Source organism: Delphinapterus leucas, chromosome 12 (assembly GCF_059928025.1).
Source record: "Delphinapterus leucas isolate spDelLeu-1000000601 "Yukka" chromosome 12, BTC_Dleu_Yukka2, whole genome shotgun sequence".
NCBI classification, from domain to species: Eukaryota; Metazoa; Chordata; class Mammalia; order Artiodactyla; family Monodontidae; genus Delphinapterus; species Delphinapterus leucas.
In genome coordinates, this window is record NC_143140.1 from 53,222,563 (window position 1) to 53,366,741 (window position 144,179).

The 144,179-nt window shown below is 35.9% G+C and overlaps 5 protein-coding genes across 8 annotated transcripts in view; 2 read left to right on the top strand and 3 right to left on the bottom strand.

The window, feature by feature from the left end:
• Positions 1-18,040: 18,040 nt before the first annotated feature.
• On the bottom strand, positions 18,041-63,215 carry ZUP1 (zinc finger containing ubiquitin peptidase 1). 4 transcript variants are annotated; one of them, XR_016395173.1, is made up of 13 exons: positions 61,075-61,667; positions 57,732-57,842; positions 55,881-56,002; positions 54,126-54,294; positions 48,443-48,631; positions 47,993-48,158; positions 45,428-45,579; positions 44,124-44,344; positions 42,580-42,631; positions 26,985-27,078; positions 26,287-26,361; positions 19,631-19,708; positions 18,043-19,474 (listed from the first exon to the last, which is right to left on the bottom strand). XR_016395173.1 is itself a non-coding variant. In XM_022555027.2 (10 exons), exons 2-10 carry the CDS (start codon positions 61,634-61,636, stop codon positions 42,584-42,586), a joined length of 1,740 nt encoding a protein of 579 aa, XP_022410735.2. In that variant the 5' UTR covers positions 61,637-61,650; positions 62,898-63,215; the 3' UTR covers positions 33,847-42,583. The 4 variants fall into 4 exon arrangements, 1 of the variants encoding a protein (XP_022410735.2); XR_016395172.1 differs by having other exon boundaries at positions 18,041-19,708; XR_016395174.1 differs by lacking the exon at positions 19,631-19,708.
• On the top strand, positions 24,120-42,006 carry RSPH4A (radial spoke head component 4A). Its single transcript, XM_022554998.3, has 6 exons — positions 24,120-24,874; positions 27,289-27,523; positions 32,530-33,261; positions 34,328-34,481; positions 37,901-38,018; positions 39,530-42,006. Exons 1-6 carry the CDS (start codon positions 24,198-24,200, stop codon positions 39,765-39,767), a joined length of 2,154 nt encoding a protein of 717 aa, XP_022410706.1. The 5' UTR covers positions 24,120-24,197; the 3' UTR covers positions 39,768-42,006.
• A 1,057-nt stretch (positions 63,216-64,272) lies between the features above and the next one.
• Positions 64,273-114,670, top strand: KPNA5 (karyopherin subunit alpha 5). Its single transcript, XM_022555054.3, has 14 exons — positions 64,273-64,484; positions 69,337-69,470; positions 70,857-70,958; positions 71,072-71,171; positions 75,910-76,004; positions 78,186-78,317; positions 80,235-80,323; positions 94,583-94,682; positions 97,298-97,461; positions 99,487-99,565; positions 101,467-101,592; positions 102,172-102,299; positions 105,248-105,426; positions 110,225-114,670. The coding sequence occupies exons 2-14, from the start codon at positions 69,342-69,344 to the stop codon at positions 110,410-110,412; spliced, it is 1,611 nt and encodes a 536-aa protein (XP_022410762.2). The 5' UTR covers positions 64,273-64,484; positions 69,337-69,341; the 3' UTR covers positions 110,413-114,670.
• An 8,652-nt stretch (positions 114,671-123,322) lies between these two features.
• On the bottom strand, positions 123,323-133,181 carry FAM162B (family with sequence similarity 162 member B). The gene is made up of 3 exons (XM_089921670.1): positions 133,168-133,181; positions 128,091-128,783; positions 123,323-124,677 (listed from the first exon to the last, which is right to left on the bottom strand). Exons 1-3 carry the CDS (start codon positions 133,179-133,181, stop codon positions 124,548-124,550), a joined length of 837 nt encoding a protein of 278 aa, XP_089777796.1. The 3' UTR covers positions 123,323-124,547.
• A 7,338-nt stretch (positions 133,182-140,519) lies between these two features.
• GPRC6A (G protein-coupled receptor class C group 6 member A) overlaps positions 140,520-144,179 on the bottom strand; it is a 13,343-nt gene continuing 9,683 nt past the window's right edge. The window contains 1 exon segment of the mRNA XM_022561805.3: positions 140,520-141,001. Coding sequence (XP_022417513.3) covers positions 140,777-141,001 — 225 coding nt within the window. The 3' untranslated portion in view covers positions 140,520-140,776.

Sequence of the window (144,179 nt, forward strand, 5' to 3'; positions counted from 1 at the left end):
GGATTATCACGTCCTCTCTGGGGTCGGGTGAGCACCAAGAAGTCTGCAATAACCAGCTGCCCTTCCTCCCCTTTTAGTATAAAAGAAGCCTGAATTCTAACTTGGGTAAGATGGTTCTTTGGGACACTAACTAGTATGCCAACTTCTCAGTCTGCTGGCTTTCTGAATAAAGTTGCTATTCCTTGTCCCAACACCTCCTCTCCATTTATTGGCTTGTTATGTTGAGCGGTATGAGCTTGGACTCTGCAACACAAATTTTCTCAGTTCAAACAACAAAAAAAGATAGCAGTTGTTGAATTCAAATTCAGGAAGAGAAACTGAATGGCGTAAGTTAGGTCACTAGGCTTCCCTGAGCTGTCAAACTATGGTCCAAGCAAAATAGCCATGGAGTACAAACACAGCATATAGAAAGCTGTAACGTCCTAGAGAGGATGAGATGGACAGGGGGAAAAATCTATTATACCTATTATGGCTGAATTATCCTCAAAGGGTATGTGTAAGTCCTAAACTCCCTTACCTCAAATGTGACATTATTTGAAATAAGGTCATTGTAGATGTAATTAGGTTTTGTTTTTTCAAATACTGAAGTAGGAAGGGCATCTAATCCAATAATACTGATGTGCTCATGAGAAGAGGAAAGAAACTAGGTTAAAGACAGTCATGTGATGACAGAGGCTAAGTTTGGCATGATGCTTCTATAAGCCAAAGGATACAAAAAAATGGCCGGCAAACACCAGAACCTAGAAGAGGCAAGGAAGGATTCTCTTCTACAGTTTTTAAAGAGAGTATGTCCCTACTGACATTTTGATTTTGGACTTCTAGATCCAGATTGTGAGGCAATAAATTCCTTTTGCTTTAAGCCATCTGTACGTCAGTATTTTGTTACAGCAGCCCTGGGGAACTAATACAATACCTCAACTCAATTAAATAATTGCTAGTCTAAACCACAGCCATCAGGGCAGGTTCTGGAGCAAAACCAAAGGAGTCAGTAAGGTAGCATACTGCTCAGTAGCTTTGATGCATGAGATAAATATCCAAACATATGTCAGCAAAACTGTAATAGTAATTGGATATTTAAGTCCATTCTCAACACTTCAGCATAGTACTGGAAAAGCCTAGCTAGGACAATAAAGCAAGAAAAGGCAAAAAAAGGTATATAGATGGGAAAATCATGTCATTTTCAAATGACGTGATAGTCTATGTAGAAAATTCAAAGGGATTAACAAATCTAGATGATTTTGAAATTAGAGATGATAATGTCTTTACTATAACATGTCTAAAATCTGGTAAGTTTGAAGAGTGGGACACCTGTTTCAGTCTTCACTCTGGTTTGGTAATACACATGTACAGACGTGCCTGTTCTAGACATTGACAGTAGCCTACCCACATTTATAGAACTTTTGAGGATCAGAAAAGAGTTAAATATATCTTGAATTTCTATGATATAAGGCCATTTGAAATGCATATGCTGTCATTTCTGCTGGCACATATGAAGAAGCCAAATACTGAGCCAACAGCTGATATTTCATAAATAGTAGGAGATGGAACAAAATATGTTTGAAAACCCAGCAAGATTTTTATTATCAGATTATCTCAGTCAGAACTAATTCCTAATATGTCTTTCAATTACTCTAATTGCTTTATATTTCTCTATAATAATGCAATAATTTTAAATTAAAATAAATTATCCTCAAATCTTACACTGCAAAAAAAACCACCTTATTTTTAAATTGTGCTTTTTAGAACATGGGTTGATTAGTGCCATTTCAGCAATTTGTACTGAGTGGTTAATGCTGCTCAAAGGTACACTGGAGTTTAAGTCAATACAAAAAAAAACACAGATTATTCCTGATTTTCATGAATATGCTGCAGTCCCTATTTTTACCACCTAGTTTGAAAATTATGACCTTGTTTACTTTCCCCAAAGTAGTAACACATTGCTTTATCCCTGGAGTCTTTTACTCTGTAAAATTCTTAACACATCTATTATTGTTTTTTTTCTGCCTAGAAGTTGGTGACATCTCAGTTTGCTTAGTTTTAGGTCAAGCACTGCAACCATAAAATCTTAAATCTTTTCTTTACCCTTAAAATTGCCCAGGTGTTTGAGACATCGCATACCAGTTCTCAGTCCAGCCTGCTGAGTTCTTACTCATCTTGGAGGGGAGATTAGTGAGTCTCCCCTGGATTCACTATAAAGTGTATCAAATCTATCATGGATGTAAATCAGTTGAGTAGTGACATTTGTAAGATTGTTGACATCACACATCTTTCAGAACGTTGATGGCATATTAATGAAAAAATCATAAACCAATTATAAGCAAAACAAATACAGCAATGTTAAAAAATACACCATGACCAAGGTGGGTTTATTTCAAGCATAAAGACTGTTTTAAACATTTATTAGTGTGGTTCACTCTTATTACTAGAATATAAGAGAAAGCCTGAATTATCTCATTACTGCAGAACAAGCATCCAATAAGATTCAGCAGCAATTCATAATAGAAACTACTAATAAACTAGGGAGATGAGGGAACTTCTTTAACCTGATAACAGAGACTACCAAAACTACCACAAATATCAAATGCAATAGACATTTATAGTGAGGAACAGGACAAGGATGCCAGCTATCACTACTTTTACTCAACATTCTATAGGAAGACCTATGCTATACAATAAGGGAAAAAAGGGAGGTGAAAGGGACCTTGAGCTCTAAATTTGTCTATACTTCTGAAGGTAAAGCTCTATGAGAGCAAGCTAAGGAAAGAGAAGCAGAGGAGTCACACAAAATCGTAAAATGAAATCTTACTTGAATTACGGTTAACAGAAAAGGAGCTGCAGGATTAATTTGAATCACTACTATCATGATCAGAAAAAAACACAGCCCTTCAGTGCGAAAAAGGAACTAAGAACGCTGATTTTATCTTTACTTGTCTTAAGGTGAAAATATAAACAAACAAACATCTTGGGGAAGTTCACTGGCATCCTTAGAGTGGTTAAAAGAAATAAAAAGCTCCAAAGAATTTTGAGATGGAATGCATTACTATTGAATTATTTATTAAAAATTAGTTTGGGTTTGGAAAAACAATTAGTTTTACAGGTACCATCTGGACTTAGCAGGTATTAAGCTTGGTTTATATGGGGGACATCGTAATAGAACTGAAATCGTGGAAACACTTTACAGAGTGTGTTGATAAGTGTTGCTTCGGTGATTCAGTAGAGGCATTGAATAAAAAATCAATATACAAAATTATGTTGCATTTCTTCACACAAGAAACAAATTAACAGAAAGAGAAGTTAAAAAAGAATCTCATTTACAATTGTATCAAAAAGAATTTAAAAAAGAATAAAATACCTAGGAATAAATTAAACCAAGGAGGTGAGCACCTATACATTGAAAACTATAAGACATTGCTAAAAGAAATAAAAAATGACACAAATAAATAAAAAGATATTGCATGCTAATGGACTGAAAGAATTAATAGTTTCAAAAAGTCCATGCTACCAATACAATCTACCAATTCAATACAATTGAAAACTTTACTTACTTTTTTCAGAAATAGAATAACATTTCTAAAATTTGTATGAGGGCTTCCCTGGTGGTGCAGTGGTTGAGAATCTGCCTGCTGATTCAGGGGACATGGGTTCGAGCCCTGGTCTGGGAAGATCCCACATGCTGCGTAGCAACTGGGCCCATGAGCCACAGCTACTGAGCCTGCGCGTCTGTAGCCTGTGCTCTGCAACAAGAGAGGCTGTGACAGTGAGAGGCCCGCGCACCGCGATGAAGAGTGGCCCCCGCTCGCCGCAACTAGAGAAAGCCCTTGCACAGAAATGAAGACCCAACACAGCCAAAAGAATAAATAAATAAATTTATTTTAAAAAAAATTTGTATGAAACCACAATAGCCCGCAATTGCCAAAGCAATCTTGAGAAAAAAGAACAAAGCTGGAAGCATCACACTTCCGGTATTCAAACTATATTACAAATCTCTAATAATAAAAAATTATGGTATTGGTATAAAAACTGACGCAATGATCAGTGGAACAGAATACAGAGGTCAGAGATAAACCCAGACATATATGGTCAATTAATTTATGACAAAGAAGCCAAGAATATACAATGGGGAAATGGCAGTCTATTCAATAAATGGTGATGGAAAATTGGTCAGAAGCTTCTATTTGACTTTCAATTTCCATTCAACTACAAAGTTCAGTCACATGACTGACATAGACCACTCTGTTGTAAAGGAGAATGGAATTGCCATGGGGATCTCTTGGATCAATCAGGATTATTCCATTATTGAGCTAGACACTATTGCCAGAACACCACCAGAGATCTCTCAGCAGGAAAGAAAAGAAAGATTGCAATGAAGACAAGAACTGTTGGCTTTGACCTGCTGAATACTTTTAGCTAGCTTTGGTTAAAGTCTGCCCTGGACTCTCCTTTTGAGTCCAAATCACTCACCAAAAAAAAATATTCAAGTATCTGGCTGGCTCTGCAACGCTCTCACAATATGGCCCCATCCAGTTCCTCCAGCCACATCTCCCAAGTTTCCCATCCTACTCCTGTCCCCGTCAAGCTCCAGGGATCCTCAACTTCTACCATTTCTGTGACCAGGCATCTCACACTTTCCATGCAAAGACAGATTGCATATACTACTTCATTTCTCTAGACTATGTTCTCCAGTTTTGCCTATCTAGAGAATCCCTGTTTTTCCTTTAAGACCCAGAACAAATTTATCTTCTTGTTGGAAATTCTCTGAAATTCCCCATAGGTCCTCCATAGGTCCTTGAACACAACTTCCAGCAGTTCTGTCATTGTTATTCCTTAGTTCATTTGCGCCATTACTCAGGGTGGTGGTGTCTGACAAATAGCAACTACTCCCAAAATGTTTCTGCAGTGAGCACATATAAAATGAAATATAAGCACCTTTAAAATATACCCAGGGCTTCCCTGGTGGCACAGTGGTTGGGAGTCCGCCTGCCGACGCAGGGAACGCGGGTTCGTGCCCCGGTCCGGGGGGGGGGGTCCCGCGTGCTGCGGGGTGGCTGGGCCCGTGGGCCGTGGCCGCTGGGTCTGCGCGTCCGGGGCCTGTGCTCCGCAGCGGGAGGGGCCGCAGCAGTGGGAGGCCCGCGTACCGCAAAAAAAAAAAAAAAATATATATATATATATATATATATACCCAAATGAACACTGTAACTGTAGACAAATGAAAGATGAATATACCTTGACAGGAAGTCACTTCTAACCGTGCAACTCTGTATTTTAAGCCAGCACCTACATTTTTTACTCTGATGATGACATTTCACTGTGCCATTTGTATGTCTTTCTTCTTATAATTTTCATAATTTATCATACTCTGATTTATTTGGGGATCTCAGAAGTTCTGTGTTGAAGTCTGCAAATTTCTGGGAAAAGAACTGAGTGAGGAGACCATGGATGATGCTGTGAGACAGGCCACATTTCAGAACATGCCCAAAGAGCAAATTACAAAAATATTCTGAAAAGCCAGCTTGGGATAAAAAGAAGACAAGGCCATTTCCTTCCCAAAGGTGAAATTCAGCAGTGTATGGTTGTCTTGGATTGTGGTACAAATGAACCAAAGTGCAAAGTGCTGGGTTTCTCGTCAGAGTTTCCAAAAACGGGAGCCCCCATGGTCCCCTTCCCTTCTCTAGACAGTTTATTTTCCAATATTTCTGCCTGGTGGTCTTCATGAGACTACATTATTTGCTTCCTGAAGGTATCTGATCAGTAACCTAAAATCACCTGGTCTACTGCCTGGCTCTTGAAAATCTACCAGTGCTTAGAGCCGTGCTGGAGGCAAAACTATTGTTCATTTCCTGTTTACCTTGTTGCCTCACTGACATTGGCCACAGGATCTTTTGGCCATCACTGGCTGCTCTTACATCACCTCAGTGGTGTGTCCTGAACCTCCGCCCGGGGAGAATTAACAGCAAAATTTGTACTTCTTTTCTTATTGGAAGGGATTATTACATGTTTTTCATTACACCAGAATCTCGTATCATAGAAATTTATAGTAACATCTCATTTACATGGTAATTGAGTGTTTAGAATTCTTTGTGAGACTGATAAATATGAACGTTAAAATATTTTTATTATTTTATACAATCATTCTAAATTATATTCTATGATCTTCTTAGTACATAGACAATGTGTAATAATAGAATTATAGACATTGATATTGCAATTAATTATAGGGTAATATGCCTCTATGTCAAATAGCAATAAATGTTGACTTTGACTTCTCTAAGTTAGTATTTCTTTCCTTTCCTCTCAGGTTGTCTCTTTCCCTCTTCTTGAAAATATGAAGCACTGGTAACAATGCAGCCTACCTGATGAGGGCACATATTCTTTCCTGTTTGCCCCAGCACATTCTATTGTGTTCAAGATTCTAAGGCGATTGTCAACTGCTTTGCATGTTTTGGTTTTTGAAAAAAGAAAACTTTCTGTGTTTCTATGACTTTAACAAAACCTGAAAATTAGAGACTGAAATGGCTAAGAAGAAAAATATTGATAGTAGGAGCAAAATATCTTTGTGGAAGTGAAGCATATACCCATGGTTACTCTGCAGATACACAAACACTTCTCTCTTGGGGGTTACCTGGCTGCACATAATTTGCATTGGCTTTTCCACTCCTGCACTAGGTTTTTGTTTGTGTTTTCCATTTGTTCAGTGTTTCAGTTTATTTTAGTTGTTTATTCTCAATTCAGTGTGTTTCTAAAATCAGTGCTTCTTTTCTGGCCTCTCCTATCAGCTTCTATTTGTCATGGCAACTTTGTATCTCTGTAAGTTTAGTTTAAGGCTGTCTCATACTTAAATAAGGAAATGATGGAGTGAATTCAAGTCTGCCATTATAAACTGTGTAAATGTGGGCTGCTTTTTATAACCTCTCTGACCACCCATGTCCTCATCAGTAGATATTAGCTCAAAGATATCTGGTCTTGTCCCTTGCTTGCCCTCATCAGTAAATGTTAGCTCAATGATATATGATCTTATGGAATTTTTAAAGGACTGTAAGATACAATAACCAATGTTAGCCTGGAAAATTTTGTGATCCTATTTTATTAATTTTCCTTTTTCCCAGGTGGCTGACAGCTGAGTAGGGAGGCTAATTAAATCTAACAATAGTATAATTCCAATGATAAGTTTGCCTTCTTGCCATAAGGTGGCAGAGCCATGGCTATGTGGAAGAGTAACTAGGAACTTAGTGGAAATAAAAATAAAATTGGGAAAATAATGTTTTATCCAACACTAAGCTATCATGTTCCTGTTCTCCCAAAGCTTCACTGAAGCCATCTTTTTGTTTTTCTTCTCATATTCAATTGGAGACTAGAAGATCACATGAATCTGGGGCAGAATCCAAATTTCACAAGCTTTTCCACAGGAAGATGAAGGATTTCCTTTAAGTTCACCTGGGATATAAATTAAGAATAGAATTCTAAGCTCAGCACAAAAAAACTCCTATATAGCACTTTCAGAAAAAATACATTTAATTACAGACTTTAATCTTTAACTGTCATTGGATCATTTCTGAAAAACCTCAGTGAATAATAAATATTAATATAGTGTATTTACATCTTTGGCATCTGTAGCCTGTTCATTTCCAGGGATTCCTCAGTTTCAGATTAAAAGTGGATTCCTCTTACTGTTTTGGCATATAATTATGGAATACTTTTACTTTACTTTTAGTAATTCCTGAGTTCTTGAGCAAAAGAGATCATAAAATCTGATGAATTCGTTATCCTGAAATAGAATTCATGTCAATTAAAAAAACACTGGTTGTGATCTTTTTCATATTTAAAATTTTAATTTTCATATAGTCAAATGAATCGATCTTTTATTTTATGGCCTTTAGCTTCTGAGATTTAATTAGAAGGATCGCTATTCAAATATTTTCATGTATTTACAAATCATATGTTTATTTACTCTGGATATTATTCTTATGTTGTAAGAAAACAATTTTTTGATATAGATAACAAACTGACCCAACATCACTTATTGAATGGTCCATCATTAACTTACTGATAAAAAGAGACATTATCATTTATAAATATTTATAGGTACATAATTGACTCATGTATAATGACACATTATTCTGCTGATATACTTTTCTTTCCAAGGAATTGACATTTTAATTTAAAATAAATTATTAAACTCTCATAAGGAATAATGTTGGAATTTTTTAAATACTGCTTTACACTTAAAAAGTAATTTAAAATCTGACATCATTACAAATGAGTCTTCCCACCAGAAATATTGTATGCTCATAATTTATCTGTATTTTCTTTCAGATCATTTGATAAAGAGCTTAGTTCTTATAAAAGCCTTGCTCATTTCTTAAGTTTATTCTTAAGCATGTATTTCTAGCTAGATAGTATTTCTAGCTATTGTGAATAGGATATTTTTTCAGTTACATTTCTAACTGCTTACTTCTGCACCTGGATTTTTGCCTGCTCCTCTGTAATCTGGGTTTCTGGTATTAAGTCTGGTTGAAGGAGAAGCAATGCATTTAGTCTGAGGCCAGCAGTGGAGTGGATGCCACCAGCTCCAACCATCAGATTCTGCACTCACTTGTATCACTCTGCTGATTCATGGCCAACGTAGGAAGGCTGGCTGCCTAACTTGCTTTCATTTCAATTGCTCATCACTCTGTTTATCTTTCTTAAGAAAAACAGTGATTTTCATAAGGTGCTGCTTTAAACTAGGATATAAAAGGCTCTGATTCTTGCATAGAAAAGAATTTCTCATCCCTTGTGCTCCACCCCTGGTTCAACACCTCCCATCTTTCTGAACTCCTTTGATTGAAGTGCTCGTAACTTCCACAAGTGTTGGCTTAGGAATGTTATAGGTCTGAAGAGAAACGTTCCTTTTCTCCTCCTTTCTCCTTTTTTACTTCTCAAACAGGGTTTGGATTAGCAATGGAAATGAAATCTTGTGCTTAAAAAAATAAACATTGTTTCTTAAATTCCATATATATGTGTTAGCATACGGTATTTGTCTTTCTCTTTCTGACTTACTTCACTCTGTATGACAGACTCTAGGTCCATCCACCTCATTACAAATAGCTCAATTTCGTTTCTTTTTATGGTTGAGTAATATTCCATTGTATATATGTGCCACATCTTCTTTATCCATTCATCTGTCGATGGACACTTAGGTTGCTTCCATCTCCTGGCTATTGTAAATAGAGCTGCAATGAACATTTTGGTACGTGACTCAAAGTGAGAGAATGGCATGGACATATATACACTACCAACGTTAAATAGATAGCTAGTGGGAAGCAGCCGCATAGCACAGGGAGATCAGCTCGGTGCTTTGTGACCACCTAGAGGGGTGTGATAGGGAGGGTGGGAGGGAGGGAGACGCAAGACAGAAGAGATATGGGAACATATGTATATGTATAACTGACTCACTTCGTTATAAAGCAGAAACTAACACACCATTGTAAAGCAATTATACCCCAATAAAGATGTAAAAATAAATAAATATTGGCACCTTCTGCATACCAGAATGGAGTTAGATTTTCACATGAATTATCTCCTTTATTATTAACAAAAAATGAATGAGGTAAGTGCCATTTCCTAAATAAGAAAACAAGAGGTGTAGGGAGGTGAACTAAATTTCCCAAGGGCAAATATTTAGTAAGCATTAGCATTATGATGCAAAACCTGGTCTGACTGTAGAACTGGAAACTCTTTGATATTCTTGTCTTGCCTTTTAGCTCATTTTCAAGGATTAAGTTGTTTGGGGACTGAGTTGCTATTTTAATATAATTCAAGTCTACATTTGGTTTATCCTCCTTCCACTGACTGCCCAGTAAGTATCTTTCATGAGTCCTTAAAAATGGGAGTATTTAGTTCTCCTTTTTGGAAGTGCTGATTTTAGTTCTTTATAATCTCCTGCTGCCCTAAAGTTTCAAATTCTGGCCCAAAAGCCCAGAATTGGCACATGCACCCTGAAAAGACAACTAATGATGCTTCACCTACAAAGGGCTCTTCCTCTCTAGACTTTTAGTTTATCTAGTAATTATAGTTTCCAGAGATCTAAGGGATTTTTAAATTTAATTTTTGTACTTTACCTGTTTTTTACTGGTTTTCACCATGGGAGCATTGGCCTCTCATGACCTATTATATCCTTCTTATTCAGGAAAGAAAGTTGTTAACCCAATTTTAAAGGATGATTTGTATTAAAGTGTATTACCATAGCTACCCTCTTAGCTGCTGTAATTGACCAATTATGGTGACCACCCTCCAACTCTGAAGAGTTCGCTTGTCTATCTTTCAACTGTAGACTTAAATGCCAACTGACACTTTGGAGTTGGAATTTCACTCTTGCTATTTTTAACCCTCAAATACATTTGCAGGAAATCATGGGTCTTAAGTGAGAGAGTGAGTCACAACCTATATAATTAAATTAGCTAGCCCAAGTGCATGACCCTAAATAGCACAAGTATTTTACCTAATTATTTCCAAAATGTGACACACTTTGTCATATAAACTCATTCATCTGAACATGTTCCTTAAGTGTCCTCCTGTTGTCCTGTTAACATAGAAAGCACTTTTATGTGTAATTTTATTGAACTATCATGTATTCCAAGAAGAGAGGTAAACTGATGAACCTAAATTCATCTGTGGAAGAACCAAGATTTCTGATATGTAACCCTGAACAATATTTTATTATATTCCAGTTGATTAACTGGTTTAGTTGTTTCACAATATATATATATGTAGATGCTCCTGTCAATATGAAAAACATATTTCTTACCATTTTTTACACAAATCATCTGAGACTTTACCTTCCCCAAATGACCTTCTGTTAGTGAGACAAAGTTCTCTTCCAAACTAAATACACATATACTGTAACAGCAGTTTTTTGAAATGTTAAGTGTATAGAAATGTCCGGGTGAGTGTGTGAAAAGACAGATTTCAAGGCTCCACCCCACAGAGATTCTAATTTCTCAGGTTTTGGGTGAGGTCCCGAAGACTGAGATTTGTGGGGGGGTCTTCAGCCACACTTTGTGACATTGATCTATGGCTTCTTTGTATTGATCAGAGGAGCTATCTGATGTGTGTGTGTGTGTGTATGTCTCCTAAACTTTCCGTGAAAACAGTTAACATAGTTTATTTTTAAAAAGTTCAATCAGGAATCTATAAGCATGTTGTAAAACTAACTTTATTAGGTTATGACAAGGGCAGATTCATGTCTGGTGAAATCTGCTTTCTTGGCTGTCTTCTCTCTGTACTTCACATGACAGAAGAGGCAAGGGAGATTCCAAGGCCTTCTTTTATAAGGACTCTAATCCCATTCATCACTTCCCAAAGGCCCTAACACCTAACATCATCACCATGGGGGTTATAATTTAATATATAAATTTTGGGGGGACACAAACATTCAGTCCACAGCAGTAGACTTCTTTACTGTAATTTGGCTGTGTAGAGCAGGTGGAATAAGGTGCAAGTGGGAAAGGTGGGCTGGATTTGTAGACAAAGCCCTGTGAAGAAGTTCACTGTTAACTGACCAGTTTTGAATTTGTTTATTAATTTTCCTTTTTAAATATATTTTTCATATACAGGATTTTCATCTTCTGGGTGAGAAAACTGAGGATCAGAGGTTATGTGAATTTTTTTCAAGCTCCCACCGTTAGTAGAAGAACCTATTATTCTAATTTTCACCTCTGTTTCATCAGAACCACCTCATACATTTTCATACTGAGAAATGTGTTAAATTTTGTGGTGGACTAAAATATTCAGGATTAAATATTAAATCTTCAAATTTCCCCCCTTCTGTTCAAGCTCCCTCGGGCAGCCTCAAAGTGTGTTGATTCATTATGAATTGAGCACCAATGTCAGAAAGAGAGAAATCCCAACCTCCCAATGTAAAAAATTACGTGTACACAGAGACACTTCCTATCTCAAGTAGAATCCCACAAAACTAGTTGATAATAGCAAAAAAAAAAAAAAAAGACATTAAATACATACCTTTGAGAATGTGCCTAACCCTTTCCTTTTGTGACAGTTTTAAAGACGTTAGCATTAATCTTTACCTTTTAAAGCAAACACATTTGGTAACAGGTCCTAACTTCTTAAGGGCCTTTAGATAAATAGGCATGAATTCATCACATGCTATAAGGACGAAATTTTAATGTTAGAAGACACATCCAAATTAATATTAAGAAGTTTAAAAATATATATATTCAAAAGTTATAGGTGGTAAATGTTCTGGATCCATATTTTCAAAATAGTCAGAGTTCCACAAGAATCAATATATTAAAGATACAACCAAATAAAATGCTTAAAATAAAAAAAGATACCACCAAATTTGGAGTATACTTCATATTCATTTAATGATTATATCACATTAAATATGTTTACACTGCTATGGTCAAAGCCAATTACCTATTTTTTAACACCTTGGGCATGTGGTAGCAGCTCACATTCCAATAATTTTCAGGTTTCTTATTATTTATATTAAGTATCTGGTTGAGGCTGTCAATAATATGGCTTCATTTTACTTGTCCATTGAGCACCTTCATTTATGCAAAAACGTTTCCTTACCTGAAAGCTCTATGTGACGCCACCTCCAGGCCTTTCTACTTAATGTTCTTGGTGATGGACGCCAGGTAACCCTGAGTGCCTTTTTGAACTACCATGGAGTACAGGGAGGTGACTGAGGCACTTACCTTAGGTGAAGATTTAAAGAGGCACCAAAAACTCAGCAATCCAGATAAATACTATTTTAGTGCAATACTTAAAAATATAAAAATTAATGTAAAATTGATGGTAAACAAATATCCAAATTTTAAATAAGTACTGACTTTCTTTCTTGCCTCAGTGTGGTTCTGCACAGCACTATTACTTAATATTTTGATTTGATAATCCTTTACAATATTCTTGAATCTTCTGCAGCACAAAGACATTCCATTTCATACCCCCATAATGTCTACAACAAAAAAGACTGATAAGAACAAGCATCAGCAAAGATATAAGGAAATGGGAATCCGCACATATGGTGGGGATGTAAATGGACAGTCTCTTTAGAAAACAGTTTGGCATTTCTACTTCTAGATGTCTACCCAAAAGGAATGAAAATATATGTCCTCTCAGAGACTTGCCCATGAATGTTCATAGCAACATTAATCACTGTAGCGAAAAGTGGAAACAATTCAAATGTCTATCAACTAGTGGATAGACAAAATGTGGTGTATCCATACCTTGATACCCTTCAGGAATAAAAATGAACAAAATCTTGATACATGCTACAGCATGAATGAACTTCAATGTCCAGAAAAAGACAAATCAATGGGTGCAGAAGTAGTTGAGTATGTGCCTGGTCTGGGGCATGAGAATGGGGATTAACTATCACAGGACATGTGGACTTTGGGGAGTTGATGGAATTGTACTAAAATTGAATTGTGCTGATGGTTGCACAACTCTGTAAATGACTAAGTATCATTGAATCTTACACACAAAAGGGATGAATTTTATGGTATATTAATTTCCCCCAAGAAACGGGGAGCTTCCTTCACTGTTGAAAGGAATATAAATTGGTGCAGCCACTATGGAAAACAGTATGGAGGTTCCTTAAAAAACTAAAAATAGAATTACCGTGTGATCCAGCAATCCACTCCTGGGCATATATCCAGAGAACACTCTAATTTGAAAAGATACACGCACCTCAACGTTCATAGCAGCACTTACAATAGCCAAGACATGGAAGCAACCTAAGTGTCTATCAACAGATGAATGGATAAAGAAGATGTGGCATTTATACACAATTGAATACTGCTCAGCCATAAAAAAGAATGAAATAATGCTATTTAGAGTAAAGATTATCATACTAACTGAAGTAAGCCAGAAAGAGAAAAACAACTATCATATGATATCACTTATATATGGAATCTAAAATATGATACAAATAAACATTTACGAAAGAGAAACAGACTCACAGACTTAGAAAACAAATTTATGGTTACCAAAGGGGAAAGAGGATAGGGGAGGAATAAATTAGGAGTCTGGGGTTAGATACAAACTACTATATATAAAAGAGATGCAAACTACTATATATAAAAGAGATAAACAACACGGTCTTACTGTATAACACAGGGAACAATATTCAATATTTTATAATCACCTATAATTGATAATAATATGAAAAAGAATATATATATCACTTTGCTGTACACCAGAAACTAACACAACATTGTAAATTAACTATACTTCAATTAAGAAAAATTTTTTAAATTAAATAAATATTCTCCCAATAAAGCTGTTAAAAGAGCCCAGAGAAAGTTCATGTGATATACAATTCAGAATACAACAACCATTTTACACTAATGTGGTCCCTATATAAATTCTAAATTTAGAGGTAAATTACTTTCCCCCTTGCCTTCCACACCAAAGTAAGTGTAGTATAAGGAAGTAAGAGCTTTCTGTAATTTAGCCTAAGGTTGTCACTTACTCTAAAATTTTCACGATAGCCCTCAGTTCAATCACATATCGTTTGTCTCATTAATAAATTCTCCTTTTATTATTTCTTCCACTCCTAGGCCTCAAATGGAGGGAAAAAACAAGACTTGGATACAATGATGGCAAATAAATAACAGTCTCACCAAAAAGCATGTTTTAATTAGCTATATTCTCAAGTATAATAGCCATTTCATCTTGAACTAGTCACAAAATAGTAATAGAAAGATCAGAAACTTTATTTTTTCATGTTTATCACAGCCTTATTTATAATTTTGTATTGAAGTAGAGTTGATTTACAATGTTGTGTTAATTTCTTCTGTAAAACAAGTGATTCGGTTATACATGTATATAGACATTTTTTAAATATTCTTTTCCGTTATTGTTTATCATAGGATATTGAGTACAGGTCTTTGTGCTATACAGTAGGACCTTGTTGTTTATCCATCCTATATATAATAGCCTACATCTGCTCACCTCAACCTCCCACTCCATCCCTCCCTCAGCCCCCTCCCCCTTGGCAGCTACAAGTCTGTCTATGCCTGTGAGTCTGAGAAACTTTCCTTTTAAAGCACAAAATATAATTGGAGCTGCCTTATTTACTAAACTGATATCAAGATTTTAAATTTTATTGGGATAATCCCCATGAATAAACCTGTTTTTATTTTTGCAATCTAAGGATTACATGGATGCTAATTTACTGAAAAGATCATTACAAGAATTTTGGCCTTTAAAATTCATCAGAAAGCTTAATTGCCACTGACCATATAACAAAACAGTCATGGATTTAAATACAAATAAGACAGACCACAATGGGAAGATGTATTGCTTGGGCCAACAAATACTGACTATGTAGCTGTAAAGCACTCTCAAATGATTAATTTACTTAAAGAAGTAAATATTAACATAAACTAGTATCACTTTAATTTTTTAATGATATGAAGAGAAAGTTGTTGAGAGAGAGGATATAGCACTGTAAAAACATAACAAAGGAGAGTGTTATTTATTAACTCTTGGTAAAAGTCGAGGAAAAATCATGTGGTAGTCATGGCTAAATGGCCAGTTACCACCATATCCTCAGATGATCTGCTTTTGAATAAGCAGATAAGTGAATCTTTTGTTTATTATTGCTAATTTATAAGCATTATTCTGGTCACCGTTAAATTATCTGCATCCTTATTTAAAACAACGTAGTTTCCCATCAGATTCTCTCCAGAACACAAGCAGTGCTTGAGGAACTCCTTACAGTGGGTCATGGAGTTTCTACTTTTCCTAAAATGCAGGCAGAAAGCCCGGCAGACACATGTCAGAGATCTCTGGCAATATTTAGCAGGAATCCTCAGGATTTTACTGCTGAAACTCATATTTGTGAATAATCCAGTCTTTCTGTTGTCTCCTATGCTAGCTCTCTTTTTTTAAAAAAAAAACTTAAATTATCAAGTAAAATAAATTACCCAAGCTCATGACCATATGTGTACATAATAATGAATCTACAAAGTGAACACCAATGCAACCATTGTTCAAGTGAAAAAAAAATAGCGTTCAGGGTATGCAATTTTGATTTAGTTCATCTAGGCAGTCACTTCGATTTTTATGTTTTAAAACTGTATACATTTTTACTGTTCAGATAATAAGATTTACTTTATATAGTAATTTCAACCCAATATTTTTGGCTAGAATGTAAATCTCACCAAGTTCTTCATTTCTATTCATGCATTGGGATCTCTTGTAAATCTGCTATATTATTTTTTATAGTTTCCAGTTCTGTCAAATTTTAATTTAAATTTTGTCTTTGATACCTTGAATATCATAGCATAGTAATTGAATTATTTCAGATAATTGCAGTATGTGTAATATCTTCATTCATTTCTATTGTCTTAGTTTCTGCTGTTTTTAGCTACATTTTCTTATATCTTCAAATACGTGCATGTCTTGATTTTATGTTAGTTACTGTATACAAACATATTTGAAGAAATAATTTGATAACGAGGGTTCTGTTATTTTACTCAGCCCATCACACTCAACCTTTTCCACTGACTACAAGGGGAATACAATTTGCTTAAATTATAAATACTAAGGTACTCATCAGGCGTAGAAGACGATTCATCTTGTCTCCAACCTGCATCTCCAGGTAAATTTCTTGTGAGTCTATCGAGTACCAAGGACAGTGAAGTTCAATTTTTGTTGAATATGGAAAATATTTCAAGTTTCTGTAGTTTGGAACTTACTTTCACATTTTCAAAGGAATTTTCCAGCTTTTTCAGGGACATTTCTTATCTTTCCACTTGAATTGGAAGAAATGTTCTTTTTTCCTTGAAAATTGCTCTCTTTTCCAAGATAAATTAAATCTCTCTTTCCGATGAACTTCCATTGTTCATGGTGTTTCTCTTTCCAGTTTCCCCCCTCAATAGTTTTATTAAAACTTGTATCAGAATACAACATAAAATTTACTGTTTTAATCATTTTTAGCATACAGTTCCACGCCATTAACTACACATTGTTGGGCAACCATTACCATCACCCATCTCCAGGTTTTTTTTTTTTCATCTTGCAAAACTGAAACTCGTACTCCAAATCAGTAACTCCCCATTCTCCCATCCTCCTATCCCCTGGCAAGCACCATTTTATTTTATGTCACTATAAATTTTACTATACTAAGGTCTCATGTGAGTATTTAAACGTTTTTGACTGGCTTAATTCAGTTAGCATAACACCATCCCGATTCATCCATGTTGTGAAATTGCCTACATTTTGAATGGTGAAAAATATTCCATTGTATTTATATACCACATTTTATTTATCCGTTTGTCCATGGATGGATACATGGATTGCTTCCAGTTTTTGACAATTGTGAATAATGCTGTTATGAACATAAGAGTGCAACTATCTGTTTGAGTCCCTGTTTTCTGTTCTTTTGAGTACCTACCCTCACACAGAATTATTGTATTACATGGTAACTGTATTTTTAATGTTTTGAGGAACCACCATACTATTCAAACTACTCTCCATAGTGACTGCATCATTCTGTATTCCCACTAAACAGTGCACGATGGTTCCAATTTCTCTACATTCTCACCAACACTTGTTATTTTTTTAATTTTAATTTTTTTGTAACTAGCCATCCTAATGGGTGTGAAGTGGTAGCTCATTGTGGTTTTTGACATGTATTTACCTAATGATTAGTGATGTTGAGTATCTTTTCATGTGCTTTTTGATTTACTGCATATTTTCTTTGGTAAAATATCTATGTTTAAATATATTCCTTTTTTGAGTTAATTTTTTCGATATGGTATAAGTAGGAGCCCAACTTTATACACTTTTCCATGTAGATATCCAGTTTACTCAACAGCATTTATTGAAAAGGCTGTCTTTTCCCCATCATATGGTCTTGATTCCTGTGTCAAAATTCATTTTGCTTGATATTGTGAAAATTTCTTTCTGGACTCTGTATTCTGTTCTATTGATCTATTTGTCTGTCTTAATGTCAGTACCACAATATTTTGATAACTGATTTGGTGGTAAGTTTTGAAATCAAGAGATCTAATGCCTCCAACTTTGTTCTTTTTCAAGAATGTTTTGGCTATTCAGAGTCTGTTGAGATTTTTATGTGAATTTTATAGTAAATTATTTATTCTATGTGCAAAAAATATTAGTGGACTACTGCATAAGATTGCATTGAATCTGTGGATCACTTTGGGTAGTATTCACATCTTGACATTATTATATCTTCCAATTTATGTACAAGGGATATTGTCTAGTCATTTGGGTTCTTTAGTTTTGTTTAGCACTATTTTGTAGTTTTCAGTATACAAGGTTTTAACCTCCTTGACTAAGTTTATTCCTAAATATTTTATTCTTTTTAATGCAATGTTAAATCGAACTGTTTTGTGAATTTTTTTCTTTGGATTGTTCCTTGCTCGTGTATAGAAATGCAACTGATTTTTGTCTGCTGGTTTTGCATCATGCAACTTTGTGAATTTGTTTACTGCTTCTAATAATATTTGTGTGGAATCTTTAGGTTTTACTATGTATAAAGTCATGTTGTCTGTGACCAGAGACAATTTTGCTTATTCCTTTCCAACTGATGCCTTTTATTTCTTTTTCTAGCTAATTTTTCTGGCTAGGACTTCCAGTACTATGTTAGATAGAAATGGCATGAATAGGCATCCTTGCTTTGTTCATGATCTTAGTGGAAAATCTTTCAGTCTTCAAACATTGATTATGATGTTAGCAGTAGCTATTTCATATATGACTTTTTATGTTTAGTTTCTCCCTATTCTTTATTTTTTGAGTTTTTTTTAAATCGTGAAAAGGTGTTGGATATTATAAAATGCTTTTTCTCTATTGAGATGATCATGAGGTTTTCTTCCCTTTGTTCTGTAAATGTGGTATGACATTAATTAATTGATATACGTTGACCCATCTTTGTATCCCAGAAGTAAATTCTACTTGATCATGGTGCATAATCCTTATAATACGTTGCTGATTTGTTTTAAGGGTTGTATTAAGAATTAATATTACATGATAGATGTAGTTTGCCAAGTATGGTACCTGGCATTTAGTAAAACATATTTAAGTTTTCAAATCTCTTCATATATTTTAAGGTTTTTTTTCCCTAAAGAAATGTTATAATTTAATGGTAGTGGCTGTTGGAAGTCTAACTGATAATGAAGTGGACTATAATCCTATTTTCAGCCTTACTACGTCCTAAATTTGTTTCTCAGCTGATAACTGTAAAAGGAAAGTGAAGTATCAAAGCCTATGGAGAACTAACAGCTGGCTTGAGAACAGCCTGAAGTAAGTTGGAGAAGAGATTAAAGTGGGTTGGAGGAACTTTTTGCCCTCATAGTGCTATTTCTTACCCAGTTGTTGTTGATGTGCTTGTCCCACTAGGTACCATCGGAGACTGGAAACATCACTTGACCGTGGAGCAAAATGAAACATTTGACAGAGTATTCCAAAGGAAGATGAAATATTTTCCCTTGAATTTTATCTGGGACATAAATGAGGAGTAGAATCAATGCAAAAGAATCATAAAAAATCTACTAAATTTGTGGGCATATTTAAATATATATTTTAATACATACTTCTCATGCTAATGTTGATTATAAAACTTTATTAGTAAACAAAATTAGTGAACAGTGCTTACATTCGTTGCCATGAGTTTTGTAAACACTTTGAAATTTCAAACATTAAAATGATTTGGGAGATTCTCTGCATTAGTAGCCTGTAAGATAAAGGGAAAAACAGAAAGCATGCAGCATGAATTGTAAATCCCTTGAGAGAGTTTTCTGTAGTGTGTACTTTTCCTTTATCTACAAATAAATGTGGGATTAAAAAGTAAAAATCCTTTATCCTTCTAAGTGAACTTTATTCTTTGGTTTTAACCAAACGTGAATGTCAAAATAGAGAACTCACATGAAACACATGCATCTATTTAATAATTTACCAGATCACAAAGTTTACATGAAAGAGCAGAGGTTCAAAGGTGAAATAATCATCTAATGGTTCTATCATTTAACTATTGGTTGAAAAAATACTTTTATCCATAACATCTCAGTCACTAAACTAATTCCATATGTATTTACTGGTTAAATAATTTAAGATAAAATCATTTTGAATAACTAGAAAAATACAAGTGAATCTGATCATAATTCCCAAATGGGAAAAAACTTGTGAAGCATAAATCAATGGAAGAAACTTAAAGGAAAAAATTAGTAAACTTACAATCATCAACATTTCAAGGCACCACTATCCACAGCAATCAACAAAGGAAAGAACTCAATGTTTATGTACAGTGTACATTACTAAGGATGCATGAATTACAACCACATTGAAAACATACACGAATCTCAGAAACGTACTATTGAGTGGAAAAAAGGCTAGACACTTACTGCATGAAACATTACGTAAGATAAAAAAATAGGTTAAAATAATCTATGGGTTTAGAAAAAGAGAAGTTACCTATAGGAGTGGTATAGTAACTGGTAAGGCAAATGACAGAATTCCTGTGGTCTTGGTAATACTGTTTCTTCATCTTAGTGCTGGTTCCATAGGTGTGGTCACTTTGTGAATATTTATCAGGCTGTGTGCATGTGATTAGTGATTTTCAATGTATTTTGTCATATATTAATAAAACTGATGAAATAATTCATAAACAAATAATAAGCATAATTACAATGATGTCATTATAAAGAAACAGCCTTTCAGAGTATGTATGGCCATACTTCAATATTTTACTTTTTATTACCAGTACATGCTCATTATGAAGAAACAAGAAAAGTAGATTTGAATGTCATGCTTTTAAGGCACAGTGGAGAATGGATTACTTTTATAGAAGAATAGGTAAAACATCGTGTTTATTACACAATGACACTATAGCTAAGCTAAAAGAATACGATATGCATTAATATAACCACACTAAGCAGTAATCGCAATACTCGCAAAGCAGAGGAAAGAAATGGACAGAAAAAATATAAAATTTTAAACAGAATATTTCATCTCAACAAAGTCGCTTCACAAAAATAAAAAATGAGACTGCAATCAAAATAAATATGCAGTGATTCATTTGTTAGCCAAGCAAAATAAGTTATTTATTGATGTTGGGTTGATTAGAGTTTGAGTAAAGCATCTAAAGAAACACGTCTATAGAAAATAAACATACCTAAGACTGTAAACTGTCTCCCAACATCTGTGAGTCTACCCTTGTCTTTAGTAGACATATATTACAAAGAATTATTATAAATTATAATCTAGTTTGAATAAAATATAATAGAAAAGCTGTAGAAACTTTTTCTTTCTTGTTATATAAACACATAATATTTGGGCCGCAAAACTAAAACAATTACTGGCCCATTACCGAAAAGTTTGCCTATGCCTCGTATTAGGCTCATGTCATCTTTTTTATTTAAACAGTACAATCTGTACTACCTTTATTTAATATTTTAAATGTCCCAGAATTTGTCAGTTGCAATAAGTCCCAGTTGGCTCTGGTGTGCTTTTGATATGTTTCCAGTATTCTTTCAGTTTTTTCTGATATAGGAAGATGTTCTAGGCTCATTTGTACTTTCCTTGCCACTCCACTGCAATCAGTCATTGATTGTGACTGATTTAGGTATGCTTTAGGTATGCTCATTGCTCTGACTTCTCATTGCTTCCAGGTCCCTCAGCAGACAGACCTAGGTAATATAACATGGTACAATTTCATGTGATGATATGATGTGCTCCCAATTACTTCAATTCTTTGAGATCCAAAATGACAAAATGAAAAAAATGAATTGATTACTTGGAGTGAAGAAGAGGAACAAATTACGACATCACAATTATACAGGTCTTTCTAAAATGTTTCTCCATTTCACCTTTAGTTAAAATTTTGGGCAGACCATTATTGGAATAGGGCATCCCCTCCAACAGCTTAGGAAACTAAAACTTCACTGATCATTAAAAAGTTCCAAGGGGGGGCTTCCCTGGTGGTGCAGTGGTTGAGAGTCCGTCTGCGATGCAGGGGACACGGGTTCGTGCCCTGGTCCGGGAAGATCCCACATGCCGTGGAGCGGCTGGGCCCGTGAACCATGGCTGCGGAGCCTGCGTGTCCGAAGCCTGTGCTCCGCAACGGGAGAGGCCACAACAGTGAGAGGCCCGCATACCGCAAAAAAAAAAAAAAAAAAAAAGATGTAACATCACTAGAAATCCCATGGACATTAAAAGGATAATAGAAGATACTATGAACAAGTCTATGCTCGTAAATTTGATAACCTAGATAAAATGGAGCAATTCCTTGAAAAACACAGTCTGCCAAAACACACACACACATATATAGGCATATATATGAGGAAATTGAATCAATAATTAATAATCTTTGAAAACAGGCCCAGATGGGTTCACAGGTGAATTTGATCAATTCTCTACAATCTCTTCCAGAAAATAGAAGCAGGGGAAATACTTCCTAATTCATTCTATGAAGCCAGAATTACTCTAATAACAAAACCAGACAAAGAAATTGCAGAAAAGAAAACTACAGACTAAGATCTCTCATGAATATAGATGCAAAAAACTGTTCCTTATCATGCCTTTCTTCTGGTCCTACCACCCTGCTCTGGCTTGTCAGTCCAAGAAAAAAGCCTCGATCATATCTTGTCAGCTTCAAAGGTGGAGAAAATAGAGCTATGATGGGGAAAAAATGCTATCCCCCCTTCAACCCTTGTATCAATTACAAAAAATCTCCAATTTATAATTCCAGTTTACCTTTCATTTTGTTTTTCCGAGTCTTATTCCAAGAGTTCTAATCTGGGACTCTGACTTCAAGGAGACCCTGAACCAGAAGAAATTACATGCAACATTTGGTGTGTGCACACCCATGTGTATTTTGGGAAGGGTAAATATCCACAGCTTTGAACAAATGAAGAGTTCTGTGCTTCTCCCACCAAATTGGGGGTGGGAGGTAAGTATGATGCTCTTTCATGAAATTAGAATTTATGACCAACATGTTGCTAATTGGAAGTTATATCAAGTATTAACTGGTTTATTTTAAAAGAGAGACAGATACAGAACAAATTAACATTAAAGACTTTAATTAGGGAATTCCCTGGTGGTCCAGTGGTTAGACTCTTCTGCTCTCACTGCCCGTGGTCAGGGAACTAAAAATCCCACAAGCCCCGGGCCAAAAAAATTTTTTTAAATTATAATCTTAAAAAAAAGGCTTTAATTTACAGTTTTTAGTCAAGGCCAGATATGGTTCCATCCTCTATACCTTCTTTATGTTGGAGATGGAATAATATGAATTAATAGTCATGATCTTAAATATTGCAAAATTATGAATTCACATTCATATTATCAAATAAAGATTACACTATACTAATATAGCTTTAGGGTTAATTTGAATTTCAATTATTAGGAAACAGGTAACCCATGAATTGTCTATTTATATAGGGTAAGCTTCTGCACTGCCTTCTCCTTGAAGGTAATTTTCTGCCTACTCATCTGGCAGATTCCACATGAGGGAGAAGAGCAAAAATCAGGACTTCCTTGTTTATTGTTCAAAAGTTGCCCAAGTTTGGTTGGCACAGATGAGAAACCTTTGCCCTCTGAGTCTTGGACTCTGATGTTCTGCACACTAGAGTCTCATTGTCACCTGCACCTCAACATTACCAAGGTCTCCCCCTCGCTCCGTCCCTCCATCCCTCCTTTCTCTCTCTCTGCCTCCCTCCCTCTCTCGTTCTCTCTCTCTCTCTCTCTCACACACACACACACACACACACACACACACACACAAGCTCTGTAAATGTATTGTCCCTCCACTAATGCAGGACTCACTCCTCAACGTGCAACTTGAATCAAACTATCAGACCCTGAAAATCATCCCGCCGGGTCGCGGCTCCTCCTCTCTGCGTCGGACCTGTTCTCAGGTTTCCAACCGCGACTGATGGACTGCAGATTGGATTGGCAGAGCTAGGTAGAGGAGCAGAGGCTCCACCAAATCACAGATCTAGGATTTTCATCTTTCTTGGTCTCCTCCCTAGAATCCTGGCAACAGATGTGTTATTTCTCTTAGGGGAACCCTGCCTGGGGTTGCTATGGAGATAGGACGCTGCGACTTGCAGAGCAACTAGGACCCAGAAATCGCCGAGCAGACCTAAGCAAAGCCACTGCCTTGCGTTGCCTCCTTCCATATCTGCACGCCCCCTTCATCCAGAACTCTTTTTCTCTTGACTCCTTCCATGGAAGACTCGACCCCCCTGAAACAAAAAATACAACACCAAGAACTTGGGGAAACAGGGCGGCCGTGGGAAGAAATGGTAACAGCCTCCCAAGATCCTGAACCTGCGTTATCCGAGGCCTCAGAGTTGGAGCAGGGGCCGGAAACTGGACCCCAGCCCAGAAGCAGCCCTCCTGGGATCCTCCAATCTGGAGCCAGCACGCCTGTGGATGACCTCGTAGGACCAGGTGTGTCATCTCCACCTTCCCCATCTCAGGAGCCCTCTTCCACTCCTTCTCCCCTGGCTCCGGCCGTGCAGGACCTTATGGCACCATGGCAGTCAGACAAGACCACTAGTGTGATTTCTGAAGCTGGGACACCTCACTTTGACCATTTAGAACAATCATCTGATAACGGAGAATCAACTCCTCATCAAACATGCCAATCAGAGGGAAACACTTTTCATCAATCTCAGCAAACCAAATGTCACCTGTATGGACCGAGGGATGTGAGCTACAACAACTCTAAACGGAAAGAGCTGAGATTTGACATTTTTCAAGAAGAAGACTCAAACAGTAACTATGACCTGGATCAGCCTGAGTCTGGGGCTTCTGAAGTGGCCCCCAGCATGCTTGAGATTGCCATTCAGAATGCTAAGGCTTACCTACTAAAGTCCAGTAGCAAGTCGGGCTTAAATCTGTAAGTCTTGGAGGAAGGGGGTTGGGGGAGAAATTTGGCAAAGGAAAGTATCTCTGTGTGGGGATGTGTTTCTGTGGGTGAATGGAAATATATCTGAAAAGTCTGTATGAGTGAGAGAGTGACTTAATAACTCTTTGTATCATAGGACTCAAAATAGGTCACTGGTGGAGATTCCTCTAGCTTCTTTAAAGACCCTAGGTGCACAGAAATAAAATCTAGGAATTGTGGAGTCTGGGGTTTGAAAGAAACCATAAAGACAGTGAAGTCCAAGCATCTCTCCAAGATGCTTGTAAAAAAGAACTGTCTACCAAAATCTAAGCATTCTAAGTGCTTATATGGCTTGGTTTTGAGTCCCCACCCAGGCCAGTGCTAGGGTGATAGATTACCTGCGTTAACCTGGAACTGTCCTGATTGAGCACTGAAAGTTCTGCATCCTGAGAAACCTCTCAGTCCTAGGCAAACCAGGAGAATTGGTCGCTATACAGGCCACCCAAAAATACATGCCATTTTATCCAGATCTCTTAAAATGTGGTGATCAATGGCCCAGGAATGTTCTGACCATCCCATTATAGCTAAAATTCAGATCTTATCGTTGAGTATAATTTTCTAGAGATTCTTGCTGCCGGGGTTACATAACAATAGAATCAACAGAATTTTAGGGCTAGAAGGGACTTGAGAAAACATCTAATACAATCCACTTGTTTTTTAAGTGAGGGGACTAAGTCATGGAAAAATTAATTTGCTCAAGGTTTCTCTGGCTTACAGCACTCACTGACTCTTACCTTTCCCTCCCTATGCTTTAGTCACATGGCCTCTTCAGTTCCCATGCTGCTCCCTCTGCCTGAAAGGCTTCTGCCCTAAGTCTTTCTAAGTCTTTGCCTGGCTGGCTTCTCATCTTTTAGAAGTCAACTTCCACAGAACTCTATTATAACTGCCTGTTCTTTCCTTCATAGCACGTAAGGCCATTTATAATTGTACATAGACTTATAGACTTATATTTAATGTCTGACTCTCCCACTTAAGTGCAGGCCTTCAGAGTGAGGGACCATGTGAGTTTTGTACACCACTATATACTTAATGCCTAGCACAGTGCTATCAGCTGTTTACTGAATAAAGAATGAATGAATGAATAGAAGTACAGGACATACAGCCCGGACCTTTTGAATCTAGTTAATCCACCATGTAATTTGCTGAGATGCCTCCTGATTAATCAGCAAACGTTAAATGAATGCCCATTCAATATACAGTACGTGGCTAATGTTTGCAGCTATTACTTGGCTTTTAAAAATATGAGGTATAATTTTAAAGTCTGAAGAATAAGAAACCAATGAATATTTGATGCGAGAAATCGTCACAAAACCCAAATTAAAATATTATGTATAAATTACTGTTTTTAACTACAATTTACTTACGTTTCAGGGATGTGATTTGCCGCTTAGCAGTGGATTCTATTTGAATTACTGATATAAACTTCTTGTCACAATTCCCTGGGTTAAATAACAAGCATGAATTTACAAACTTTGATAAAATGCCAAAAGAGCTCATTATAACCACTTGAAAGTTCACAATTTAAAACTGAATACAAAACAAAAAACGGGAAAATTTCGTTTACTGAATGATTTTGTAACTGACATTACTTAAATAGCTAAATTTAATTTAATTTCCAAATATTAAGTCTCTGAGGTAACAAATGAATACCTTCCATAATATTCACTATTATTTTCTAAGTGCTTTAGAGCCTGTATTTAAAAATGGCTTTTAGTAAAGGACAGCTTTAACTCCATCTCCTATATGCAGACCTTATTTGACAGCCATGAAAGCTGTTTTTTTGTTGTTGTTGCAATTAAAACAATATTTGCCTAAAATACAAAATTTCACATTGTTGAATAAAAACCCTACAGAAAATAATTGCTTGCTTCTTTTTTGCCAGTCATAATATTTCTGTTCATTTATAAAAATAGCAATATTTTGAGAAAGAATATATTCTTCATATATAATATTTGTAAACTGGCCTTCACATTGGTTGCCCATATAATCTACATATTTTTCTTTGACATTCTTAAGATCTGTGAGATAGATACAGATACTAAAGAAAAAAAAAAAAACTAACCTGGCAGTCCAGTGGTTAAGACTTCACCTTCCAGTGCAGGGTATGTGGGTTCAACCCCTGGTCAGGAAGCTAAGATCCCATAAGCCACACAGCACTGCCAAAAAAAAAAAAGAGAGAACTTGCTTTGATTTATTTTATGCTCAAAGTTTTTCTTGTCAGTGGTAGAAATTACTGTGTTTTTCCACTAAAAATCTCTAAAGTCTTCGAGTTCTTGAAGTTTCCTAAAAACCCACTGAGAATGCATGAAATGTTCTTCAAATGCTTTTGACAGGGTTATTATCTGGAATTTTCTCTTTTTGGGTAGATATGATCATCTTTCTGAAATGCTGACCAAGGTCTTAGATAAGCGTCCTGAAAATGCTGTGGACATCATTGAAAATGTTAGCCAAGATGTGAAGATGGAACATTTTAGTATAAAACTGGATACACTCCAAAATGAGAATGAGATGCTTCCAGCCTATGAAATAGCAGAGAAGCAAAAAGCTCTTTTTCTCCAGGGAAATTTAGAAGGAGCTGACCAAGAAATGGAAGATGAAATAGTAAGTCACTTCTGTAAATCTGAATAGGTCAATCTTAGGGTTTTGAGGTTAGTGGGGTGTGGCTTTAAATTCATATCCACTGCCTTTTATAGCTTACTAAATAGTATTGCAGCCTCATTTCACACCACTCGTTTCCTTGGTTAGAGTTTCTTATGTTTTCACACAGTGTTTTAGTATTTCAGAGGCTTAACTGTTTTACATGTTTGTAGGGTTAAACTGCTTGATATCAGAAAAAATGTTTTCTTCATCTTTTATATTCTCCAAAGTACCTGGTACAGATCTTAGTGTGTAGCTGTTTCTTATTAAATATTTGCTGAATGAATGAATAAATGTCACATAATTTAAAATTAGGCTTTAAATCAAGTTGCCTATTTTCCCCTTTAATTTACTGGAAAAATTAAAAGAACTTCTAATGTCATTTGCATTCTCTTCCAAGGCTACTTCTTCATATTGTGTCTTGACAGTATATATATTATGTCAATGAGACAGGAGAGAAATAAAATATTTCTTTTAATCCTCATAGATAAATTGCTGAAAATATTTACAAAGTTGGTGACAGATAAAAAGGTATCATTCGAGAATAAAATCAGCTGTATTACTGAAATTTTACCTCCAAATATTTCAAATCAGTATACGCTGTTTCCTAAATGCCTGCATATTTGCAATTTATTCTACTGAGTAATTTATACTGTACATCTACTGAGCTTCTATGTTCTGTTACTATTAGACTATTTAAAACTGTCCTCATACTTGCAAATTTGATGTTTGGAGTAACATATGTTCAGAAAAGGACATACAGTTCAGTCAAAGAAAGAGGAGGAGTAGGGATATGCACAGTAGGTTTACCCTCCAGAGCTCCTTAGCTGTTATAGGGAGACACAAATTGACACAATGAGATATAGAATACTCAGAAGGAACAAGTGATAGGTGTCAAGGATTTGATATTGGCTGACCTTTTCTAAAAATATCTTACTCCAAACACTTGATTATGTAGCCACATATAGTATTGACAAGTCTGGTGGCAAACAGCATGTGGGGATCAAACAGAAGGCAGGCACTCTCATGCAGGAGTTTATCAAAGAAGGTTCAACTCCAGTATGAGAATAGGGCACTGCACTATCTATAGGCACAGTATTACAAGGCAGGGATCTACGTTCTGAACTAGGTTTTGGGATGAGAATACAGATAAGCTGTTTTGATGCTGGAACCTGAGCATCTTAACCAGATTCCATCAATTCCTCCTAATAAAGAGGATTGGTTTTAGAGAAAGGATGAACCAAGTCATCAGATGAAGATAAAAAGTTCTACCTCAGAGAGTAGAAAGATTCAGGAACAGGAAGACAGGTAGCTCTGGGAACTCTGTCCCAGACTGATATGTTTAGAGTATTAATATTTCTATTCATGTCTTTGAACACACCAGAATTCCTGTTCTTAGTCTTCAGCATTCATTTATTCCTTCACCCATTGATTTGCAAACATACCTACTGCATGCTAGGTACTGACATATACACATAAAAAAGACTTTTCTAACTTTACGTTGATCACAGTCTAGTGAAAGAGGTAAAAAAAGATTAAAGTTATTTGACTACTGCAGTAATCGAGATATGGTGGAAAAAACAGGGGCTTTTGAATTAGATCTGAATTTGAATCCTAGTTCAATCACTTATTCCCTGTGTGACTCTAAATGACTAAACCTTTCCAAGCCTCAGGGATAATCACATGGCAACAACCTGAGGGGTAGAGGTCCTATATATAAAGGATCTGGCACATCCTAGAAACTTAATGAATAGTAGCAGTTACTACTGCGTTGTTTCGACAAGCTATGAGCAACTAACTCTGCTATTAGGGTCTGGGCAATGCTTTGTAATGGCAATGATATTTCATTTCGATCATGAAGGATAAGTAGAAGTTCACCAGGTGAAGACTATAAGGCATAAAATTCTGGGCCAAAAGCACAATAAAATGTCAAGAGAGATTATTTAGCATTTGGGAAACTGACTTCAGATTTGAGGGATTTTGAGCGAAGGAAATGAAGCAAGCAAGGTGCTTTAAAGCTAGACTGCTCACCGTGTATTGATAAGAAATTGATCTCTTGCGTACAGTGGGAAATTAATAGAGGCTTTTAGTAGAGAAAGCATAGTCTGACTTATGGTTTAGGAACATAACTTTGGTAGTAATGTGGAGCAGAATGAAAGAAGAAGGGTTTGAATGGGGACAAGGAAGACAGTATTAGAAGACTTCTGTGACAGGACAAGTAGTCCAGGTGGAGACTAGCATGTTAAAGAGGAGGGGATAATGCCAATAGCTCTTTAGGTGGTGGAATCAATAGGACTTTAACTAAATATGAGAGTCAAGGGAGTCAGAGGGAGCAAGGATGACTGAACTTTCTAGTTCGGGAAACTGAGTGATGGTGATATCTTTGGAAAATATTCAGATTGAAAGTTCTTGTAGCTGGCTAGGAATAAGGGTGTGAAATGTAGGAGGAAAGTTAGAGTGAGAGAAGTAGATTTTAAAAACCACATATCACTTGGGTTGGTGTGGGAGAAATCTTCTAAGCATAAAGTGCTGAGTGATGAGATGACTGAAATTTTGAGGACACTGATATTTAGGCCTCAATTAATTAAAAAGACTAAGAAGAAATAGTTATAGAAGACAGAGTAGGATCAGAGCGCGTGGTGCAATAGATCCCAAAGAAACAGTCTTACAATCAGATGAGATTAGGATTGAAAAAAATCATTATGCTTATTTTGACACTCTATTTTTCAACTCAAGTTATAATACAAATGAGAGCAGATCATTTGTAAGAATAGCAAAGTGCTCTTAATTTCTCAGGGTCTAAAGGTTGTCTTGCCAAGTTATCCCTAGCTCAGTTAAGGTTATTTTCTACTTTCTCAAAAATGTTTTTCTAGAGTTCACTTGAGACTCTTTTTATTTTCCTGTATTTCTTTTTTGGAATTATTTCTGCTTTTCTCATTTTAAACCCAAAATTATTTATCATAAGTAGAAGCAAGCATCTAACTAAATTATGTCTTCAAATGTAGTCATGTCTGAGCATTTACCTTATTATACATTCATTTTATTTATCCTGTATATTACACCCATATTGATTTTTATTTACTCTATATCTTACCATATCCATATTATAAATATTTATTAAATGTATGATAATATATAAAAACATATATAAACATATATTTATAAAAATTATTTTCTAAATATCTGTAGGTAGGTTTTGCTACATTTATTTATTTGGCAAATATGGCATTTTAAAATTTTTTAATGTTTTTTGAATTTTATTTTTTACTACAGCAGGTTCTTATTGGTTATCTATTTTATATATATTACTGTATGCTATATTTTATTATTTCAAGATAGTAAAGGGGCCACTTAAATATTTCTTATAAGGAGAGGATGTTGGACTTCTTTTTTCCATGGTAGGTTATTACAAGATATTGAATATAGTTCCCTGTGTTATACAGTAAATCTTTGTTGCTTATCTATTTTATGTATAACAGTTTGTATCTGTTAATCCCATACTCTTAATTTATCCCTCCCCTCCCTTTCCCCTTTGGTAACCATAAATTTGTTTTCTGTGTCTGTGAGTCTGTTTCTGTTTTGTATATAGATTCATTTACATTAGTTTTTAGATTCTACATGTAAGTGGTATATAATATTTGTCTTCCTGTCTTACTTCACTTAGTATGATATTCTCTAGGTCCATCCATGTTGCTGCAAATGGCAATAGTTCATTCTTATGGCTGAGTAGTATTCCATTGTATACACATACCACATCTTCTTAAACCAGTCATCTGTTGATGGGAACTTGGGTTGTTTCCATGTCTTGGCTATTGTAAATAGTGCTGCTATAAACATCAGGGTGCAAGTATCTTTTGCAGTTGTGTCTTTGTTTTCTTCAGATACATACCCAGGCATGGAACTGCTGGATCATATGGTGGTTCTATTTTAAATTTTTTAAGAAACCTCCATACTGTTTTCTATAGTGGCTACACCAATTTACATTCCCACCAACAGCATAGGAGAGTCCTTTTCTCTTTGTAGATTTTTTGATGATAGCTATTCCGACCAGCGTGAGGTGATACCTATTGTGGTTTTGATTTGTAGTCTCTAATAATTAGTGATTTTGAGCATCTTTTCATGTGCCTGTTGGCCATCTGTATATCTTCTTTGGAGAAATGTCTATTTAGGTCTTCTGCCCGTTTTCTGATTGGGTTGTTTTTTGATATTGAGTTGTATAAACTGTTTGTATGTTTTGGATATTGACCCCTTGTCAGCAGCATCATTTGCAAATATTTTCTCCCATTCCCTAGGTTGTCTTTATGTTTTGTTAGTATTTTCTTTTGCTATGCAAAAGCTTGTAAGTTTGATTAGGTCCCATTTATTTTTGCTTTTATTTCTTTTGCCTTGGGAGACTGATCTAAGAAAATATTGCTATGATTTATGTCCAAGAATGTTTTGCCTATGTTCTCTTCTAGGAGTTTTATGGTGTTGTGACTTATATTCAGCTCTTTAAGCCATTTTCAGTTTATTTTTGTATATGGTGTGAGGGAGTGTACTAATTTCATTGATTTATATGTAGCTGTCCAGCTTTCCCAATACCACTTGCTGAAGAGACTGTCTTTTCTCCATTGTATATTCTTATCTCCTTTGTCGTGGATTAATTGGCCATGGGTGTGTGGGTTTATTTCTGGGCTCCCTATTCTGTTCCATTGATCTATATGTCTGCTTTTGTGCCAAAACCATGCTGATTTGATTACTGTAGCATTGTAGTATTGTCTGAAGTCTGGGAGGGTTATACCTCCAGCTTTGTTTTTTCCTCAGATTGCTTTGGCAATTCTGGGTCTTCTGTAGTTCCATATAAATTTTAGAATTAATTGTTGTAGTTCTGTGAAAAATGTCATGGTTTTCAAAAATAGGGATCACATTAATGTAGACTGCAAACAGTTCTCTTATGGATAAAATATTAATCACAGCAATTGTATTCCCAGGCAGAACACTCTCTTCCAAATGTAATGGAGTCAGCTTTTTATTTTGAACAAGCTGGAGTCGGTTTGGGCACAGATGAGACTTATCGCATATTTCTTGCCCTCAAGCAGCTTACTGACACCCACCCAATCCAAAAATGTCGTTTCTGGGGTAAGATCTTAGGTCTGGAAATGAATTATATTGTAGCTGAAGTGGAATTCCGTGAGGGAGAAGATGAAGAGGAGGTGGAAGAGGAAGATGAACCTGAAGAGAGGGACAATGGAGACAATGAAGCTAATGAAGATGAATTACCAAGGTCCTTTTACAAGGCCCCACAGTCTATTCCAAAGGAAGAAAGCAGAACAGGTGCCAACAAATATGTCTATTTTGTTTGCAATGAACCAGGAAGACCATGGGTGAAGTTACCAGGAGTTACACCTGCACAAATTGTTATTGCAAGAAAAATCAAGAAATTTTTCACTGGGCGATTGGATACCCCCATCGTAAGCTACCCACCCTTCCCAGGAAATGAGAGTAATTACTTACGAGCACAAATTGCCAGAATTTCAGCAGGGACTCAGGTCAGCCCTCTAGGATTCTATCATTTTGGTGAAGAAGAAGGAGAAGAGGAGGAAGAAACAGAAGGCAGGCGAGATAGCTTTGAAGAAAACCCTGATTTTGAAGGCATCCAAGTGATTGATCTAGTGGAATCCCTATCCAATTGGGTTCATCATGTACAACATATACTCCCTCAGGTAGGGGCTTTGCAATTCTCAATCTATCATCTAGTCAGCAAATATTTATTAAATTCTGTCTACAATGCATACAATATATACAAGACAAAGGCCTTCAGAGTCCAGAGACAATTAAAAAACCTAGTGAAAACACAGAGTACTGTATAATTGCCAAGTAGTATAAACCTGTGATCCAAATGTAAATAAAATAAATATTTCTATGGAGTATTTGACAAGTTACATAAGGATTTAGATTTAGGTGTGTTGTGAAATTATTTTCTATATGTTAAATATAGATGGTACATTAATTTTGGTAGGAGTTCTTTTATTCTATTTTTATAATACAAGGAACTTTTTTTGCCAAGAATGATAAAAGATTCTAACAAAAACAAGTAAACAGTGTTCTATAACAGTTATATAGAACCTATTCTGCCAGTTGTTCTTAATAGCACTTTATATGTATTATCTCATTTAAAACTCAGAACTGTATGAAAGACTAATATCCTTATTTTACAGATGACGAAATTAAGGCAGAGGGTTTAGGAAATGTCACAAGGGGAATATAGCTAATAAACAACAGGGTCAGATGTGAATGGGCAGAATGGATCGAGTCCATACTCTTAATCAATCTGTTAAACTGTCTCATCTGCAGGTAGAAAATCTTCATTATACTTTGATGTACATAAGAGATATTCTTAAATATCTCTAGATGAGTTAATTAAATGAGAAATTATAAGCCACAAACTCCATACCTAATCTTATTATCACATTTTTGTTATTAATAATAATAATAGTACCTTACCTTCACATAAATCAGTAAAATGATTACCTTCTTCACCAAGGTTCTAATGATTTTAATATATAAATGTCCTGTAACTTCAAGAAGTGGGCAGATTCTTGAAATAAATAGTACAGTCTTTGCTTAAAATAACATTGATCAAAACAGCTTTTGGTAAATATATGTTGAATGAATGATCAATATGCCACATAATGGGATGTCATGCAGATAATTACTTCAATCCAAAAGAATATTTTGATATTTTAAGGTCCTTGTTAGACTACTAAATCTTCCAATATTTATACCCAGGGTCGCTGTAATTGGTTCAACCCCATACAAAAAAGTGAGGAGGAAGAAGCAGCAGAAGCAGAAGAAGAAGAAGAAGAAGAAGAAAGAGAAGAGCCTGACTACATAGAACAGGAAGTAGGGCCTCCTCTCTTGACACCAATCTCTGAAGATTTAGGTAATTTTACACACTATATGTGTGTGTGTGTATAGGCATACATAAGTATGTACACATGTACATACAAGCGAACTTTGGCGGTATTGTGGGATAAATTCCAGACCACTGCAATAAAGTGAGTCAATAATTTTTTGGTTTCCCAGTGCATATAAAAGTTTTGTTTACACTCTTCTGTAGTCTATTAAGTGTGCAATAACATTATTTCCCAAAATATGTACATACCTTAATTAAAAAATACTGTATTGTGGGGGGATGAGAGAATTAGGTGAGGGAAATTAAGAGGTACAAACTTCCAGTTACAAAATAAATGAGTCGAGGGTATGAAATGTACAGTGTGGGGAATATAGTCCAAATAAAAAGGTCTTTGTATGGTGACATACAAAGTGGCTAAACTTGTCGTGGTGATCATTTTGAAATGTATAGAAAAAAATCACTATGTTGTGTAACAGGAACTAACATAGTGTTGTAGGTCAATTATACAAAAAAACAAATATACATGCAAACTCAAAGAAAAAGAGATCAAACTGGAAGAAAAAATATTGTATTGCTAAAAAATGCTAACCATCATCTGAGCCTTCAGCGACTCATAATCTTTTTACTGGTGGAGTCTTTCCTTTATGTTGATGGCTGTTGACTAATCAGGGTGGTGGTTGGTGAAGGTTGGGTTCTTAAAATAAGACGACAAGGAAGTTTAGCACATTGACTCTTCCTTTCACAAATGATTTCTCAGTAGCATGCAAAGCTGTTTGATAGCATTTTACTCACAGTAGAAAACTGAAGTCAATCTTCTCAAACTCTGCCACTGCTTATTAACTAAGTTTATGTCATATGTAAATCCTTTGTATTCGTTTCAACAATCTTCACAGCATTTTCACCAGGAGTAGATTCCATGTCCATGTCAAGAAACCACTGTCTTTGTTCATCCATAAGAAGCAACTCCTTACCATTCAAGTTTTATCATGAGATTGCAGCAATTCAGTCACCACTTCTTTTTTGTGTGTGTGTGTTACGCGGGCCTCTCACTGTTGTGGCCTCTCCCGTTGCGGAGCACAGGCTCCGGACGCGCAGGCTTAGCTCACGGCCATGGCTCACGGGCCCAGCCGCTCCGCGGCATGTGGGATCCTCCCGGACCGGGGCACGAACCCGTGTCCCCTGCATCGGCAGGCGGACTCTCAACCACTGCGCCACCAGGGAAGCCCTGGCACCACTTTTAATTACAGTTCTCTTGCTATTTCCATCACATCTGCAATTACTTCTTCCAACTGAAGTCCTGATCCCCTCAAAGTCATCCATGAGGGTTGGAATCAATGTCTTCCAAACTCCTGTTAATGTTGACATTTTGACCACTTCCCATGAATCATATATGTTCTTAATGGCTTCTAGAAAGGTGAATCCTTTCCAGGTTTTCCTTTTTAAATTTTATTTGTTAAATTCTCCCATTTATTTATTTTTTCCTTCCAGTTGTACTGATATAATTGACATACAGCACTGTATAAGTTTAAGGTGTAAGATATAATGATTTGACTAAAATACATCACAAAATGATAACCACAATAAGTTTAGTCACCACCCATTATCTCATATAGTTAAAAAAGAAAAATGAAAAAGAATTTTCCTTGTGATGTGACGAGAACTCTCAGGATTTACTCTATTCACACCTTTCATATATAACACACATCAGTGTTAATTATATTAATCATGTTGTACATGACATCCCTAGTACCTACTTATTAGGATGTTTGTACCTTTTGACCACCTTCCTTCAATTTCAATTTCCCCTCCGACAACCCACCATCTCTGGTAATCACAAACCTGATCTCTTTTTTAATGAGCTTTTTTGTTTGTTTTTGAAGTATAATTGACCTACAGCACAATATTAGTTCCTGGTGCACAACATAATTCACCATTGTTGGAGCAGTCAGAACACATACAATATTTATAGAATTAAGTTCTCTGTTTTACATGGGCATGGTTTGTGGTACCCCAAAACAATTACAATAGTAACATTAAAGATCACAGATCACCATAACAAATACAATAATAATGAAAAAGTCTGAAATACTGACAGAATTACCAAAATGTTACAGAGACACGAGGTGAGCAAATGCTGTTGGAAAAAATGGTGTCAACAGACTTGCTTGATGCAGGGTTGCCACAAAATTTCAATTTGTAAAAAACTCCATACCTGTTAAGCACAATAAAACAAGGTATGCCGTACTATGTATGTATACAATGTAATATATATTTTAATATATATACCAAATACTCTCTCTATATTGATACTATATATGTATATATACACAGGTATTTCCTGCTTTTCAAAAGATAGACTTACACCACTTTGCTTTTATGAGAGAGCTACATTAGTATCTATTTTCACTGATAGAATCCAGAGGATTTTCTCTTTTACGAAGAAAAAAAAAAAGGCAAAAATAGCGTTCAGCACTTGTTTTGCAGTGAGCAGTTATAGAAGTAGCACACACTTCAATCTGTCAGAGGGGCACCTCCAAGCTCCTTCTCCAGGAACTACACTCAGCATCTCAGCATCAAGTTGCCATAGCTTTGAACTGTGCTTGTGAGCTTCTACACTTTATCTCAGTTAATCTCGTCAACACATTAGCAAGATGTGTCCTAAGGTAATTGCTTCTTCGCTCTATGTCATTTCAGCTTAAAAAAGGTTTCATAGGAGTGCTCTACTTTTGGATAGCGGGAGAAGCCTGTGTACACGTACACACACACACACACACACACACACACACACACACTACAGTACATGGTAGGAAAAAAGAATGTAATGTAGCTGGCCCCACCGAGAACTGTCTAGGACAGAGGTTGCAGGAGTGCACTGCAGAGGAAGTATAAGGTGGCTCTACCTCTTAGTGGAAATGCTGATAGCTATCTTTTTTATCATTCTTGTTTTGCATTCTACAGATCACAAACACATGACATAGCTAAAATATGAGGTACTGTTTTTGGTTTTTTTCTAATCTACTATTGCTTTCATATTCTTTTTTTCTTCCTATTCAGTTTTGGAGCATTCATGCTTATAACCCTAGCTCTCTTTCGTAATAATGATTTGGTCATCATGTATTTTTCCCTCTGCCACATAGGCCTCCTCTTGTAAAACTTATTTTCTCTGCTTTACAAATGTACACACACATATAAACACACACAAATATATATATATACACATATGTGTGTATATATATATCTATATAAATGTATACACACTTTTTTTACAAATTTCATTTTTACACAACGTTCATATAATACCCTCCTGCTCTTATGTTAAGCTGTTAATGTTTTAACTTTATGTCAAGTGTGTATTTTAAGATTTATAAATACAGCTTTTCTGTTACACAGTATATCCTTGTCTATTTAGCAGTTAAGTCTATTTTGAATTTCTCTTTGGTTTACAGAGATCCAGAATATACCGCCTTGGACAACACGGTTATCCTCAAATCTCATTCCTCAATATGCCATTGCAGTCCTTAGATCCAACCTTTGGACTGGAGCATACGCCTTTTCCAATGGCAAGTAAGTATGTGACAACTTACAAGGCTATTATTTTGATTATTTAACTTCTGGAAATTATAAGTTATCACTGGAATGTCAAGTGTGTATGGCATAAGATTAATTCAAACAACATCCATCTTATACAACAAAGCATCAAATTTAGAACATTAGAGTAATTCAGACTTCTGCCTTTTCATCTGAATTATCCAATTAATGGGGCTAAAATATGTTTTTTCTTCTATGATTATTTGAGTAATTGACATTCATTTCATGGAGGTAATTCTAAGCAGTATTTAGTTTAAATCTCATCATTTTTGTTGGATATCTTGATAAAAGATAATTTAAAATATGTATGATTTAGGCTATCACTTTCAAAAGAGTTAGGATAAGAGGATAGTAAACGTCCTTTAATTCCTCACCCAGAGCTTACACTTTCATTTGTCTTATGCTTCCATTTCTTACTTAATAACCTAGTGTCAGAAGCTCGGCTGAGCTGGAGAGCTGAGCGGTCAAATGTCAGAGTAGCCATTAAAGCAACAAGCCAGAAATGAAAATGTTAAGCCTTTAATCACTTACTGTGATGGTATAACCAAGTTGAAGGACTGATTCCCCCCACCCCAACCCCGTTCCATTTGCCCCCATGGAATGGCACACTGGTGGAACGTCAGATGGGTCAGCAGAGTTGTGGGGTCATCTCAATGACAAGCAAGTCCCCACATAAGGCTCCTGCAGTTTTAAGCACCTGTGACCAGAGAAAGGTGGGGAGGACTAGGGAAAAGTACTGGGTACTGAGTCAAGAGTAGGGGAAGTGTCTATAAGGTCTCCCCTTCTCTCACCCAACCCTCATTAGGAAGCCTTGGCAAAGGGGCCTGAAGAAGACCTCTGCTGAAGGCCTCAGATGAAGAGGCCTGGGAATGAAGGCACCTGGGCCAGGAACACAATTGTGTTAAGAGCATGACAGGCCAGAGGGGCCAGAATCCTTGACCACAACGCTCTCTTAGAGATTGCAGTGCACTGGCTATGCACCAAGTCTGGGGTGGAGAGGGCAGTTTCACCCCCGTGAGGCCTAACTAGGTAAAGCTTTTGTAATTGCTCAAGGATGGACCTGAAAAAACACACATAGGTTGTTAACCACAAGTCCGACTTCTCACCCAGCCAAGAGTTTTCAAGGTTGGCAACTTCTTAATTCTTTCTAACTCTAAGGAAGGTATGTAATTTTTAACTTCATTGCTTTGTTTTGTTTTTCTGAAAATAATTAAAAGATGAAAGGCTGTGGTCCAGGTGTAGGGTACATTTTGACAGGGTCTGGCCCTATGTTTTCTTAACCAGCTTAAGCAGTTTGGATCACAGTAATTCCCTGTGGTAAAAGAATCATTTAGGGATATTTCATCTCTAATGCATTTAAAATATACTGTACTGTTTTAACATTATGGGACTATGATACTCTAAGTACCTTATCCTTACAGAAAAGAAGGTTCAATTTTTCTTACTGAAAAATTATACAATGATCTACATTTTTTTTTAACTTACAGAAAGTTTGAAAATTTCTACATAGGCTGGGGTCATAAATATAGTCCAGACAGCTATACACCTCCAGTTCCACCACCAGTTTATCAAGAGTACCCCAGTGGACCAGAAATTACAGAAATGGATGACCCTAGTGTGGAAGAGGAGCAGGCTTTCAGGGCTGCACAAGAAGCAGCTGTAAATTCAACAGAGGAAAATGAAGAAACTGAGGAAGATGAAGATGAGGAAGATGACTATGACTAATAAAAATAAAATTAGCCCAGTTTTATGAGACTGATACACACATACTCCTTATTTGGGACTGATATATATATATATATATATACACACATATAGTTGCCTATATATATATAGGCAACTATTGATGTGCAAAATACCATTCCTTGAAAATATAAAATTTGGAATTTTGTATGTATAACTATTAATATGTACTTTTAGAAAGATACTCAATGGATTTTTCAGAGGCTAAATGACATTTTCTTACATTACTGTTTTGATGGCTGCAGCTAATGGAATATGTGCCTCTATATTTTTTCTCTTTTTTTTTAAGTCTCAGGTTGAATTTCTAATACGGCAAACATGGAAATACATAACCCACAAAAGCTCCTTGGGAACGTAAATATTTTTTGAGCATCAAGGAATACTGAGACCAAAAATATTGAAAATAACTAAATTAGAGCGTGTGTTCTTAAGCAATCTGTGATATTGTATGCAAATACTGTATGTATATACATCTATATATATATATTCCCCCCTGTGGGGAGAGGGTATGTAACTCCACCACCTGCTCAAAGACTGTGGGAACATTCAAATTTTTTAACTCTTTTGCTTGTTGCTTCTTAAAGAAATGTCTCAATGTAACTCTTCTTTCATCCTATAGAAACCGGTTTTATCTGATTTCAGGGAAAACAATTTGCACAGAGACGGCTAGCTGGGATATCCAAAGACTTCAAACTGATATCTGCTACCACTGCTTTTCTAAAATTAGTTATTTCCATTCACCAAAATAGTATTTTTAAGTTCTATATGTGATGTGCCAGGCACTGTGGGGCTACTGTTAAAAACTAGACATTGCTCCTGAAATCTTCGCGCTTACATTCAAGGAGGAAAACATATAAAGGTAGATAATTAGAACAGCAGGTATTGTGATACAAATATTACACCATAGGACAGTGTCTGTCAAACTCTGTGGTGAAGAACCAATTAAAAAAAAAACAACTGCTAATCCATGGCTATTATCTGTGTAAAATAGAATCAAAGTATGTCAGCAATTGTAACTTCTATAATTATCTTGTCACAGACTGGTGGTTTGCAGCTCAGCAATCTATACTTTGAGAAACGTTGCTTATCAAACACTTAGAAGGTGCATTTAATCCAAACTTGAGCAGTTCAGGAAGCATTTCTAAGTGGAAGCCCTTCTAAGAGGAGAACTAAGGGGGTAAAGGCCCTAGGCAGCACCAGCTGTATTTTGGCAAAGGTCTTTAGGCTGAAAGGAGTGAAACTTTGAGAGTGGTGAGAGATGAAACTGGAGAGGTATGCAGGGCCCAGATTGTGTGGGATGTTTGGATTTTAACAATGAGCAATGAAGAGGACTCAACTGGAAGTCACAAAATTGCATTTGTATTTTAGAATGGTTTGCCTTCCGTGTGGAAGATGGACTGACAGAGACAGGGAGCCCATTTAGGAGGTTATTACATTGTCTAGGTAAGAGATAATGATGGCATGAAGGAGCGTAACTGCATGGGGATATAGAGTAGAAACCTGTTTACCAGTCTGGATGACAGAATATTAGAAATGATGGCTTCCAGAATTTTCCAGCTGGCAATATTATTTTTTAAGACTATGAAGGTTATGGTTTTGTCAGTTCTTGCTGTTAATACACACTATTTTTTTTAAAACATCTTTATTGGAGTATAATTGCTTTACAATGGTGTGTTAGTTTCTGCTGTATAACAAAGTGAATCAGCTATACATATTATTCATTCTTGGAGTGTAACTTTCTGTATTTGATGACATAAATAATATTTATAGAACTTCATTCAAATAAGTTCTTGTTCATTTTTTCATGGGGCAGTAGACACTTATTGCTTTTCTTTTTTGTTATTTAATATCCATTTCTTCATCTACCCGGATTTCCTTTTGAGAAATTGCCTCTGTCCCATGGCATACAGTCACATGCTAATCAGATGTGCCCTCTCTGGAATCTGAAATTTGAGCAGACATTCTACCTCTGCTCCTAACCTGATTGACCCTGCTGTAAATTATGCCATATTCTAGCCCCTACTATTGCCTTTGTTCTAGCAGAGTTCCCTAGTTACCTATGGATTCTGTGAGCTTCTGATAATTTGAATGAATTCTCTTCTGCTTAAATTGGCCAGAGTAGGATTCTAGCTTGCAACCTTACATGGCAAATCCAACAGAATCTGAAAGTTTCTTTCCTACAGGACACATTAAACACAACACTCTACATCACCATTGTATAAGTACGAGTGTAAATATTTAACAAAAGCAAATCCCTCTTTTTAGAGCTATGCCTATTAAATATTAAGGTTATTTCTAAGTAGTGAGGAGTGAATTTCATTACATATATAATAACAGAAGAAAGCAGAATGCTATAATGGTAAGAGCCTGGAGGTGAGCAGTCTGGGTTCACACTCTGGATGATTACCACTTTCTTGTGCAAATTACTAATCTCTCAGAGCTTCAGCTTCCTCACAAGCTAATAACAGTACCTGTCTCACAGAACTATTTTGGAGATTAATTAATACACACAAAATACTGTGAATACCTAACACAAGTAAGAACCCAATAAATAGTCATATGACTATAATACAAAACCAGTTTCTGAAACATGGATAAGAAATATAAAACCCACAATGCAAACAAGATATTTTATTGGAATAACTACTAAACAATGGAGTACTAAAAGGCATAATTTAGAATTTTAGAAATTAAATTATAAATGGAGTATTTAGAGAATTCATATGTTGTATTAAAAGTTTAATATCTGAATTTGGAAAATAAAGTAAAATTCCACAATCACTGAAATGCTTACTTCTTCAAGGGATCTTCTCAGCTGTAAAGACTTGAGAAGCTTGTCTCCTGGCCTTGAAAAGAAATTTTAAAAAATATTAATAGTAAGGGAGAAGTCAATTAATTAAAATATGTATTAATTTTATAATACAAAAAATCTGGAATTTTTTCCAAGATAATGAAAATTCCTTAAGGAATATTACAACTTCAAATTTAGGAAATTAGGAAAAACATTTTTAAAGCCAAGCCATTAAAACATTAAAGAAAATTCCAGATAAAGACAAAACACAAAGGATTAAAAAGAAAATATCACCTTTTTTATGGAATAATGAATCAAAATTAAAAATCCTGGCTCAAAGTCAGAGAGAGGTAAAAGCAGAGAGAAGGAGAGATAGAGATGGGGCTACAAGCAGAGAAACACCACCAAGGTCTCACTTTCCAAGACCAGAAAACTAACAGCTAAATAAAATGTGCAGCTAGCCTCCATGATATTGGGTACGCCAAAAAGTTCACTCGGGCTTTTCCATAACATCTTAACCCCACCTATGATGTCAAGTTATCGGTATATTGGTGAACAAGCATCTTGGTATTTTGTAACAGTTAAAATGAACCTCTAACTTTATTCAGCCAAATTAATGATAGGGTGAAAAAAATGAATGCAATTTTGATATTTAAGTCATTGCAAAGAAACCTCTAATGTATCGTAATTAAACTGAAGAACCTCTTAAACAGTCCTTGCCTGTATATCCCAAGTTGTGATGCTGAAAAGATTACTCTAGCTCTATCTCTCATTTCAAACAATTTTAGTCCTTTCCCTCATGATCCTATTATTCTTCATAAACGCTCCTTTCTACTGCTCTATCTCTTCTCTCTTTAGAGGGAAACAAATGTGAAGTACTCTAATAGGGACATTTTTTTTTCTTTAAGATTTGAGAACTGTGTATTTTCTAGACTTGATATGCTACCACATAGCTTCAGTTTATACAAGTGGAGGGTTTCCAATTCCTAGGAATTCTTCTATAATGTACTACTCATCACTTAAATGCAAGGGATAAAGAGGTAACTGTACTGAAGTTAATTTCTGGAATTGTACATATCCAATAAGTAAGTGTATGTGTCCTATTAGAGTACTTCACTCTCTCAATAGTGTGATATATATATCTCCAATAGTTCATCCAACATATCCAAGTGCCTAACACAGAGCCTCAGGAATCACTAGAATCACATTTAATAAACAGTAATTATGAGACCAATATGAGTTAGAACTCCTTGGATTAAGTTAGCTTTTTCTTACCATATATGTTGCCATTTTTCATTACTCCCCTGACATTAAAAATTAAATTATGTATTATAAAATTAAATATTTTTGTGAAGCTCCAAGTAAAATATTTGACAAAATTAGGTACCATTTGAAATTTAAAGATGTTCATTCCAGAAATTAAATGACATACAAAATATCTATGCCAACCTAATGTTACAGAATGAGGTGTTAGGAGTTAGGTAAAAATTTTATACTCTGAAGTCCAACCTGTCCAAGCGTCACATAATAAATATTTAGATACTTACAATTTTCTCCTCTGAAGAAAGAACACCCTCTACTGCCACTATCTGGTACTGCTTATGTTTTAAATTCCCCACAAATTTCCGAAGTTGCTTGACACTGCTAGCTTCCATGTCTTGTTTTAAGAGTTTCTGCATTTCTCGAGAAGGACATCCAGGATCAAATACTAGTAAACATAATGTTCGGTTTTTTCTCTCTTCAATTCCAACAACTGTTTGACTATGACCTATCAAAAAATCAAGTAAGAGCTATATATATATATATATATGTGTGTGTGTGCGTATGTGATATCTACCTATATGTACAGCTATATACAGATATGTTACTATATATACACACGCACATATATAGACACACTATATACACTTTCTATATATAGTGTGTGTGCACATGTGTATTTTGAATATAAATACAGTCAGTCCCTCTGACATATAGGTTATCTGAGTTCTTTCAGTTCTAAGACACTTTCAGTTTTCTTTGTTCAATTTTAGTTTTCTAAAGGCTTCATGGCAAAAAATTCTACTTTCACTATGCCGTATATTTTAGTTTTTCTTTCCTAATCGCATAGTCCTTCTTATTCAAATTATCTCAGATGAATGGATTTGAAATTTACCTACTGAAGAACAAAAAGTCTCATGGTTCCAAAAGGTAAACAAGAGTCAATTTATACATACTAGAACTTCAATGGGAAGGGCTTAAACTTTCTAGTTTGTATCCTGAACAATGAAATTCCTAATATTTACTTCTCCTTCCTCCTGTCAATCCAAATCATCCATTCGACAAATTTTATGAAATATCCATATGCCAGGCACTATTCCATGCAGTTAGTGATACAAAAGCAAACAAAACAAACACTTCTGCCTTCATGGAGCTTATATTCTAATAGGAAGGAATTCTCCACAAACAAGGTAAATAGGTAAAGTTTATATATATCATGTTAGATAAAGAAAAATAAAGCAGGGAAGAGGGATAGGAAATGCCATTGTTGGAGGGGGGTAGAATAACAAGATGAATTTAAAAAGATGGTAGGGAAGGCCTTACTGAAGTGAGGTAAAGCCTTGGAAAATGTAAAGGATGAACAATAAAGGGAGAATGAACCAGGTGGCCCTGAAGATACCAAGGACATCATCCATTACTAGAATGTGTCATGATGACAATACAGCTCTAAAAATCAGAGTAATGTCACAATACTCCTCTCCTCCCATTAATTATCAGAATCTTAACATATCCTAAAGCAAAAGCCAATTGCCTGTCTTATAAAAATAAATTGTCTTATAAGTTATACTTAGTACCTGTAAGTTATACTAACCTTGATGTTGAAGATAGATAGGAGGTTTAGATGTAAACAGTACTTTTGGACTCCCTTCTCTCTCTGAAGAATAGTAGCTCAATATCCATTCGAATAAGCGAGGGTGTGTACCCAAAGGGCCAGTTGACTTGTGAAAGTCAATAATACGACACCTATAAAAAAAATTGACAAAATGGATTATTTAGAAAAATATTAAAAAATTTTTTTCATCAATGGAGTTATAAAATACAAAAAATTCTTAATTTAGAATTAATTTTATTTCATCATCATTTTCTTAAGAAGAAATAAAAATTTTATTATTTATCTGAAAACTTATTTTATGAGGAAATTATTTAAATTACTTTTAAGGTTGATGACAGATATAAAAGTTACAAAAATTTTCTGACATATAAAACTTCCATTAGTAGTAAATGAGGGTCATACTTGATTTTTAAAAGTCCACCTATAACCTGAGACATAGGGACTTTTACTCCAAAGTCTCTAAACCCAATAATCAATTAGAAGCCGACCTCTAATTATAATTCCTCAACAGCCATTTGAAGCTATCAAAAATATCCTAAATATTTTTCCCGTCAGTTCTCTCAAATTTCAATAATAGACAAGAAAAGAATACCTGTAAAGATCATAAAAAACCTGTATGTACCCCCATCTATACATCTATCTATCTCCTATTTGGCAACAGACCATGGTGGTATTGTTTCCTCAAGAGGAAGTCAACCATGAATAAACCAAACTATTTTAACCAGGAGCACTATTTACACTTCTCAACAACTATTTTAAAAAAGGTCGAATATAAGTAAAAGCAATTAATATAGAGTCATGAAGCTTAAGGCAAACTTTCCATTAAAGATGATCATAAGCATCTATCTCCGATGTCTCTTGAAAGCCGAGGTCCGCCAATCAGCTTTTTAGTGCCTCATTCTTCACTTTAGGAACAGACAGCTAAGGATTTTTAAAAGTTAGAAGAAAGCCTTCCAAATGGAAAAGACTAAAATAAATAGACATGAAAACAATTTAACATGGAGGATACAGAAAAATGCAAGGAATAGAAAAAAAGAAAATGTTGGAAAAAAATTTTACAACCATAAAAGAATACGATGCTATGAAATTACCCCTTAAAATTAAAAACATGATTGTTAAAATAAAAATTTCAATAGAGTAGCTGGGAGATAACGTTGAGTAAATTTAGATAGTAAAACAAAATCAAAGAAAGTCAAAGAAGTTCAGTGGCCAACTAACAGGAGTTCCAGAAAGAAAAATAAAGAAAATGGAAGGATCATAATTATCAAACAACATTTAACCTCTAAGCTCTTACTACATGCCAGTCATAGTCCTAAGGACATTATTATCTCATTTAATTATCACTACAACTCTATGAAGCAGTAACTATTTACATGTTCTTTTATCAATGGTGGGACTAGGACAAGTTAAGTCATAGAGCTAGTAGGCAGAAAGCTAGAATCAATTGTAGGCAATCTTACTTCAAAAAGTCTAAGCCCTTAACCACTATACTGAGATCTTATAGCCTACAATTCCAGATTCAAAAGGAAAAACAAATGCCCAACACAATGAATCAAAGCCCCACATCCAATGGTGAAATTTCATAGCATTGGGGCTAAGAAAAGATGCAAAAAAACTTCCAGAGAAAATAAATAGGTTATACACAAAGGAACAAAAATCAGATGGCAGCTTACCTTTTCTTTAGTAATACTGATTGCTAGAAGTCAACAGAGTAACAACTTGATCTGATTTGAAAATGATTTTGGGTTAAGAATAATACAGCCACACAAACTATCACTTACGTAATAAGACTAGGTACCCTTTCTTAGAAGGCTAATAAAGGAAGTGTTCAAGCAAAAGAGAGTAATCCAAAAAAGAGAGAGACATGGAATCCAGGAAAAATCCAGGACCCAATTCAAGAAAACAGTGAAGAAATGCAACATGATTAGAGCTGTGGAAGGGATCTAGAAGGCAAATAATGCAGACTAGAGCAGAGGAAAGACAGCTTCAAGAAAAAGGTGTCCAGGAATAAGGAGCACCTCAGATTTCATGATAAATGGAGTTTTTGGAAAAATTTGACCATTATGCAGCCAAACTGTAAAACGGAAAAGGAAAGGCAATTCTTAACTCAAAGAAAATTTTAAAAAGCTTTTCAGGAAAGATATAAAATCAGCAAGGAATAATATTTACACAGTCATGATGTAAACCCTGACTTTAACTTAATAAAAACTGAGATTTAACCATATTACAAAAATTGAGGGGAAACAGATGGGAGATATAAGGAGAATGCAATAGACAATGTCTAAAAGTGACAAACCAAGAAAAGGCCATGAAAGCATATTATTTAAAAACAATGGAAGTGACAGCTGCCTCTGAGAGACAGGACTCGAGAATAGATAAGAGCATGAAATGGGGAAATGAGTTGCTGCTTTTCATTGTAAGTCTTTCATTTTAATGCTACTTAAATTTTATTTTTTAACTATCCCTTTGATAAAAAAAAAAACCACAATAACAAAAATTTCCCAGATATGACAATAACATTAACTTGGTTTTTTAGGTACATACTTTATCCTTAGGGAGGTCAGAAGTGTATATACTTCACATGCTCCAATCCAGGCCTTTGTTCCCTGTAACCTGTTATTAAGTTGAGAGGCACCCTGGGGATCAAAACCTTCCTTCCATGCATCTTCAATCATAGACTGAATTTTTGGAATGCAAGGAACTGACATACCTAAAATTATACAAAGTAAATATGTAATATGACAGTAAAGTACTGAATATCATTTAGCAGTACACCATACATTCTACAGGAACCTACAGTTTTTATGCCATTATTTCTGACATCTTCTACTGTATCATTTTCTCTTCCTTCAACCAGAATTCAGGTTTTTAATGTAAATATCCACTAAAATACATCTTTATTAAAGCTATTAATTGTGCCTACTATATATTAATTCATCCCACATCAAATGTACTTTATCAGGTGATAAGTTCAGGGTATCGCATTTCACATACCTTTCAAGCAATCATCATAAGCATCATTTTGCAATAATGATGAAAGCAGCATTTGGAAATTTCTGTAACCACAACCCCAACCTTTGTCACCATAAGATGACTGAAAGTGATCCACTACTGTAGAAAGCCACACACGCCTCACATCTGTGGCAGCATTCTGATAATACCTATAAAGTGCTTCCATAATTCCTAAAGTGAAAAAGAGATTTAGAAAGTTTAGAGGGATATCATCTTTCTATGGCTGTCTCATATATTTCTAATATCAACCTCTTTCTCAAGGGCCACATCTAAATCCTGTCGATTCCATCTTCTTTATCTTTTTACTGATATAATCTTGGTTATTGTCCTGCTTATTTATTACTACTATGCGAGTTTCCTAATACTAGCATATTACTTATTATGCTGAATTGAAACTGTTTGCTTCCTTCACTTCTGCATCTGCAGGGCCAGCACATAAAAGTACACTGCTGAATGAATGTTCTTGACCCCCCATTTTATTTTACATTCTGCTGGACATCATTCTTTCTGAAGCTCAGTCCTAGTCTTGCTCTCAATTTAAAAACTTCAATAGCTTCCTATTACCCATGGAATAGTTTTAATCCATGGTATATGAAGCCCACAGCAGGCTATCCTCTAACTTACCTTTATTTCAAACCACTCTTCTTGCCACAATTTTGGCTGTGGCCTAACTGAACACATTAAACATGATTTTGACCATGGAGTTTTCATTCAATTACAATATTTACTAAGCACTTTTAAAATACTTAGCACTATGCTAAGCATTGAGGATACAAAATATTATGACAATATTCCTTAAAATCTCCTGGACCCAGATTATAATAAGTGCTATATCATGAATAACAAGGTGTTAGGATAGGGCACATCTGATTCTATCCCTTTCCTCCTTCTAGTAACTCTCCCTATATTTCAAAATCCTATTGATACCTTCAGAAGCAAATGCTACAGTCTTCGTAAACACTTTTCCTGATTCCATAACCCCAAACAAAAAGGTCCTCTTTATCTGAACAATCACTACATTTTACTTGTTGTGCCTCCTAGGTACTGGTCATATTTCATGGCAGAATTCTACAGTTCTCTGTGTATACTTTACAGACTCTGGGAAGCTTACTGACAGGAAAATCTTATTTGGATAGCCCATACTTTCTCACATAGAACATGGCACCAAAAAAGCAATCACTAAATGCTTTACTTGAATGAAGATTATCCTATAGGAAAATGGGTTTTTGTCTTTAAGAAGGCAGAGTCAATAAATCAAAACAATTAAAGGAACCAAGAGTTGTAGCTGTGCCTACACTATGAAGGACAGAAATACAGACCATTATAACCATTTCCAGGGAACTTAAAAAGATTAGATTCACGGTCAAGAAAAAGAACAATTAAAATGCTATAAAACTGAGTACTAAATGTTGTAGTATGGAATGGGTACTCTAGGAATTCAGAGAAATTAATGTGAGATTCAGTATCATAGACTTTGATAAAGAGATCAAGATTTGAGAGACATTTAAGAGTGAGGTGGAATAACAGAAAAATAGGAAAAAAAAGTAATGTACATTCTAATATACTTTGGCATAGTTATTACTAACTCAATGGTGCCTCATTGTGTAGGTAATACTGTCCTAGTAACCACATCATAGCACTTGCTTTTAAAGGAAAATTTCCTCATAATTAAAGTTTTTTATTTCTTAGCACCTAAATGTCTTTAGATATTTTCCAAGATGAATCTACCTTCTGTTAAATTATATTCTATTCTATATAGAATACAGAATGTTAAAATAATGAGACTCTTCAAATGAGAGCAGCTTCAATTAACATCTGCATAACTAACAAAAAATAAAAATTGTATCTGGAAGTCTGGATTTCCTGGATCTGGATTTCTTTTTCCTTCCCAAGGTTAGGGAAGTTTTCAGAGAGCCAGTGTCTCCTGGAGGGGAGCCTTACACATGGCTGGTGTCCTGGTTTTTATGCCTGGTACCCCAGCTTTCACAGCTGCCACCCTGACGGCCTGATTCTGGTGGCCAGGAGGGCTTGCATTCCTGGGTCTCACAGGTCTATGGCAATCAGGAAGACAATTCTTAGAAGGCCGCCACCTCCAGGGCACTGCACAGACAAAAAACTGAGGCATATCCCCAAGTCTTTCTCTGAAGGCAGCCTCTTTCTTTGTCTTAGAGCTTCAGCCTGGGGGGCAAGCTTCAGGATTGGCACATATCTAGTGGACTAGGGAGCTGCTCTCAAGGAACGAAGGCTGTGGATGCCACCTCGGCATTCTCCCTCTGTCTTACTCCAGCTTACCAGTAACTTCCAGAAAAGAGCCCATACACTTGTGTGCAACCCTGATTTTTGCGACTGTCACCCAGGGGACACTGCCATATCACCTGGTCAGCAGGTCTTATACTAGCAGTCCAACAGGACTGTATATATTTGCATACTTTTGAAAGCTGTTGCAGCCACTATTGAAAACAGTATGGAGGTTCCTCAAAAAAATAAAACTAGAACTACCATATGATCCAGCAATTTCACTACCATATGACACAGCAAGCCAATCTGTTACCAGAAGAAAACAAAAACACTAACTTGAAAAGATATATGCACCCTTATGTTCACTGCATAATGGTTTATAATAGGCAAGATATAGACCCTAAGTGTCCACTGAAGGATGAATGGATAAAGAAATTGTGGTACACATACATACACGCAAAGGAATGCTACTCAGCCAGAAAAGAGAATGAAATTTCACCATCTGCAACAACATGGATGGACCTGAAGGGTAATAACGCTTAGTAAAACAAGTCAGACAGAGAAAGACAAATACTGTATGTTATCACTTATATGAGGGATCTAAAAAATAAAACAAAGGAATGTAACAAAACAGAAACAGACTCACATATATAGAGAACAAATCAGTGGTTAACCAGTGGGGAGAGAGAAGGAAAAAGGGGCAAAATAGGGGTAGGGTTAAGAAGTACAAACTACTATGTATAAAATAAATAAGCTACAAGGATATATTATACAGCACAAGGAATATAGCCAATATTTTATAATAACTTTAGAGTATAATCTAAAAAGTACTGAATCACTATGTTATATACCTGAAACTAATATAATATTGTAAATCAACTATACCCCAATAAAAAAAAAGAGTAAAAAAATTAATGTAACAACAACAAAAAACAAAATGAGAAGAGATAACACACACACACACACACACACACATACATACATACAATGGAATATTATTTAGCCACAGAACAGAATGAAATCTTGCCATTTATAACAGTGGAGGGACCTTAAGGGCATTATGCTAAGTGAAATAAGTCAGACAGGGAAAGACAGATACTGCATTATCTCTCTTACATGTGGAATCTAAAAACACAACAACAAAACAACAACCACAACAACAAAAACAAGCTCATGGATACAGGGAACAGACTGGTCTTTGCCAGAGGCAGGATGTGCGGGGATGGGAGAAATGAGTGAAGGGAGTAAAAACAAATCTTTAGCACCAAATCGATTACTTCTAAATTTCAAGGTAGCTTATAAAAAGGACACAGTATGTTACAGGTCAGTGTTCTTCAATCTTTTACAGATATATTTATTTTAAATTATACATACACTACTATATTCTCCAGTAACTCTAAAACATATGCATAGACAGAAATTAAAGGATATCATATTAAAGACAAGTAGAAGTTCTAATATTTTCTTCCTATATACCCTAATGCATCATATTACACATCTGCTGGGAAGTCCTATCCTGTATGGAAACTCTGCAGGGAGACCCCTGAAGTATAAAGACAGCCTTCAGAAACAGACCTATGGATATATGAAAATATGACATATGTGTTACAAATACATGGAGACAGTACAGATTTGCTAAGTGGTACTGAGATAAACAAGCACTAACAACTTAGTATTGTAAGTATCACTATAAATAAGGGGAAAAATTAGATCCATACCTTCTCTTTCTCTCACTCAACTTTTTCCCTCCTTCCCTCTCTCTCACACAGACATATGCACAAATAAATTCCAAGTTGATTAAAAGTCAAAATATGAAAAGCAAGGTATAATATTTGCTCCTCATATAATCAATGAAGAATTAGTATCCTGAATACTTAATGGACTTCCAAAAATCAATAAGAAAAGGACAAACAACCCAACAGAGAAGGGAAAAAGGAAGGGACTAGGTTATTTACAGAAGAAACTAACTCAGGAGTAATCCGAGAAATACAATTAAGAGATGTATCCTCCTCTCATGCCCTATTAAATGGCAAAAATTAAAAAGTGTCACGATACAAAGTATAAGTCAGAACACACTGATGCTAATGTAGATTACAACCATTTTAGAAAACAACTCCATAATACCCTTAACAAAGTTAATTATGCAAATACCCTTTAATCTAGTATTTCCAGTCTGGATGTTAGAGAAACTCTTAAGGGGGAAACCTGTTCACAATTCGTAAGAATAAAACACTGGAAACAACCTAAGTAATACAAGGAAATTCTATACAGCAATCAAAATGAATGAAGTACAGTTATAAGAATCAATATATTTAAGCAAATCCAATTAAAGCATACATACTGTATACCAATTTACATGTAGTTTAAAATATAAAAGATTATGTATTATTATGGAAACCTACATATAAGATAAAATTATTAAAACATATATGAGACTGATAAATACCAAATTCAGGATAATGATTCCCTTTGTGGAGGACAGAAATCAGAATGAATGAGGGGTACGCAAGGGGTTTAAAATACATATGAAAGGGTTTACAGCTTTAAAACATTAAATTTCATAAAAACTGGGTGGTGGGAACAAAGCTGTTTCCATATAATTTGGGTTTTTTTTAAACTATACTAACAGATATGTTAAAAAAATATTAAAAACATCAGGAAAAATGGCATTCTTTGGAACAAGGCAGATCTGATTGTGAATACCAGCTGGGCCAATAACTAGCTATGTAACCTTACCTTGGGAAAGTAATTTAACCTAAGTCACAATGACCTCATCCAGAAAAATCTAACAGTACACAAGATTTTTCTTTTGAGAGTTACATGATACAATATATATAAAGGTCTTAGTATCTAAAACTGTACTGAACAATATGGTAGAAACTATTTACAGGTGGCTATTTGAACACCTGAAGTGTGGCTTGTCCAAACTGAGATGCCCTGCAAAGTAAAATACACATTGGATTTTGAAGAATTGCAAAATATCCCATTAACAGTTTTTAATACCTATTACATGTTGCATATTATGGACACGCTGGAAAAATATTAAAATTAATTTCACCTAGTCCTTCTTACTTTTTCTAATGTGACTACTGGAAATTTAAAATTATTTATGTGATTCACATTCTACTAGACAGCAATTGTCTAGAAAATAGTAAGCACTTAAAAACTTTTCTAAAAGGTTTGTTTTCAAATGTCAAATAAATTGACACAATATAAAAGTGAATTATTTTTAAGTGAATTATTTACTATAAAAATAAAAGTTCAGGAGTTTTAAAACAACAAACAAAAAATTACTTGAACACACAGTCTCACCTAAAACTATATAAACTATGGGTTATGAAAATTAAGCAAAATTCAAATAATTCTGATTATTACTTCAGTGATGTATGGAATATTAAAACCATGATTTGGATGTTTAAATACTCACCAGAAGTTTTTGTTTTTCCATCATCAATACCGATAGCTAGTGATTCCATCATATCAGCTTTTCTTCTATGAAATTCAGATGGATGCATTCTTCCCCTATTTACTTCTATCTCCATATTTCGTAGCTGCTGTTGCTTGTACCCTCCAGAATTATTTAAACCATATTGTCTCTATTGAACATAAAAACAAATGACTTAATTTTTATGTCCCTTTACATTAATGAGGATGGAAACTTCCCACTATTTTTTATATCTGGAAATATATTTTGAAACATTCTGGTTTATAGACTTTTATAGAAGTCAACTTAAAGATTTTTATGAAAAATCAATCACACACAAAAAAATCCCTAAGTTAATAATAGCCTTTCTCTACAAACAACCATCATGGCAAGAGACTTGTTTTCCTTGTAGTAGGGAAAGTAGAGAATCCTGTCTTCCTACTAATGGTACTGTGAAAGGCAGATGAGTTCTGACCATATTGCTGATTTTTTCAAGACACCCTGTCAGTACTTGTTATTTGGTTCCTAGGCTAGCTTACAAAGGCCTACTTAATCCATAATTCAGTCAGGTATTCATTCTATGTAGTGAATGAACTATGTTTTTGCACACTGACAATATGTTAAAACAGCCCCTATGGAAAACATTTCTGAGATCTGAACAAGTAACCTGCAAACTTACATAATAAACTCCCTTAAACACTGAAAAGTTTTTGTATTGATAAATGTTTCAAAATTATATAAGGCAAAGAAGACTTAGGAAAAGCCAACTTTCTTTTCTCCTCTGAATCCTGGTGGGAAAATAATTTTGCAAATAAATGAATCATGAATGAGAAAAATAGCCTAAATTAGATATTCCAAAGGAAGAATAGCCATGTCTAAGATACTGGAGAAAAAAAAGTCAGAGGTCAAATAAGATCAGGAAGATTATGATATGTACAATGCATATTAGTATATTAAAGGCTTTGAGAAGACCCCAAGTACACAAACCTGTTTAACTGGACACTTTCAAACCTATTCAATCATAAACCCTTTTTACTCATACATTACCCTATTAGCACATAGAAAAAGAACACTTAAAAACTATATGAGCATTATTAGCACAGATGACATCATAGTCTACAGCAAATTAGGTCTGAAAAAAGTAGAAAAAGCTGTTAAAATTTTTAATGCATTAAAAATATAATAGATGCTACCAGTTTAGTTCAACAGATACCACCACTCACCTAAGAAAAATGAAGTCTCAAACATCATCAAAAAGCATTTTCCATTAAAAATGGTTCTTTTTAAATGCCTGAATTGCAATCACTAAAAGAATTTAAGACTCAGGAGACATTAATTCTAAGTTTCTGTTTTAAGTACCTATACAAACACTTAAAATTCTGAGTCTCAATTTCCTAATTTTCCCCATTGACATAGGTTTATATCCAGGCTTTACCATTTAATACTGCCAAACCCTGAGCAAGTTAAGCTACTGAAGTACTTTATGTCTCCATTTCTTCATCTGCTGTTAAAAAAAAAAGTCTAAAATAACTTCATGGAGCAGTGAAGATTTTAAGATACTTTATACGAAGTGTTCACCCTAGTACATGACCAGAATGAGTACTTATAAATGGTGGCTGTTATGAACTATAAAAAATATATGTAAAAAAAATTTTGTATAATAAAGACAAAAATAATAGGCTGAAGCCTTGATAGCATGTTTGAAAAATAAGAACTCTAACCAAACCAAAATAATATAATTGCTATTAATCTTTGTACCTGCAGGTTCTGAAATTCTTCCATTTCTTGTCTTGATTCTTCAGATCTCCTCTTTCTGTCTTCTTCTTGTTGAAGCTGTTGAGCCAATTCCAGATCTCTAGAACACTGGACTCTATCCATACCTATTATACATTTTTAATGTCTAGAATAAAATAACTACTGAAATAAAGGCTCACTTATATGTTAATACATATTTTTTAAAAGGAGTAAATGCTATTATTTTGCCATTTATTCATGACTACGATGTCACAGAAACACTGAGAACAAATCTAGCAGAACTTGAACTGCTTCCGTAAGGGTATAACCTCCACTTAAATCGCCAATACTCGCTGAGTGTTTAGGCTGTGACAGGCACTTCTTATTAATTATCTCATTTGGATCCTTATAACAACCTTAGGAAGTTAGGTATTATTATCTACTAAGGAAACCAGAACTTAGAGAAATTAAGTAGCACCCTTGAGTAGTGCCCCTCATTAACAAAAATAAGGCATATTGGTTTTTAAAAGAAATACTAGGGGGGGAAAAAGGAAATAATAAAAAAGGTAAAAATATAAGTTTGCAAAGTACAGATATTAGATTGTAACTTAATTACAGTCTGAACCTTAAGCAAATAGTACAACTATGGAACATCTTGCCCTTTTTCCTCTCTACCCAGTGTCCCACAGATCCATTAGTGAGTGTCTTCTGGCCAGCATCTCCTTGACCTCCTAATTTGATGGTTTAATTATGTATTTGAATATTCTTTCTTTCCTTTCAAATCTCTCAGGCTCTGCTACATCTTCCTAATTTGTCCCTACTTCCACTGGTAGAAATATGCAATTCAAAACTGATTCTTAGCATACTTCTGAAGCTATCAACAGTGATTCACTCAGACCATATCTTTCTCCCATTACCCACTACAGGCTTACAGAATAATTTATGTACCCATACAAAGCTTATCATAAACAAAGTAAGAACTATTAGACTCTCAACTTCAGAGATTTATTCTTCCACAGTAATTAGTAAAGAACCACCACAGTAGAGAACTGTTCCATCTTTACTCCAGTAATTCTCATCTTCGTATTAGGCTGAGTGAGCAGGTAATGCTGTCCCTGGACATCACTAAGTGGTACTAGGATCATTGATAATGAACACTAAAAACCCCTGCATTAACAGGAGATATCTATGTACCTTAAGAAACTGAAATCCAGTAGAACACATTGGTTTCTCTTTAGGTCTACATTACATTTTGTTTCAATGGAATCGTGAAAATCATATAGGACCTTTCCACTTCTAAGGCATCCTCATGATTACTTAATCAATACCACTATTAAAAAAATAGGGGACAGAGGAAAACTTTAGAATCTCTTATAAAACTAGTAGGTAGTAATAAAGAAACTAGAAGAGTATCTGAAAATGCACTTGAAGAACTTTTAAGTCTCATAGTTCATATTCTTTTTAAAATTATATGTGCCATATGGCAGCTTCCTAGTTCATAAACAATTTTTACTGACAAGATGCTAAATTCAACTACTTCCAGCTGCTGAAAGAATGGCCTCAACTTATAAATCAAAAAGATTTTAAAAATTGTACAATATTTCACTGTCTTCTAAATACTGATGTTCTAGGTCAAAACCCTGGATTCACACCCCTAGTTCAGTCGTTGGTCACAATAGTTCATCCTTTATAACTTTTCTGTGAAAAAACTTCTTAAAAAAGTTGAAGTGGTATTAGAATTTTTTAAGGGACAGATTTATTTTTAACCACTGTGGGGGTTTTTTTCCCTCTATAACACTAATCTAAAAAGTAGATAGTATCCTAGGAAGTAGAAATTAAATCATGACATTCTTATCTTTAAACATATAGGCATACCTTGTCCAAAGCTGCTTTCTTCCAAATGCAAGTCAACATGTTCTTGGAGAATATGGTAATTTGTACAGATGAGCCCACACATAGGGCAGTCATAGAGTGGTTGATTACAATCTGTATTAGAGATATAATTTAGTTGGTTTGATTTTTAAAACCTTAAAATTTTTCACGCCAAGTCAAAGATTCTACTACCCACTAACTTTATTAAATAAGTAAAAGCTCTTTGTAGTTGGATTTAAAGCAATTTTTCTACTTCTAGGGTCAAGATGAAAGCCTGAGCATAAGCACAAAACCTCTTACAATAAAGGAAAATATTAATAATAAACATTTAGCTCCGTAGTCAAAACAAGAAAAGGAAAAAGGAAAATCAAATGGTAAGTAGAGGCCAGTTCAGATATGGACTTTGGGGGCTGGATTCTCAGTACCCTCCAAACTGCGTGGTGACAAGCAGAATTCAAGCATTCAGCAAAAAAGCAGGACACTGGGATCAAATGCCCTAGTTGGGAGCACGCCCAAGACAGAAGAAATGGTACCTCTACAAGACCAAGACCTGGCTGATACTGGGTACCGAAAATGTTATTATGTTATTAGGGAACTGCAAATTAAAACAAGATAACACTACACATATATTAGAATGACCAAAATCTGGACCACTGACAACACAAAATGCTGGCAAGGATGTGAGCAAGAGGACCTCTCATTCACTGCTGGTGGGAATGCAAAATGGTACAACCACTTTGGAAGGGTTTGGCAGTTTCTTATAAAACTAAACACATTGTCACCATATGATCCAGAATCATAAATTCCCTTGTATTTACCCAAATGAACTGAAAATTTCTGTCGACACAAAAACTGGTACATGGACATTTACAGCAGCTTTATTCATAATTGCCAAAACCTGGGAGCAACCAAGATGTCCTTCAGTAGGCGAACAGATAAATAAACTGTGGCACATCCAAAGGAATATTATTCAACGCTTAAAAAAAAAAAGAATGGGCTATCAAGCCATAAAAAGACATGGAGGAATCTTAAATGTACATTACTTAGTGAAATAAACCAATCTGAAAAAGCAACATACTGTATGATTCCAATTATATGACATTCTGGAAAAGGCAAAAATATGGATAGTAAAAAGATCAGTGGTTGCCAGTGGCCAGGGGGAGGGAAGGATGAATAGGTGGAGCACAGAGGAATTTTAGGGCAGTGTGACTATTCTGTATGATATTAAATACTAAATGGTGGGTTCATGTAATTATACATTCGTCAAAACCTGTAGAATAGGGTTTCCCTGGTGGCGCAGTGGTTGGCAGTCTGCCTGCTGATGCAGGGGATGAGGGTTCGTGCCCCGGTCTGGGAGGATCCCGCATGCCGCGGAGCAGCTGGGCCCGTGAGCCATGGCCGCTGCGCCTGCGTGTCTGGAGCCTGTGCTCCGCGACGGGAGGGGCTGCAGCAGTGGGAAGCCCGTGTACCGCAAAACAAACAAACAAAAAAACCCAAAAAAACCTGTAGAATATACAACACCAAGAGTGAACCCTAATGTAAACTATGGACTTTGAGTGATATTGATGTGTCAAGATTCACTGATTTTAACAAACGTATCACTTGGTATGGGTTGTTGAATAATGGAGAAGGTTGTGAGGATAAGGGGACGGGGGTATACGGGTAGTCTCTGTACTTCCTACTCAATTTTTCTGTGAACCTGAAACTTCCCTAAAAAATAGCATTTATTAAATTTCAAAAAATGAATTTATGCACTCTCCTTAACCTTTTATAGAAATTAACTCAAATGAATCAGACTTAAATGTAAAATTCAAAACTCTAAAACTTCTAGAAGATAACGTGGGAAAGGTGACCTTGAGTCTGGCAAAGAGTTTTTTTTTTTTTTTTTTTAAATTTATTAAATTTATTTATTTTTGGCTGCGTTGGGTCTTCGTTGCTGTGCGCGGGCTTTCTCTAGTTGCGGCGAGCAGGGGCTACTCTTTGTTGTGGTGCGCAGGCTTCTCATCACGGAGGCTTCTCTTGTTGCGCAGCACGGGGTCTTCAGTGGCTGTGGCACGCGGGCTCAGCAGTTGTGGCACACGGGCTCAGTTGCTCCGCGGCATGTGGGATCTTCCCAGACCAGGGCTCGAACCCATGTCCCCTGCATTGGCAGGCGGATTCTTAACCACTGCGCCACCAGGGAAGCCCTGGCAAAGAGTTTTGATACAACACCAAAAGCACAACCCATGAAAGAAGAAATCAAGTAAGTTGAACTTCATTAAAAGTAAAAACTTCTGTGCTGTGAAAGACACTGTTAAGAGAATGAAAAGACAAGCCTCAGACCAGGAAAAAATATTTGCATAACACATTATCTGATAAAGGACTTGCATCCAAAATATATAAATTACTCTTAAAAACTCAATGGTATCAAAGAAATACATGATTCTAAATGTGTATGCACCAATAAAAGAGCCTCAAAATACATGGAACAAATCCTAATAGAGCTGAAAGGAAAAACAGACAAATACACAATTATAATTAGGGACTTCAACTCCCTTCCAAAAACCGGTAGAACTGCTAGACAGGAAATCAGCAAGGACATGGAAGATCTGAACACGATCAAACAACATACCCTAATTGACAAATATAGAACACTCGACCCAACAACCGCAGAACACACATTTTTTCCCCAAGTGTCTATGGAACATGTGCTGAGATAGACCATATACCATACCTTAGGCCATAAAACAAGTTTCAAGAAATTCAAAAGAACTTAAACCATTAAGTTCGTTCTCTGATCATAACAGAATCAAACTAGAACTTGGTAACAAAATCTGAGTCCCAGACAGTTCAGATGCCACTGGGCTGGTGGTAAATAAAAGAATGGCCTCTGCAGGGCTTCCCTGGTGGCGCAGTGGTTGAGAGTCTGCCTGCCGATGCAAGGGACCCAGGTTCGTGCCCCGGTCCGGGAAGATCCCACATGCCGCGGAGTGGCTAGGCCCGTGAGCCATGGCCGCTGAGCTGCGCGTCCGGAGCCTGTGCTCTGCAACGGGAGAGGCCACAACAGTGAGAGGCCCGTGTACCGCAAAAAAAAAAAAAAAGAATGGCCTCTGCAAACTGGACTCTGAGTGTATTTCTCCTCAGAAAGTTTCTAAAACTATTTTCAATGTAGCTGAAACATTTATTATTTGCATCAAAACTCTTTTCCATTACTGTAATTTCATATTGCAATAATGGCAAATGAACAATGTTATAAAAAAACTGAAAACACATTTGTAGTGATCTCATTTACAAACCAACTTTTGGGACACCACATATTAAACTGGGACTACTGCTACTTACTTATTATATAAAACGAATACTTTACCTTCTAATGGAGTGTCTAAAAGATCGGCATGCTCTGTTTTCACATGAGTTTCCATATCTTGACTACAACCTTCTATTTTTCCACAGAATGGACATTCAGGAGGACTATACATTGCTTCATAAATTGATCCTTTAATTTTGGTTCGGTCAGGCTGTTTTTCCTTACTTTTCAGGAATTTTCTAGATTCAGTTAAGTTCTCTGAATAAAAGTCTTTATGTTTTAAAATACCATTGTTAGGCGGGCCTTGAGCTGAAATTTTTGGATGATTAGATGCACAAGCTGAATGAATACTTGAATTAACTTCCATTCTACACTGTAGGGTGCTGTCCTTCCTGCTATTGGAAGTTCCATACTGTACTGTATTAATCCTCTCAAAGTTTTTTTCCAGTTCATTTTGCTCAAAATGAGCAGTTTCAATATGAAAACACATTTCATCATAATTCACACCTGACAACTTGCAAAATGGACATGTAACTTCATTTTCCATGTGAACAATTAGGAGGTGAGCCTTCATGTCTGGTTCTGAGGTTACTGTTTCACCACATATATTGCAAGATAGCATGGTACAGCAGGTAACTAGAAAAGAATACAATATTATTTTAAGTTTGAAAGTAGGAGTTGAAGAAAATACATTTTGTAAAATGATTTCAAGCAATTATATTTGTTATTTATAACTGGATTATTTAGATGAAGAAATTTTCAATGTACTTACTGTTCCTCAAATACACAAATTTATTTATAAATCTCAACCAAAATTTCACTACTGTATTTCAAGTTTATGGTTTTGATAAAACAAAGGCAATGATAATGCAAATTAAAGTAAATACTTTTTCAAAAATTTCAAAAAGTGTCTCTGGACTGAGGTAGAGAAAAAATAACGTTTATAAACTTGCCCAGGTAAAATAAGTCAAGTAAGAGAAAACAAAGAGAAGAAACCTTACCAACTGATATAGCTAAATAAAAAACTTTAAAGTTATTAACAATGAATTGGGTAAATAAACAAATCTTTATAATAGCAGTTAACAGTTAAAGAGCTTTACATGTATCAAACCAATTCAAGCATCATTATTATCATTCTATATGGAGGAAACCCTGGCTCAGATATGTCACCAGCGCCAGAAAATGGTTAGCCAAAATGCTAACCCAGTCACGCTCCAGAGGCTGTACTCTCCACCCAAAGAAATAAAAGCAGAGTGAGCATATTAGAAAACAGCACTGATTCCAGAGTCAAAGAGAACTGGATTATAATCTCAGGTTTCATAATTTTAGGTGAGATATCTCATCTCTTTGAGGTTCGGTCTACAAAACGAGTTGTACTAAATCAGCAGTCATTTCTGGGTTTTACGGACAAATAAAGTACTGGCTACTGACACAAAGGTGATTTTGCTAAGAAGTAATTTTCAAAAAGCAATCACCATCACAACCTTTCTACTACAGACTACCGTTCAGCTAAAAACTATTCAGAAAACAAACAGGAAATGAAAAATAAGGAAATTATTCCCATCATTTAAATAAATGTAGCTTTCTAAGAAATCCCAACTTTGTCCTTTTTTCCATTTCCCTTCAGGTAAGTGAAAATAGTCTCTGATTTTAGATGAAAATTCTCCCAAACCCCCAGTGGAAAGAACGTCACACGCAAAGAAGTTTCCACGTTCCCCGGGCTGGGACACAGCAGGACGCAGAAGGATGCGCTTCAACTCCCTAACACTTAGATCACAACAGGGGATGAGAGATGTACGGAGGCCGGCGAGAGGTGCCGGAGCCCACCCAAGGGTCCATGCCAGCGTCCCGGGCCAGGACAGGAAACCAGCCCCGATACTAACTGGGTCAAAGCGTTGGGCCCAGGGAACCAGGGCTGGACGGTCACTTCCTACCGGCCTGGAGAGCCGGCCACACTGCCCTGTGCTTGGCTTCCTCTTCGGATCCCGCGGCTGACGCCGTCTGGCTTGCGGGCAGAGGAGTACGTGCGCGGCGTCGATTACCTTTCCCGGCCTAAAAGACTGAGGCAGGCCCTCTTTCTACCCAGACACTCAAGGTGAACCGAGAAGAGAACCAGGGACTCCGAAAAGCTCCAGCCTCCAGGAACGAATTCAAAAAAGCTCTTCTTCTATTCCCCGGAAGGGAAGGACTCCCAGCATGCACCGCTCCACGCTAATCTGGGTTGTAGTGCATTCTGGGAGTCGTAGTCTTTTTGTACCTTCCCGACAAGGTTCCAACGCCTAATTTACGAGGAGAGGGCAGGTCCTAGGGCATTACACGAATCCACAATACCCACTATCCAGGGCCTGACTGAGTAGCACTCTATTACGTTATCAATAAAGGGCTTATAATGCTACAGCGTGCCAAACTCAGAGCTATGGAGGATGACAAAGACACGTTTTTGCCTCAAGGTTACAAGATAACGCTATCTTGATCCCTGAATTAAAAATATGAAACAGCTCTTGGGATTTAAAAAATACAATAGCAGAATTTTTAAAAAAGACATTAATGGAGAGCTGTAGGATAACCCAAAAAATTTCTCAGAAAAGAGAACAAAAAGAACAAGAGATGGAAAACAGGAATTTCTTCGGGGAAGGAATCGTGTTATTTATCTTGCATATTCTGTGCCTAACACTACATGTAGAAAACAGTCTGTTTTCAATACTGCTTGTTCAACCCCAGGGTGGATTACAAGGCTATATATGTGTTATAATAATTTAGAGTACTTTATCTGGAGTTATTTCATATATCAGTGACTACTTTTTGTCAAAAATCCACAGATGTTACAGAATACAAAAATTTAAATAAATAGCTAACTGAAACGCTTGAAACAAATGAGCAGAGAATGTAGGAAGGAAGGAAATAAAGCTCCTTGAGGTTAAGATTTTTATCCGTTGTGTACACTGTTGTACCTCCAATATCAAACAATGCCTGGCACAGATTATGCCCTCCATCAATATACCACGTTGTAAAATGAACAAATGAATGGGTGGATGGATGGATGGGTGAGCAAACCAACGAATGAGTGAATGAAAGACTGAGAGTTGGCACGGAGGACTAGGGCAGTAGGACACACTACTGCAACGGCAACCGCGCCGGGTTAAAATCCCGGAGTCCGGGCAGGAGCCGGCTCCCCAACGGGTGGGTGCCGCTGGGGCTTCCGCTTCTCTCCGCCCCCTCTGCTGGTCAGTGCCGCAGCCTCCGCCGCCGCCGCCGCCGCCGCCGTCGCCGCCGCCGCCGCCGCGTGCAAGGGCTTCTGGGAGGCGAGCCTTGGGGTCTCGGGTGAGGGGCGCAGGAGGCCGCCATCTTGAGTTGCGAGCCTGGTCTTCAGACTCATCGCTAGGGGCGGAGTGGTGACCCCGCTGTTACCGCAGCAGACGCCGCAGCTGGGGACTGGAAAGTCAGAGCGCCGGATAGTGCCACATTAATAGGTAAGTAGGAGTGACACTGGACAGGTTGGGTGAGCCTCGGGTTTGGTCGCTTTGGGAGCTACTAGTTCCTGAGGCCACTGTTTTGATCTACCCCTTCCCGTACAAAGGGTTCAGAACCAGGCCAAGCCGGGATTTTCTCAGCTTCCCCAGAGGGAGAGAGCGGTGGCGGGGGCGTGGCAGCCGGACCTTTCTCTTGAGGAGGCGAAGTCGCGGGGAGCACTGAGCCTCTCCGAGAGCCGGGCTGGTCCTCTGAAGGAGCTTCAGGCAGAGGATCTCATCCTATCGCCGCTCTGCTCCACTGTTTCTCGGTAGTTCCTTTTTTGGTACATGGTCTTGTCAAACGTTGCCTGTCACTTCTGGGGCTCAGCAGTCTGTCCCGCGGCTCAGCTTATTAGAAGTTTCACCGTGTCCAGAATAAGGCAGGTTCGGTCCCAGTGGCCTACACATGTTAGGTCGCACCCTCTACCTCCACGAGCTGCCCTCCACCTGGATGCAGGTGCCGGGAAGGGCTCAGTCCTGACGCGGGCGAGCGTGGCTTTGATGCTTCTCTCTAATAGTCGACCACCTCACTTCCAAGATGAAAATTTAATCGTGTCTCCTCGATAATGCGTAAGAGATGAAAGGAATTGAAAGCTGTTAAACGAGATAGTGATACTTCAAAAGAATATGACATGGGCATTAACTCTTCGGCTTTTTGAACACCTTTTAATAAAAAAAAAAAGCCTTCTGATTTGAGGTCTCTTAATTACAACATTCAGTGATTTATATTTTGTAAGAAGATGACTTTCCCTCTTGGTAAACAAACGGCTCTGTCCTTTAGATCTTCTGGTTGGTGCACTTTCCCCTTTGTACTGATCTTGTAATTTTACTAACAGCCACCCTAGCCCCTGGAAATGGAGGCTTTATGGAGACAAGAAATTCCGTTAATATATATTAGAAAAAGTTCGGATTCCAGTTGTTTGCCCAACGCCAGCAGTTTTTCAAAGAGGAGAGTGAAAAAATAAGCTTATGACTGAAAAAAAATTCCTCTGGCTACTTTACAGTGTTTGAATAGCATTTCTTATATTTAAAATAACTTGTATGAGACAGCAGCCTTTGAAGTACAGTAGTTTTTTAAGCTATAATCCAGAGAAAGAAACAATCCCCTTGGGTGAGGCCCCTTTAAAGATCATTTTCCTTGAACTTTACATCCCCTTTGAAGCAACTGCAGTGAGGATGCAGATGTTAAATAAGAGACAGGAAGTTAGTACTACAGAAGAAAAAGGAACAAATGATGTATGAGTTGTTGGGGCTAGATTTTATTTGGTTAATATTTATATTGAAAGGTTTTAATGTCATTGCCTAGACTGATGGTATTAAGGAGTAGTGTCTGCTGTGTGTGTTGGGAGGCACAAGGTGATTCAATCAGATGTGGGGAGAAAATATTAGAACTTCTGTTTGTTTACCTTTTAAAACTACTTTGTTTTTTAAAACTTTTCTATCTGTGAATTTATAATGGGATAGTTTATTAAGCTAGTAATACATGTATATAAATAAACATGTTGAGGATGAATTCCCAAGTGTATTTTGTGTACATGGAATTCCCAAATGTATTTTGTGTACATAGGATATGTGATCAAAAAGTTTAGAGGCCAGTGGCCTAAAAGATGCCTAATGTATAGGTGGTAAGTATATTAAAGAGGTTTATTGCTGCAAACATTTCATTTTGCTAAGATATTTTATACTGTTGAACATAATTGAGCAACTAATGTTGAAGCCCAGTTTGCTCTGTCATGAACTCTGATCTCTGTTTTTCCCTTCCAAGAGCCTAAGCTTTTATTAATGTGACAGAATTTTTATATATGAAGTAGAGAATAATGCTAAACATTGTTATTATTAAGAAAGTTAATAATAAAAGTTCAGAAGCACAAAGTTTTAAATCCTTGTGAAGTCCTCAGCCCATTCCATTCGCCCTTTAGCTCCACCACTAATGAAATTTCTCTCAATATCTTTACCCGTGACCTAATTATCAAATCTATTGCTTCCTTCCTATGGTACTTGGCTTATTGTAGGCACTTAAATTTGCTGGATAAATCAATGAATGAACAAATTGGGTGACCTGTTTTTAGTGCTACAACAACTGAAATACTCCTTTATCTTTTGAATTCCCTTCTTTTTCATGACTCTTATTTTCTTCTGATCCTCCTATTTATTTTTGGTTTCCTTTGTTCTTTCCATTTTCCACTGAAATGTGAATATCCTTAAGATTTCTCCTTTGGGCATCTTTCTTTTATAGCTCTAATGCTCTTGGATTGTCATTCAGCACTCTTTTCCTGAGCTTTGACTCATTTTTAACCATCCATAAATAAAAACTTTCTGTTTGTGCCCTATGTACTGTAAATTTAACACATTTAAAATTAAAAGTCACTGTATACCATTAGAATGGCTACAATTAACAATAACAAAATTCTAACAATATCAAGTGTATAGCCAGGATACAGAGTAACAGGAACTCTTATATGTTGCTAACGGGAATGCAAAATGTTATAGTTACTTTGTGGTTTGGCAGTTTCTCATAAAATGCGAAGCATACGCTTGTCGTATTATTCATCAATCCTACTCCTAGGTATTTACCCGAGAGAAATGAAAACTTACTTTTACACAAAAACCTGTACATGAATGTTTATAACAGATTTATTCGTAACTGCCCTAAACTAGAAACAACCTAAATGTCCTTCAGTAAATGAATGGATAAACTGTGGTATATCTGTACAATAGAATATTACTCAGCGATAAGGAGGAATAATCTATTGATACATGCCAACAATATGGATGACTTATAGATGCACTATGCTAAATGAAAGAAGCCAATTAAGACTATGTACTCTTATTATTTCAGGTATGTGGAATTCAGGAAAAGGCAGATCTATGGAAGTAGAAAACAAATCAGTGGTTGTCAGGTTTTAAGAGTGGGAGAAGGACTAATAGGAGCAGCGTGAGGAAGTTTTGGGGGGAGTTATGAAGCTGTTCTGTATCTTACTGTGTTGGTTATATGCCTGTGCATTTTGTCAAATTCATAGTACTGAAAGAGTGATTTTTGCTGTATAATTGAATGCATTATTTTCATCTCAAAAACATGGAGGCAAGAAAACAAAACCACCACTCTGTTCCTTTATCGGTATTCCTTATTTTGGGTTATTTTGTCCTTATACTGAAATGGCTCACACTAAAAACCATGGAGTCATACTCAACTCCTTTTTCTTCCTTACTGCATATTCCTTACATTCATTTGGCCTCTAATTCTTATTGAATCAATTTCTGAAATGTTTCTGGAATCAATCTGTCTTCTATATTTTTCAACGCAGCTACTAATATAGTTTAGGTCTTTATCATCAAAGCTTGAAACAACCTTCACTTTAATTTCTTTAATTCTATTCCTTAGGATCAAGTCCAGATTTCTCAACCAGATTGCAGGAAGCATATGTTTTCTTACCTACCTTTCCAGCTTTATCTCCTGCCCCTTCTCCCATGCATCCTCTTGTTCAGGTACACTTGATTTCTTACTGTTCCATGTTTATGCCAGGCTTCTTCATGAATTCTGTGTTTACATATATTCCCTCTGTCTGACATACTTGTTCCCTTCCTTTTCCCCTTTCATCCTCTTCCCTGGCAAATTCTTGCTCATCCTTTAAGACAGGATAACTGGGAAAACTTTCAGAACTCCCTAAGGCACAGTTAGTTTCTGTGTCTTCTGTGCTCTCGCAGGATTTAATGCTTATGTTTTAGTGTATTTTACTACTTAAAGTATAATTTGCCAGTTCATTAATCTAGCTCTTCTATATCAGGGACGGCATATAAATGCCCATCTCTCCTTCTCTCCTGTTTACTTCATAAGTGCTAATTGATTACAGCATTCTCTCTGGCTATACATGGGTATGTCATCAGAATTTATCAGAATAACATTCTAGATAGGCATTAATTATCTCTCATATTAAATTCAAATTGAAACCCTGCTTTAGACTGATTTTTTTTAATGTGTAAATGCAGGATAGGTTATAGTATTAGTAATTTTGTATTTGTTTCCAATAATACCAAAATATTAATATAATACTAAGAAATGTTTATAATTCTTTTTCTAAAACTATTATATATATTCAAATATACGATTTTATATTTATATAAAGTACATATTTTAATATACTTATTAAAATGTTTATATAAATTTATTTTTAAAAAAATTTATAATAAAACTACTTAAAAATAAAGTAGAAGTATTTCAGTATTTTAAAAGAACTAATTATACTCTAGTACTGAAAACTGGTAAGGCAGTCATAACTCAGGTCATGACCTGTGTGGCTTTAGTTCTTTAGGCAGTGCCTTAAGTAAATGAAAGAAGACAGACCCCAATAAATATGTGAGGTGTGCTTACTGAAGCCTGATACCATATTTTATTGAAAATAAGACAATTCATTGCTGGTTATTTCTTGATCTTTCCATAAGCTGTAATTTAGAAGTTTTTTACCCAACTATTTCATGATTAGTCCCTGGCTGACAGTAATTTTAAGATGCATCTCACTTACAGAAAGTTTAAAATACCAGGGATGGGGGAGTGCATCTCAGAATCAGTGGAATTAGGGTAATGACTTTGTGTTTAGACCAAAATCTATTATTTGATAGTTAAGTTCTAAAATATTTGGTCATTTTGCTCCAATTTTGATATGGCGGTGAAGAAATGTATTCTTTGTACATAATTTTCAGAATGGGTTTTGTTGGTCTATTTAATCCATGAGCCTGAATTTAATTGCCCTAGAGTAAACATCTTGTGTTGTTTTGAGAGTTATCAGTATCTGTTTTCTTCTCTCCTAATCTTAAGATGCCATGGCTAGTCCAGGGAAAGATAACTATAGAATGAAAAGTTACAAGAATAAAGCCCTAAATCCCCAAGAGATGCGTAGACGAAGAGAAGAAGAAGGAATACAACTTCGAAAACAAAAAAGGGAAGAACAGGTAGGTGTTTTAAAATATTTAATTCTGTTAACATAAAAACATTATAGAAAGAGTTTAGAAGTAGTATTATTATTGCTGCTAATTTTTAGATAATTTTAAATGAAAAAAATGTTTTAGGAAATTGAATATGGGTAAATATATATTTTAGTTTATTAGGCTCCAGTAATAATATTAGCAAATTCACGAATCAGAATCCTGTGCTATTTTTAATCACCAACAAGAATGGCTTCTCCTTTCCATTGATAAACCTTTTACATTAATATTTCTGCTCCAGTGCTAAGAAATTTTTACTCTTGAGCCTATTTAGATCACTTCCACTTGTCATTGTAAAATTTGCCCCCTAAAAAAATGTTAATTGTATTCATTTGTTGCTATGATTTTCATAGCTCTTGCCCCTAAATTAATTATAATCGTTTTCCTATGCTATTCATACTGTTCCTCCTATAGTCTATCAGGCAGACCTCTTAACCTTCTCTGTTTGAACTTTATATATGTGACATAAGGAATAGAAAAATTAAAAGAATGCATCTCAACATTTTTCATTCCAAGATATACCTAAATTTAGGAGTATTCATAAATAATTAGGAGGGTATGGTCCTCACATACATGAATTAAAACTAATGTGTAAAAAGGACTAGCAATGAAGAAAGTAGAAAAAGGCCTGTTTTGGAAATATGACTATTTGTCGTTCCCCTATTTGTAGTAGCTAACATAGTCTCTACTATATTACAGTAGGTACTCAAAAAAAAAAAAATCTCTTGAATAAATGAATAGAAAGAGAACTGTGTACAGACTGAGGAACAGCAGAATTTATTTAGCTATCAAAAAGTATGTGATACCAGATTTTTTTCGTCAATTTTGATTTATGAGATGTACCTATAAATCTTTCTCAGTGACCTGACCATGTCTCTTTCCTCCTCTGTTTTTTTTCTTTATATTCACTCCTGAGTTAATAAGCATAGGGTCCTCTTTCCTGAGAGCTGCTCTCTATTCCTTGTTAATCTAATGTATTAACTCTGTTAATATACCACATTATCTCACTCATATAACAGATATGCTTTTTAACTAAGATTTTCTTCTTAGACATCTCATAATTTAGTATAAGCATATGTGGTTTTCCAAGTGCTGTAAAATATAAATGTGTACTCTGCTTATGCTACTAGACATTGGTAAAAGACCTGAGATTAAGAAGCAGACTACAGGACAAGAGCTAATTTAGCCCCAAAACTACTCATAAATTTGTTATGGTATGATGATTAAGAAATACTAAAATATTCAGAATTTTGAATGATAAAATTATTGTTTTGTTCAGTAAAGGAAAAATATAATTCTATGGGAATTTATTTTATGGAAAGCTCAATATATTGTTATTTCTCTTTATTACAGTTATTCAAACGCCGAAATGTCTCTTTGCCCAGAAATGATGAATCTATGTTAGAAAATCCTATCCAGGATCCGGATATCAGTTCCACTGTACCCATTCCAGAGGTAGATATTACAAAAATGTATTTCAAATTATGTTTCAACAGTATTACAGAGATGATACAGCAAAATTACTAATGTAAAATATTTAAATAACAATTGTATTTTCTGTGTTTTAGGAAGAAGTTATTACCACAGATATGGTTCAGATGATTTTTTCTAATAATGCTGATCAACAACTAACAGCAACACAGAAATTTAGAAAGCTGCTTTCTAAAGGCAAGAATTATTTTCAGTATGCTTATTTGATCTTACAAGAATTTGTAGTACAGTTTTATTTATTATATTTTTTTATTTCAGGGCACTTTCTTTGCCAGTAGGTCTTAATTTTTCTCTAAAATATATTTTTAAATAACATCTCTTTTTTAAACATTATATTATCAAAGTAACGCATGTTGATTGTAGAATATCTGTAAATATAAAAGGATTTAAAGAAGCAAATATAGTCCCAAATTAGTCCCATTGCCAAGAAATAAAGTTAGAAATACATATTTTTAAATTCTTGTAGAAGTATTTTTCAGACTTTAAAAAATTTTTATTTTATTTATTTTTTTAAATTGAAAGTCTAGAAATAAACCCATACATCTGTGGTCAAAATCAGTTGTTTTTTTTTTAATTAATTAATTTATTTTCGGCTGTGTTGGGTTGCAGCGAGCAGGGGGCTACTCTTCGTTGTGGTGTGTGGGCTTCTCACTGTGGTGGCTTCTCTTGTTGTGGAGCACAGGCTCTCGGTCAGTGGGCTTCAGTAGTTGTGGCGCACGGGCTTAGTTACTCCGTGGTATGTGGAATTTTCCCGGGCCAGGGTTTGAACCCATGTCCCCTGCATTGGCAGGTGGATTCTTAACCACTGTGCCATCAGGGAAGCCCTCAGACATTTTTTTAACATCAGAGCATGACTATAAAATGAATAATCAATCAATCAGATATTTTTTTCCGAACTTTTAAAAATTTAATTTGTATTTTATATTGGGGTATAGTTGATTTACGATGTTGTGTTAATTTCAGGTATATAGCAAAGTGATTCACCAAATTTTGATTATCATAAGCAAAGCTACATAAATCCTTGTATAACCTAAAGCTTCCTTAATATGAATTTATAAAAGTGAAATCGTGGGTCAAAGGGAATAAACAGTGTATTAATTTACATTCCCATCTTTAGTTTGTGCAGATATTCATTTCACTATATTCTTACCAACACAGCTATCTTTTAAAAAAAAAAAAGATGGTTATATAATAGTGCTTATAGTGTGGCAGTTTTTGAGCACCTAAGTTGAATATTTTTTATTATTGACCATTATAATTTATAATTTGCCTATTTGTTATTTATCCAATATTATATTGAGTTTATAAAAATTCCTTATTAAATAAAAATTTAACCCTTAGTCTATCTCATCTTTCATACATGGAATTTATAGGATTAGTAATTCTAATTATATTGAGCTGTATAAATGAACTGATAAGATTTTGAAATTGCCCTTGGCTAGCTGCTGTATCTTCCTGAAAGACAAAATTTAGTAACGTACGAGGAATAAAAGAAATCTTGTGTTCAGTTCAGCACAGATTACAGGCTATTACCTTTGCTTTCTTATTGTAGTTCTTTTTCATAAGTACCTTTAATTTTCCTTTTCCGTCCCTTATCTTCCAAGCAAAAGTAGCTTAGCAATGTTAGGAGACCCTATAAAATCAAGAGTAGCTTCCTCTTCCTCACCATATTCCACAGTTTTTGTTTTTTAATTTGGATTTTTTTTAGTCAGATTAATATTTATAAATTAAAACATTAATTTAAAAAATAAGTTAAATGTATTAATAGTAACACATCATTAATTTTTATATTACCATATTCTCTTTTAAGATTTCTTTTTGGGGCTTCCCTGGTGGCGCAGTGGTTGAGAGTCCGCCTGCCGACGCAGGGGACGCGGGTTCGTGCCCCGGTCCGGGAGGATCCCACGTGCCGCGGAGCGGCTGGGTCCGTGGGCCGTGGCCGCTGGGCCTGCGCGTCCGGAGCCTGTGCTCCGCAACGGGAGAGGCCACAGCAGTGAGAGGCCCGCGTACCACAAAAAAAAAAAAAAAAAGATTTCTTTTTGGCCTATGTATTATGTTATAACCAATTAACAGAATTAATTTAGATTTAATTGTATTTAAGAATGTTAGAGTTTGCCACCAGTTTTTACACCACAACTTCCCCATTATTGAATTCTTTAGTCATAAGATTTTATCTTCATTCCTAATTCCTCAGGGTGTTCTGTGTCTTTTAAAATATAGCATCTTTTTCATAGATTCAATGATTTTTCTGTTTCTTGTAGTGGGATTATGCTTGCCCAGGTTGGGCATATGTTAGGAATTATAGATACTTTCTTTTGCTGATTGATGTGAGTTCCTGCCAAATATTTTAGGTCTAGAAGAATATTAGATTTACTATAATTTTCCTTGATCCATCACTGTAGGAAATATGGGGAAGGAGCTAGAACTAGAACTGGAGCTAGAAATAGAAATAGAACTCCTCTGATTTAAGTCATGATAGTGACCTTTTGCTAGAATCTGTTATTTACTTCCCTATCATGGCCACTCTTATAGATGTAAATCACAAATTATTCTTTTCTTCAATCCCAGTTTTGTTTCTCCAAGGCTTTTTTGTTGTGGATGACTCTTGATTAGTCTTCAGTGCTGAAGCAGATATTCCTCTATTTTACTTATGTTTACATTGCCATATTGACTAAGTCTTCTCTGTAATAGTTCATCACCTTTATAAGATAAGGTAGGCTATTATTCTGTCAGTATAATATCAATGTAAAAGTTAAAAGTTCATGATACTTTTTAGATTACTTGATGATCCAAGCACACTTTAATTGCTTTCTTTTAGATGAAAGTAACTGTAAAGTAATTCCCCAGGAAGAGATCATATTTGGGTTCTTAAATCTATATATATATCTTTGTCTATATTTCTTTATCTACATATTCAGGTAGTCTCAATACCCACTTCTCCCCACCCTCTAACTAGAAAACCAATTTTCTATGTTTACTTCCTTTTCTCAACCTCCCCTTTCTTCTCTGCTCAAAAAGAGCAAGACAAAATTTTGTCCTTTACAAAAATAAGGGGAAAGTAGATTTAGAATTTTCTTTTGGGAAAAGAGAAAGAACTGGAAGGTAAAGATGGTAACCACAACCTAATAACTTTGTTTTGATTTTTTTTAAGATGGGAATAAAGGCGTTAATAATATATATTATTTTATCTTGTTGATGTTTTATAACTATAAGAACAGTTTAAGCTATGGTCTGGAATTTACATTTTGAAGAATCCAGACTTTTCATTTAGAACACCCAAACAAAATTTTATAGTTTTAACTTTACTAATTTTTCAGAAATCTCCCAATTTTTGAGCAAGTTAGAAAGATAGCAGATTTGTAGAAAAAAGAAGAAAAGGAAGAAAAAAGTCCATTCCTTTTTTTTTTTTTGCCACACCATGCAGCTTGTGGGATCTTAGTTCCCCGACCAGGAATGGAGCCCGTGCGGACTGCAGCGGAAGCGTGGAGTCCTAACCACTGGACCGCCAGGGAATTACCAAGAAGTCCATTCCTAAATAAATCTTTCTTAACAGTTGAGAACACGATTTCTAAGATTTAAACTGACTTAAAACTTAATAATAAGGTTTTTCTGTATCAAACAAGCAGGATTTGTAGACCTTTTATGGTTATCATTCATTTGTTAATTCTACTTATTAAACATTATTTATGATCAGTAACATACTCAAACAGGAATTAAGAAAAGGAAGAGTCAAAAGTGGAAATGAGATTTCTCTCGTGTAACCAGGTGGACAGATAGCTCAGACAAATTTGTGTGGTGGGCACAGGGCAAGGGGAAGGAATAAGCATAGTGATATTATGAGTTTGGTTTTGTTTATGCTACATTTTAAAGAAGCTGTGGGGGAAAAATGTAACCATAAGCACTTAAAAATGTGGGACAGAATCTAGGAAAGAAGAATTTACGGGGGTTAGATTTGTGAATGATAAGTGATAACTGAATTAGCAAAATAGAAATAAAATAGAAATAGATTTTCTAGGAGGGGATTTCCTAGAAATAAATTTTTTAGGAGGAGAATAAATAACGGAGCAAACTAACCCGAAGGAACAACAGTGAAGAAGTTCCTGGAGAACCACAAGAGTGTATTTGTTGCTGAAGCCAAGGGAGGAGGAAGAATTCTTGGTACTTATATTATTGGGAGCTGAAATATCTTTGTTTTGTTTTGGCTGTGCCCCGCGGCATGTGGGATCTTAGTTCCCCAACCAGGGATTGAACCCGCGCCCCCTGCATTGGAAGTGCAGAGTCTTAACCTCTGGACCGCCAGGGAAGTCCCAGAAATATCTTTGTTTTCAATTTACATATCTTTGTTTTAAAATTTCTTAGAGATTTTGTGATTCTCAAAAGTCCTCAGCATTTCATGAGAATTTATCAAGAATTCTAGGTACTTCAATAGCATTTTTGTAAATAATAAATAATACCCTGACAAAATAGAACCTATCTAGCTGAAAGACATTAGGCAATTCGTGGTTGATAGTGATAGAGACATCCCTGGAAATTGGAGTATGGTTATGAAGAATTAGAAGACACTTTATCCTTCGATTGGTATTTTGAGTATTGGACTGAAATATTCCCATATTGTGAAGGTGACCTCCTAAATAGCATTCAATTTATGAATTATAAATATTTGTATAGGAAATATTTTAAAATTTTCTTATCATTATGGTAGTGAAAAACAATTTGCTTTTTTTTTTTTTTTTTTGCAGTAAACATTGCAATTATGAGAACGTTTATTTTCTTCAGCTACATCCAGCTAAGGGTTTTAAACTGGATCAGTGAAACCTAGGAAAGAGTTATTTTATGTGCCCTGTTAATTGGCATAGGGTCCAGATCATTGTGTTTTTGTGTCTATGTAATAACTTAATTATTTTTTAATTTTCAGAACCTAATCCACCAATTGATCAAGTTATACAGAAACCAGGAGTTGTGCAGAGATTTGTGAAATTTCTTGAAAGAAACGAAAATTGTACATTACAAGTGAGTTCTGTAATTTACTTTCTTAATCTTTTTCCAGAAATGACATAGGATTAATGTGTCTAGTGAAAGCAGCTTCTACAGTACTGAGTATATTGTAAGCATTCAGTAAATACTTGGCAATTAAAGGTGGTGCTACCTGTCTTGCCTTGGTCAAGGTTGCAATGCTAATTTTTTCTAGGAACTGTTATTTAATTAAACAATTTTGGGAAAAATATATAAAATCATTCCTAATGTTAAGAAAAATTTTGTAGTTGTCAACCTTTAATAACTTTTGTTTTAGAAAACCATAAATCAAAATGTTAATTTAATGGTTAAATTTTTTTTGGCTCTTAGCTAACTAAAGTTGTAACTTTTTAGTATAAACTCTTGTACCTCTTAAAACATTTTTATCTGATTGATTAGTTCCTTTTTTGAAAAAAGAACGAATCAGTATAATCTACTTAAAATGTGACCAACGTTAAGTTTGTCCTAAAGAGCATTGCTTCTCAGTTATACTCTAGTGAAAATTTTAAGATGTCTTCCAAATAATTGGCTACTAATAGTAAATTACTGAAGTTTGCAGGTATTTTACTGTTTAAGATTGTTCTTCCTGACTTTCATTGCTGTAAATATTCTTAAGTAAGTGTACAGGGTGGAATTATATCTATTAGGAATTGCACAAGACCTACACCTAATTTCTCAATGCTCTTGTTGGTCATGGAGGACTGTTACTAATATTTGAGTAATAGTTGTTGAAATTACAACTTAGAATTGTGTTCCACTTATCTGAGTAATTTGGGAAAGGTCCTCACATCTAGGTGTAAGCAAAGGAATGTGTTGAACCTGTGACTATTAACCATCATGAGCTTTATGCTGAAAAATTGTTGAGAATGTTTACAACAAGGGTGTCTGAGGAAAAGACCCTTTTATCCATAGTATAGTCTTATTGTCAATTAGTGTTCAGAGTCTTTAGGTGATAGTGCTGAAAGGACGGGAGATCATGATCTAGTCCATTTGCCTTATTCATAAGCTCTGAGTCCAGACTAAAACCTAAACCTCCTGATAACAAGTTTTTTATTTGGCTCTTTAATTCTAAGTGATTGAAAGAAGAAATGAGTGAATATGAATGAATAAAATTGAGTGTTAGTTTAAGCAATACATTGTATAAGGCATTGTAGTTAAAAAATTGAGTAAGATATTGTCCCTCTCTGCAAAAATTCTTCACTCTGTTGGGGGAGACAAACACACAAACAGATCTGTGATACCATAGTACAGTTAGTGCTAGCAAAACAATATACAGAGTGCTCTGGGAGCACAGAGAACATGGCAACTTATCTGGGGTGTTTTTGGTTTAGTAGTGTTGCATGGCTAGTCTTGAGGGTGAATGAGAGTTTAACAGGCTGCAAAAAGGAAAATTAATTTCAGGTTGTGAGAATAACATGTGCAGAGAGCATGCAGTATTCAAGAAGAATATTGGTGATTTGAGTGTTTATTAATCATTATACTTGAAACCTAATGAAATTCAGCAGTATGCTCTTGGGGCAGCTATATGCTGTGCCATATTATCCAAGTTCATGTGAAATATGCTAGTTCGAAACATTGATCTAATAGAGAGGCCTCAAACTGGGGGCCTACATGCCAGATTGGCCCACAAACAAATTTTCTTTGGCCTGCACATGTTTTAAAAGATATCTGCTAATAATGAACTCTTTGACCTTGAACAAATCACCTAAATGTCTGGACTTATAATTTTCTTATTTCTTAAGTGAGGAGGTTAGGACTAGATGATGCCTAGGGAAACAAAAATACCTTTTATGATTCTAAGTTCCATAGGTATACTATTACTCTATTAAGTAGTGTCTCATTTATTTTTGCACTGCTTGCTTTAGAATACCTGGCTCCCTAATTGTAAACATAAGGAGTTTTATGAATTATAAATTCAAATGTGTTCATTTATTGCTCATGATTTGTAAATTTTATTATATTCTTCTCAGTTCTTATTTTTCCAGATTGAAGAGTCCTTTTTTTAAAATAAAGCATTCTTACCTATCAAATCTGATTTCACATTAAATCTTATTAATCGTAAGTCAGTCTTTCTCTCCGACTTGTTCAGCTAAGTCTTTACTCCCTCTCTTCTTCCTTTCTTCCCCTTTCTGACATTTTTTGGGTGCTTTCATTTATTCTACTTTTATTTTTCCTTAGTTTGAAGCTGCATGGGCATTAACTAATATAGCATCTGGAACTTTTCTACATACCAAAGTAGTGATTGAAACTGGGGCTGTTCCAATTTTTATCAAACTTCTTAATTCAGAGCATGAAGATGTTCAAGAACAGGTAAGTTTCTAATTTGACCTATTATATCTACTAGATTTTAACTTTCTCTTGAAAGTACCATTTGCGATTATGGTTTGAAATTCAGTTTTACCAAGTTGCCTGTGTTTTACATTTATTAGAATACAATAATTTCTATTTACTGTCAAATTAGAAGGAAGGAAGAATGAACTGTCTTAGGCATAATCCTGGGTTATGTAAACATGGGATCTCAGCTATTGGGAATTACTATTCCCATTTATAAAAGAGCATACTGAGCGAGACCCAGAAAAGTTAGTAATCTACCCGAAGTCACAGTGAATGGCTGAACCAGGTTTTAAACCTGGGCCAGTCTGATTCCTTGTTCTTTGCATGTATGTAGATTATTTCATTGTTTCTTTTTAATATATCACATTATTTTGAATGAACCATTTTAGATTAAACTTTCTCATAGTTGTTGTAACAGGGAAAATTTAATCACATATAATTTGTTCCATCCAGAGAAAGTCAAATGTTTTTATATTTTCGTTTTGGATCATTTTCATGCAAATTGATCTGTAGATCTCTCTACCATTCCATCTGTTTGTTTATATTTATATTTTTATGTGTATATTTTTTTCCCACTTAACACTAGTATTGAGAGCCTTTGCATACAGCATTAATTATTCTTCCAAGAAAATTTTACTGATTGCTCATTATCCATTCAGGTAGGTACCATAATTTATCTGTTCCTCAATAGTAGTACATTTGAGTTATTTCTAGCTTATTAGTGTTAATAATATTGTGATGAACATCATTGTATATCGGTCTTGATATTAATATGACTTGACATATATGTGTACCTTGATTATTTCATTAGGGAAAAATGACTTTACTCAGTCAAAGAACAAATTTTAAAGTTCTTATTACATATTTCAAAGTAGACTTCCAAAAATGTTAACAAATTTATATCCCCACCAACAAAATACTTCACAGGTTGCAAAATGTCATCACTTGAAAAAATTTTTCTTAAAAAAATAGGCAATAAGCGTAGGTCTAGAGTAGATGTTAAAAATATTAACGCATATTTTAGATGTTAAAATAAAATTTTCCCAATTGAAAAAGTAACTTAATGTCTACTTTTATACTTATATGAAAAGCTTGAAATGAGAACATAATGATCATTTGCATCTGTGTAATTTCTCATCTAATTGAAATTTAATATTTGAATAATCTTTTACTACCATTTATTTAAGCTGGACTAACTCTAAACTTATTTTCAAGCATCAATTCAAGCCAATTCTCACATTAGCTTTACCTTCTTTTCCTATGCTTTGTCTGTCCTTCCTTTTTTCTTTTACAAGTCAGTCCCTTCCCAGTGAGTGGATTCCTTGGCATAGGAGCAAACCTCTAGCATAGGTAATTGGAAGATTCACTAAATGTAGATATACAGTTGACCCTTGAACAACAACAGGTTTGAACTGTGCGGTTCACTTACACATGGATTTTTTGTAATAAATACATACTACAGTACTATGCAGTCTGAGGTTGGTTGAATCTGCAAATGCAGGACCTTGGATAAGGAGGGCCAACTGCAAAGTTATACATGGATTCTCGACTGTGCAGGGCTTGGTGCCCCTCACCCCCTCATTGTTCAAGGGTCAACTCTATTTTGTCTCTCCATGTAGATTCAGAGTAGACAAACTATCTCTTTGTTGAACAGAATAAACATTTCACTAGCATGTAAGAAAAAGTTTTTAAATGCCCTATGCTTCAATTTGACTAAAAATATTATTAAAGGTACTTTTAAAGTTTTCCTTTCTTGTTTCCTACTAGCATGTTTTGTTTTAACATCTTGAAAACTATCACTTTTTTCCTTCTACACTAAAATCTCATTCTTAAGAGAGAGTATCTTATTTAAGATATTGTCATAAAAGAATCTTTTTTTCTTATTTTTCTAAGGCTGTTTGGGCACTTGGTAATATTGCTGGTGACAATGCAGAATGCAGAGATTTTGTTTTGAATTGTGGAATACTTCCACCTCTTTTAGAGTAAGTACTTTAAGTTATCATGATTAAATACTACTTTGGGAAAAGCAGACTGTTTTGTATACTATATTACTACATACACAATTAAGTTCTTCAGTGATACTTTTAAATTTCGCTTATGTTTATCCAAGCCTGAAATAGCTTGAAAGTCCGTAAAACTAACAACAAAAATTTTCCAATTGTATCATATCTGTCTTTTATGTTCTCTTACGCCACACTTCACAGTGGTCCTTGCTTACTTGATGCTTACTCTGCTAATATAATTATTCTACAAAGCAAGGATAAGTAGTAGTTTTTAATACAATAAAAGTTGCTAAAGCAGGGAGTATTTAATACATGAACAGATGATGTATTGAGGGTGTCAGGTTTTCATATTTGATTTTGAAATGTTCAGAGAACAAAGAGTTTTCTTTCAGAATTAGAATTTTACTTAAAATGACTTAGCTAGTGGTTTCTTTTTCAAATACCTTATACTTTTTTTAAAAAAGAAATTACCCTATAATGTAAGGTTCTTTACAGAAATGACATAAAATTATTTGAAAGATAGGTTTCTTTATCTATGTTGGTTATCATTTACTAAGAGGATTTTTATTTAGGCTAAATGCCAGTGATAAATAGTGAAAAAGGAAAAACTAATTGAAAGGGAAAATTTTACTCTTATCATTTCTAGCCCATTCTCCGTCCTTTCCAAGCTGAGAAATTGGATAGGAAGAATAAATTTTTAGATATGATTTTGTAAAAAAATATTTTATTATTTTAGAGAGCGTAACTTTCCATGGACAAAATGGATTTCTCAGCATCATTTCACTCAACTAACATTGAGTACCTACTATGTGGAGGCCACTGAACCACTTGTGATTTCATTTACTTTGGGCTTATCCAGAGTTAAGCTTTATGGTATTTGAGAATTTAGCTGAGCCATGAAGGAAAACACTGATTCAGGGTTCAATATCAGAGTTATTTTGAAGTTCATACTATTAAAAACATCTCTTAAATTTTCAATTTGAGACTTTTTTGGCCTGATTATATGGTTTGTAGATTAACTGTGAGCACTTTCTCTTTTCACTTTTGCTCTCTGTCTCTAGGTCATTTTATTATTTGTTAATATCTCAAGTTGGTAATGGTTTATGAAACAGTAAGTAAGTGTTTATTAGTTCTAATCCCTTTAAATGTTCTAAGGAGCTTTTAATTATGACTAAAGAAACCAAACTAAAAAAAACTAATGACAAACAATTAGTACCCAGCTATGTAGTCCTGGTTATAAACATAATAAATTTCAGAAAAAGAGTAGGTTTAGAAAGTTTCAAAGGTTCATTAAAAAATTGAGAAAGGTCATAAAAAGGAAGTAATGTCAAGTTAGCTGCCAGATATTCTCACTGTAGTTGGTCAAAAGGAAAAATGGTATTAACTTAAAAAAGATAATGGATAATCTGTAGTTCACACTAAAATTCACATTTAGCTAATGCTTAAGTATACATAAAATTTCTATTAATATAATATGGTTTTATCAATTCTGCCTTGGGGAGTTTCAATTTGTTTTATTCTCAGTAAATATAAGCCTTTTGCGTCTATGGACTTTCTATACTGATATAGCTTTGTTGTTTTAATTTAATTCAACTTTAATTTATAATACAGCAAATCTGGACAAGAAAAGATTTGCAATTTCTCCTAATAATCCCATTAATACAAGTGAAGAAAAATAGTATACATCACAGCTTGGCCAACTACAGTCTTCAGGCCAAATTTGGCCTGTCCCCTGTTTTTGAAAATTAAATTTTATTGGAACACAGCCACATCAGTTTGCTTACTTAATGTCTATAGTTGCTTTCATGCTACATCAGCAGAGTTCATAGTTGCAACAGAGAAAGGCCTGTGAAGCCAAAAGTATTTACTGAAAAAGGTTGTCAACCCCTGATATAGAAAATCAGTGTAACTAATTTATTTCTAAATGAGTTATGGTTTTAGGAGGCTTCAAAGACTGTTTATAGGAAAACCTTTAGAACATATTTTTTGTGTGTGTGATAAAATGTACACAGTATAAAATTTGCCATTTTAAAGTATACAATTTACTGCCAGTAAGTACATTCATAGTGTTTTGCAATCATAACCACTATCTAGTTCTAGAACTTTTTATCACCCCAGACAAAACCCCAATACCCATTAAGCAGTCACATCCCCTTCTTCCAGTGCCTCAGTCCTTGGAAACCACTAATCTTCTTTCTGTCTTTATGTATTTACCTATTCTGGATATTTCATATAAATGAAATCATTATAGTGTGTGACCTTTTGTGTCTGGCTTCTTTCACTTACCATATGGTTTTCAGGGTTCATTCATATGGTAGCATGTATCAATACTTTGTTCTTCTTATAGCTAAATAATATTCCATTGTATGGATGTACCACATTTTGTGGTACATTCGTCAGTTGATGGTCATTTCGATTATTCCCACCTTTTGACTACTGTGAATAGTACTCCTATGAATGTTCGTGTACAAGTTTTTGTTTGAACACCAGTTTTCAATTCTTTTTACGTATTACCTACCGGTGGAATTTCTGGGTAATGTAGTAACGCTATCTTTAACTTTTTAGGAACCACCAAACTTTTTCACAGTAGCTGCACCATTCTACATTTCCACCAGCAGTGTGTGAGGGTTCCAGTTTCTCCACTTTGTCACCAACATTTGTCTGTTATTTTGATTTAAGCCATCCTAGTGGATGTGAGGTGGTATCTCATTTTGCTTTGATTTGCATTTCCTAATGACACTGAACATCTTTTCATACATTTGTTGGCTATTTGTGTATCTTCTTTGGAGAAATATCTAACTCCTTTGCATATTTTTACATTCAGTTATTTGTCTTTTTGTTGTTGAGTTATAAGAATTCTTCATATATTCTGGATAGATTCTTGTCAGGTATATGATTTTAAAATATTTTTTGCATTCTCTGGGTTGCCTTTTCACTCTTGATAATTTCCTTGATTCACAGAGTTTTTAATTTTGATGAAGTCCAATTTATCTATATTTTTCGTTTGTTGCTTATATTTTTGGTGTCATTTGTAAGAAACCATTGCCAAATCTAGGGTCATGAAACCCTTTTGTTTTCTTCTAATAAGAGTTTTATAGTTTTATCTCTTATATTTGTATTTTTGATCCATCTAGAGCTATTTTTTTTATATGACATGAGGTATATGTGGACATCCACTTGTTCCAGCATGATTGGTTGAAGAGACTGTTCTTTCCTCATTGAATGGTCTTGACACCCTTGGTGAATATGAGTTGACCATCCATGTGTGAGTTTATTTCTGGATTCTTACATTCTGTTCCATTGATTTGTACGTCTGTCCTTATGCCAGTAACTGTTTTGATTACTGTAGCTTTTATGGTAAGTTTTGAAATCAGGAGGTGTGAGTCCTTCAGTTTACCTTCAAATTTTTTTCCATGTTGTTTTAGCTGTTCAAGGTTCCTTGTAATTCCATGCAGATTTGATGCCTCACTTTTCCATTTCTAAAAAATACCATTGGCATTTTGATAGCGATTGCATTGAAGCTGTATATCACATCACTTTGTGGAGTATTTCTGTTGTAACAAAATCAAGTCTTCCATCTGTGAACATGCGATATCTTTTAATATAATTAAGTATTCATTAATTTCTTCAACAGTATTTCATAGTTTTTACTTTACAGGTCTTGGTTAAATTTCATCTTTAAGTATTTTATTCTCCTTGATGCAATTTTAGATGCAGTTATTTCTTGGATTTTTTGACTTGTTCAGTACCCAATGTATGGAAATACAGTTGATTTTTGTGTGTTGATCTTGTATCCTGCACCATTGTTGAATTCATTTATTAGCACTATTAGTTTTTTTTGTGGATTTTTTTGGATTTCTATATATAAGGTCATGTCACCTGTGAATAGTGATAGTTCTTCCATTCCAATTTGGATACCTTTTATTTCTTTTTATTGCCTGATTGCTATGGCTAGAGCTTCCAGTACAGCGTTGCCTAAAAGTGGCAAAAGCAGGTATCTTTGTCTTGTTTTTTATCACTCTTTCACCATTGAGAATGATGTTAGCTGTGGGTTTTTCATAAATATCCTTTATCATATTGAGGTGGTTTCCTTATATTCCTAGGTTGTTGAATGTTTTTATCATGAAAAGGTGTTGGGATCTGTTAAACGCTTTTTCTGTGTCAATTGACACCATCACATGTTTTTTTCCTTCATGCTATTACTGTGGTGTATTATATTGTTTGCTATTGTTCATTGGATCATCTTTGCATTCCTGGGATAAATCCCATTAGTTCATAGTGTATAATCCTTCTAATATGTTGCTGGATTCAGTTTCCTAGAATTGTGTTGAAGATTTTTCGTATCTACTAGGAATATACATACATACTTGTGATGTCTTTGGCTTTGATATCAGGGTAATGCTGGCCTCATAAAACAAGGTAGGGCACAGCTGGAACTCGCAGCTTGGGGTCTCTTTCCTCCGCCATCACAGAACTGCCCCGGAGCCCGAGGGGAGGGCGGCCTCACTGAGGCTGCCGGATCTGGAGGGGCCCCAGCGGCCAAAGCTGCGACAGTTGTGGGGATGGCGGGCCGGGGAAAGATGGCGGAAGAGTAACACGCGGAGATCACCTTCCTCTCCACAGATACATCAGAAATACATCTACACGTGGAACAGCTCCTACAGAACACCTACTGAACGCTGGCAGAAGACCTCAGACCTCCCAAAAGGCAAGAAACTCCCCACGTACCTGAGTACGGCAAAAGAAAAAAGAATAAACAGAGGCAAAAGAATAGGGACGGGACCTGCACCAGTGGGAGGGAGCCGTGAAGGAGGAAAAGTTTCCACACACTAGAAGTCCCTTCGTGGGCGGAGACTGTGGGTGGCAGAGGGGGGAAGCTTCAGAGCCGTGGAGGAGAGCACAGCCACGGGGGTGCAGAGGACAAAGTGGAGAGATTTCCGCACAGAGGATCGGTGCCAACCAGCACTCACCAGCCCGAGAGGCTTGCCTTCTCACCCACTGGGACAGGCGGGGCTGTGAGCTGAGGCTCGGGCTTCGGTCGGAGCACAGGCAGAGGACTGGTGGTGTGAACACAGCCTGAAGGGGTTAGTGCACCACGGCTAGCCGGGAGGGAGTCCGGGAAAAAGTCCGGACCTGCCAAAGAGGCAAGAGACTTTCTTCCCTCTTTGTTTCCTGGTGCGCGAGGAGAGGGGATTAAGAGCACTGCTTGAAGGAGCTCCAGAGATGGGTGCAAGCCGCGGCTAACAGCGTGGACCCCAGAGATGGGTATGAGATGCTAAGGGGGCTGCTGCCGCCACCAAGAAGCCTGTGTGCGAGCACAGGTCACTCTCCACACCTCCCTTCCGGGGAGCCTGTGCAGCCCACCACTGCCAGGGTCCCGGGATCCAGGGACAACTTCCCCAGGAGAACACACAGCACGCCTCAGGCTGGTGCAACGTCACACTGGCCTCTGCCAACACAGGCTCGCCCTGCACTCCGTACCCCTCCCTCCCCCTGCCTGAGTGAGCCGGAGCCACTGAATCAGCGGCTCCTTTAACCCCGTTCTGTATGAACGAAGAACAGACGCCCTCTGGCGACATACACGCAGAGGTGGGGCTAAATCCAAGGCTGAACCCCGGGAGCTGTGCAAACAAAGAAGAGAAAGGGAAATCTCTCCCAGCAGCCTCAGGAGCAGCGGATTAAATACCCACAATCAACTTGATGTACCCTGCATCTGTGGAATACAAGAATAGACAATGTATCATCACAAATTGAGGAGGTGGACTTTGAGAGCAAGATTTATGATTTTTTCCCCTTTTCCTCTTTTTGTGAGTGTGTATGTGTATGCTTCTGTGTGAGATTTTGTCTGTATAGCTTTGCTTTCACCATTTGTCCTAGGGTTCTATCCGTCAGTTTTTGTTTTTTTTTACTTAAAAAAATTTTTTTTCTTAATAATTATTTTTTTATTTTAATAACTTTATTTTACTTTACTTTATTTTCTTTTATCCTCTTTCTACTTTTTCTCCCTTTTATTCTGAGCCGTGTGGATGAAAGGCCCTTGGTGCTGCAGCCAGGAGTCAGTGCTGTGCCTCTGAGGTGGGGGAGCCAACTTCCGGACACTGGTCCACAAGAGACCTCCCAGCTCCACATAATATCAAATGGGGAAAATCTCCCAGAGATCACCATCTCAACACCAACAACCAGCTTCACTCAATGACCAGCAAGCTACAGTGCTGGACATCCTATGACAAACAACTAGCAAGACAGGAACACAACCCCACCCATGAGCAGAGAGGCTGCCTAAAATCATAATAAGTCCAAAGACACCCCAAAACACAACACCAGACGTGGACCTGCCCACCAGAAAGACAAGATCCAGCCTCATCCACCAGAACCCAGGCACTAGTCCCCTCCACCAGGAAGCCTACAGAACCCACTGAACCAACTTTAGCCACTGGGGACAGACACCAAAAACAACGGAAACTATGAACCTGCAGCCTGCAAAAAGGAGACCCCAAACACAGTAAGATAAGCAAAATGAGAACACAGGAAAACACACAGCAGGTGAAGGAGCAAGATAAAAACCCACCAAACCTAACAAATGAAGAGGAAATAGGCAGTCTACCTGAAAAAGAATTCAGAATAATGATAGTAAAGATGATCCAAAATCTTGGAAATAGAATAGAGAAAATGCAAGAAACATCTAACAAGAATCTAGAAGAACTAAAGATGAAATGGGCAACAATGAACAACACAATAAATGAAATTAAAAATACTCTAGATGGGATCAATAGCAGAATAACTGAGGCAGAAGAACGGATATTTTACCTGGAAGGTAAAATAGTGGAAATAACTACTGCAGAGCAGAATAAAGAAAAAAGAATGAAAAGAACTGAGGACAGTCTCAGAGACCTCTGGGACAACATTAAATGCACCAACATTCGAATTGTAGGGGTTCCAGAAGAAGAAGAGAAAAAGAAAGGGACTGAGAAAATATTTGAAGAGATTGTAGTCGAAAACTTCCCAAATATGGGAAAAGAAATAGTTAATCAAGTCCAGGAAGCACAGAGAGTCCCATACAGGATAAATCCAAGGAGAAACACACCAAGACACATATTAATCAAGCTGTCAAAAATTAAATACAAAGAAAACATATTAAAAGCAGCAAGGGAAAAACAAATAAAAATAATTCCCTTGAATCCCCATAAGGTTAACAGCTGATCTTTCAGCATAAACTCTGCAAGCCAGAAGGGACTGGCAGGGCATATTTAAAGTGATGAAGGAGAAAAACCTACAACCAAGATTACTCTACCCAGCAAGGAACTCATTCAGATTTGATGGAGAAATTAAAACCTTTACAGACAAGCAAAAGCAGAGACAGTTCAGCACCACCAAACCAGCTTTACAACAAATGCTAAAGGATCTTCTCTAGGCAAGAAACACAAGAGAAGGAAAAGACCTACAAAAGCAAACCCAAAACAATTAAGAAAATGGGAATAGGAACATACATATTGATAATTACCTTAAATGTAAATGGATTAAATGCTCCCACCAAAAGACACAGACTGGCTGAATGGATACAAAAACAAGACCTGTGTATATGCTGTCTACAAGAGTCCCACTTCAGACCTAGAGACATGTACAGACTGAAAGTGAGGGGATGGAAAAAGATATTCCATGCAAATGGAAACCAAAAGAAAGCTGGAGTAGCAATTCTCATATCAGACAAAATAGACTTTAAAATAAAGACTATTACAAAGAAGGACACTACATAATGATCAAGGGATCGACCCAAGAAAAAGAGATAACAATTGTAAATATTTATGCACCCAACATAGGAGCACCTCAATACATAAGGCAAATACTAACAGCCATAAAAGGGGAAATCGACAGTAACATATTCATAGTAGGGGACTTTAACACCCCACTTTCACCAATGGACAGATCATCCAAAATGAAAATAAATAAGGAAACACAAGCTTTAAATGATACATTAAACACAATGGACTTAATTGATATTTATAGGACATTCCATCCAAAAACAACAGAATACACATTTTTCTTAAGTGCTCATGGAACATTCTCCAGGATAGATCATATCTTGGGTCCCAAATCAAGCCTTGGTAAATTTAGGAAAATTGAAATTGTATCAAGTATCTTTTCTGACCACAACGTTATGAGACTAGATATAAATTATAGGAAAAGATCTGTAAAAAATACAAACACATGGAGGCTAAACATTACACTACTTAATAACAAAGTGATCACTTAAGAAATCAAAGAGGAAATCAAAAAATACCTAGAAGCAAATGACAATGGAGACACAATGACCCAAAACCTATGGGATGCAGCAAAAGAAGTTCTAAGAGGGAAGTTTATAGCAATACAATCCTACCTTAAGAAACAGGAAACATCTCGAATAAACAACCTAACCTTACACCTAAAGCAATTAGAGAAAGAAGAACAAAAAACCCCAAAGTTAGCAGAAGGAAAGAAATCATAAAAATCAGATCAGAAATAAATGAAAAAGAAATGAAGGAAATGATAGCAAAGATCAATAAAACTAAAAGCTGGTTCTTTGAGAAGATAAACAAAATTGATAAACCATTAGCCAGACTCATCAAGAAAAGAATGGAGAAGACTCAAATCAATAGAATTAGAAATGAAAAAGGAGAAGTAACAACTGACACTGCAGAAATACAAAAGATCATGAGAGATTACTACAAGCAACTCTATGCCAATAAAATGGACAACCTGGAAGAAATGGACAAATTCTTAGAAATGCACAACTTGCCAAGACTGAATAAGGAAGAAATAGAAAATATGAACCAACCAATCACAAGCACTGAAACTGAAACTGTGATTAAAAATCTTCCAACAAACAAAAGCGTAGGACCAGATGGCTTCACAGGCGAATTCTATCAAACATTTAGAGAAGAGCTAAGACTTATCCTTCTCAAACTCTTCCAAAATATAGCAGAGTGAGGAACACTCCCAAACTCATTCTACGAGGCCACCATCACCCTGATACCAAAACCAGACAAGGATGTCACATAGAAAGAAAACTACAGGCCAATATCACTGATGAACATAGATACAAAAATCCTCAACAAAATAGTAGCAAACAGAATCCAACAGCACATTAAAAGGATCATACACCATGATCAAGTGGGGTTTATTCCAGGAATGCAGAGATTCTTCAATATACACAAATCAATCAATGTGATACACCATATTAACAAATTGAAGGAGAAAAACCATATGGTCATCTCAATAGATGCAGAGAAAGCATTAAACAAAATTCAACACCCATTTATGATAAAAACCCTGCAGAAAGTAGGCATAGAGGGAACTTTCCTCAACATAATAAAGGCCATATATGACAAACCCACAGCCAACATCGTCCTCCAATTTCACAGTTTGTATGGAAACACAAAAGACCCCGAATAGGCAAAGCAATTTTGAGAAAGAAAAACGGAGCTGGAGGAATCAGGCTCCCAGACTTCAGACTATACTACAAAGCTACAGTAATCAAGATAGTATGGTACTGGCACAAAAACAGAAATATAGATCAATGGAACAGGATAGAAAGCCCAGAGATAAACCCACACACATATGGTCACCTCATCTTTGATAAAGGAGGCAGGAATGTACAGTGGAGAAAGGACAGCCTCTTCAATAAGTGGTGCTGGGAAAACTGGACAGCTACATGTAAAAGTATGAGATTAGATCACTCCCTAACACCATACACAAAAATAAGCTCTAAGTGGATTAAAGACCTAAATGTAAGGCCAGAAACTTTCAAACTTTTAGAGGAAAACATAGGCAGAACACTCTATGGCATAAGTCACAGCAAGATCCTTTTTGACCCACCTCCTAGAGAAATGGAAATAAAAACAAAAATAAACAAATGAGACCTAATGAAACTTCAAAGCTTTTGCACAGCAAAGGAAACCATAAACAAGACCAAAAGACAGCCCTCAGAATGGGAGAAAATATTTGCAAATGAAGCAAGTGCCAAAGATTAATCTCTCAAATTTACAAGCAGCTCATGCAGCTCAATAACAGAAAAACAAACAACCCAATCCAGAAATGGGCAGAAGACCTAAATAGACATTTCTCCAAAGAAGATATACAGACTGCCAACAAACGCATGAAAGAATGCTCAACATCATTAATCATTAGAGAAATGCAAATCAAAACTACAATGAGATATCATCTCCCACCGGTCAGAATGGCCATCATCAAAAAATCTAGAAACAATAAATGCTGGAGAGGGTGTGGAGAAAAGGGAACACTCTTGCACTGCTGGTGGGAATGTGAATTGGTACAGCCACTATGGAGAACAGTATGGAGGTTCCTTAAAAAACTACAAATAGAACTAGCATATGATCCAGCAATCCCACTACTGGGCATATACCCTGAGAAAACCATAATTCAAAAAGAGTCATGTACCAAAATGTTTATTGCATCTTTATTTACAATAACCAGGAGATGAAAACAACCTAAGTGTCCATCATCGGATGAATGGATAGATGATGTGGCACATATATACAATGGAATATTACTCACTCATAAAAAGAAACGAAACTGAGCTATTTGTAATGAGGTGGATGGACCTAGAGTCTGTCATACAGAGTGAAGTAAGTCAGAAAGAGGAAGACAAATACTGTATGCTAACACATATATATGGAATTTAAGGAAATAAATGTCATGAAGAACCTAGGGGTAAGACAGGAATAAAGACAGAGACCTACTAGCGAATGAACTTGAGGATATGGGGAGGGGAAGTGTAAGCTGTGACAAAGCGAGGGAGTGGCATGGACATATATACACTACCAAATGTAAAAGATAAGCTAGTGGGAAGCAGCTGCATAGCACAGGGAGATCAGCTTGGTGGTTTGTGACCACCTAGAGGGGTGGGATAGGGAGGGTGGGAGGGAGGGAGACGGAAGATGGAAGAGATATGGGAACATATATATATGTATAACTGATTCACTTTGTTATAAAGCAGAAACTAACACACCATTGTAAAGCAATTATACTCCAATAAAGATTTTTTTAAAAAAAAGGAATGTTCTCTTCTATTTCCTGGAAGAGTTTGAGAAGGATTTCTTTAATGTTTAGTAGAACTTACCAATGAAGCTGTCTTGTGCTGGACTTTTCTTTATTGGAAAGTTTTTGATTACTGGTTCAGTATCTTTTATTGTTATGTATCTATTTAGATTTTCTGTTTCATCTTGAGTCATGGTAGTTCATGTGTTTCTGAGAAATTGTTCATTTCTTCTAGGTTATCCAGTTTGTTGGCTTACAATTGTTCATAGTATTCTCTTATAATTATTTGTATTTCCGAAAGATAAGTAGTAATATCCCCACTTTCATTCCTAATTTAAGTCTTTTTTTCTTTGTCAGTCTAGGTAAAAGTTTGTTTATTTTGTTGATTTTTCTTTCAAAGAATCAACTTTTGATTTAGTTCATTTTCTCTAGTGTTTTTCTCTTCTCTATTTCATTTATTTCTGCTCTTTATTATTGCCTTCCTTCTGCTAGCTTGGGTTTTGTTTGCTCTAATTTTTTTAGTTTCTTAATTAAGATGAAGGTTTATGTTATATTTTTTTGAGATCTTCTTTTTTCATGTAGGTGTTTTCAGCTATAATTTTCCCTCTGAGTTTTCACTGCATTCTGTAGGTTTTAGCATGTTGGGTTTTCATTTTCGTTTATTTCGAAGTATTTCCTAATTTCCTTGGGAGTTTTTTTGACCCATTGGTTGTGTAAGAGTATGTTACTTAATTTCCACATATTTGTGAATTTTCCAATTTTCCTTCTTTTAGTGATTTTTTGTTTCATTTCGTTGTGCTCTATATGATTTCAATCTTTGAAAATATATCAGATTTGCTTTGTGATCTAACATGGAGTGTACCACTGCACCACTGGGGAAGCCGTATATTGAGGTTTTTAACAATGATTCTATAGCTGTCTATTTTTCTCTTCAATTCTGTCAATTTTTGCTTTGTATGCTTGCTCTGTTGCTATGTGTTATAACTTCATGATGGATTGTCATTCTTATCAATATATAATGTTCTTCTTTATCTCTTAAACAATTTTTGACTTAAATCCATTTTTCTCATGCTAGTATAGCTCCCCTGGCTCTCTTTGGATTATTACTTGCATGGAATGTTTCTTCCACCCTTTCACTTTTAACCTGTTTGTATCTTTGAATCTAAAATGAGTGTTTTGGGCTTCCCTGGTGGTGCAGTGGTTGAGAGTCCGCCTGCTGATGCGGGGGACACACGTTCGTGTCCCGGTCCGGGAAGATCCCACATGCCGCGGAGCGGCTGGGCCCGTGAGCCATGGCCGCTGAGCCTGCGCGTCCGGAGCCTGTGCTCTGCAACGGGAGAGGTCACAACAGTGAGAGGCCCACGTACCACACACACAAAAAAAACTTTAAATAAATAAATAAATAAAATAAAAGGAGTGTCTTGTGAGTGCGTTACAGATGGTTCATGAATTGTTTTTGTTTATTTCTGTTTTTTTTAATGCATGCTGCCAGTCATTGCCTTTTAATTCTAAGTCAAGAGTTTAGTCCATTTACATTCAGTGTAAATACTCATGGGGAAATACTTCTACCATTTTGTTGTTTTCTATGTGTCTTATGGCTTAAATCTTTTTTTCCTCCTCAGTTCCTTCCTTCTTACCTTCTTTTGTGTTTAATTGATTTTTTTTTTGGTAATATACTGTATTGATTTACTTCTCATTTCTTTCTTAGTATATTTTTTAGTTATATTCTTAATGGTTAATCTAAGGAGTACAACTAACATCTTAAAGTAACAACAACTTTGAATTTATACCAATTTAGTCTCAATATTATACAAAAACTCTGTTCCTTTACATCTCTGTTGTACAATAAGTTACTGTTGTCACAGATTACATTATTAAACATTGTGTGCCTGTTAGCATAGATTTGTAATTATTGCTCTATGTATATATCTTTTAAATCATAGAAAAAAGAGAAATTATAAACCAAAAATAAAATAATACTGCCTTTTACATTTACCTGTGTAGTTATTTTTAGTTATGCTATTTCTTCATATGGTCTTGAGTCATTATTTATTGTCCTTTTATTTCAGGACATTTTAGTTATTATAGTTATTCTTATAAAGCAGATCTACTAGTGATGGAATTTCCTCAGCTTTTGTTGTTCCTTCATTTTTGAAGTGTAATTTTGCTGGATATAGAATTCTTCTTTGACAGTTTTCTTTCAGCCCTTCAAATATATTATTGCCTTCTGTCCTCCATGGTTTTTGATGACAAATCAGTTATTCATCTTAATGAGCGAGTTCCTGGTTAGGCAAAACAAAGGCAAGCCCTTCATTGGTCCTTCAGGGAGTACCCAGACAGGTCAAAACAGAGAAACACAATTCTTTGGAAACAAAGTCTCCATAGCCCCTTTTGGAACCAGAACTCACAGTGGGAACTCCAGCTTTTGTCTTCAAGGCTGCTTCCAGGCTGGGGAGGGGATTGGGCAAAGGCAAGTTATACTGCCAGAAAGCTCTCCTACCACATTTCAGCCACTTCCTGATTAAAAGTTTACTTGCTTATTGTGAACTTTTACTTTCTTGGAGAGTTCTGATAAAGTTGATTCTGACAGAGTTTGCAAAATATTTTTGGTGTTTTGGGGAAGGATAGGCCCCCAGAGTTCCCTTCTCTACCATTTTTGCTGAAGTCACTCCAGAACAAGAATTTTTTTTAAAACTAGGTTCTCTGTACTTCTAGCAGGTTGATAGCAGGTTGCAGATGAAAATACTAAGATAGGCAATCTGTTTAAAACAAAACAAAAGAAAACAAACTATCTCTTCTCAACAGCTGATCTTCATTCACTTTGACTCTGTAGTCCTTACTTCATGAATTTGTATAGTGTATTATTTTCACAGTTAAAAAAAGTAATCTAATAATATACTCTTTTTAAAATATATAGAAATTAATAAGTCAGTTTACCATGGCACTCTTTATTTTGAACATGTTTTATGTCTTATAAGAATCCATTCAGGTCATATTTTTAAAATTTTCAAAATAGAGCTGTGATATGTTTATTTTTGTTTCTGGAAATATAATGAATTTAAAAAAATTCCTTTTCCTATTTTACCAGGTCGGTTTGAATTCCTTATAAAATATATTAAGAATTTTTATGTTATGATAGTAGAAAACAGCTAAAGAGGAAAAATGAATGTAAAGTGACAATTCCTTTTTTCTTTTTCTTGGCAGGTTATTAACAAATTCAAACAGACTTACAACAACCAGAAATGCAGTATGGGCCCTCTCAAATTTATGTAGAGGCAAAAATCCTCCTCCAAACTTTAGTAAGGTATTTGTAAAATACACAAATTAAGGAATCTGTCTACATAAACTTTTAACTCTCCTTATTATAGAGTTTTAGAGATTAAAGGAACTTTACTCTTTTTTTAGTAATTACTTTTTTTATTGACTAGACAATATTTGCACATACATAAAATCAAAAGATATACAATGGAAAGGCTCACTTTATTTTCCAAAAAAAAATGTCTGCCAAATATCTAAGACTGAGTAACGATTAACAGTCTTTTAAGTAAAAATGATATTCCCATGGGAAAAAATAGCTAATTCAGCTTGTAACTCAAATGAGTGTTTTTCCTGGGGATCACCGTCTTACTTTTTTGATATGCAGAAGTGTTCTATGTGTATTTCCCATTTTATCTCACAATATATTCAGAAGACATATATTCAAGGGTTGAGATTTAATAAAATTAGTAATTTTTACTGTTTCTTCAAGGTTATTCTTCCTCCCCACTTTTAACTACAAGTGTGTGGACATGAAGAATACAAAGATCTGTGGTACATTTTGGTATCACTGCTTTGATTTGTGCAAATGTGCTGATAGTTTTACCCACCGTTTCTTTCTTTTTTTTCTTAATGTCTTTATTGGAGTATAATTGCTTTACAATGTTGCGTTAGTTTCTGCTGTATAACAAAGTGAATCAGTTATATGTATACATATATCCCCTCTTTCTTGTGCCTCCCTCCCACCTTCCCTATCCCACCCCTCTAGGTGGTCACAAAGCACCTAGCCGATCTCCCTGTGCTATGCAGCTGCTTCCCACTAGCTATCTGTTTTACATTTGATAGTGTATATATGTCAGTGCTACTTTTTCCCTTCGTCCCAGCTTACCCTTCCCCCTCCCCGTGTCCTCAAGTCCATTCTCTACCTCTGGATGTTTATTCCTGTCCTGCCCCTAGGTTCATCAGAACCTTTTTTTTTTTTTAGATTCCATATATATGTGTTAGCATACGGTATTTGTTTTTCTCTTTCTGACTTACTTCACTCTGTATGACACCCACCATTTCTTTTATATTTTTCATGCAAATGTCAACAAAATAAAAAAGGCCAATTATGTGTTAGTATAATTATGAAAATAGTTTTGGCATTAAAGACCCCCTAAAGTTTTCAAGGGGGTCCATGGACCACACTTTGAGAGCCACTGCCCTACAACACTGCTTAATATCTACCTGACTAATTCCCTCATCTTTAAGTCTTTGCTTAGAAGTTACCTGTTCCATGAGCTCTACCCTAACTACTGTATTTAGTGTAAATCTGTCACTATCCCCCAGCCACGGACCCCCACATTTTACTCTCATTTTTTAAGACCTTTTAACATAATATGTGTTTATTATTTATATTAACTTAAAAAAAATCTTCCTCTAAAGTGTAAACTCTTTAGAGTTAGGAATCTTGGTCTTTTTTGTTTACTTACATATCCCAAACTTACAGTGTAATATCCCATTAATAGGGCTTAAGACTTTTGTTAAGTAAATTTTCTGTGATTTTCTATGAAGGAGATTCCTTTATCATTCAGATTTTTTTGAAATTTTATTTCCACAATCATATTTTATATTCTCAACAATAATTTTGTTTGTTCTTTGATTGCTCATCTTCATGTAGAATTTTGTTCTTTTATGGTTTCAGCAAATGTTCTTATCTGTGGATTTATAATTTTGGAAGTTTTCTTTTTTCTGATGTCTGTCTACATTTTTGTTTTGTTTATGGTTTGTTTGTCTTGATCTCTTTCCTACTGGAGGCTCTCCTCATATATCTGGTGATCCTTGACACGCTGGAAATACTCAGGAGGCAGGCACTAAAAAGCTGATTGGAAGATGGGTGTACAGGCTTGTTATCTTATGGGCTTCATTGTAGGATAATTGGGCAGCAAAACCATATTTTCTTTGAGGAACTCAAAATTTCAGTATGTTTTCTAAAACCGTTTTGTTTCTCTAGAGACAGATTTTCCACTCTCCTATTGGAAGGTGGGTAGATTGGGTTGACTAGGTAATACCACTGGAGATCTGGGAGCTGGGAATTGCAAGAGGGCTGGAAGTTTTCAATTCAATCAGTATGTAACTTTTACTTAATCTCTATAGTTTCCAATCCAGTGTTTAATTTCAACCTCCTCTATGCTTGATACCCCAAAGTTCAGTTTCTGTAGTTCACCAGTTGTGGTCAGGTATAAATGTCTACTGGACTCCTCAAAGATGAGATTTGTATTGCTATTTCTTCTTTTCCTTGTTTCTGAGAAGCCAGAAACAGAAATGTTTTTATTTTACTTTCTTAAAACTAGAACTCTGTAGGACTTTGTTTTTTAAATCATTGAGGGTGTGTGTGTATGATTTGGACATAGACAGGGCATCCCAAATACGTATTTAATTATTTTTAAGAACTTTAAATTACCACATATCTTATTCAATATAAGATAAATAGGAATCGTAATCAGTTTCATATTTATATATAGTTTTCATGATCATAATTTTAAAACAATAGAATGTCTTAGTTTCTCTGGTATTTTTGTAGCATTAAATTTTCATTTTAAACAGAGTAGAAACAATTTTCCTACAGAAACTTTGTTTTAGATAGAGAAAAATTTTAAATACTGGCTCTTTCTTCCCTTCCAGGTTTCACCTTGCTTAAATGTCCTGTCACGATTGTTGTTTAGCAGTGACCCAGATGTATTAGCAGATGTGTGTTGGGCCCTTTCTTATCTCTCCGATGGATCCAATGATAAAATTCAAGCTGTCATTGATTCTGGAGTCTGTCGAAGATTGGTGGAACTTTTGATGTAACTATAATTTATGGTTAATAAGTGTATGATTGTGTTTTAAGTTTAGCAGTTAGAGTAATGGCCTTCTAAACATCTCAAGAATCACTATCTTCAGGAAGGATTGAAAAGCTACCAAGTCCACTCTGCAGAATAGCTATAATACTGAGAATTTGACCCTTAAACTTAGTTCTTATATCCTCTATTTGGAACTAATCAGTTTGTTAATGAATTTTACTAGTTTTAATCTCTTCAGGAGTGGGCGGGACTTAATTCAACAAGTATTTATGAAATGCCTATTACCTGCTAGTGTTGTGCAATGTATTAGTGATGTATGGAATACAGTTCCTGCTCTCACAGAACTAATAATCTAGTTAATTGTTCATTACAGTAATTAATTTGTGTATAAGTCCGTGCAGTGAAAAACATTTAGTATTTCACTTGTATTAAAGATCATGTTTCTCTTTGCTGGGCTGTTATTGCTACCTTCTTTAAAAAGAACAGATTTGCTTTACAAAGAAGTTAAAAAGTTGTAAGAAAACTTGTTTTAGAAAGATATTGTAGTTTCCTCATCGTCTTCTTTTTAAAAAGTGTATAATCTTTCATCCTTTCTTCTTTTGTCAGAAAACCATTAGGTAGGCCTAAACAAGGTAGATGGTAGAAAAAGAGAGGTTCGATAAGGGGTTATAGCCCTTAGCTTGAGGACAGCATCTGAGAAGGATGGGAAGGCAGATCCAACAGGGGGATCAGATCAGGACCCAGGTTAAGGATGGCACCCACTAGAGCAGAGCAGATAAGCAGGCTGGAACAGGGGTTGGAGCCAACACACTACAGGATAGGATAGCAGCTTAGCTGGATCAGAAGACTGGTCATATATAGAGAGATTATGATCATAGAAGCCAGCTTCTTATTCTTAGAAAATGGAGATATACATATGAAAAGGAGAAAAGCCAAAATAATCTTGTGTTATTAGATCTGAAGTAGAGGTATCAGTGTGAACTCATGGCTTTCATCATAAAAAGATAGATATAGAAAAAAATGTATATGTAAATATATGTGTATATATGTTATGTGTCCTCTTAGGGGCCTGAGAGCAGTGACACATCTGTACTAACAAGATGAGCACACCAAATGCATAAATCTTGGTTTTTAAACACTATTCTCCACCACATAGAGTTAACAGGTTCTTGAAGAAATGACTAACTCCAGGGCTGGAACTGAGAAAAAAATAAGATGAACCCAGAAAGTAATGAGTACTCAAAGAATAGAGAAATGTCAAAAGCCCACAGAAGTCCACTTGAAGGGACTCCTACTGCTTAAACCTGGGATGATTTGAGCATTGAAATAAATTGTAGTAACATAACTTATTGAATAAAATAGGAATCCATGAGTCCACACTAAAATAAGTAGATAGATCAATAGATAGAAAAGACACATAGTTGAAGTGATAGCATTAGAAAATCATCATGGGCAACAATACTAATAATTATTAATAATTCAGACAATAAATATCAAGATATGCTAAAACTTATGGTGAAAGTAGGTTAAGGAATGGGATTTTACATAGTCCAAAAGTAGTATTTCTTCACAAAACAATTATAAAGGGAAAAACAGTAATGTTAAAGTGAAGAAATCTGGGAGACACCATCTTAAGTGACCAGAGGCCAGTACCACTATAATGGACAAAATAGATACCATATGCCATCCAATACTATGTAATGAAAAGACTGTATAGCATTTGTGACATCTCAGCCAAAAGCATATAACTTGGTCTTAATCACTGAACAAAAAAACCCCCAAATAACTAGCTTGTGATTGTCAAAGGGAAAACTAAGGAACTGTTTTGAGTTGAAAGAGACTAGAGAGACATGGGTGCAACACATGATTCTGGGTTAGATTCTTTGTTATAGGAATATTACTGAGATAATTAGTGAAACTTGAATGGGATCTCTGGGTAGAGAGTATGCAAGAATTTTCTGTACAATTTTTGCAAATTTTCTGTAAATTTTAGTATAGTGTGTAAGTTCATATTTTTATTACTTTTAGGCACAATGATTATAAAGTTGTATCACCTGCATTAAGAGCAGTTGGTAATATTGTGACTGGTGATGATATACAAACACAGGTGAGTTCAGACTTTAATGTGATGAACTGGTGACATAATGAACTTTAAGAAGTTTATCATGTTTCATACCACTTGATTACATATTAATCAAGGTGTTAGCATTACCATAATTATGCAGGCATCTACAATGTGACAGTAAGCATATTTTTGATAGTAAGCAATCCATCTCAGATACCTCTATCTGAAAGCACTATCCTAGACCTATATTGATATAAAGAAGTACAAGATAGGAGTTCAGCTCTTGAGGGGTTTACAGTTCAATTGAGGAGAAAATATATATTGAAACAAAGCAAATTACCTGAGGTAGTATGTTTGCTGAGAACTGATTTGTCAGTAAATAGTATAAAAATTTTAAAAAGAGATCAGTGTGCTGAGAACTCTTTGTAGATTCCATAAAGGAGTTGGAACTAAAGCTAAATCTTAAAAGTGGAGAAGAATTTCAGCAGACTAGAAGAAATTCATGTGACCGTAGGTACAGAGACAGACGTGTGAGTTATGTTTAAGAAGCGTTAAACTTGACTGGTAAAGAAACTGCTAGTGAGATGGTGATTGGTTATAAATAGGTTAAAAGTGGGGTTGGAAATGGAAGGGCCTTTTATAGTAAATTGAAGACTGATTATGAGAATGGAAGGAACGATAGCAAGGAAACATTTCCAGATTGGTAACTAACTGTGTGTGTGTGTGTGTGTGTGTGTGTGTGTGTGTGTGTGTGTGTGTCTTTGTCTGCCTATCTTGGAGGATGGTGAGGTGTCAAGAAAAAAAGGTGTGTTGTCAGATTGACTTCAGATGTGGGGTGGTCTTTCTTGAAGCTTAAACTCTGAAACATTAAATCCTCCTTTGTTTGCCATCATAAAGTAAACTTTTTATTCTAATCTACGTTCTTTCAGTTTTAATATTTTAAAGTCATATTTAGATACTTACCTTAGTTATCAAACAGATCTTTAGAAATTGATAGTTATTAATTTAAAATAGCTCTTTAAAATAAAATGCACTTCTAAACATACACTGTTTTGAGCAGAATTTCAGTGCACTGCTTCATATGTTTTTAACCAAGTAAACTTAATGTAAATCATTGTGGGTACTGTGAAAATGGAACATAATTAATCTTGCCATGGAATAAAGAATGTAAAGAGACAAAGCAGACTATACTTACTTAGAAAAGGAAAATGGAAAATGGAACAGTAAAAATTTTAATGAAACAAACAGACTTATACACATTAAGGTTTCGTAACAGTTATAGAATTAGATACTTTCAGACTGTTTGAGATATGTTGATAGATAGATATATTTTTCCCTGTATATTTTTTTCATTTGGCAAAACTTAGAGGATGGTTGCTGACCAATCACTAAATCTCTCTTCAAATAATTGTATCAGTCGAACTCTGAATGTATTTGTAAACTTGAAGGACACACCTCTGAATATGCTGCTTTTATTTGCAGATGAGTGAATTGAGAACAGGGCACTTCACTACACCAACATTGAACAACTTTTGGCAAATTGGGAGGGTAGAAGACAGCAAGTGCTTAAGTTTTACTTTGAGAGGAATTGCTTTTTTCTTTTTTCTCAATGCAATTAATGATTTTTAATGCAGAATGATTTTTGTGTTTCTAAATAGTATTTTTCTTTGAAGTTTTGAATTTTATTTATTTTTTATACAGCAGTTTCTTATTAGTTATCTATTTTATAAATATTAGTGTATCTGTGTCAGTCCCAATCTCCCAACCACTACCACCCCCTACTTTCCCCCCTTCGTGTCCATACGTTTGTTCTCTACATCTGTGTCTCTATTTCTGCCCTGCAAACCGGTTCATCTGTACCAAATAATTAGTATATTTTTGTGTAGTTTTTCTCCAATAAAACTTTCTATTTCCATTTTTTTTGTTGTTGTTGTTTGTTTTAGGTAATTTTGAATTGCTCTGCATTACCCTGTCTCTTACACTTATTGAGTAGCTCAAAGGAGTCAATCAGAAAAGAAGCCTGCTGGACTGTTTCAAATATCACTGCTGGAAATAGAGCTCAGATTCAGGTAAATACCTTTCAGATCTGAAAAAACAAGAAGATCTCAGGAGTCATTTTGGGCAAAAGTCAGCATTTTATCAGTGATTTGTTTTTAGTGAGTTACTAAAAAAAGATTCTTAAAACATTCTTGAAAAGTGTTTTAAAGAACTGGACTTTCCTCCTTTAAAATAACATTTACTTGTAGTAGGCATTCTAGTACAGTGCCTGACACGTAGCATTTAGTCTTTAAAAAGGGATTGAATTTCATTAGGCTTAAATATAAGTTAGGCAATGATCTTCCTCTCAAAGCTTTTAAATAATGATTTATTAGTGTCCCATCAAGCTCCTTGAGTCAGTGATTACTAATGCATTTTGATCAATCATATGTTGGTGCTTTATCATCTTTAAAATTTATATTCTGCTAATATATTCTCCAGTCTTAAAAAGAAAGTATGTGAAATTTTGTTGGAAGATTGGAAATAAAATATTTCCAAAGGTGTTTCCAAAAAGTCTGACATTTTAAAGCCAACAAGTTTCAAAATTCATCTACTTCCTAATATTTTTTAAATAGTATTTGCATTGATTATGATTATTTTTTTCTCCTCAGGGTGTTATAGATGCAAATATTTTTCCTGTATTAATTGAGATTCTTCAGAAAGCAGAGTTTCGCACCAGGAAAGAAGCAGCTTGGGCGATAACTAATGCGACATCAGGAGGCACTCCAGAACAGATAAGGTGTGAAACAGATTTTTAAAACTGTTTTATAAATAATGTAAATAGGACAAAATTTCAAATAATACATATTTTTTATTTGTTGATGAAACTAAAACATTATTTCTAAGTTTCTTAAGCATTTCTAATATGAAATGACAGCATTTGTTATATCAGTTATTCATTCACAGTGGTTATTTTTTTCATTTAAAGTATAATTAACATCATTCTCCTTGGCAGACTACTTATGAAAAATCAGAGGTTTAAAAAATCTGAGGAAGAAGCCTGTGTTAATTTGAAAAATATACTATCATGGGCATTAAGTATTTTTTAGGTCATTAAAATCACATGCATGTAACTTTATAAAATGGCTAATAAATTTAAATATCCACTTATTTAAAATAAAATTGAAACAGACATTCCTAATTGGTTGTTAGCTTTACCTATGGATAGTATCTCACTTTTATTTTTCCATAAATTATTCTTTTTTTTTCTTAGGATAGCTTTTTGATTCTAGCCTTTTATTGTTTATTTATTTGTTTCTTTTACTAACAATATAAATAATAGGTATATGGGCTTTGAAGTCAGCCTGCTTTCAAATCCTGTTCCTTTAATAAAAGATGTGTGACCTTTACAAAGTCATTTAGTCTCTCTAATCCACAGTTTTCTTCATTTTTTAAATGGATTCAATAATGGATAGTACCTTGTGGTAGTATGTTGACAATTAAATGTAATTTGTACATTTAAAGTGCTTTATCATGGTGCCTAAACGTTAAGGTCTGTACTAAGATTAGCTATTATCATTATTATAATTTATTATAATTTTTATTAGCAATTCCTAAATCTCTTTTCATCTTCTGCTTTCACTTTTTTTTTTTTGGCTGCATCTTGTAGCTTTCGGGATCTTAGTTCCCTAACCAGGGATAGAACCCATGCCCTCTGCATTGGAAGCACAGAATCCTAATCATTGGATCGCCAGGGAATTCCCTGCTTTTACTCTTTTTTCCTTGATAGCAAAATTCTACTTTGCAATTCTATAAAAGCCTGACTTCCTACAGAATCTTCTTGTTTTGAGGATCCCTTCATGAAACTCAGGACTTTTTAGGTTTCTTGAAGTGACTAGGAAATATTTTCTAATGCATATTTGATTTATTTCTTAATTTATAAAACAAGAAGTCAGTCTGCTATGCCATTTTACAAATCACGTAGAGGATTTTGAAATCTGCTTATTGGGAGATCATTGTCTATTATTGCCTTCATTTCTACTGTTATCTTCTTTTCTCAGATTCATATCTCTACATGTTGATAACATCTGTCTCTGCTTTTTATTTTCCATTCCTCTTCTTTGATTTAATTAGTATTATTTCCATTTCATTTGTGTCATGAATACAAGAGTAATAAAACAAGGTCTTTCATTTGTTCTAACTTGTATTTTTTTTAATGCTGGTGCTATTTTTATCTGCTTAGGGGCCCAAAGTTTGTCCACCTATAAACAGTTGTATTTTTTTCAATTTATTTTCATCTTTGTGTCTGTTCCGTATATTATTCCTTAAAATGTATTAGTATGGGGCTTCCCTGGTGGCGCAGTGGTTGAGAGTCCGCCTGCCGATGCAGGGGACACGGGTTCGTGCCCCGGTCTGGGAAGATCCCACATGCTGCGGAGCGGCTGGGCCTGTGAGCCACGGCTGCTGAGCCTGCGCGTCCGGAGCCTGTGCTCTGCAACGGGAGAGGCCACAACAGTGAGAGGCCCGCGTGCCGCAAAAAAAAAAAAAAAAAGTATTAGTATGAATCAGGTGTCCAAACTGCGATCATTATTTTTCTAGCCAGTTTTCACTATTTCATTAACTCTACATATATGGGAAGAAGTCTTGATCTCAGATAAGGTTCAGCATGCATATCACTAATATTTACTGAGTGCCAGTTGTTGTGCTAAGTCGTTTCAATTATTCAGCATCAGCAGTGCATCAGATACTTTCAAGTATTTTCTTTTCTTTAACTTTATAACTCTGTGAGATAGTTATTCATTCAGCAATTATATTTGATCAGTCACAGTAATAATAGTATATGGCAAGTGAGTGCTCCAGTGAAGGTATGCACATTTAAAAAAGCCAGGGGGTGGGGGGATGGAAACTGTTACTGAATACCTGCAGTATTCTTACAGCAACCTTCTGAGTTTGGTACTATTATTATTCCCACTTAAGATGTGGAAACTGAGGCACAGAGAAGTTACTCAAAAATCACACAACTAATAAGGAGTGGAATTAGGACTTGAAGCCATGCAGCCTGGCTTCAGAGCATATTTAATATGGACCTCAGGACATGCTTAATGTGGACTTTTTGCCAAGTGAACAAATCAGTTACTTTAAGGAGCTAATAACAACTAGAAAAGGAAAAAAGCATTAGGAAATGAGTAGAATAGTTTTTGTGATCATTATTTATTAAAATTATTCACAACATGGCCTGTTTTGCTCCTAGAAGCCGTCTATGCTTCTGAAACACAGCAGATGTTTTAGAACATTAACTACAATTGTTTTTGTGGGAAATTTCCTGAAGTTTGATTTAGATGTCTTCTCCATCTTCATTTCTACCTCTCCCCATATGACTCCATGTGTTTCATGGGCTAACTAACCATAAAAATCAAAACCAAAAATAAACCTTGAGCCCATTATTCTTAGTGCTCATATGCTATGCAAAAACAGGTGTAAGTACCAATTTGCTTGCATGTATTTTTTTCTAATATTTGTAATACCATTTATTGCTAATTATGTTAACTTATGAAACTAGGAGAGTAAGAATTTTCAGGTTCCTATGTAAGTGAAAATTTAAATTTTTTGATGTTTGAAATTGTATAGGAATACTTGTTTATGTAGCATTTCGCTGAAGAATATTTTCATGTCATTGCTATAAATAATATTTATTTAAATCTTTTTAAATGTTTTTTCCCCACTTTTCTTTTTTTAATTACTCTGAAGGTATTTGGTAGCCTTAGGCTGCATTAAACCACTTTGTGACCTATTGACTGTTATGGACTCTAAAATAGTCCAAGTGGCTTTAAATGGACTTGAAAATATTTTACGTCTTGGAGAACAAGAATGTAAGCAGAATGGAATAGGCATTAATCCATACTGTGCCCTCATTGAAGAAGCATATGGTAAGCAGTCAAAAATTTATAATTACTATCAATTTTTTAAATTGAGATACAAGTGATATATTGGTTTCATGTATATAACATAGTGATTCAATATTTGTATATACTGCAAAATGAGCATAATAATTTTAGTTCATGTCATGAAACATAGTTAAAAATTTTTTTCTTGTAATGAGAACTCTTCAGATTTACTCTCTTAGAAGCTTTCAAACATACAATACAGTATTATTAACTATAGTCCCCATTGCTGTACATTACTTCCCCAAAGCTTGTACAAACTAGAAGTTTGTGCCTTTTGGCAGCCCCTTTCACCCATATAATTCACCCCCCACCTGCTGCCTCTGGCAACCGCCAATCTGTCTGTACTCTGTATCTATGAGCTCGTTTTTTGTTTGTTTATTTGTTTGTTTTTTTAGATTCTACATATAAGTGATATTATACAGTATTTGTCTTTATCTATGACTTGTTTCACTGACTGTAATGCCCTTAGGGTCCATCCAGGTTGTTGCAAATGGCAAGATTTCCTTCTTTTTTATGGCTGAATAATATTCCACTGTGTATGGAATGAATATATATATATATACACACACACACATATACATATACATTTTCTTATCCACTCATTCTTTGATGGATACTTAGATTGCTTCCATGTCTGGGCTATTGCAAATAATGCTGAAGTGAACATGAGGGTTCATATATTTTTTGAGTTAGTGTTTTCATTTTCTTCAGATAAATGACCAGAAGTAGAATTGCTGGATTATACAACACTTATATTTTTAATTTTTTGAGGAGCCTCTGTACTGTCTTCCATAGTGGTTGCATCAGTTTACATTCCCACCAACACTGCACAAGGGTTCCCTTTCTCCACATCCTTGCCAACGCTTGTTATCTTGTCTTTTTCATAATAGTTATTCTAACAGGTATAAAGTGATACCTTGTTGTGGTTTTGATTTGCATTTCCCTGATGATTAATGATGTTGAGCATCTTTTCATGTACCTGCTGGCCATCTGTGTATCTCCTTTGGAAAAATGTCCATTCAGATCTTCTGCCCATTTTTTAATTGGATAGTTTGGTTTTATGCTATTGAGTTGTATGAATTCTTTATATATTTTGGATATTAAACCCCTACCAGGTATATGATTTGCAAGTACTTTCTCTCATTTCATAGGTTATCTTTTCATATTATTGATGTTTTCCTTTGCTGTGCAGAAGTTTTTTAGTGTGATGTGGTCCCACTTGTTTATCTTTACTTTTGTGGTCTTTTCTTTTGGCATCAACTTCAAAATTCAAAAAACCATCGCCAAGACGAATGTCGAGGAGCTTACTGCCTATATTTTCTTCTAGGAGTTTTATGGTTTCATGTGTTACATTTGAGTCTTTAATCCATTTGGAGTTAGCTTTTGAGTATGGTGTAAGATGGTGGTCCAGTTTCATTCTTTTGCATGTAGCTATCATTTTCACAGCATCACCTATTGAAAAGACTGTCCTTTTCCCCCATTGCATATTCTTGGCTCCTTTGTCATAAATTAATTGACTATATATGTGGGTTTATTTCTGGGCTCTCTACTCTGTTCCACTGATCTGCTTATATGCCAATACTATACTGTTTTGGTTATTATAGCTTTATAATATAGTGTGTAAATCAGGGAGCATGATGCCTCCAGCTGTGTTCTTCTTTCTCAAGATTTCTTTGGCTATTTGGGTTCTTTTGTGGTTCTATACAAATTTCAGATTAATTGTTATATTTCTGTGAAAAATGCCATTGGAATTTTGATGGAGATTGTATTGGATCTGTAGATTGCTTTGGATAGTATGAACATTTTAACAGTATTAATTCATCTAATCCATGAGCATAGAATGTCTTTCTGTTTATGTGTGTCTTCTTTAGTTTCTGTCATCATAGTTTTCATTGTACAGGTCTTTCATGAACCTCCTTGGTTAAGTTTATTCCAAGGCATTTTATTCTTTTTGATGGAATTGTAAATGGGATTGTTTTCCTTATTTCTCTTTCTGATAGTTTGTTATTAGGGTATAGAAATGCAACAGATTTTTGTATATTGATTTTATATCCTGTGGCTTTACTGAATTCATTGATTAGTTGTAACAGTTTTTTGGTGGGGTCTACAATTTTCTGTATATAATATGTCATCTGCAAATGGTGACAGTTTTACTTCTTCATTTCTGAATTGAATGACTTTTATTTCTTTTTATTGCCTAATTGCTCTGGCTAGGACTTCCATTACTATGTTGAATAAAAGTGATGAGAATGGACAATCTTGTCTTGTTCCTGATCTTCGAGGAAAAGCTTTCAGCTTTCCACTGTTGAGTATGATGTTACCTGTGGGCTTGTCATATATGGCCTTTATTATGTTAAGGTACATTCACTATATACCCACTTTGTTGAGAGTTAGTCAATTCTTAATTATCTACCATAGGCATTTTCCCCCTCTAATTCTATAAAAATATTTTGTGTAAAAGCAGTATAATATTTTTGATATCTTTTTTTTACAGTTACCCTTAATTCTATTATCTTAACAATTTCTTTTTATTATTTACCATCCTTTTTACATTGCCCTTATGCAGAATTAGTTTACATTGATATAATTGCAGTCCGTGTATAGTTTGGTGTTCTACTTTTAACATTTTGGAGAAATTTTACATTTTCTCCAAACAATACATAATTTCTGTGATTTGCATAATTTTCTGTGATTTGCAATAGCCACATAATGTTATAAAAAGAGAATGTTGCATGCTGTTTTAGCCATATTAAGTGGGGTTTTAGCCACACTCTTGTAGTTGACCATTAGTTTGTTTCCAATTCGTTTTGCATTTTACATATGCCAAAATAAACATCTTTCTGATGCTTATTTTTTAATATTTTTATTAAAAATATATCTAATATATTTTAATATTTATAATATACAAAATAATAATATACAAATAATACAAAATATACAAAAATATAATATTTATTAATATTTTTCTTCTGTTGAGTTAATACTTGGGGATAAAATTTCAAGAATATTATTGCTGAGCTTGGGCACAAACTTCTTTTTAAGTTTTTGATATGTTTTCTCATTTTGCTTTCTGAAGGCATGTTACTCGGCAGTGTCACTGCCTCTTACTTGTTTTGTTGATTTTGCTGATTTAGCTAATGTAAAATGGTACCACCAAGTTGTTTTTCTGTGTTTCTTGTTTTATTTCATGTAGAAAGTGGTGTGTATTTTCCATGTGTTAGTATATTTTCTTATCTCAATTACATCTTTATTATACTTCGTCCAGTTACCAACTTGTCGTTTTTTGTAAAATTTTGAATTAATTTTATTTTATAGTTTATTTTAATACAGCTTTTCTCCCATCCTTTTTACCTTTTTAATTTAATGAGATAAACTATGTTCTTTTATAATTAATAAATGGTTCAGCCTAATATTCTATTCCTTCAAAGTTTACAAAGTCATTGTCCTCACAGAGATTTGATGAAAATTATTTTATTTATTGGCTAGATTTTTCTGATTGGAGTCTTAAAATATTTAACTTAGCTCACATGGAATTTATTTTAGGATAACACATGAATCTAAGTCAGTATTTTTTCCTCTCAATATATTTCCATTAAATATTCACTTTCTGTCTTAAGTCCTATTATATTATATGGTTGAGTCAAGCTTTTATTTGTAATTCTTGAACCAAGCCTGGGAGATCACTTTGCCTTTATTTCAAATTATATAGTGTCAATGGTTAAAACATCATATAAATAAAAGTTATCAATCACTGATATAAGAATATTTCCTTACTACAATCATTATTTTGATCCCAAGTTATACTAGAGTTTAGGCTATTCTGTGATTGTATATAGATATGACTACTTTGCTTATTCCTTATATCCTGCAATCGTATAATTGAAGAGGTTTATCTGTGATAAGTGAAAAAGATTTTTAACATCACCCAGACTTGTATGTAGATTATTTTCTTGTGAGCAATAAAATAGAGCACTGTAGATTCTCCTTATACTATCGAAATGAGCTTTTTCAGTTTCACTTATAGGCTGTATTGGATTTGCAAATAGTATTCATTTATCCTTATTGATACATTTTGGCTCATTCTGTGAGAGAACTTGTGTGGTAGCTTGCTTGTATTTTAGTTTTTTTATTTTTATTTTATTGCTTTCCCTTTTTGTGCTTTTTATTTAGCACAGTTACTCTGGAAACAACTTGTGGAGTTACATAATGTAAAACTGTCATTTTAAAATTCAGAAACTAAAGTACAGAGGAACCAAACTTATTTGGGAAAAATCACACAACTAGAAGGGTGGAGTCTATGATCTTCCTACTCTCCAGCCTGTGCTTATTCTTCATACCACATTGCCCCATTCTTTCATCCTTGAAGTATAAGGCATAAGTGTTGGCTATCAGTATGTGCAAAAATTAGATTAAAGTTATGATATCACTTATATGTAGAATCTAAAAAATACTACAAACTAGTGAATATAACAAAAAAGCAGACTCTTATAGAGTAAACTAGTGGTTACCTGTGGGGTGGAGGAGTGGGAAGTACAAACTATTGGGTGTAAGATAGGCTCAAGGATGTAGTATACAGCACAGGGAATATAGCCAATATTTTGTAATAACTGTAAATGGAAAGTAACCTTTAAAAATTATATTTTAATCTTTTTAATTAGATAAAAATAACAATCCAATTGCCAGTGGACTGATGGATGCTATTGATTCATTATTTTGACTTAAATATATGTTGAAATTCGAGTAACAACTTTGTTTTTGTACATATGCTTTGCGTTAATAGGCCTGGATAAAATCGAATTTCTTCAAAGTCATGAAAATCAGGAAATTTACCAAAAGGCTTTTGATCTGATTGAACATTACTTTGGTGTAGAAGATGACGACTCCAGTATTGTACCTCACGTGGATGAAAACCAACAACAGTTTGTATTTCAGCAGCAGGAAGCACCAATGGAAGGGTTTCAACTTTAACTTGGTAGGAGGAAAAATTAATGGCTAAAAAGGGTAGCTTCAGATATCTCCCTTTTCTTGTAATGTCATTAGGAATATTTGATGTGTTTTTATGTAGAACAAAAAAGAAAGACGTTAATGCACTTTTAAAAAGCAAACAAAACAAGTTTCCATCCATATGCAACCTTTTATTATAGTTTTGTTGTTATTTTGGTGTGCCTGTATATATGTCTTTCATTGTTTTTTTGTATCTATTTGTGAACAGTTAAATACATTATGAGATTATTTAATAATTTAAGCCTGAAAAGGAAAACTTTAGTAAAGTATTACAATAATGGTTCTGAATTTTTCTAGCATTCTTAGAAACTGCACATTAGCAGTACAGCTGTCGATAATTGCATTTTGGCAGTAAGTTTGATATGCCCATTCTTTACTAAATCTACCTCTCAAAGCAAAAACAAAACAAAAGAGCTTCAGAAGCATGAAACAGAGAAAAAGCTAAATTAGAATGTGAAAATAGCTATTACCTTAAATTATAAATCACTGTGCTATAAGTTATACTTTGCAAAAAAAAAAAATTACTACAGAAAACCTGTAAAAGTTACTTATAAAATACAGAAGAAATATTGTACTGATAATCAATTAAAATGTGGCAATTGTGAAGAGAGAAGCTGTTCTTCATGTTGGACACATTAAAATGATTACACAACATTTAAATGTTTGTGTTTTTAACATATAAATGCTATTATATTAGTATATTTTGTATTTTGACCAAATATGCCAACATTTTTGAAATAGTGTTTTATTATTTTTTCACTGCTCATTTTAAAGAGCATCATGAGATGCCATCATGAATCTAAAGTAGTGCTGCATAGCAAAAATAATACTGTATTCCTTTCTCTGATTTTTCAGAGCAGTAATTGAAAAGTTTCACTTTCTATGTAATAATGAACTTAGGTACTTGAATGGCAAAATTCTCCTGAAGAAATCACCTTGTTATGTGTTAAATTTGATTAAATGGACTTAATGGTTTGGACACAAAAGGATGCTATTCATGAAAATTACTAAGGATTCTTTAATTGGTTGAACCCTATATTAGGATTTTTTTCCCCTTTGGTGATCCTCAAAGGGTCAAACTGCTGCTTGTTAATGAACCATCGTATTAGATTACATTTGTATCAGATTCGTCAATATAATGTATGTGTTTATGTATTAACAGCAAAAACCTCTTCATACTGTGAAACTTTAAAAAAAAAGTTTCAATAGAAAATTATATATATTTATTTACAGATACATATATATGTGTGTGTGTGTTTTTCTCACAGTACTATACTTGGTAGTTTTCTAAGCAGATATGGTACTGTTGAATCAGTCTTTTCATTAGTATAGTTACGTGCAGGCTATTTACATTTCCAATTGTATACCTAAAATACTTGTTTAAAAATTAGTTTACTGATGTTTTAAGATGGGAACTAAAAGCATTTTTGATATGATTCATAGTCTATTCTGTAAAGAAAGGTTTCATTTATGATAGCATTTATAATGTTTCTGCTGGAAATCAGAGGTATGTTACAAGAAGGAAATGTATATAGGAGTACTTTTAAATAGTATGACACTTTGTAAATTAAATATCATGAAACTAAGCTTTTGGCAAGACACTTAAAAACCTACAAGCTATACAATACAGGTTTAAATGGTGTCCACAATGCTGACTGCATCTGCCAAACCTCTTTTATATTGTTAAGTATAAGATTGTATCTGTGCCCTTTTTATTGTAGTAGAAGTTATGCAGTTCAGTATATGTATATTCAAAAGAACAGGGTAGTTATATTAAAGATCACCAAATTGTTGGTGAATTTATCAGATAAACACTTTTTTGTGATGCAGATAGTCTATAAGTATCAGGTGACAGGGTGTTCCACTCTTTCTAATCAACTGAACTTGTTAATGCAGCATAATTCATAAACTAACCAGCTGTGCCTGCTTTTTTTTTGAGGACCCTATAGTCACATTAATAAATCTTTAAGCTAAGTCTTTCAAACAAAATAGTTCTTACAGAAGGAAAAATAATAGAAATAATAGAATGACCTTTGAGGGGAGGATTTTTAAATTTTTGCCAGTGAAATAAGCATTATATCTCTAAGTATAGAATTTGACCATATTTTAAGCATTTATATATAAAATTATATTTAATTCATTGGATCTGTTACTTGGGTAATTAATTTGATTAGATGTGAATGCAAGGGGTAATATGTAATAGTTGGTGTGGTGATGACTTTATTGAACCAATACTAGCAAATACTTTGTTCCTAAAAATTTTTTTAATATGACTACTCTTTTCAAATGTACTATTTTAAATGCTCCAAAATGTATTTTCATTAATCTTCACTGACGCTTGTGGGAAAAATTTTCTTTTTTCAACTTGCTTTCCTAAGATTTATTATATTTTAATCCGAGAGAAACTGTGCCAAAAAAAAAAAAAAGAAAACATGTTGTAAAAGGGCAATGCATGCAACATTAATGTAAAAATCAAGAGAATACTTGAAAGAGTCCTTTACATTTATTGAATTAAATTCGGTGTTTTATTTTTGTCTGAATTTGAATTTTTACTAGCTAATCTATGCAATTATGCTTACTTGTTTTATATTTGTAAGTACTTGACTCAATGCCCTGGGGTTTTTTTTACTCTAAGTTTTATTTTGAAAATTGTTCCTAGAACTTAATTTTTAGTGCCATTTTGTTCACTTGCTGGTAGCACTAGAACAAGCAAGCAAAAAATAAAAACCAAAAAAAAGTGATAAAATCTGTTGGCACAGAAACAGCATATCATTTGGTAACTGTAAAACGTATTTGCAGATAAAGGTTGATTTTTTGGATAAAGGACTTTTGTTGGACAAAGCATTACCTTTGCCTTCATATTTTTTCTTCTCTCAAGAAGGAGCATTATGGATAAAGTAATTATAATACAAAGTCTTCGTGGATTTTTGTTGCTGTTCTAAATTCAGCAATCTACTGGCTGCTTTGTGAAACTGTGAAATCAAAGTAATTGTTGTTAACCTTTACTCATTTTAGTTCATAGCATTACTGTTTTATGAAATGTAACATATTAGGAGCCAATATGATGGATCTCTAAAAGGATAATGCATCTTTAAATTCTAATTGGGAAGTGGGATGAGGGGAAGATATTCTTGCCAAACTAAATAAACCAACATTTGAGTAGTATGCAATATTATAAAATGTTACAGCACTATATTAAAAATAATAAAATACTATTTTACGATTGCATTTATATAAGTGTCTGTTTCATTTGTTTTCACTTATGATTGTATATGCCTAATAAAGCAAAAATAGATGCCCTGATTCATTAAAATTCCATCCCCTTTCTAAAACCAGTAAGATTTCATGGGTAGCATTATCTGATAAAGTAGCATGTTGCTTTTATTTCAGAACTTGTATATTCAGCTGTAACGGGGAACATATCCAATTTATCTTTGTAGCTCAAGTCTTGGCAGCTAGTGGGACATTCACATGTTTCAGCTGAGATTATTTTTCCTTTTCTGTTATTTTAATGCAGTACAATGCATTTATTTAAGGCTTAGAGTTTTAAACCTAATAAATACGAGGGAATGTCTGATTTAACTTCCTTAATATACTGTGAAACACAAAATCACACAGTAGCCAAGCTTAGGCCCTCCTAGCTTACTGTTTTTATTTTTTTCTTCTTCCATTACCATGGTTTTCTGTTGTTCATTTTTTTTGTGGGGCGGGGTGTTTGTTTGTTTTGGCTGGCATCATTTCCTTCAGTATTTGAAACTATGTTAATCACAGAATAGTGAAACTAATTGGATCAATTATTTTTAGGGTTTCTTGCTCCCAGTAAAGTGGTCAGCAATTTTAGTGGGAAATGAATTCCTGAAAATGTATGAAAATATAATGTACAGGTCAAACAATAGATTTAAACACACAGTGGAGTTCCCATCGCAGAAATCCTTAAGTATACCCTTTAATTATGTGTTTGCTCAGTTGTATATTTGTTCTTTCATTTTTTTCCTTTCATATTTGAACAGTTTACCACTGAAATTAAATCAGCATATGATTCCCCCCTTTCAGGACATCTAATGATTTTCATGTTTGCTTCAGTAGTTTTAAGTTTTAAGAGATACATACATCATATCATTATTAGTAGCACTTTAACATTTCAATTTTCCATTCTGTTTTGAAATAAAAATTTCAAGTAGTTGCACTTGCAAGCACTGCTCTATAGCACTACCAGAACCAAAATGTTGATTGGGAGCAACCCCACCAAGTAAAAGAGCTTGGAGTGTTCACTAGTTTATGCATAAATATTTAAATTTGGAAACAGTAGGCAGTTTAGGGAATTTAATGTGCAATTCCCCAAAGTACCTGTTATTTAAAAATTGGGAGTTTTAAACTTTGGACAATATTACTTTTGAGGGATCCCTCCTGTTCCCTTTCAGTTATGGTTGTTTTTTTAAACTGTTCTAAAAAAGCATGGCAAAATTTAATATATTCTTTGTTTAGGGTTTCAGCATGACTATTTTCTGAGCATTCCAACTTTTTTTTTTCTTTTTACATCTTTATTGGAGTATAATTGCTTTACAACGGTGTGTTAGTTTCTGCTTTATAACAAAGTGAATCAGTTATACATATGTTCCCATACCTCCTCCCTCTTGTGTCTCCCTCCCTCCCACCCTCCCTATTCCACCCCTCTATGTGGTCACAAACCACCGAGCTGATCTCCCTGTGCTATGCGGCTGCTTCCCACTAGCTATCTACCTTACGTTTGGTAGTGTATATATGTCCATGCCACTCTCTCGCTTTGTCACAGCTTAGCCTTCCCCCTCCCCATATCCTCAAGTCCATTCTCTAGTAGGTCTCTGTCTTTATTCCTGTCTTACCCCTAGGTTCTTCATGACATTTTTTTCCCTTAAATTCCATATATATGTGTTAGCATACAGTATTTGTCTTTCTCTTTCTGACTTACTTCACTCTGTATGACAGACTCTAGGTCCATCCACCTCATTACAAATAGCTCAGTTTCGTTTCTTTTTATGAGTGAGTAATATTCCATTGTATATATGTGCCACATCATCTATCCATTCATCCGATGATGGACACTTAGGTTGTTTCCATCTCCTGGCTATTGTAAATAGAGCTGCAGTAAACATTTTGGTACATGACTCTTTTTGAATTATGGTTTTCTCAGGGTATATGCCCAGTAGTGGGATTGCTGGGTCATATGGTAGTTCTATTTGTAGTTTTTTAAGGAACCTCCATACTGTTCTCCATAGTGGCTGTACCAATTCACATTCCCACCAGCAGTGCAAGAGTGTTCCCTTTTCTCCACACCCTCTCCAGCATTTATTGTTTCTAGATTTTTTGATGATGGCCATTCTGACCGGTGGGAGATGATATCTCATTGTAGTTTTGATTTGCATTTCTCTAATGATTAATGATGTTGAGCATTCTTTCATGTGTTTGTTGGCAGTCTGTATGTCTTCTTTGGAAAAATGTCTATTTAGGTCTTCTGCCCATTTCTGGATTGGGTTGTTTGTTTTTTTGTTATTGAGCTGCATGAGCTGCTTGTAAATTTTGGAGATTTAATCCTTTGTCAGTTGCTTCATTTGCAAATATTTTCTCCCATTCTGAGGGTTGTCTTTTGGTCTTGTTTATGGTTTCCTTTGCTGTGCAAAAGCTTTGAAGTTTCATTAGGTCCCATTTGTTTATTTTTGTTTTTATTTCCATTTCTCTAGGAGGTGGGTCAAAAAGGATCTTGCTGTGACTTATGTCATAGAGTGTTCTGCCTATGTTTTCCTCTAAAAGTTTGATAGTTTCTGGCCTTACATTTAGGTCTTTAATCCACTTAGAGCTTATTTTTGTGTATGGTGTTAGGGAGTGATCTAATCTCATACTTTTACATGTAGCTGTCCAGTTTTCCCAGCACCACTTATTGAAGAGGCTGTCCTTTCTCCACTGTACATTCCTGCCTCCTTTATCAAAGATGAGGTGACCATATGTGTGTGGGTTTATCTCTGGGCTTTCTATCCTGTTCCATTGATCTATATTTCTGTTTTTGTGCCAGTACCATACTGTCTTGATTACTGTAGCTTTGTAGTATAGTCTGAAGTCTGGGAGCCTGATTCCTCCAGCTCCATTTTTCTTTCTCAAAATTGCTTTGCCTATTCGGGGTCTTTTGTGTTTCCATACAAATTGTGAAATTTTTTGTTCTAGTTCTGTGAAAAACGCCAGTGGTAGTTTGATAGGGATAGCATTGAATTTGTAGATTGCTTTCTGTAGTAGAGTCGTTTTCACAACGTTGATTCTTCCAATCCAAGAACATGGTATATCTCTCCATCTATTTGTATCATCTTTAATTTCTTTCATCAGTGTCTTATAATTTTCTGCATACAGGCATTTTGTCTCCTTAGGTAGGTTTATTCCTGGATATTTTATTCTTTTTGTTGCAGTGGTAAATGGGAGTGTTTTCTTGATTTCACTTTCAGATTTTTCATCATTAGTGTATAGGAATGCAAGAGGTTTCTGTGCATTAATTTTGTACCCTGCTACTTTACCAAATTCATTGATTAGCTCTAGTAGTTTTCTGGTAGCATCTTTAGGATTCTGTATGTATAGTATCATGTCATCTGCAAACAGTGACAGCTTTACTTCTTTTCTGATTTGGATTCCTTTTATTTCCTTTTCTTCTCTAATTGCTGTGGCTAAAACTTCCAAAACTATGTTGAATAAGAGTGGTGAGAGTGGGCAACCTTGTATTGTTCCTGATCTTAGTGGAAATGGTTTCAGTTTTTCACCATTGAGGACGATGTTGGCTGTGGGTTTGTCATATATGGCCTTTATTATGTTAAGGAAAGTTCCCTCTGTGCCTACTTTCTGCAGGGTTTTTATCATAAATGGGTGTTGAATTTTGTCGAAAGCTTTCTCTGCATCTATTGAGATGATCATGGTTTTTCTCCTTCAATTTGTTAATATGGTGTATCACGTTGATTGTTTTGCGTATATTGAAGAATCCTTGCATTCCACTTGATCATGGTGTATGATCCTTTTAATGTGCTGTTGAATTCTGTTTGCTACTATTTTGTTGAGGATTTTTGCATCTATGTTCATCAGTGATATTGCCTGTAGTTTTCTTTCTTTGTGACATCCTTGTCTGGTTTTGGTATCAGGGTGATGGTGGCCTCGTAGAATGAGTTTGGGAGTGTTCCTCCCTCTGCTATATTTTGGAAGAGTTTGAGATCTCTTTTTCTTGGATTGATTCCCTTGATCATTATGTAGTGTACTTCTTTGTCTCTTCTAATACTCTTTATTTTAAAGTCTATTTTGTCTGATATGAGAATTGCTACTCCAGCTTTATTTTGGTTTCCATTTGCATGGAATATCTTTTTCCATCCCCTTACTTTCAGTCTCTATGTGTCTCTAGGTCTGAAGTGGTTTCTTGTAGACAGCATATATATGGGTCTTGTTTTTGTATCCATTAAGCCAGTCTGTGTCTTGGTGGGAGCATTTACTCCATTTACATTTAAGGAAATTATCGATATGTATGTTCCTATCCCCGTTGTTTGATAGAATTCACCTGTGAAGCCATCTGGTTCTAAGCTTTTGTTTGTTGGAAGATTTTTTAATCACAGTTTCAATTTTAGTGCTTGTGATTGGTCTGTTCATATTTTCTATTTCTTCCTGATTCAGTCTTGGCAGGTTGTGCATTTCTAAGAATTTGTCCATTTCTTCCAGGTTGTCCATCTTATTGGCATAGAGTTGCTTGTAGTAATCTCTCATGATCTTTTGTATTTCTGCAGTGTCAGTTGTTACTTCTTTTTCATTTCTAATTCTATTGATTTGAGTCTTCTCCCTTTTTTTCTTGATGAGTCTGGCTAATGGTTTATCAATTTTGTTTATCTCCTCAAAGAACCAGCTTTTAGTTTTATTGATCTTTGCTATCGTTTCCTTCCTTTCTTTTTCATTTATTTCTGATCTGATTTTTATGATTTCTTTCCTTCTGCTAACTTTGGGGTTTTTTTGTTCTTTCTCTAATTGCTTTAGGTGCAAGGTTAGGTTGTTTATTCGAGATGTTTCCTGTTTCTTAAGGTAGGATTGTATTGCTATAAACTTCCCTCTTAGAACTTCTTTTGCTGCATCCCATAGGTTTTGGGTCGTCGTGTCTCCATTGTCATTTGTTTCTAGGTATTTTTTGATTTCCTCTTTGATTCCTTCAGTGATCACTTCGTTATTAAGTAGTGTATTGTTTAGCCTCCATGTGTTTGTATTTTTAACAGATCTTTTCCTGTAATTGATATCTAGTCTCATAGCGTTGTGGTCAGAAAAGATACTTGATACAATTTCAATTTTCCTAAATTTACCAAGGCTTGATTTGTGACCCAAGATATGATCTATCCTGGAGAATGTTCCGTGAGCACTTGAGAAAAATGTGTATTCTGTTGTTTTTGGATGGAATGTCCTATAAATATCAATTAAGTCCATCTTGTTTAATGTATCATTTAAAGCTTGTGTTTCCTTATTTATTTTCATTTTGGATGATCTGTCCATTGGTGAAAGTGGGGTGTTAAAGTCCCCTACTATGAATGTGTTACTGTTGATTTCTCCTTTTATGGCTGTTAGTATTTGCCTTATGTATTGAGGTGCTCCTATGTTGGGTGCATAAATATTTACAATTGTTATCTCTTTTTCTTGGGTCGATCCCTTGATCATTATGTAGTGTCCTTCTTTGTCTCTTCTAATAGTCTTTATTTTAAAGTCTATTTTGTCTGATATGAGAATTGCTACTCCAGCTTTCTTTTGGTTTCCATTTGCATGGAATATCTTTTTTCATACCCTTACTTTCAGTCTCTTTGTGTCTCTAGGTCTGAAGTGGGACTCTTGTAGACAGCATATATATGGGTCTTGTTTTTGTATCCATTCAGCCAGTCTGTGTCTTTTGGTGGGAGCATTTAATCCATTTACATTTAAGGTAATTATCGATATGTATGTTCCTATTCCCATTTTCTTAATTGTTTTGGGTTTGCTTTTGTAGGTCTCTTCCTTCTCTTGTGTTTCTTGCCTAGAGAAGATCCTTTAGCATTTGTTGTAAAGCTGGTTTGGTGGTGCTGAACTGTCTCTGCTTTTGCTTGTCTGTAAAGGTTTTAATTTCTCCATCAAATCTGAATGAGTTCCTTGCTGGGTAGAGTAATCTTGGTTGTAGGTTTTTCTCCTTCATCACTTTAAATATGTCCTGCCAGTCCCTTCTGGCTTGCAGAGTTTCTGCTGAAAGATCAGCTGTTAACCTTATGGGTTTTCCCTTGTGTGTTATTTGTTGTTTTTACCTTGCTGCTTTTAATATGTTGTCTTTGTATATAATTGTTGACAGTTTGATTAATATGTGTCTTGGCGTATTTCTCCTTGGATTTATCCTGTATGGGACTCTGTGTGCTTCCTGGGCTTGATTAACTATTTCCCATATTAGGGAAGTTTTCAAGTATAATCTCTTCAAATATTTTCTCAGTCCCTTTCTTTTTTCTCTTCTTCTTCTGGAACCCCTATAATTCGAATGTTGGTGCATTTAATGTTGTCCCAGAGGTCTCTGAGACTGTCCTCAGTTCTTTTCATTCTTTTTTCTTTATTCTGCTCTGCAGTAGTTATTTCCACTATTTTATATTCCAGGTCACTTATCCGTTCTTCTGCCTCAGTTATTCTGCTATTGATCCCATCTAGAGTATTTTTAATTTCATTTGTTGCGTTGTTCATTGTTGCTTGTTTCATCTTTAGTTCTTCTAGGTCCTTGTTAGATGTTTCTTGCATTTTCTCTATTCTATTTCCAAGATTTTGGATCATCTTTACTATCATTATTCTGAATTCTTTTTCAGGTAGACTGCCTATTTCCTCTTCATTTGTTAGGTCTGGTGGGTTTTTATCTTGCTCCTTCATCTGCTGTGTGTTTTTCTGTCTTCTCATTCTTCTTATGTTACTGTGTTTGGGGTCTCCTTTTTGCAGCCTGTATTTTCGTAGTTCCTGTTGTTTTTGGTGTCTGTCCCCTGTGGCTAAAATTGTTTCAGTGGGTTGTGTAGGCTTCCTGGTGGAGGGGACTAGTGCCTGTGTTCTTGTGGGTGAGGCTGGATCTTGTCTTTCTGGTGGGCAGGTCCACATCTGGTGTTGTGTTTTGGGGTGTCTTTGGACTTATTATGATTTTAGGCGGCCTCTCTGCTAATGGGTGTGGTTGTGTTCCTGTCTTGCTAGTGGTTTGTCATAGGGTGTCCAGCACTGTAGCTTGCTGGTCGTTGAGTGGATCTGGCTCTTAGTGCTGAGATGGAGATCTCTGGGAGAGCTTTTGCCATTTGTTATTACATGGAGCTGGGAGGTCTCTGGTGGACCAATGTCCTGAACTCGGCTCTCTCACCTCAGAGGCTCAGGCCTGACATCCAGCTGGAGCACAAAATCCTGTCAGCCACATGGCTCAGAAGAAAAGGGAGAAAAGAAAGAAAGAAAGAAAGAATAAAATAAAACACAGTTATTAAAATGAAAAATAAAAAAAGAAAGAAAGACGAGAGCAACCAAACCAAAAAACAAATCCACCAATGATAACAAGTGCTAAAAACTATGCAAAATAATAATAATGACAGACAGAACCCTAGGACAAATGGCAAAAGCAAAGCTATACAGACAAAATCACACAAAGAAGCATAACATACACACAAAAAGAGAAAATGGAAAAAAATATATATATATTAAAAAGGAAGAGAGCAACCAAATCAATAAACAAATCTACCAATGATAATAAGCTCTAAATACTAAACTAAGATAAAACCATAAACAAATTAGATGCAGAAAGCAATCCCCAAGTCTACAGTTGCTTCCAAAGTCCACCACCTCAACTTTGGGATGATTCGTTGTGTATTCATGTATTCCACAGATGCAGGGTACATGAAGTTGATTGTGGAGATTTAATCTGCTGCTCCTGAGGCTGCTGGGAGAGATCTCCCTTTCTCTTCTTTGTTCTCACAGCTCCCAGGGGCTCAGCTTTGGATTTGGCTCCGCCTCTGTGTGTAGGTCACCTGAGGGCGCCTGTTCTTCACTCAGAAAGGACGGGGTTAAAAGAGCAGCTGATTTGGGGGCTCTGGCTCGCTCAGGCCGGGGGGAGGAAGGGGTACAGAATGCGGGGTGAGCCTGTGGCGGCAGAGGCCGGTGTGACGTTGCACCAGCCTGAGGCACACGGTGTGGTCTCCTGGAGAAGTTGTCTGTGGATCACGGGACCCTGGCAGTGGCAGGCTGCACAGGCTCCCGGGAAGGGAGGTTAGGATAGTGACCTGTGCTCGCACACAGGCTTCTTGGTGGCTGCAGCAGCAGCCTTAGCATCTCATGCCCGTCTCTGGTGTCTGTGCTGATAGCCGCGGCTCACGCCCGTCTCTGGAGCTCGTTTAGGCGGTGCTCTGAATCCCCTCTCCTCGCACACCCCAAAACAATGGTCTCTTGCCTCTTAGGCAGTTCCAGAGTTTTTCCCAGACTCCCTCCCGGCTAGCTGTGGCGCACTAGCCCCCTTCAGCCTGTGTTCACGCAGTCAACCCCAGTCCTCTCCCTGGGATCTGACCTTCGAAGCCTGAGCCTCAGCTCCTGGCCCCCACCTGCCCCGGGGGGTGAGCAGACAAGCCTCTCAGGCTGGTGAGTGCTGGTCGGCACCAATCCTCTGTGCAGGAATCTCTCAGCTTTGCCCTCTGCACCCCTGTTGCTGCGCTCTCCTCCATGGCTCCAAAGCTTCCCCCACCCACCCACCCTCCGTCTCCACCAGTGAAGGGGCTTCCTAGTGTGTGGAAACTTTTCCTCCTTCACAGCTCCCTCCCAGAAGTGCAGGTCTCATCCCTATTCTTTTGTCTCTGTTTTTCCTTTTGCCCTATGCAGGTATGTGGGGAGTTTCTTGCCTTTCGGGAGGTCTGAGGTCTTCTGCCAGCGTTCGGTAGGTGTTCTGTAGGAGTCGTTCCACATGTAGATGTATTTTTGATGTATTTGTGGGGAGGAAGGTGATCTCCACGTCTTACTCCTCCACCATCTTGAAGGTCTCCCCCCCAACATATATTTTTAACAGGTGGGAAGAATAGTCAGAATGGGGAAAGAGGCCATATTTGAAGTGATAACAGCTTAGACTTTTTCAGAAGTGAGGAAAGCTATAGGTCCTCAGACTGAAGAACATACAAAGTCCTTAGCAGAAAAAATAAAAATAGATAGTGATGGAAGTCTAATATGCATCTCACATTCAGTATATCCGAAATAGAGGACTTGACATATTTTGCCTGTCATGCCTATCAGTTCTTTCCCCAGCCTTAGACATCTCAACAAATGGCAGCACCATCCATCTAGGTGCTCAAAGCAAAAACCCAGGCTTTTTGATGTCATTCTTCCTTTTTCTCTCCTCTTCCCACATTGAATTTACCACAAAATTCTATCCTTTTGACCCCCCAATACATCTCAAATTGCTAACCATTTCTCCATCTCTATATGACACCATCTTATTTAGGGTACATGCATTAATTATTCAAAATGAAAGGTGAATTGGAGAGAGGCAAGAGAGACAGAGTAAGACCATTTAAAAGATACTGCAATAAACTAGGCAACAGATGGTGGTTATTTCAGACCAGGGTGATATCAAGAGAGATGGTGAGGAGTGGTCCAATTGTGCATATAGTCTTAAGTGGAGTCAACAGGATTGCTGGTATATAACGACTTACTCAAGAGCAGTTGGAAAGATAATAAAATAGTGAGTGCCTGAGCAAGGCCATTTCAGATGGGGTGGTCATGGAAGCTCTCACTGAGAAGGAGAATGAGTCAGCTACAGTAAGGCCAAGAGAAGGAAGGAAAGCCTAGAGAGAATAAGGGTCTGACACCTTAAAAAACAAAAAAGAACTAGTGTGGCTGAAGCATAAGGAACCAAGGGGAGATGGTATGAAACACGGAGGGTCCAGGTAGTATCAAAATCCAATCTATCATTTAGGAGCTAGAGAATCACCAACTGGGTAGACAGTCATTTTATCTAGGATAGGTTAAAAACAAGAGATGACTGAATTTCTTTATTTCTATGTTTAAGTGTTCAGCCCAGCAAACATTTAAGAAATTTTCCATTTGATGAGGATAATTTCAAAGCATAAGCTCTTTGCTGAGCCAACAGAAATGAGTAGACATGTATATAACATCAGTAAGCTCAGAAGACCCAGTCCCTGTGTGAAATATTGGGCTCAAATACCCTTGAAAACCTGAGAAGTAAAGAAGAGCAGGACCATAGGTCTAGGCAGAATGGTCATTGGCTAAATGTGCCTAGAGAGTGAAGATGGATCCAGGCAAACTATTCTGTGTGATGTGGCTGCCAAAATCTATTTCCAACTCTGGCTGTGTTACTAAAATGCAGTGTTCAAAAACAAAGAGGTTATAATCGCACTCTAAGGGACTCAGTTGCAGGTATCACAATGAAGAGGGACACTGATAAACTGGAGTGTGTCCAGAGGAGAGCTCAAAATAGAGGAAAGCTGTTACGGATGGAGAAATTAAGAGTAGAGAAAGGATGACTCACAGAGATGTATCAGATATCTCCCAATATTTGTGGGGCTGCTCTTCATGGTAAAAAGTGATCAGCAGATGAAAGAATCTGGGGAAGCTAGAATCAAAATTAGACAGTAATTAGCTCTTAATTCCCCTCTAGAAACTACATATTGGAGATGACAAGGAAAGGGCTTAAACACAGGATACAGGCAAACTAGCCCACCTTGGTCATCATTTCCAACTTTTGCACTTCTAACTATTTCATGATTCTATGCAATAGCTAACTGAGTTCATGATTTAAGGAATGATGTAGTCTGGATAACTTTCATACAACAAAGTTCTTCCTGTGCAGATTTTAACCATGTTATAAACTGTTATTTTTGTTTTTGCTTATCTTATAAATGGAAACAAACTTCTGTCCCTCCCGTCCATATAGTTAATTTGTTGACTCAAATTTCCATGAACAATGCTGTTTCCAGTATGATAAATATATGCAGGTGGCTCAAGGTGTCTGAGATGAAATTGTTCTTACATTGAGAAAACAGCAATAATCCCCCAAAGGAGAACAAAGGTCATAATCCTTCTTAAAATTCACAAGTCTATCTTTACTTTAAAGAGGTACTCACCCTTTTGGCTGACGCTACCACTGCAAAGCAGGCGACGATTGTGAGTCCAATCATTATGTAACAAGCTTTCAGTCGCGCTTTGTTACTTGCAGCATCTATCATTTCTGGCCTAAACCAAGATGTGTATTCTGTTAATTATATTAAAGCAATATGATTTTCTGACTGGCATAATAAACAATGATTTTTTATGTAAATATTCCAAAAATGTCCCCGAATGCAAATGGCAGATGTGAAAGATTTCCAAATGCTAGCCCATTATCTTACCGATTTCAAGTTAACAGGTATTTATTCAGGTCCTAAATAATGTTAGCCACTATGAAATGACAATGCAGTATATTTGGTTTCTAACTGTTCAAAATATAACTACTGGAGATTATGACCTGACTCGCCATCATTTTTGTTTCACTGACTGGGATAAAAGTAAGAATTAATGCCTATGTATGTCTATGACTCATGTTCATTTGGCCCCTGTGTTATTAAGTGGGCTTTGTTTTCAGTTTTGAACAGGTTGTTTCTGAAAACTTACTTTCATCATTTTGGTTTTTCACTAGCCTCCAAATCTCTTCTTGCCCCCTCCCATCCTGACTCCATTAAAGAGACTATTATACATTTTGTGAAGATGACTCTTATTATACTGCTATTATACATTATATATTTTGTGAGAATGTCTGTTAGGGAATGGGTGTTTCTTTCGTGGCTTCTGCACGAAGTTTTCAAAAGAAGTGATCAAAATCACAGTGATTTGTTGAAGAAAAGACAAACACACCTTCATTTTCTTATTATTATTCTGACATTTTATATGCTTACTTGAATACTGCATAGTCTTATTTATTAATAAAGTTATATGCAATTTATCCAGATTTTAGCAAAGTAGTGTTACAAAAGTAATCATGCCTGTAGGCCTTTATGATAAAATAAATTTTAAAAATTTGCAGTAATATGAAGTGGCAGTTTATAAATACATACAATTAAAGAATGACTTTTGAGAATGTATTCAGCAGTATTTTTTATCTTTGTCAAGTTTAAATAGAATGTAGTCACATAAAAAAAGAATTCCAGGAAGACAATTTGCAATTCTTCTTAAAAATGAAAATTTTTTTCTTTAACTTTCCACTAGTTGAAAGAACACAGAAAACCAATATCTAGCCTGCTTTCCTCAGATTTTAGGCAGATTAATGTAAGTTTTAAGGTAGTTGTCAACAGATGAATTTTAGCACATTATTAGATTATACTTGTTGTTGACTTTTGTTCCAGATGGAACCTGAAAGATCTGATCTTTTTTACCCACCCATCTGGCTTTGAACAGCTATACCAAATTAGTTTAACACTGAAAAGAAAAGAAAAAGTACAGGCATTATTAAATATCATTAGTGTAAATCAGTTTAACACTGAAAAGAAAAGAAAAAGTACAGTCATTATTAAATATCATTAGTGTATGGTCCAAAAATTATAGGTCACTTAATTATATGTCCATTAAAAGCATAAAAACGAAAGCTGTTTATATTGTAAATCTAACATTTAGCTTAGGAGGCATAGCTCTCCTAAATAGCAATGCTTTTAAAAAATTATAGAAAATAATAAAATATTCAAATACTTCCATGTTTTCAACCCAAAACTACAGTACTTTTTCTAGGCACCTTGCTCAAAGTTAAATTCTTCTGTTTATAATATTTCTTTTTATTTTATTTTATTTTGGCTGCGTTGGGTCTTCATTGCTGTGTGCATGCTTTCTCTAGTTGTGGTAATCCAGGGCAACTCTTTGCTGTGATGCGTGGGCTTCTCATTGCGGTGGCTTCTCTCGTTGCGGAGCATGGGCTCCAGGCAAGCGGGATTCAGTAGTTGTGGCACGCAGGCTCAGTAGTTGTGGCTCACGGGCTCTAGAGCGCAGGCTCAGTAGTTGTGGCGCATGGGCCCAGTTGCTCTGTGGCACGTGGGACCTTCTCAGACCAGGGCTCCAACCCGTGTCCCCTGCATTGGCAGGTGGATTCTTAACCACTGTGCTACCAGGGAAGCCCTATAATATTTCTTTTGACTGTGATCCTGGGGAAATTAAATTATTTCTGTAAAATGGGTCTCTTCACATATACAGCCATGCTAAAATGGATCTAGGTTCTCTTGACAAGTATTAATTTACAATAATGCAGGTTCTTTACATTTTTGATTACTCTGTTGTGTAGCACTAGAATTCAAAATCCAAAAACACTGAGGATGGTCTTTTTAAGCTTTTCTGGGGCTAATTTCTTCTTTGGACTAAGTCTTTAGTTTAGAGGCTATAGATCTCAAGGAAAACAAAATTTGCTTTATAATATTAAAAAACATCTTCGTGGTTGAATAAATGCTGAAAACAGATTCAAATTCCATGTTATTTCAAATTCCATGTCCATTCCTCATTAAATAATTTGATACAAGAAAGGAATAAAAATGTTTGAGAATTCATTATTGAATGAACATTTCCCGCCATATTTTGTTTTCCATTTATTTGAGATGCTTTTGGTGGCTAATAAATTAACAATCAATAAAAGTGTAGGCAATATGCACAGAACAAGATGTAGGCCCAGTTTCCATTATCCATTCTAATAGGCATTGATTACATCATATAAATATAATATTTGAACATCTGAAATCTTTATTTGATTTTATAGTTCTAGTCTCCCGGGTTTTTTTGAGATCAGTTCAAAAAGTAGTAGATTGATGTTATCCTTAGTTTCCTTCCTTCCCCTTGTAACCACTGCCTTGTAAAGTTCCCGGAAGATTTTTGGGCTTTGCATAAACTGAAGCTGTAGAAAGATGGTTTTTACAGGTTACATTTACTTTTTTTAAAAAAAAACATATTACATTTACCCTGGAGTTGAAGCTGTCAGCTTAAGTTTTATCAAGTGAATCTCTGTCCTGGGTTTGGGATGATGAAGAGGCCAGCGACGCTGATGCGCCGTGGGTCCCAGTCCGAGTAAACCCGTACTCAAGAGGGCTGCAGGACCGCGTACACCTGACATCTCCCATCCCAGAAGAGGAGGTCACATGGATGTGGCTTCTTCCCAGAGACTCTCTAGCCACCCCTCGAGCCATGATGTTTCCTTGGGTGCTTCAGGGAGTCGCCCTCCCCACCCCTCCCCTCCCAGGCCAGAGCCCCTCTCCCTCTCAGCCACCCGGGTGCACTCAAGGCCAGTGCCTTCCGTTTGGCCTAAGTATACTCCACTGTCTCATGGCCCGGAGCTCGCTGGGGGCGGGTATCTAAGCGACGGTGGAAGTGCCCACTGAACTTCTGGATTTTCACCCGACTTCAAGAATCTCTCTGTAAGCTTAGCTTAGCTCCCACAGCCCAATCACGGAGCCTGGCATTTAACCGCACTCGGGGGGCGTGGGTAAATTCCTTAAGGTGGTAGGTGTTACTGTGAAGACCTGTGTGGCTCCGCGGCCGCCTCCGCTCCAAGGTGCGCAGAGGTCGGGAAGTGGATGGATCCCGAGACCCCCAGGCCCGGCGCCGACCCTGCCGGGCGCACGCAACCCGGGCCGCACACTTACGGAATCCGAGGCGGGATCTCCTCCATCGTTGTGAAACGCCCGGTCCACAGCAGGATTTCCCTGACTAATTGCGACGGCTTGTGCTCGGCGGGGACCCTATGGGCCTTCCCTGCTGCGACAGCGACAGGGATGTACGGAGGCACCGAGAGATGGCACAGAGACCAGTGCACGCTCACGCCTCCGTCCCCCAGCCCCGGCTCCTCGCCCGCCTCTCCGCGGACCCCTCCCTCCCAGGCCGTTCCCAGTCCCTGCTCACAGGAGCCTGGGGGCTCCGAGCCGCCGGGGGCCCCGCCGCTGGAGTACTGGGGGTGACCGGGGGGCCGGAGAGACGTGACGGGCAGCCGCGCGGCTTCTGGGGGCGCTCCCGGGGCGCAGCGGGGGATGCGTCCCAGGCGGAGGTGCAGGAGGCGCCCGACGTTGGCAAGCAAGCTGCGCCCTGGTCTCCCGGCCGAAACCCAGCCGGAGCCAGGGACCGAGCTCCCGGGACGCCTGCCCCGCCCCGCGCAGCTCCCAGGGGAGCCCCGGATGCGCAGCCGGAGTCTGTCGTGCGCCCCCTGGGTTCCCGGACTGCGCCCCCAGCCGGCGACCCGGGACGGGGACTGAGACGGTCGCCAGGCGGGGCCCGGGAGCGACCTGACGGCGGGACTACTTTCCTCCTGAGGCAGCTCCGTGCCGCTCGTGTTAAAGGCGTTTCTTGGTGTGGAGTAGAAACGAGTCTCCGTCAGAGCTTTTTAGGTTCCACTGTTTGGTGCCCAGGAGAATAAATCTAAACCCTCTCCTCCAGAGAAGGGCAACAGTCAGGCCTTCAAGTTCAGGTCGCTTCAGATGTTTACCAAGTAAGTGTCAGGACTTTCAACGAACTTCTGATTTTCCCATGAAGAGGTTTTTTGAAGCTAGCTCTTCACCCCACTCTCCACTCCCGTCCTTTTCTCTTTTCCAGGTAAAACGACCTCAGTTCCTACCACTGGTTTTCTCCACCTCTTTATTTCTTAGACCACAAACTCTTCAAACTCCCTTCAAAATGAGCTTTTTTTCTATCTTCCCTCTCAAAAAGAGGGGAGAATCCACTTTTCTCTGGTATCTAAACGGGAACAGGGACTCAGAGAAAGGGCTTGTAGGAAAGCTGGCTACTCCGAAGTAATCTACCTAGTCTACTTCCTCACATTCCAGGGACTACAGACCCCAGCCACGTTAAAGTGCTCTCCAGGACCCAGCCCCAGGCTAGCGCACCCTCCTCCTTACTGTCTCGGAGGTCCCTTCCCAACACAGACACTGCCCTACTTTTAGTTGGATCCCCACATATTTCTTTCCTTCCTAACTAGACTGTCCAGGCTCTTGAAGGCAAGATCTCTGTAACTCTGCGTCTTTCACATAATGGCGTTTTAACAAAAGAGGACAGATTCATATCTCAGTAAAGAAATATGCATTTAGAGACACAATTGTGGAAGGAACCATGAGCTTTGCCTTCACACTAAGGTTTAATCCCCTAATTTGTGATTTAAGGATTGCACAATTATAAGCAAATCATTTAAGTCATTTGTCTTGGTCTCATTTGTAAAATAAGAGTTGCTTCCTTTCAAGTTCGTTCATGCAACAACTACAAAAAAAACCCTACTCTATGCCAGCGACTTCTCAGAGCTGGGTATAGAGCAGTGAACAATGTCAAGTGGGGCTTAGTAGATGAAGAAAAAAAAAGCAGGATGAAAAAAAGTAAGCAGGCATGGGGTGGACGCTATTTAAAAAGGATGGTTAGAGATGCCCCTCTAAATGTGCCTGGTACGTTCATAACACTTCAAAGATGTTTCTTTCCCTTCACATTCTTTAACTAGTCCCCAAACACAAGGGCATTTTAATTCATGAAATCTCTTGTAGGGAACTGTAGGAGGCAATGAGCTCCCTAAGGGTGTAGCTGAAACATTGGCACTTGGTAGATACTTAATTTTAATCTGTTAAATAGATGAAAAAATGAATGAAAATCTTCAATAATGAAATAGACTCTATCTGGGCTAGTTTAAGAAAAGATTGAATACTTGAGGACATGCTGCATGATGAACAGAATGAATTCCTACCTGAAAAAGTACGTTGCCATAGATAATATTTGATGGTTGCAGGAATATGCTACTTGAAAATTCTCCCATTATTCAAATGTGTTGTTTTCTCCTTTAATATTTTATTTTTCTTCACATTACTGAAAATACCCATAGAGCTAGAGAAAAACATCTGTGTGAAACAGCCAATCAGTAATATTATATATTACTGTAATATTATAATATATTATAATATTATATATATAATAACCAAGGAATATTAAACTAACTAAATAAGTTTATTTCCCTGGAGAGAACCAAACGTCAGGTATCCACATGATTTTCTCTCTCAAGCTTCTCTAGCATTGCAGAACCACAGGGCAAGAGAACCGTGGCTTATGTCATGAGAAAAAGAACAGTTTGCATTCTGTTCTCTGTTCCTGATGCAATTAAAATATCACTATTCGGCAGTGTTCTACATTAAAAAAAAAAAACACAGTTGCATGAGAGATGTTTTTCTTTAGCTCTAGAATTGGAACAACAACCAAAAAAAACACCAAAAACTCGAATCAACTTCTAATAGAAGAAAAACTAATTATATTCCTTTCTTTCTTTCTTTTAAACCAGGACAGTTCGTTTGTTCATTGAACAAATGTTCATTAAATGTCTCCTATGTGCTGGGTACTGTTCTGGGCTCTGAGGTTACAGCATAGCAGGTAAGCATACAAAAATCTTTGCTCCTCACAGAGTTTATTATTAATCCACAGTGGTTTCAGTTTACACGTTCTGTACTATGTTATTTCTCAGTCCAATGGTTCATCTAATTTGCATATACTATTTTCAGTTTTGTTCCTTCAAGGCTTGTTTTGATTAGTATGGTTTATGTTCCCATTTCCTACAGTTAATTTACTTACTTCTTAAGGTATACTGCTATAGCTAGGGATAATTTTTAAATAAAGTGATTTCATAGATTAAGTGGAAAGTGTGGTAACTTAAAAATTATTATTACTTTTTATTGTTGAAAGCTAGTGTGTGCTCTGCACTGGGCTAAGGCAGGAAATGCAAAGATTGCTGCAGTCCCCAGGAAGCTCCCAGTCTGGCTGGCACTATATTCCCTCATCAGGAAATGCCTTGCTTCCAAAGGAGGAGCTGGGAGGGACCTTAACTAACTTGCTTTCCCATCCCCTACTAGTCTCTCTGTAGGGAAAGTTACTAAAGTGACAGTTTCCCTGCAGACCCAGCTTACAGTGGCCTCCAGTGGTTCCGGCAACCTTATCAAGTGGGTGGTCCAGGCAAGCGCCTGATTACCTGCTAGGTACTAAGCATGTGCTGAGGACACCAGCAAAAGCTCCAAATGAGATCTCAAAACCAAAAAAAAAGATCTGTATACAGCTCTTCATGTTATTCCTTTTAAATCCCATTTTCATTGCTGTAGTTCAGTATTTTATTCTCTCTCAACCATCTATTGTAATGACCTCCAAAGTATTTTCCTCATCTCTGGTCAGTTCTTTCTCCAGTCCTTTCTCTGCCTAGCTTCCAGAGATAGTTTTCTAAAACATGGATGTTATCATATAAAACTTTCATGGCGCCAATCTCTTTCCTATTTCTTTTTCTAACCCTGCACCCTACATCCCTATCCACAGACTACAAAAACGACCTGAAAAAATATTATAATGAGGCAGGGAGGACTCTTTCAAAGTCTTCTGCTTTGATATTTTGCATAGTCTGATTCAAATCTATGCCCTTGTCATATCCCTAGACGTTTAAGATGTCACTAAGCACAGGTAGGTAGGTTACATTGAATTGCTCTGTGTTAATAGTGATGCACAACAACTATCAATTAACATCACAGTTTAGTTCTGGCTTGTATAGCTGGGGAGGCACTGTGTGTGTGACCAGTGCTCATCAGGGCATGGCTGAGTTCTGACTGGTTGAGTTGCTTATTGTCCCATTGTTCTAAACATTAGTCTGAAAAAATACATTCAGAAGAAACCAGGTTGGATTAACTGCTCCTGCACTGATCAAAACCTTTCATACTTTCAATAATACATAGCTTGTATTCGTTCTAGAAATAGCAAATCTGAAATATATGCATATTTACGAAGTACTATTTATGCAAACTGCCCCCAGGACAGTGAAGAGGCATCTGCAATGGTCATGTCTCTCACATTCGTTGGCTGAAAGGTTATTTTTGTAGCCTACTTGAATGCCTATTAAGACTCATATATGTCAGATTGTGTGTAATTGCTAATCGTTTTTGGTGGAGCATCCTCTGGCTCCCGTGATCAATTTCAAACTCCAAAATTCCTAGTAAGAATCTTTTTTTTTTTTTTTTGCGGTACGCGGGCCCCTCACTGCTGTGGCCTCTCCCGTTGCGGAGCACAGGCTCCGGACGCGCAGGCTCAGCGGCCATGGCTCACGGGCCCAGCCGCTCCGCGGCATGTGGGATCCTCCCGGACAGGGGCACGAACCCGCGTCCCCTGCATCGACAGGCAGACACTCAACCACTGCGCCACCAGGGAAGCCCCCTAGTAATAATCTTGTATGACAAAGTGAGGATTTTATGGTATCCCCAACACTGAATTTGCTACAGACTTTTCACACTTGAGGCACAATTATGACTTTATGTGCTTCAAATCTGTATCCTGCAATAGCCTTTTATGATGACTTGCCAGTGCTTCTCCAGCTCCGTGTCCCACGCCACCCTCCTCATACACGTATAGGGAAGTGGTCTTGCAAAATTAATCCTACCCATTATAAGTGTACAATATAATACCTTACTTATATAGTTACAATTGAAGAAGGGTTGTTATTTCATAATCATGATGTGAATGATGCCACCTTATATTCCCTTAAGACAATTACCTCTTGTCCTACATGCCTTCATACAGTTCTTCAGCTTCCTTCAGCTGCTTGTCTCTCTCTTGGTTTATATGATCATGTTTTCTTGGAGACAGAGAACTGGCCTATTTTAATGTTTTCCCTATTCAGGAATTTAAAAAATCAACTTATCAAAATAATTTTCTTTTTTCTCTTCTGAACCTTTTTACTTGGGGCTACTCATACCGATTTCTAATTTCCAATGTGAAGTCTAATAATATCTAGGCATAGCTAATTAAGACGACAGAGTCTTAGGTGTTTTTTTTTCATATTTCTCCTTTCACCACTATCTACAAATGGACACTTAACTATTATTTACTATTTATGATTGTGATAATGAAGATTAACAACAGAATTTGTTAAGGATAATTGGCAGGGCACTAATACCACAAATCATTTAAATTATCAGAGCTCTCCAACAAGAGGTCTGGGTTGGGTAAAAAACCCAAAATCTAGGGAAATTTTTTAAGATTAAAACTGTATAGCCTAGGAGAGAGAATGTTATAGAGGTTAAAAATCAGCTATTATTTGTTCATTATTCCTTCATTCTTTCATTCAACCAGAAAGTGTAGATTAAACACCTTTTCTCAAAAGCTTAGTACTACAAAACATCCAAGAGTTATCCCTGCTAGGCTGTCCAAAAATAAAGCATTAAAAATATCAAAAACAGCTGTCTCCTTGAATATATACTTGTTATTATTGGAAGGTCCATGTGTACTTTGACTAAATGCTAACTCTAAAACAAAAGAATTTATGACACTGACTGGGTGAAACATTGATTCAATAACAAAGTTCTGTTTAGATGATGCAAAAAAGGTTAAATAGGAATGGAGGCATAGGTACCTAAATGTTAAGTAGTATTTACTTCTGTTACAAACATCATGTTCTGAGTTTGAAGTGTTTCCTTGCTTCCTCTAGTAGTCATTTAAAATCTTGAAACCTAGTTCATAAAAAGCTGGACTGCTCTAAGAGTCCATCAAAGCACTTGATAGTTGTGTAAGTGTTTTATTAAAAAATTGAGTTATAAGGCCAGAAGGGAGTGGCATGACATATTTAAAGTGCTTAGAGAAAAAAAAAAAACTATAACCTAGGATTCTCTACCCAGCAAGGTTATCATTCATAATTGAAGGGGAGAGAACAAGCTTCTAGGGCGGGAAAAAACTGAAAGTGTTCATCTATACTAAACTGACCTTACAGAAGTGTAAAGGATCTTCCTTAAGTGAAAAGGGAAAGGCTACGACAAGAAATATTAAATGAATGAATAAATGGTGAAAAACTTTTTAAATTTTTTATAAAGATTTTGTTCATATGTATTATAGTTTGAATATTTAGGAAGAAAGAGCAAGTTCTATAAGGGCAATTTCTATACTTTTCCCCAAGGAAAAAAATGTATATAAGTTGAAAATGAGGGATTATTGCCCTGCCAAAATTAAAAGTTGTAATTTTTTGGGGGGTCAATTTAAAAGTAGCTTCTTCGCTCCTAAGAATATATTTTTACATTACCATTTCTTAATTACTTTATTTGGTAAACTAATAAAAAATATATTTTAGTTTAATGCTTGTATTCATTAGTATTGAATTAAGCAGGAACATCTATATAAATGTTTATCATGAAGCTGTTCTAAAAGTGTTCCATGAGGGTCCTAGTTCCTGTTATACTATTGACCATAAATAAAAAGTAAAAATATAATTGCCCACTAGGTGGCAACAGTATTCCAAATTGTTCTACTAATACACACCTACAGAGTAGGGGAGTTTTCCTAAATTCTCATGATACATATGAAGAGGATGAGTTCTGTCCCTGCCCTCAACTAGCTCACAGTCTGTATTCTGCAGCTCAAATATATGTACTTTCTGTTTTTTTTTCATTTCTTTTTGGTCGTTAAAAATTCTAAGTATAGACTATTCTCAAGTATCAGAAGAAAAAGTGAGTTTAATATAGCCATTTTGCCAGTGTGGAGTCTGAGCTACCAAGTGTTATGTGCTGTGCCTGGAAGCAAATTATGAGCTTAGTGTCACAACCCCCAGTCCCCAAAGGTAAATCTAATAGACATTCTATGATAGTTTTTCCGCTAAAAACATATGTGGTTTCAGGCATTGCTTTTTCTCATGATTTTTCTCAGCCTCCAGACAATTAAATTAATTGTCAGCCTCCAGACAATTAAAACTGGATTAGATAGCAGCTGTGCTTTAGGGCATCCAGTTCACATTTATTACATTTACTTCATAGTCTACTTTCGCCCTAACTAGTGGCAATAGAATTGCAAGTTGATGGGAACAATCTTACTCTTATCATCTGTACATTTCAGTATACTCCATTATGATATTTAAATATATAACATATTATTAAAATAACATTAAAGGGAACATAGAATTATCCCATATTCTCACATCCTGAACACAAATATTTCCTATTTCTCTATGCTTCCTTAGAATCTTTATTAAGTAAAGTACCCATAACATCTAAAATTTTTCACTTATAGGTCATAAACCATTTCCATTTTGCAGCCTAATCTTTATATTTATCTTTTTATGTGGCATCTTAATATTTAGTTATAAAGAAATGTTATAATTTATTTTATTTCTATGGTGGATGTAGGTTGTTTCTGACTTTACCTGTTGTAATTAAGTACAGAATATATGATGTTCTGGATGGGCTTTAGTTCAGATATTTTGTTTAATTCTATCTCTAAATATGTACTCTCATATTTTTCAAAACATGTGTTCTGAATTTGATTCCCAACTCCTGTCAAGAACCATGTAAATGTGTGTTTTGTGTGTGTGTGTGTGTGTGTGTGAGCACACCAACAGTTTTACTCTGGGAAGTTAAGGAAATAGTTCAAACACACAAAAAATGTCCAAGTAATCCAATGTTATGATGTTTCTTCATATGTTAGCATAAGTTTATTTTTGGTAACTAATGCTTTACTTTTTTTATCTTTTTGCATTTCTGTGACCAAATAACTGACATAGAGTTCATTTGGGGTATAAGTTTTCGATCTAAATCAATTTTCCCTATACAGCACTACAATTATCCCTCCCTGTTTATTAAATAATATTCACTTTCCTGGAATTATGTGATTCTTATTTTACTGAATGCTTAAATATAATATATAAATGGGTTTATTTGGATTTTAAGATTCCATTTTATTTATGTTTGTTTTTGTTTCAATATTGCATCATTTAATTATTGTTACTTTATCTGGAAGAACTACTGACTCCTGGCAGTTCTCCCACCTTTATCATTATTTTTCTCTTTTAGAATGTTCTTTACCACTTACTTTCTATTTTTTTTATATAAAACAGCTTTTCATGATTTTCATTGCAATAATACCAGATCAGCAAATGGGCTGGTTAAGAAATTATTTTTCTTAAAATTTTTATTCTGAAGTAAAACATGCTCATTGTAATTAAAATTCAAACAGTAATAAAACATAGAAAGTGAAAGTCTGCTCAATCATGTACCCTTTAGAGGAAACTAGTATTACCAGTTAGATACTTGTCTTCCCAATCTTTATATATAGTATGTATACAAAAATTATACTATTCTGCAACTGGTTTCCATCATTCACAATAGATGGCAGGGCCTTTTAGTCGCTGTTCGTATAAACTTACTTCACTTTTTCAAGTGGCTGAACAGTCTTTTATTGAAGAAATGTACCATAATTTATTTAATGAATTCTTTATAGACATTTAACTTGTTTGAAGTTAAAATTTTTTTATTCTTCTAAGGATTTTTACAAGGAATATCATGTATTTCTATGTAGCTGAGAATTTATTTCTGAGGTCTAAATGTTCTATCAGGAGAATTGCTAAGTCAGAGACTGTCTTCAGTTGTGATAGATACTGACAAACCAGGTGTTCTAAATTACTGTTTCATCTACAGAATATAAGAATTCCTATTTCCAAACTAGTAAATTTAACAAATTTTGAAGGTCCAAGAATATCTTTTCCTACCTGGGTAAGCACTGTGTGGAACATACCCTTTCCTCTTGTTCTGTATGTGTTTTGACTGACCCACTGGAGAAACAGGTTTATGATTCTAACCTGATACTTGGATGGCTGTAAGATTATTTAATGTATCTCCTTAAAAGCTTAAACATTTTAGGTCAAAGGCATGAAAATAAGTGTTGATATACAACTCTGGAAACCTTTTCTCTCCCTAATTTGCAGTGTATATGGATTTGTATGGTATAGCAGCTAGCTGGGGTGTCTGAATTCACATCAACTTGGCCACCAAAAAGCTGTGGACTTTAGGCAAGACACTTAATCTTACTGTTCCTTAAATTCCTCCTTGGTAATAGTTACTGACCTCACAAGATTGTTGTGAAAACAAATAACAACTATGATGAGGATAGTAATAATATTTTCAAATAGTGATTTATAGCTTTCAAAACACATTAACGTGCATTATCTCTGTAGATCTTTATAGTAACCTTATATGGTAGACAGAACAAGCATTTTTATCATCATTTTTTCACATAAGAAAACTAAGCCACAGTTAAGATGTGGTAACAATATCAAGGGATGTTTCTTTGACAAGTTAACGTTACTACCAAGGACAAGGAAACACTTACATAAGAGTTCCTGGCAAATAGTTTCAGGCACTGCTGTGTACGTATGGCATTTCTTCAACGTTCCTGAGGATGTTTACAATGAGGAAAAGACCAGTCTGTGACCAACTGTTTTCCCTCCACTTTTCCCACCAAAACTCTTTGTATACAGTTATAGAGAAAAGTTTAATTACTAGAAAATAGAAATACGTGTGTGATTTATAAATGTGTACATGATAAAAGTACTGTGAGTTATTAGACAGCCATTGCTTTTGTATAGCAATTCGCCTCACCCATGCCCAGTGGAAATAAAATAGGCAAGTTTCCTCTTGCGTCGGTCACCACTGGAAGCCTTGGTTATGCATCTAACTTGTACTTCTGTTTTCTCAGCTTCCACTAGAGCTTCATTACAAGCACTGATTTGGGGCCTTGCACACTAGGTTATAAGGGATAGCCCCAGAACTCAGTACACACTGGCTCTTAAAGGAGAACAGGAAAAGGACCCTCTCTCATGTGTCTTAGAAGCGTGATTTGTCATTTTCTTGAAGTCTGACCTAACTGATCTCAGATCTTGTTGGTTTCTACTACCTCCTTGAAATATGTATGGGTGTTTCCATCAGAAAGGAAGCCTCGTCCCTCTTTTCATGGTTGTCAGTCCCTTCCGTTTAGTCCCTAAAAGCTCTACTCAGTTATCTGTCATCCTATTATCTCCCCCACATTTAGTGTCTCCCCTACAAAGTCTGGAGATGTCTTGATAACAGTTAAAAGTAGCACTTCTTGCAGAAATTATAATAGGGAATCCTCTCTATATTCAATAATAAAATGAGTCACAGCATGGTTGAAAAAACCCAGTGTGAGTTACGGTGTTTAGCAGAGTGCTGGGTTCACAATGTAGTTGTGAGGATGACAGTGATGATAACGAAGACAATGATGAAAGTCTGAGAACGCAGAAGGATGGCTACGTTTCTGTGTTTCAAGGAAAAAGTACCTTACTTAACTGAAATTTATGACAGGGAAAATTAGAATAAGATAGTGGTTTAAAGCATTTCTATGTTCATTCTTTCGTTGAACACATACATTTTGAGGGCCTATTATATGCCAGGCACTGTTGCAATTACTGGAGCCACAGTAAGGAATGAAATACAAAATTCCATGCTCTCAGAGGCCTTCTGTTCTAGTTGACAAGATTGACAATAAACAGAATAAAAATAAGCAAAATTTCCAGAATGCTAGATAGTGATAAGTGCTAAGGAGAAAAACTAAAGACAGGAGGGTATAGAAGGAGTATTAGATTGACAATGCAATTTTAAATAAGGTGACCAGGGAAGGCCTCCCTGAGATGGTGACATTTTAGGAAAGACAGAAAGGAAGTGAGAAAGTGTACCATGTGGACATCAGAGAAGATTATTACAGGCAAAGGAAACAGCAGGTAAAAGGCGTTGAGCTAGGAGAAGGGAAGACATGTATGGAAGACTGAGAAAGCCCGTGGGGTTGTAGGAAGGTAGTGGGAGATGAGGTCAGGGAGGTGCTGGTGGCAGGTAATGTATGGTGTTTAAAGACACTGGCTTTTCCTCTGAGAGAAATAGGATGTATAGGGAGGGTTCTGAGCAGAGCATGATATTTTACAGGATTACTCAGGCTTCTGTCTTAAGAACAGACTGAAGGGGCTAAGGGTGGAAGCAAGGAGCAGTTAGAAACCTACTCTCTGAATCTGGGTGACAGGTGATCCTAGCTTGGAGTGGGGTGGTAGCAACAGAGTAGAGGACAAAAGTGTCAGATTCTGGACTCATTTTGAAAGTATAACTTAGGATGGATATGAAGTGTGACAGAAAGAGAAGTGACAAGGATCCCACCAGATTTTTCCATGAGCAGCTAGGAGAAGGGAGTTGCCATTTATTGCAATGGGGTAGCTTTTGGAACTCAGTTTTGGAGATAATTAGTTAAGATGACTACCAGACACCCAGGTAGAGATGTCAGTCAGGCAACTGTATATTCACTTGAGTTGAAATTCAGAAGATAAAAATCTGGGAGTCATCTGCCTTCTATATAGTGACATTATTTAAATGCCTGGATGAGATCACTAAGGAAAAGTGCAGACCAGTAAGAGGAGCAGTTCTGAGCTCTGGGCCCACCAATATTTATAGGCAATAAGAATGGTAAGGAAACAGCAAAGGAGACTGAGAAGTAGTGGCCAGAAACAGAGGAAGAAAACCAAGGGAGTGTGCTGTTGTGGAAGCAAATAAAGAAGGGAGAATAATTAGCCAGTAAGTGAAGTAAGATGATGTTTGTATTTATTAACTAGAGAGAAAGAATTTTGATGGACTGAAAAGAGTTCAAAAGAATGATGGGAGGAGAGATATTGAGGCCAGTGAATATATTCAACTTTTCCAAGGAGTTTTGCAGTAAAGAGAAATAGAGGAATGGGTAGTATATGGAGGGGAAAGTGGGGGGTCAATGGAGTTCGGTTTTTTTCTTAAGGTGGGAGGAAAAACAGCATGTTTGTATCACTGTTTAAATAACACAGAAAATACTTGAGGGTGCAGAAGAGAGTGGAGAATTGCCAGAGCAATGTCCTTGAGTAAGTAAAAGGGGTTGGGATTCAGAGGTCAACTGGAGGAGCTGACCTTGGCTAGGAGCATAGACAGTCCATCCACAGTGCCAGATGGAAAGCAGGGATACAGGCACAGATGTGGTGGCAGCAGAACACTGGAGTTCTCTTTTGATTGTCTCAGTTTTGGTAGTCAAATAGGAAGCAGGGTCCACTGAAAGTGAAGATGGGGAAGATGTGTTGGAGTCAAAGAAGAGAAAAGAAAGTATAAAAAGCCATCTAGGAAGGTGGACAGATTATGGGCTAGGGTAATAGTCTGATTGCCCAATAGCATTTAGGACCCACTGGAGGTTAGAGATCATGAATTTTAAATGAGAACAGTCAGCAAGGTAGGTGGGGTTTTTTTCTTTTTCTTTTTTGCTTGTTTGTTTTTGCCAAGTTCAGCTACATGGGGGCTATACTGATTAGTTTAATATAACCAGGATTATATTTCGGTCCAATGAATAAGATGAAGAGAGAGATGGACAAGGAAATTGAGGGTGTGTACAAGGGAGTGATATACAAGTTGACTATGGAATTTAAGGAGGGAAGTTGGGGACAGAGAACAGGCAGTAGGACCACTGGAGGTCCTGGCGGGGTCAAGGACTTTTGCAATTGAAGTACCAATTGATTTGAATGCTACAAAGCAGCCAACAGCAAAATTACCTTAAGATTCCTGAGCTCATTTTTTGTTTCTTGGTCTGTGACAATGAAGACATCATTCTTCAGGTCGTATTGTGCCATCTTGGCAATAGTCATGTGGCTGTTGATCTTCCAGAGCACAACATCATATCCAGTATTCATATCTCTATGGGCATCAAAATGAAATGAACTCCCTCCATCTGTGAACGTCACATTTTTTCAGTACATCAAGTAACTATGAACAATAAAAACAGAAGCAAAGACTGATAGAAATATTGTAAGTGTATCCATTATCCCAACTGTAACACTGCCTTACAGGAATATCACTTAAAAATTAGAAAAAGGACATTCTGGATCAGTGAGTGTGGTAATTAGTTGAGAAGGTGCTTAACTACTAGGCAACAATTTGAGAAATGTTGAGAATTTCTGCCAAAGTCTTGCTCTGTGAATTTGAGAAAGCAAGTTAATGTTTATGGAGGTAGCTTCTCTAGCCTACAAAATTGAAATCTGACCATCTTTACTTTCTCCACGTTGCAGAATTAATGGGTCCTCTGGGGCAGATGTCCGGCCTCTAATTCTGGTTCCATATTTCATTAGTGGTGTGATCTTGGCAGTTACAATTTCTTTCTGGGCCACAGTTGAGGTAAATGAAACCTACTTAATATGATTATTATAAGAATTAAATGTAATTATGGATGTAAGCACTTTAGCCCAGTATATGGCACAGATTAAGGGTTAATAGAGATTAGCTTAATACCTTTAAGTACCTGTTATTGGCTAATAGGGATGTTGTGCAAATAAATAAAAATACTTTGCATCTATCAACTAATAAAGTCACCTGGCATTCATACATTACATGCTAATACTCAAATCTGTGATGCCCTTTTACTCCATAACAACTCAGCAAAGCAAGCTGAGCAGGGATCGTCTTCCTCTTTTCTCAGAGGAGGACCCCAGCCAAGGGGTGAAGGACCTTAATCTGAGGATACACATCTTGACTTTCATTATGAGGTCTTTCCATTGCACCTAACAATATATTCATTTAAATTCTCCTCATTGTTTTTTTCCTTCTGACTCAAAGCAATCATCCCTGTGCCATTTGGAGTTATGGAAGGCAGGAAATTCGTCCTTTCCTTCTAGAGTCACAATCAGCCTGGGCCTTTGGCCAAGGCAGAGTAGGTAATCCAAGCCAGTAGCTGTCATGCGCATCAGCGCCAAAATGAAGGCTGAGGGGACAGAACTACAGACCTGGGCAACAGTCTGGTAACGACAGCACCCTGCTCTGGGGTTTGTGCTGAGGGGCGTCCCTACCCGAGAAGTTTAATTGGTGAGCCCAAGGTAACCGCTAGTGTCTGCCTTCTAAGTCCATACTCGTTTGGTGGGACGTGTAGATCTTCTCATCTCCAATGGTTTTCAAGTCTGTTTCAGTAATTGAAAGTATAGTAAAGTGATCTCTAAATTCTATTTCCAATTTAGTTCAGAAAATGATTTTTTTTAACTTGAGAAGAAATATAATGAAAAAGTACTTTTCTTGTTACCCAGTTTGTTCAGTGAGAACTTGTATGCAATATAGCTAGAACAGAAAATGTTTTACTGACAAATGAGGCAGCCGTATTGAGCTTGTGCTGCAGGAGAAGAATACTGGACTGGGAGGGAGGAAAACATTTGAGTTCTGGCTCCACGGTCCCGTGCATCTATATCTGTGATGCTTATGTGGCTTTTGTTGGGTGCAAAATCTATGGAACAAGGCTGAAATTATTCTATTTGAATAGTGTTATCCTTATTCTATTTCTTCCTAGTTAATCTTTTTTTAAAAAATATTTATTTATTTGTTTGTCTGGCTGTGCCGGGTCTTAGTTGTGGCATGTGGGATATTTGCTGCCTCGTGCGGGATATTCATTGCGGCATGTGGACTCTTAGTTGCGGTGTGTGGGATCTAGTTCCCTGGCCAGGTATCGAACCAGGGGCCCCTGCATTGGGAGCGCAGTCTTAACTACTGGACCACCAGGGAATTCCCTTAGTTAACCTTTTATGAATGTTTCTTTCCTTCAGTTTTTTTCCCCTTTGGCAAATAGAATATAAGAAAATCAAGTTGTATTTTAAGTAAATATATTAGCTACAGTAGTCATGTCAATAACCAAATATCACTTTAGCAAAATCTCTAAGCATGTATATTGATTTTATTATATGTCCTCACAGGCTTCTTAGTTCTTTTAATCAATTCAAATTAATTAGTATTGCTTTAAAGAAGCAGGATGTCAGATCTAAGGTGGTAGAATTAACTGACAAAATCTTATCCCAGCAATTGCCTGGAACAAAAAATATGGAGGGAACAAAAATAGAACAAGTAAAGCCCTATCTTCAATGTTCCCATCTCTACCTGTGTATTGATTTTTCTTCTGTTCCTTCCTTAAGCAATATACACACGTAAGCCCCAGGAACTTAGTTGTTTAGAGAGCATATCCTCTTCCATTCTTTTGTTTGAACTATAATTTCCACCAGTTTTTTCCTCCATTTAATCAGGTTTTACAGGGTAAATTTCTGACACATATACGTTCTGTAAATAATGATAACATTGTATGATGTAAATAAACTAGCACAATTCCATGTTTGTTCTTACAGGAAAGAGGGTGGAGGCAAACAAAACAGTACATTCATCACTTGTTAAATATTCTATCGAACATTTGCTCTGGATTAGGGTAATTTTGAACATTCATGCTTACAGTTATTAAGCTATTTAAGGCCTTTTCCATCCATTATTTGTTTATTTTTCATCAAGACTCTGAAACTCATGATAAGTTGACTCTAAAATATTTAGAGAGTAGGATTTGCATCTCCATGATTATATAATTCACCTCTGTATGGTAATGACCTGTTTCTGAGAACACAGGTCAGGAGACCACTCCAATTAAGCTGCTGTGGTTGATGCTGTTTTCCGTATCCCCAGCCTCTCTGCTGTCCACTACGTCTCCTTAAGTGAGCTGTGCTTGTGAAAAGAGGTATCTATGTGAGCGAATTAGAGACTAGCAAGGAAGCAGCCTTGCATCTCTGTCTGGTACCCAACCTATGTCTTTTTCTTTTGTAAACTTTTCCATGGTGTAGCAAAAACGCACATGACTAAGGCTGGGACCGTTTCACTGCTAACTCTATGAGTGCCCACGGGCCAGACCCTTATGGCTGAGGTCCCCTCCATCTCTAAACTGCTGAAATTCTCAGTCACCAGTAACACTTCTTGCCAGTTCTTTAGGACGAAGTGTAATGAACAAGAATCGGTGGATCTACCATAATATTTAAAGATTCGAGATGATGTGTGTCAATGCTTAGTATAGTAGGGCTTAAAAATTATTAGTTATTATTTTCCTCATTGCTCCACAATCGTTCCCTTTTTGTCCTCATGTCT

What these genes read in the sequence shown, in the direction of transcription:
- RSPH4A (XM_022554998.3), top strand. Translation starts at nt 24,198, where the DNA reads ATGGAAGACTCGACCCCCCTGAAACAAAAAATACAACACCAAGAACTT. An exon ending in TACAACATATACTCCCTCAG is followed by an intron (nt 33,262 to 34,327) that starts GTAGGGGCTTTG and finishes ATTTATACCCAG; the next exon opens with GGTCGCTGTAATTGGTTCAA. An exon ending in ACCAATCTCTGAAGATTTAG is followed by an intron (nt 34,482 to 37,900) that starts GTAATTTTACAC and finishes TTTGGTTTACAG; the next exon opens with AGATCCAGAATATACCGCCT.
- ZUP1 (XM_022555027.2), bottom strand. Translation starts at nt 61,636, where the DNA reads ATGCTATCTTGCAATATATGTGGTGAAACAGTAACCTCAGAACCAGAC. An exon ending in AGAAAGCAGCTTTGGACAAG is followed by an intron (nt 56,003 to 57,731) that starts GTATGCCTATAT and finishes AATGTATAATAG; the next exon opens with GTATGGATAGAGTCCAGTGT. An exon ending in TATCTATCTTCAACATCAAG is followed by an intron (nt 44,345 to 45,427) that starts GTTAGTATAACT and finishes ATTTTTTGATAG; the next exon opens with GTCATAGTCAAACAGTTGTT.
- KPNA5 (XM_022555054.3), top strand. Translation starts at nt 69,342, where the DNA reads ATGGCTAGTCCAGGGAAAGATAACTATAGAATGAAAAGTTACAAGAAT. An exon ending in TAGAAAGCTGCTTTCTAAAG is followed by an intron (nt 71,172 to 75,909) that starts GCAAGAATTATT and finishes TTTAATTTTCAG; the next exon opens with AACCTAATCCACCAATTGAT. An exon ending in AGATTGGTGGAACTTTTGAT is followed by an intron (nt 97,462 to 99,486) that starts GTAACTATAATT and finishes TATTACTTTTAG; the next exon opens with GCACAATGATTATAAAGTTG.
- FAM162B (XM_089921670.1), bottom strand. An exon ending in GAGATCCCGCCTCGGATTCC is followed by an intron (nt 124,678 to 128,090) that starts GTAAGTGTGCGG and finishes ATCTTGGTTTAG; the next exon opens with GCCAGAAATGATAGATGCTG.